A 132,316-nucleotide genomic window follows, 5' to 3' on the forward strand; every position below is an offset into this window, starting at 1 on the left:
CAACAAATTATGCAGGGTTGGAAAAAAGGATATTTAACTAAAAGTATTTCAAGATTTTTGGAATAGATAATTTAGTCATCCCCAGATCTGGATTTCCACAAATATGCATTCTAATGGACTACAGCATGTGTACGTAAATGATTATCTATTTTCCATTTTAACTAAATTGCTACTTTTGACCTCTAAAGCTCTAAACAGTCTGGGACCTGGACCAGAATATATCAGGAACCACATTCCTGCCCAGTTCCATTCATCACCTAGCTGTTTTCTTGACCCTTTGCATTCAATATATGATGGGTGAGTACTGGAGACAGGAGTTTTTTGATTGTGGGAAAGAAAATGTGAGATATCCTTTCCAAAATAATGAATTCAAAGTGATTCATGCTGTTACTGCTGCTGATGCTTTAAACTGAATGCTGTGAAAGAATGGAATAGACCAGGGATTCTCAACCTTGGCATCTCGAAGATCTGTGGACCTCAACTCCCAGAATTCCCCAGCCAGCCTCTGGGAGTTGAAGTCCACACACAGGTTCTCCAGAAGCCTCCTTCAAGTTTCTTTCTAGCAATAAAAACAGGTGTCCCAATTAGGTCTGTTCTGCTGGATCCTCTTCCCACCTGCAACACATTTATTCCTTTATTCCTCTATTCATTCACTAATTCATTACATTCATATCCTGCCAAAATCTGGGGACTCAGAGGTTTCCACAGTCACATTTGCTGAAGGGCTTCTTGCCGAATGAAGGAAGGGAGGAAATGGGGAGGCAGGGGAGAAAAGATGTGATCTCCTACCCAACCCCACCCCACCCCAATAATCAGATCAACCATGAACTATGGAAGAGCATTAGAAAACAGACAGCCAGGGAGAAAAGAAGACAACATTCCTGCAGGTTTAATAGTGAAGGAATTTCAGCAGGTACAGCATCAGAGAAAGAGAGAAAAGTGAAGCACAATTTAGTGTGCAAGAGAGAAGAGCAGGAACACTGCACTCCCCACTTCTCTCTTGACTGTCCGGCAGCCTCGTCTGCCCCATTTCTGACGAATCCACTTTTCTCTCTTTCACTCTATGCACGCATGAGACTCATATCCCACCATTCATTCAGGAGCTCAAGGCCATGTACGTAGTGCCCCTTCCTCCTTTCTTTCCCACAATACGCACCCCGCAAAGGAGGTTGGCCTGAAAGAGAGAGAGAGAGAGAGAGACCCAAAGTCACTCAGGCAACTTCTCTGACTAAAGATGCCCTTGAACCTGGGTCTCCAGACTGTCTCTTGGGCTGAGAGAAAGGACTGGGCCAAAGTCACACAGGAAGCCTCCATGGTGCGGAGGATGAGACCTTGGGGCACCCCCTCCCCATACTTGACCACTACATGATCCTGGCGAGGTATGTTGAAGGCACAGACATTATGACAGTTCAGTGTAATAGTCCATGCAATACTCCAGCAGGTCTCCCCTCGTTCAGGTAAAGGCAACGTAACAGGCATTTGTGGGGGCCCTCAAGGACCTCCCAGAAACCAGCTAGCTTGGCTTCTCTTTGGAAGCTGCAACAGCAGAGAGCCGCGAGGCATTTCACAAGTGCCCTGGTGCATGATCACAGCTAACCAAACCTCATTTTTCACACAGATAATAAAAATGAATATAGGCCAAATACAGAATTTAATAAGTATGGAGACTGGCAGTGCGCAATGCAGATAGCTTAACCAGGCATACATCTTATAGTACTTTATGCTTTTTCAGAAAGTTGCTGAAATAATACATTACATGGGTCAGGCTCAGCTATGATCAATTTCTGGTTTACTCCTCAATTTGTCCCTTTCCATTTTGACATCACTTTCTCATTTTTGTAAAGTCCAAATTAAAAAAGACACATTTTAACTTGAATATTTCTTGTATTTCTGTCTCTGCGCACATTTCTATATACAATATTTGCAAGTACTTTTCCATGATACAATAGTTACTGTTCACGTTTTTTCAAAACAGATATTTCTATACACGTTTCCCTTTAAAATTGATATTTATATATATGCTTGTGCGTGTATGTGTACATTGGTGTATCGTTAGAAATCCCCTCACAGTTTGTGGATTTCACTGCGCAGCTGCGTTCCAGTTTGCATATAAGTTGGGATGAGGAATTCCCAAATCAGAACAAATCAAACAAATTTCTTCCTTATTTCTAGGATTATTCCCAGGGCTTGTCAAGAAATAGGTCCAATAGAAAGTGACATTTCAGGATGAACAGATACATTCAAAAAACACATTGACCGCTTTGAATAGATTCTAGCAGACAGTAGGACACAGGCATTGGACTGAAGAACTAAGGCATTCAGTGAATTTGGCTATAACCAACAAAGACTTACCTTACAATATATTTCATGAGCAATGAACCATTCAAAAACATTCAAGCGAGTTCGAAAAGGAACAAATCCTACACCTTCATCTTGGCTCTTCCAAGTCAGCGCTGCTCCAGAATATTTACAGGTATCACACAGACACGCAACAATCAACCTGAGAAGGCAAGAAGTAGAGCAGGACAGTAGATTTTATAGGCATTTTCAGGGAGGAAGAGGAGAAAGAGGGGACTATTCCTGCCCATTTCTCACCACCTGGTGAACCTTGCTATAAGATTGTCATAGAGCCCCAGGTTACCAGGACTCAAGACTGAACAATTAGTGGCAAACAAAACATTTCCCTCCAGACTCCAGCAAAGTCCATGAAGCTCTTCAAATCATTTCTAAATTCTTACCCAGGAAGGATAGATCTCATCAAAAAAGTGACAGGGACAAAGATGCAGGAGTGGGAGGAAGAGGTCTGCCAAAGTTTGGATCAGCAAACCAAGGAGTAAATTTCTGATGGTATCAGAAAACTGCATTTGCTATTGCAGGAACTGTATCATGGAACAAATTTCTCTGTCGCTTTTGTAGGACAAGATGCCAGGTCAACAGTTGTAAGCAGCACACAGACACATAGATATTTTAATTGTTTTCTTATGTTTGCATTAAGTTTCTGCACACATATTTACATGCAGTTCTGGGTAGCAAACTTCTAGAAGCATATTGACGGGTTAGAAAAGGTTCAGAGCAGGGCAACAAAGATGGTGCAAGGAGCTGAGGACTTGTCCTTCTGGGGCAGGCTAAAAGGATTTGGGTTGTTCAGTGTGGAGAAAACCAGACTGAGGGGAGAGCTGATAGCCATGTCCAGGTACATCAAAGGGAGCGATGGTCAACAACAAACATTTTTTTGTCCTGGGGTCCAGAGATCCACGTCTATGAGAACTGCAGGCTAAATGATCATTGCGGTTCCTTCCACGATCATTCGGATTAAAAGTTCACCTGGAAGTCAACCCAAACCCCACCACTGGGAAGTGGAAATGGCAGGTTCTGGGATGATTGGAAGTAACTTATTGATCTGAATGGCAGAAAAAATGAATTGCCCTCACAGAATCCATGTGTGCTAATTGGGTAGTTATGTCTTCTATAGAGTGTTCTCTTCCTCTTCCTTGCAGAGGAAGGGATAAAGATCTTGTCTCTATCTCTATCGATCATCTATTTTTTCCTCTCATTGAAGTGTGACTGTAATCTTGGAATCTCTTGAACTAGGTGGGAATCTTGGGCAGCCCAATGCATTCTAAACTCTCCTCCGTTGTTCAGTATGCAAGAGAGAGCGAGGGAGCCGTGCAGGGCGCATGCTGTACAATCAATACCTTTCACGCACTGAGTGCTTTTTCTGGTGGAACACCCACACCCCACCTGGAATGGAGGGGAGGGGGAGGACTTTTAAAGCCACAGCCTGTTTTTTTTTCCCCCTATTCCGAAAGTTAAAGACACACTCTTTTTTTAACGTTAACTCACTCTCTCTCTGTCTCACACACACACACACACACACACACACACTCACACAGATACACACTTGAGCCCTCCAGCAAGCAGTGCATAAATGAACATAGCCCTCAAACTGTCCTACAAACTTTCAAAAGAAAATAAAAGCTAGTAAAAGAAGACTGATCAACAAAATATGTCTTATTTCCTTTGCTACTAATGGGAGTTTAATGTGTTCAAGCTCTTCAAAAGAGCAGAGACACACCCTCACAGTGACTGCAGACATGTGCAAAGCATGTTCTGCAACGGGAGCTGAGTTACATGGCTGGACATGCCCAGCACAAGAACTCTAGGCATGCACAAACACGTTCTGCAAGAAGAACATCTTGCTTAGTAAAGGGATAGTGGTGGTGGTGGTGGTGGTTAGATCAGTGTTCCTCAACCTCAGCAACTTTACGATATGTGGACCTCAGCTCCCAGAATTCCCCAGCCAGCCTGGGTTGTATTGAGGAGGATGCTAATTTGCTCTCAGCAATGTCAGACATCGGGGCTGAATTGCCTGATAGTCTGAAAAGGCTGGGATATCAAACAGATCCTAACATTCTCTCGTTGAATGTTTCTTTTGAATAAATACATGCAGATTATATTTCGAATATATTAACACAGATAAACAAAATATGTGTTATTTCTTCTGCTGACCCCGCTTCACTATGTCAGACAGATACTGTTTTATAGAAACCAGGCTAGGTATTATCCAACTTAGATTGGCCTCGCAAAGGAGTTAAGAATTTAGGTCAGATACAATTAGGTTATGTTGCCATCCTGTGGTATTAAGGTAGGAGCACAAGCGAGGGTTGTGCTAAGAATAACCTTTTTGAGAACGGATGCCACTAATGTGAATATTTTTATGACTACTTCTTTTTGAGCAGTAGCCTTGTGAGAAGCAAAAGAGCATTTGTGAACCTCATATTTTCCCTTTCACAGAACGAAATAATCAGACTTCAAATGTCTGAAGATAATCTATTTTCTCAGAAATAAATATTGGCAGAATGTCAGGTTCCTTTCAAGCATTTCTACAACTCTGACTTTCGCTCTGTCACTTTTTCTTTCGGTTAGGTGAAAGGTCAACCTTTTGCAGCTTCCCAGTGCCTACCTATATAGTGGTCCCAACCTCTTAAGGCAGAACCCCAGCCTTCCACCTCCCATGCAGAACATGGAAGACTAGAAGACCGGAAAAAAGTCCTGTGCATTTAGCTGATTGCAAACAGCTTTCCGAAACTAGGCAAGGAGCCACATTATTGTGAATGTTGCCGATCTGGTCACTCCTTTCTTTTCTTTCAACCAGGTCGGCGATCAAATCTTCTCCCTTTGCCAGGGCTACGGACGCCCCATGGCATCAGTACGTGATGGGAGATCCCCAGCCTGCTACATCTTAAGCAGCACATGGAAGATTAGAAAACTAAAATAGCTGCTGTGCTCTGTCCGGCTACAATCAGGTTTATGGAACTAGGTACGAATGAATGTTATTGCGGTACTGTTGAAGCTCTGTTGTTTATTCAGAATCAACAGGCCAAAAAGAAAATGGAAGCTGAGGATTTCATGGAGGTTGCTCAGGCTGTGCAAGCAGCACAGAGGAGTCGATGCCTCAGGCCACGTCAGTAGAGGACATAAACAGTTCTGCAACAGCCAGAGGGCCCAAACTCAAGGAACACTCAGACGTTGGTGGAAAGAAGAGAAGAGTGGGGGAGAATTACAGTGGAAGACCACAACTAGGAATTATGCTGGTATGGAATACTACCAGGAGTGTCGGTGTGTAAACCTTGACAGTATCTACTCATTGACACGTGCCATAGGTATCATTCATTATGAAATACAGACTCTTTTGAATTTTGTATTCATGAGGCCCTAGGGATGGTCAATCACCCTTATTCTCATCCTTAAGATACACATTCCCCGGAAGAAAAACACAGGCTAAAAATATTCACCCCGCCGATTCCAGTGAAATCCTGTGTTCGACCTGGATTCAGGGTGGGTTTTACAGAGCATTGTGGTGCTGATGTCACCAAATGAATTTTATCTGCAGCTGGGTCTACAATTCTTTGGAAAGGCTCAAAACGGCTATTAGTCCTCATAGAGTACCGATTTAAGAGAAGAGTTATCACTACATCATCTCCTGCTTGAGAGACAGCATCTCTTAGTGACAGAATACTGATTTGACACAGAATGTAGTGGAATTTGAAAAAAATTCAGTTAAACTAAGAGGGATAATCAGGAGTGCTTCTTCAAAAGAATAAGACAATCTCTGCAAGATTGACTCGACCTTTGTTGGTTGCTGTACAGCTTGAAGGCTGCTGGCCTTCTTCTCTTTTCTTCTCCCTTTCTGATAAAACTTATCCATTCCTGGGGATGCTCTGCCACCGTGAAGAGGCCTTTGGGGCTTCATTACCAACTGCCATCTGAGGAATATGTAGTTTGGCCCTACTTGTTCAGTCTGAGTTCTGATTCCCTGGAGCTCTATGGCAGTTTTCCAAGTGATGTCCTTGCTATTTGCAATACACGTACTTGCTGGAGCTCTGGCAATCAGATCTGCCTCCTTTTTAAGAAACATAAAGGCAGTCCACCTGTTGTCCATACAGACAAAGGGAGAGAGGCTCAACTGTACAGAAGTGGGTGGCCTCTCGGTGATACAATGCTGATGCTGTGATGAAGTAGACAGTCAATCGGGGTAGGAGTTGCAAGGGAGAAGATCACCTTCCTCCTGGCCTTTTATCTGTCATCCTGACTCTTATGCTTCAGACTCCCAACTTGCTGACATTCGAAACCCTCATCACCATCTTTCTCCTACTCTAATCCTTTTATGCTCTTATTTTCTTCCTGCTTCCTTCTGTTTTACACATTTGGTGTAATCTTTTTCTTTACTCTCTTGCTAATCCTAATTCCTAGCACATTTTCTTTCTGCCCAGAGCAAGAAATCTTCGGTTTGGAATATCAATTGAACTCAAAGAATCAAATCATTTCTTTCAGCCATGAGGCCAGAAAATTGATCTCATAAACCTGGGGCCACATTCTAGATAAAGCTCGTCAATGCATGTCCCTCTTTTCTCTTTTGACCAATTAGGCTGCACATATTCTCTCCTTTTGTGCTTCCTCACAACGCTTATTATTATGTAATTGCAAGAATGTATGGGGATCCAGATGTCAGTATTTTCCATCTGTAGCTTTTCTATGCTCGCCTCCGTTTTCTTTCTCCCTGCTTACTGCAAAAACGTCTCTTAAGAGGCTGATGCTGAAGGGCTGAAGAATGGCTTACTAACGTAGCCCTTGGAAAGGGCCATCTGGAACCACCCCAAACAATCTTTCCTCTTGATTTTAACCCCTTCTTCCTTCCACATCTCTATCCCATAGCTGTTCAGCTGCCCCCTCTTTGTTCAGCTCTTCTCCTCTATGGAACTTCAGTCTTGCTTTTCTTCTCTGCCAGTTTCTTTCCCTGGAACTAGATTTATGGGATCCTCTGTTCCCTGACTTCACCCTTGTCATGGTCTTTGGACCATAGTATCTATTTAGCCTTGAACCAAAAGAGAGACAGAGAAAGAAAGAGCAACAGAAAGATGGTACGACAGTAAAGACACCAGGCCCCTACGGAAGGCAGGGCAGGAGATGGAGGCATCACAGATACGCATAGCCAGCAGGTAATGAGGAAATTGCTTTGGCCAATGGCACACTTCTTCCCAAGGCCAGTGGTGAGTTACAGAGCACCGTACTCAGGGAAAACGACAGAATTTCACAATGGAGAAGAAATGTCTGTGAAATGAAAAGGAGCACAGAGAATATATATTGAATAGATTTTTTTTCCAGTCCAAAGGAAGTCACGTTTTTCTTTACACTAAGGTGAGTGATTTGCCTTCCTAGATTTCACTCCTTCCCAGGGTTTCTGTTCCATGTAGTTTTGAGGGGGAAATGATCAGGGAAGGGTGTACTTGGAACATAGAAGCAGGTACAGAGCAAGTGAATGTTCAGCACCTTCCATACCTCTTTGCTAGTGGCTCTTGGACTTCTATCAAATAATTTTGCATCTATGCCTACTTCATGCCCCCATCATCCTTTCTATCTGAAGAAAATAAGAACTCAGTTTCTTTCATTTTCTGCAGGAAGTTATACCATCCAGCTATTTTATTATTAGTTACCCTTTTTCAGTTCTTTTCCAGCCCTCATTTAGGAAATGGAGCAACACTTCACTTTCAAAATTTTGATTTCTACGGCTTTGTCACATATATGATATAAAAATCCTTATCTAATGCTGCAGGACACTGCTTGATTATTCTACATCAAAATAGCCAACACTGAATTTATCCCTGTAATTCTTACTGCTTATTCACATTTTCAGTCGCATAAGGTTGCAAGATATTCTATCTAGTAATCAGCCTCATTCACAGAACTACAAACGTGGCAGGATTTCACCGTTTCACGAGGCAAACTAGTCAGGAACGTCCTCCTGATGTCTAGATTAAACCTAGTTCTTTATAGTTTTAACCCACGGCTTCCGATCCTGCCCTCATTCAGAATCCATCAACTTGTATAGGAAAAGTGTTTGGCTCCAGCATTTGCGTAGCTTTTGCTCTTAGCTGAATCTCTTCTGCTCTTCTGTTGTTTCTGGAGCTCTTCAGAGTCAGCCCCAAATGTTACTGTTGTGAGTACTTCACTGTCATCAAGGCCGCTCCTTCCATTAGACAAAGTAAACCATCTGCCTCCAGTAGGAGAGGATGAAGGGCAGCAGTAGGGATCCTCCAGACCTTCATCCTGGACGTGGGTCTTTATGAGAGGACAGTGTTTGAAATGCTTTGTGGCAGAGGACGTTGACTTACTGGTAGTGTGGAAGTATTGCAAGATTCAACTTCCACTGCTTCTCATTATGGAAATTGTCACAAACGCCAAGGCATGAAAGCTTGGAAAGCTTCTCATTTACCTGCCAGAGCAAGGAAAATCTAAGAACAGCTTTGCTGGATCAGCTGACAGCCCATCTTAGTCCAACTTCTTGTTCCTTGCAGTGTCCAGCCAGATGCCTCTGGGGTGCTCAGAAGCACAAGCAGGGAAAGTACCCCTCTCTCACCATTGTGCCCCCGCAAGTGGGATTTGGAAGCATGCTGCCTCCAACTCAGAGGTCACAAAATGTCTCAGGACGAATCGTTCTTGAGAGACCTGTCATCCGTGAATTTATCCAATCTCCTTTTAAAGCCATCCAAATTAGTCAGCCAACACTCTCCTTTCTGGCATTGAACTCCAGATTAATCATGTGTGGAGTGCAGAAATGCTTTCTTTTGTCTGTTCTACAACTCCTGGGTGGTGCTAAGTGTTTTCAGAGAGGGCGAAAAACTCCCTGTCCTCTTCCTCTGTGCCATGCATGACTTTATCTATCAATATGGCCCCGAGTTATTTTTTTTACAAGCTAAAGAACCTCCATGTTCTAGCCTCACAGGGAAGGTGTTTGTTCCACACCCTTCATTATTTTCATGGCTATCTTCTGCATTTTTCCAGGCCTATAATATCCTTTTTTAAAAATTGGACAACCAGATGTAAATGAACCATGGGTTTATATCAGGCTTTACAATGTTAACATTTATTTTCAATATATTTCACAGGAGTTCCTAGCATGGAATTGTCTTTTTTTCACAGATGCCATACAAAGCTAACTTCAGTGAGTTATCCATTATCACCCAAGGTTTGCTTCCTACATAGTTGCAGGCAGCTTATACCCCATCAAAATATATGTAAAACTGGGAGACGGGGATCCCCAATGTGGATTACTTCAGACTGACTTAAATTGAACCATAGGTCTGTTCATCCAGTTTAAGGAGATCCTTCTGGACCTCTTCACAACCATTTTAGGATTTCACCACTCTGAACTGTTCAATTTTTTTCTGAAAATCTGACACTGCCTACCTTATCAAAATAATTTATCAACAAATTAAAAGTATCAGTCCCAACACAGATCCACGAGGGACGTCATAAAGAAAAGTAAGGTTTATTCCTACGCATGGAAAAATTTGTTTTGTTTTCTTAGTTGGCAGTGCATTAAAGAACAGATCCTCTTAACCCACGGCCGCTAAGTTTACTTAAGAACCCTTGACAAGAAACTTGGTCAGAATCTATTGGAAAATCTGAATCTATTATGTCCTTAGGAGCGTTTTTAAGACTGTATAGATTAGGACATCAAAATTTGATTTGCGATATCTCAAACGCCTCTCTACATTACTTTCAGGGTAGTTGAGACTTTCTCTCAAATTTCTCTTGCTCTTTTTGAGCTTCCTTTGCTCGTGGCAGCAGAGAAAGGGGCTAGCTTTGAGATTCTTGCTTTCTCTTACCCATCTTTCCATCTTTCTGAAGCACCCCTGGTTGCTGACCATTCCCAATCTGAAAAAGATGCAGTGGAAGGAATCTCATCCTAATATCTTTCCATGGAATTGAGCTGATCTTTGGAGAGGACTGGGGAGATAATTGTACAAAAAAGGGCACTTTATTCATCTACCTTCTTTGGCTGCCTCCATTAAAGGAATGCGAGAACAACCTTCTCTTTTCATTGTGAAAAAGTTAGAAAGTAAATTCCCAGCCATCAGACTGAGAGCTTTTCTCCATAGCAGCCTTCAGCTGCTTGTCCCCCATAAGTAAAAAGCTGGAGATTGAACCATCTGCAGAAACTCTTCTCTGAATTTCAGCTCTTCCTCTCTTTAGGCCACAGTGATGCCTAGCCTTCAGTTGCTGATTTCCCTGCTTCTTTCTGCCTCCCACCTGTGCCAGGGAAGCCAGTGCCAAATGTTTTCCCTATGGAGGGCATGTCTTTTGAGGACTCCATTCTTCCTTTCACCTGGGATTGAAGGGCAAACTTGGCAGAACATACCCTTGTCCAATTGTAACAGAGATATTTGTGTAAGACAATAAGCATAGCAACTGTATGGAACTGCCCTGCTTGCACCAGGACAGGTATTAAACACTACTTTTAATGTGGAGCAAAAAAAGTTGGGTGAAAGTCATCTTCTCAACAGCCCAAGGGGGGAAAGAGGACTTGTATTTCTGCCCTCCTGAACCTGTAGAGGCCCTGGGGTAATGATGGGGCAAGCAAGAAAAAAAAAGAGTTTTTTTTTCTTTTGTTGCCCAGAACTATTGTAGATCCAGGAAGGGTTTGATAGAAGGCAAAATGAATTAATTAGAGCCAAAGTCTGCACTCAGTCTCAGTGTGGGAGTCACTGGATGATCCTCAATGAACCTTAATATTTCACTTACATTACTTCCATTCCAGTCAGCTTTCATAGTCTCTTTCCATTTCTTCTTCTGCTATTCATTATTTCCCTGATTTTTTTTTAGAAGATGTCCAGAGATTCACCATGGGAAGAAGGAAATCAAAGCTCCCAAGGAGAATTCATCTTACTGGGAGTGGCTGACAGGCCACGCTTGGAGATGTTCCTCTTTGTCTTTGTCCTAACCTGCTATTTGATGACCCTCCTAGGCAACACAACCATCATAGTGGTGTCAAGATTAGATCCCCATCTCCACACCCCCATGTATTTCTTCCTCAGCAACCTTTCCTTCTTTGACCTCTGCTTCACCACCAGCCTTGGGCCCCAGATGCTGGTGAACTTCTGGAGAAAAAGCAAAACCATCGCTTATGATGCCTGCGTGGTTGAGCTGTACATCTCTCTTTCTCTGGGCTCCACAGAGTGTATTTTGTTGGCTGTCATGGCCTACGACCGCTATGCTGCCATCTGTCATCCACTGCGTTATACTACCATGATGAGTCACTCTCTGTGTTTCACAATGGCTGCTGTCTCCTGGGTGAGTGGCTTCAGCAATTCAGTAGTACAAACAACGATGACTCTTAGTCTTCCACGTTGTGGGCAGAACAAGATAGACCACTTTTTCTGTGAGGTGCCAGCCTTACTCAAATTGGCCTGCGTGGACACCTCTGTTAACGAGGCTGAGCTCTTTGCTTCAAGTGTAGTGTTCCTTCTACTACCTCTGGGTCTCATCATAATCTCTTATGGCTACATTGCAACTGCGGTGCTGAGGATCCGCTCAGCTGAAGGCAGGCGGAAGGCCTTCAACACTTGTGCCTCCCACTTGATGGTGGTGTCACTCTTCTATGGCACAGGTATCGCCAGTTATCTCCAGTCTCCGTCCAACTACTCCCGTGATCAAGGCAAGATGATTTCCCTTTTCTACACCTTTGTCACCACCATGCTTAATCCACTGATCTATACTCTGAGGAACAAGGAGGTACACAAAGCTCTTCGAAGAGTAATGAAGAAGAACTAAACCAAGTAGCTCCCAGCTTCTTTCAGAAAAGCAACATGATTCATGATATTATAGTTATAATGATGATGATGATGATGATGATGATGATGATGATGATGATGATGATAACAATGTTTATAATTGCAGAGGTACTTTTCAGTATACGATGTGCTTTATTTTTATTGCTCATGTATATCACCCTTGGAATAATCCAACAAATTATGCAGGATTGGAAAAAAGGATATTTAACTGAAAGTATTTCAAGAGTTTAGAAATAGATAATTTAGTCATCCCCAGATCTGGATTTCCACAAATATGCATTCTAATGGACTACAGCATGTGTACGTAAATGATTATCTATTTTCCATTTTAACTAAATTGCTCCTTTGACCTTTAAAGCTCTAAACGGTCTGGGACCTGGACCAGAATATTTCAGGAACCACATTCCTGCCCAGTTCCATTCATCACCTAGCTGTTTTCTTGACCCTTTGCATTCAATATATGGTAGGTGAGTACTGGAGACAGGAGTTTTTTGATTGTGGCAAAGAAAATGTGGAATATCCTCTCGAAAATAATGAATTCAAAGTGATTCATGCTGTTACTGCTGCTGATGCTTTAAACTGAATGCTGTGAAAGAATGGAATAGACCAGGGATTCTCAACCTTGGCATCTCGAAGATCTGTGGACCTCAACTCCCAGAATTCCCCAGCCAGCCTCTGGGAGTTGAAGTCCACACACAGGTTCTCCAGAAGCCTCCTTCAAGTTTCTTTCTAGCAATAAAAACAGGTGTCCCAATTAGGTCTGTTCTGCTGGATCCTCTTCCCACCTGCAACACATTTATTCCTTTATTCCTGTATTCATTCACTAATTCATTACATTCATATCCTGCCAAAATCTGGGGACTCAGAGGTTTCCATAGTCATACTTGCTGAAGGGCTTCTTGCCAAATGAAGGAAGGGAGGAAATGTGGAGGCAGGGGAGAAAAGATGTGATCTCCTACCCAACCCCACCCCACCCCAATAATCAGATCAACCATGAACTATGGAAGAGCATTAGAAAACAGACAGGCAGGTAGAAAAGAAGACAACATTCCTGCAGGTTTAATAGTGAAGGAATTTCAGCAGCTGCAGCATCAGAGAAAGAGAGAAAAGTGAAGCACAATTTAGTGTGCAAGAGAGAAGAGCAGGAACACTGCACTCCCCGCTTCTCTCTTGACTACCCAGCAGCCTCGTCTGCCCCATTTCTGACGAATCCACTTTTCTCTCTTTCACTCTATGCACGCATGAGATACATATCCCACCATTCATTCAGGAGCTCAAGGCCATGTACGTAGTGCCCCTTCCTCCTTTCTTTCCCACAATACGCACCCCGCAAAGCAACTTGGCCTGAAAGAGAGAGAGAGAGAGAGAGACCCAAAGTCACTCAGGCAACTTCTCTGACTAAAGATGCCCTTGAACCTGGGTCTCCAGACTGTCTCTTGGGCTGAGAGAAAGGACTGGGCCAAAGTCACACAGGAAGCCTCCATGGTGCGGAGGATGAGACCTTGGGGCACCCCCTCCCCATACTTGACCACTACATGATCCTGGCGAGGTATGTTGAAGGCACAGACATTATGACAGTTCAGTGTAATAGTCCATGCAATACTCCAGCAGGTCTCCCCTCGTTCAGGTAAAGGCAACGTAACAGGCATTTGTGGGGGCCCTCAAGGACCTCCCAGAAACCAGCTAGCTTGGCTTCTCTTTGGAAGCTGCAACAGCAGAGAGCCGCGAGGCATTTCACAAGTGCCCTGGTGCATGATCACAGCTAACCAAACCTCATTTTTCACACAGATAATAAAAATGAATATAGGCCAAATACAGAATTTAATAAGTATGGAGACTGGCAGTGCGCAATGCAGATAGCTTAACCAGGCATACATCTTATAGTACTTTATGCTTTTTCAGAAAGTTGCTCAATTAATACATTACTTCTCCTGCCCAAGCCCATCATCCTTACACAGGAAAAGAAAAAAGAAAAAGAAAACAGCCCACCCTAAACTAAAATGGGAAAACAGTACAGAGGTTAATAAAGTTAGGCAATCAGTTTGTACCGAGGAAACGTTGCAATAGGATTCATTAGGAACGGATGCATGGGTCAGGCTCAGCTATGATCAATTTCTCGTTTCCTCTACAATTTGTCCCTTTCCATTTTGACATCACTTTCTCATTTTGGGAAAGTCCAAATTAAAAAAGACACATTTTAACTTGAATATTTCTTGTATTTCTGTCTCAGCGCATATTCCTATATACAATATTTGCAAGTAGTTTTCCATAATACAATAGTCACTGTTCACATTTTTTCAAAAGATATATTCCTATACACGCTTCCCTTTAAAATTGATATTTATATATATATGCTTGTGCGTGTATGTGTACATTGGTGTATCGTTAGAAATTGCCTCCCAGTTTGTGGATTTCACTGCGCAGCTGGGTTCCAGTTTGCATATAAGTTGGGATGAGGAATTCCCAAATCAGAACAAATCAAACAAATTTCTTCCTTATTTCTAGGATTATTCCCAGGGCTTGTCAAGAAATAGGTCCAATAGAAAGTGACATTTCAGGATGAACAGATACATTCAAAAAACACATTGACCGGTTTGAATAGATTCCAGCAGACAGTAGGACACAGGCATTGGACTGAAGAACTAAGGCATTCAGTGAATTTGGCTATAACCAACAAAGACTTACCTTACAATATATTTCATGAGCAAATGAACCATTCCAAAACATTCAAGCGAGTTCTAAAAGGAACAAATTCTACACCTTCATCTTGGCTCTTCCAACTCAGCGGTGCTCCAGAATATTTACAGGTAGCACACAGACACGTAACAATCAACCTGAGAAGGCTAGAGCAGGATGGTAGATTTTATAGGCATTTTCAGGGAGGAAGAGGAGAAATAGATAATTGGAGCTTCTTTAGCTCCCAGCTTCTTTCAGAAAAGCAACATGATTCATGATATTATAGTTATAATGAGGATGATGATGATGATAACGATGTTCATAATTGCAGAGCTACTTTTCAGTATACAATGTGCTTTATTTTTATTGCTCACGTATATCACCCTTGGAATAATCCAACAAATTATACAGCATTGGAAAATTGGATATTTAACTAAAAGTATTTCAAGAGTTTAGAAATAGATAATTTAGTCATCCCCAGATCTGGATTTCCACAAATATGCATTCTAATGGACTATAGCATGTGTACATAAACAATTACCTATTTTCCATTTTAACTAAATTGCTCCTTTGACCTTTAAAGCTCTAAACAGTCTGGGACCTGGACCAGAATATATCAGGACCCACATTCCCGCCCAGTTCCATTCATCACCTAGCTGTTTTCTTGACCCTTTGCATTCAATATATGGTAGGTGAGTACTGGAGACAGGAGTTTTTTGATTGTGGCAAAGAAAATGTGGAATATCCTTTCCAAAATAATAAATTCAAAGTGATTCATGCTGTTACAGCTGATGGTGCTTTAAACTGAATGCTGTGAAAGAATGGAATAGACCAGGGATTCTCAACCTTGGCATCTCGAAGATCTGTGGATTTCAACTTCCAGAATTCCCCAGCCAGCCAAACATCTTAATGTTTCCAAGGTTGGGAAACACTGATATAGACAGATGATTGCTGGAAAGTCACCTAGTTTAATGAACTCTGCCTTCAGCAACACTAATTAGTAGATAGATGAGATATAAGCAAATAAATACATATGTTTTTGTGCCTGAAAATAAATAAATAAATGAAATAAGGTTGTGCAAGACTTCAGACACAGTTTGGAAGAAGTGTTTTGGAACACACTACAGTGCAAATGCAGCACACATCTGCAGCTCATCAAAGTAGTGTCTTTTTCAACCAGCTGTAGGGAGGTTTCCACTGCAGCTAGGTGGACTTGGAAAAGAGTGGAGCTCTCAAAGGAGTCATAGACAGATGGTGGGTTTGCATTGTGGAATATTTTGAAACAACTCTCCCAAATCAAATCTGAAGTGGCTGGTGTGGGTCTTCCGGGCTGTGTGGCCGTGGTCTTGAAGTTTTGTTTCCTAACGTTTCGCCAGCACCTGTGACCGGCATCTTCAGAGAGCAGGAGCACAGACAGGAGCAGTTCTCTCTGTGCCCAGGGTGAAGTGACCCTTCTGTGGGTATTTATAGAGATCTGGGGGGGGGGATGGGGGTGTGTGGGTGGGGTTGGGTTACTGAGTGGCTGCTTGTTTTGGTGTCAGCATCTGTGTGTATTTTCCTGGGGATTAGGTAGGGTTTTTTCTTCTACTGAATTGTTAACGAGGAGCTGCTGGGGGTGATTAGCAAGTTCATTGTGTGAACTGTTCACATGTCCTGGTGGTTGAGCTGAGTTCGTTGACCTTTTGCAGGCTGTATTTTTCAGGATGGTAGCCAGGTTTTGTTGATTTTTAGACTCTCCTCTTTTTTATTGAAACTGTGCTGGTGTTTGTGAATCTCAATGGCTTCCCGGTATAGCCTGGTATAGTGGCTGTTGGTGTTGTCCAGTATCTCTGTGTTTTCAAATAGGATTTTGTGTCCAGTGTGCTTGAGAGCATGTTCAGCTACTGCAGATTTTTCTGGTTGCTGTAGTCTGCAGTGTCTTTCGTGTTCTTTTATCCTGGTATGGATGCTGCGTTTTGTGGTCCCGATGTATACTTGCCCGCAACTGCATGGTATGCGGTATAGTCCTGCAGCGGTGAGGGGATCCCTTTTATCTTTTGCTGATTTTAGCACTTCTTGTACTTTTCTGGTGGGTCTGAAGATTGTTTGGAAATTGTGTTTTTCCATCAGTTTTCCCATGCGGTCTGTGACCCCTTTGATATAGGGCAGAAATACTTTATTGGTGGGTGGCTGTTTTTCTTCTTCAGTCGCATGTTGCTTTCTTGGTTTGATGGCTCTTTTTATTTCATTCTTGGAGTAGCCATTCTCTTGTAGGACCCAATTAAGGTGGTTAAGTTCAGAGTTTAGGAATTGGGTTTCGCAGATCCGATTGGCACGATCCATGAGGGTTTTGATAATGCCTCTTTTCTGACATGGGTGGTGGTTGGAGTTTTTGTGTAGGTACTGATCTGTGTGGGTGGGTTTTCTGTAGACTTTGTGTCCTAATCTGAGGTCTGGTTTGCGTATGACCAATGTGTCTAGAAATGGAAGTTGGCCATCCACTTCTTTTTCCATGGTGAATTGTATATTGGGGTGGACGCTGTTTAGGTGGTTCAGGAACTTCTCTAGGTCTTCTTCATCCTGACTCCAAATTGCAAAGGTGTCATCCACAAATCGGAACCAGACTGTTGGGGTAACGGGTGCGGTTTCTAAAGCCCGTTTTTCAAAATGTTCCATGTAGAAATTTGCTACGACTGGGCTCAGGGGGCTTCCCATGGCGACACTGTCCATCTGTTCATAGTACTCATTGTCCCATAGGAAGTAACTGGTTGTTAGGCAGTGCTGAAATAAGGGTGTGATGTCTTCTGGAAAGATCTGTTTGATGAGTGCCAGGGTGTCCCTCACTGGTACCTTAGTGAACAGGGAGACCACGTCAAAGCTGACCAGTTTGTCTGTGGGGTTGAGTTTCAGGGTGCTGATTTTCTCGATGAAATGTCCTGAGTCTCTGATATGGGCTGGAGTCTGTCCCACGTGGGTCTGTAGAAGGGTGGCCAGATGTTTGGATAATTCATATGTCGGGGAGCCAATGGCGCTTACGATGGGTCTGAGTGGGATCGAGTCTTTGTGGATTTTGGGGAGTCCGTATAGTCTGGGTGTAAGGGCTTCTGTCTTGCATATGTGTTGAAGTGCGTTGGGGTGAAGGGAGGAGCTCCTCGTCAGGGTGTTGGTTTGTTTCATGATTTTGCTGGTCGGATCCCGTAACGTTAGGAAACAAAACTTCAAGACCACGGCCACACAGCCCGGAAGACCCACACCAGCCATCGTATGCCGGCCGTGAAACCCTTCGACAATACAAATCTGAAGTCTTATACTGTCCTAATACACACATAAATGAAATAAGCAAATTCAGGTCAGAGATCCTTGATGCATACATTTCTGTATATGCAATGGTGACTGCCCTTTCTGAAAGATTTAAGAAGGCTAGGAGATGGTTGGTGAACCTGACTCTTGTACATTCTAATGAGAGCAGCAATGAGATCTTGTGGCAGAAGATGAGATTTAAACTGCAGGTGGTTTGGCATAAAAGAGGAATGTTAGAGATAATAGGGGAGTGTTAGAGATGTAGGAAACTGGAGGCTTGGCCAAGAGGCAACCTTTGCTTAATTAGCATAGCAAAATGCACACCCAAAAGGTGGGGATTTTAGGAAACATAGAACATGCTAAGCTTATTATGGGATGTTCATATGTAACATGGAATCAGGTGCGTCTGCACAACATTGTAACCAATCATACCTATTTTTTTTTCTCAATGTAACCAATTATGTTTATTCCCTTTTTTTCTAACAAGTATAAAAATAGATGTAAAAGTTTGCTTGGGGCTCCTCTCCCTTTAGCGAGATGGAGGCTTTTTCTGGAAGTGCTTCAGTAAAAAGAGGAACAGCCAATTCTCGTCTTCGGGGTCTTATTAGGCAGAACCTGGGGGAAAGGGGTTCCGCGCTTTGCGGCAAAGACTAACCTTTAAGTCACAGACTCAACTTTTTAACTGTGAACTGCTAAAGGAGACACAGGTGAAGCTGGTGTTTTGAGAGTTTGGTAAGCCAACCATACAGACTGTGCTTCTCTGAAGATCTGGTGTGGGTTAATGGATCTAACCATCTGTTCAAATGTTTAAATTTATCTGTACTTAACCTGCGTACTTGTAAATAAAATCAATTACAGCTAAATGCTAGTTGCTTCCACTAACTCTTCCTGAAGCAAAGCAAATCTCAGCAAGTGTAAAATTCCTGTTTCCATTCTATGGTACATTTGAGGCCTTTCTGACTATCCATTTTCCATGCCTTTAGAAGACACATTTGAATGAATGTGGAATACTCTTTTTTCCTTTTCTTTTTCACTTCTACATAATTAAATACAAAGAATACACAACATTATAAAAGAAGATGAAAGAAAAGCTAACAAAAGAAACACAAAAAATACAGGGCATATTGGTTTTCCAAGGAGCTCCAAGAGACGAAACACCAGAAGCGATGCCTAGAACGCTGTTGGAAAAGGACAAAGAGCAAATTCCATTGAACACGAATAAGAGCTCATATTTGGGCCTACATCATGGTGATAAAGGTGGCAATTGTTGCTATTTCTCCACCCTTATCATCTGCCAATAGCTGCCCCCTGCAGCCCTGTTTAGGGTGACCCACTACCTGGCACCGGGGGGGGGGGGCTTGGGCCACAGGATCATCTCCAGGGCCATGGTGAGGAATATTCGTGCTATCTGGCAAACAAAGTCCCTCAGATTTGCTCAGAGTTGGATCCTGACTGGGCAAGTCCTAAAGTTGCTCAGGGAACAGTCTTGTGATGTTATCTGGACTGTTTGATTCTGTTACACCTGAGTGGACAAGGTTCTTTGCTGTCAGTCCAGCCACCTATTTGTTAGATCTTGGCCGCCCTGGGTCATTAAAGCAGCCTGGGAGGTGGCCAGGGGATGGGTTCATGCAGTGGTTTTGCATGCAGCCTGGGTTCATGCAGCCCCTTTGAGAGAGCGGGTGATCCCACCAACCTCGAAGGAAGCAGTGGTACACCTCCTCCTCAAGAGGTCATCACTGGACCTTTCCCTGTTGGAGAATTATCAGCCAGTTTCCAATCTTCCCGTTCTGGAGAGGATTGTGGAAAAGGGGATTTGGACAACAGCTACAGAGGATCTTGGAGGAAACAGATGGATATTATGTTTGAATAGAAAAGGATTGTCAAAAACAGCATTTTGTTGGAGATATAATAAGTATAATGTTTATTTAAAATATACAGTATGTTTCTACAATGTCCTATACTTACCAAGTTTGGGGAGAAAGTAGTGGATTATATAAATATGACTGTGCAACAGAAGCTAAAATTTTCAGAGGATAATATTCTTTTGAACTATATACCTAGTACATGGAACTTGACAACCGGACAACTAAGAAGTGAAGTATCCTTACTTTTGACCTTACAACATATACAGAGTACACTCAGGCACAGTTGGGATTTTTACTTCTCTAAATTTACCAGTATGTAACTAACTGTCAGTGTTATCAGTGAAGAATTTGCTCGCTATTTCTCTACAGGTAGTCCTCACTTACTGATGGCAATTGGGACCGGAAATGCAATGTTGTGTGATTGAGCCAACTTATGACAGCTGTTCCAGCAATCCCATTGCCGTCATTAGATGAATCCCACATGGTTGCAGCATCCCATGGTGATGTGATCACCATCTGCAACTTCCTGCCAACTTCCCCATTGACTTTGCTTGTTGAAATCTGGCAGTGAAGGTCACAAATGGTGATCACATGACCCTAGGAAGCTGCAACGTCGTAATTGTGAGCCAGTTGCCAAGCATCTAAATCACGATCACATGACCATGGGGACGCTGCAACAGCCTCATAAGTCCCCCTCGTTCAGCACTGTTATAACTTCGAATGGTTGCTGAACAAGTGGACATTAAGCGAGGACTACCTGTATTTTGAAGCTGCTTATTTCAGAGATGTTTCCTCACAGTGAACTGAAGATGTGAAGAGAGAAAACTAAAAAATCCAAAATAAGTGTAAATAATTTATATCAAGTAGTGTCAGCCCTACGAGGTAGACCAGACCAGGAAAAAGACACCATGAAGGCCTAAAATTACTTTTATTTTTTATATATATAATATTTTTATTGAAGTTTTTAATAGACATAGTAAAAACAAACTAAACTAAAAGATAAAAGACAAGTAAGAAAGAAGTTTAAAAAGTGCAAGAGAAAGAAAGAAAAAAGAAAAGAAAGAGAGTAAAAGAGAAAAGGAAAAAGAAAAAGAAATAAAGACAATAATAAGGAAATGGTTTCCAACTTTCATCACACCGGGCATAAGCTAACATAATAACACTTCGCCTTCTTTTAAAATTACAAACAAAAGACTCTTTCCCGTAACCTAACATATATCTATATGCAATCCAGAAATTATAATCTTTTCAGTCCTGGTTCAGCAAAAAGGCTATTAGAAGCTACCAGAAATGACAAGACGGAAAATGGTCTTATATTTCTGAATAAAAATATTCTTTACCAAAGCGACAGGCTCTACCTAGATGGCCAGTCCGATTGCTATGGCGGATGCAACTGCGAGCAGGCAGGCAGGTGGGTGGGCGCTATGGATGCAGGCAGGCAGGGGTGAGTGTGGGCGGGCAGGCACTGCAGAGTACAAGTTCCCCCTGCCACCAGGGAACTCCTCAGCAGAAAAAGCAGCAGCAGAGGGAATGACTTGCGACTTCCTGCCAGCTTCCCCATTGCCTTTGCTTGTGGGAAGCCAGCAGAGAAGGTCATAAGCACGAGCTGGTTGCCCAACACCCAAATCGCAATCATGTGACCATGGGAATGCTGTGATGACCGCAACTATCAGGACCCATCATAAGTCCCCCTCATTCAGCGCCATCGTAACTTTGAACAGTCGCTGACTGAACGGACATAACCCAAGGACTACCTGTATACCTTCCTTATTTCAGCTATGCCACAACCAAACAGCTTGTTAGCCTTTTGTTGTTGTTGTTTAGTCGTTAAGTCGTGTCCGACTCTTCGTGACCCCATGAACCATATTGCGCCAGGCCTTCCTGTCCTTCACTGCCTCCCTGAGTTTGCTCAGTTTCATGCTCATTGCTTCAGTGATGCTATCTAACCATCTCATCCTCTGCCGTCCTCTTCTCCTTTTGCCTTCAATCTTTCCCAGCATCAGGGTCTTCTCCAAAGAGATCTCTCTTCGCATTAGGTGACCAAAGTATCTGAGCTTGAGCTTCATTATCGATCCTTCCAATGAGCAATCAGGGTTGATTTCCTTTAAGATTGACTGGTTTGACCTCCTAGCAGTCCAGGGGACTCTCAAGAGTCTTCTCCAGCACCACAGTTGAAAGGCATCAATTCTTCGGCGCTCAGCGTTCTTTATGGTCCAGCTCTCACAGCCATACATTACTACTGGAAAAACCATAGCTTTGACTATGCGGATCTTTGTCGGCAAGGTGACGTCTCTGCTTTTTAATATGCTATCTAGGCTTGCCATAGCTTTCCTCCCAAGGAGCAAGCGTCTTTTAATTTCATGGCTGCAGTCTCCGTCTGCGGTGATCTTGGAGCCCAAATAAATGAAGTCTGTTACTGCTTCCATTTCTACCCCTTCTATTTGCCAGGAATTGATGGGTCCAGATGCCATGATCTTAGTTTTTTTAATGTTGAGTTTCAAGCCAGCTTTTGCACTCTCCTCTTTCACCCTCATCAAGAGGCTCTTTAGTTCTTCTTCACTTTCTGCCATTAGGGTGGTATCGTCCGCATATCTGAGGTTGTTGATGATTCTCCCTGCAATCTTAATTCCGGCCTGTGATTCTTCCAGCCTGGCATTTCTCATGATGTACTCTGCATATAGGTTAAATAAGCAGGGTGACAGTATACAGCCTTGTCGTACACCTTTCCCTATTTTGAACCAATCGGTCGTTCCATGACCGGTTCTAACTGTTGCTTCTTGGCCCGCATACAGATTTCTCAGGAGACAGGTAAGATGGTCTGGTACCCCCCATCTCTTTAAGAACTTGCCACAGTTTGTTGTGATCCACACAATCAAAGGCTTTTGCATAGTCAATGAAGCAGAAGTAGATATTTTTCTGGAACTCTCGTGCTTTCTCCATGATCCAGCGAATGTTGGCGATTTGATCTCTAGTTCCTCTGCCTCTTCAAAACCCAGCTTGTACATCCGGTAGTTCTCGGTTCACGTACTGCTGAAGCCTAGCTTGTAGGATTTTGAGCATAACCTTGCTAGCATGTGAAATGAGTGCAATTGTGCGATAGTTTGAGCATTCTTTGGCATTGTTAGCCTTTATGTCCCAACTAAGGCTTGAACCAATGTTCTGATCCTCCACATTCTCTTCCTTGATGCCATGCAGTATTCAGTACATAGTGCTCAAGAGTGCCCTCCAGCAGCAATTATAAATGCAGACTACCCTACCTATACCAGTTCTCTGATGCCTGGCTCTCTCCCCAAGTGCCAGGCACCAATGGGCCTTTTTTAGAGCAACAATTAGTTGCAGCTGCTGTCCTTCCTATGAAGGTGCTTCCTACAAAGTGGTCTCCTTCCAGCTGTGGGGAGGTCTCACCACATGGAGTCCGTAGGAGCTGCATCGAATCACCATAGGCTTGCCAGCTACAACCCGTGTGCCAGCTGATTGTAGAATACCTTGACAACACCTGCCTTGCCCAAAGTGCTGTGGAATCAGATGTGCTGATTCTTGATTCTCCTCTTCCCACCAAAACTGAGTGCCAGCCAATCCCAAACCTCACAGTACAATAAACTTTGCAAGCAGCATGAGTCCTAGTTTGCCAAAACTAATGCCAGCATAGACAATTTAGGGAATTCTCCCTGCTGGGGCTTATCAGTGGGAATACTGGGGAAAATGGTGTATCAGAAGAATGGGAAAAAGGTTCCTAGGTTAGGTTTTGTTTTCTAGAGCTGCTAGCAGGTCAGCACTGCCATTTGTTGGCAATTTATAACATTGGAAGCATTGTTTTCCATTCACCCTCCTAAACATCCAAAATCCCTGGGAAGTGTAAAAAAAGAGGAAACCAGCAACTTGTAATGAAAAAATGTAAAATATAATTTCTTTCAAGTAAAAGAGTTGAAATTGATGCCCAAAGGCAAAAAAAAAAAAAGTTTTTTAATACCCAAAATAATTGTCATTTTGCATTGTGTACTGAATGTATTAAGCATTTAAGTATTCTTATTCCATGTGATGTTTTTTAAATAATTACATTAAAAATAAATGTTGTATAAAGAGATGCCTTTGGATATTGATCATGGGGGGGGGTCTTTAAGCTTACCATTTGGGGTAAACATTCACAAAATGAATGTAATTCCCAGGATACTTTGTATTTTGCATAGAATCTCCATTATACTGTTCTGTACATTCCCATGGGATTCTTCAGTTGAAGACATCTTTTAAAAAGATGCAATGGAGGCTTTGGTTTCCTGAAACTTGAATTATGCCATTATGCATACAGACGTTTTGACCAGTAACAACTGTTGGATAGTTTCACAGTATAAATTCTCTTTTTAAACAAATGGTGCGCCATTCAACTGTGAAAAGGGTAGGACGGAGTATTCTCTGCACCATGGACTCTGATCTGACCCTTTACTTGCATACTTGGTTGAAAACAAACCCTGGTCAGAAAAAAGGAGGGTAGAAAATGCGCCACTGGAGGAAAAGGGAAAGATTCCTAAATAGACAGTCTAGCGCCTATTCTTTTTTCTACTGCTCTTGAAGGATGGCCGCTCTGCGCTCCCGAACTTGTCTCTCCAGGAAATCAAGTGTGCGTTCTTTCTGAGACTGCACGTGGAGTTGCATTTAGAAGCCTAGGGACAGCTGGTAAACGGGCGGAGGGGAAAGGTATTATTATTATTATTATTATTATTATTATTATTATTATTATTATTATTATTATTATTATTATTATTATCGATTCTATATAGGATTCGAGAGTTTGGACTTTAAGGCTGCAATCTCGAGCTTCTTCACTAAACTGTTACATTACATTTACATTGGGGGGATACTTATGAATTGCAGGAATTGCATGAAAACTTAAGCGGTTGATTTTCTCACCCCAAAGCGGCCCTCGTGAGAAGGGGCATTCGCAGACCTCCTGTTCCTCTCAAAAACTCAGGAGCAACGTCTCTTCGTGTGTCCCTTAATCTTCCCCGACTTGGAGGGAATTGGATTCCAATCCCCATTATTCTCAGCCGGCGGAGCCACGTTAATGTGCTGGCTAGAGGTGAAGCAGGTCGTAATCCAACACGCCGAAGAGCTTCCAGACCGAAGTTCTGTCCATGCACTGCGGTACTTCCGAAGTAGATCAGCGTAGGTCATCTGCTTCTTTTGGTGACTGGGACCGCGAAATGCAAGTCTCACCCTTTCGTCACGTTGGTGAGAAACTTAATCGAGAGTCGAGCTAGATTGGAGAGCGTTTTTATTTTTCTGCGGGCGAGTGAAGCATCGTTGGGCAAGTTCGGTCTGTGGGGCTGAGAGGGAAATGTATGGCTCTGGGGTTGTGGTTGAAGTTCAGCTCCTGTCAGCCCTGGTCGGTATGGCCAATGGTGATCTATCATGCGGGAACGTTTGCATTTGTTTCTGCATTAAATTGTATGTTGAAATGTCATGCATTTATTTCTCTTTACCCCATTCCCTGGTACAGTATTATGAGCGTAGGGAAATAGGGGAGGTTTTGAAAGTGTTGGACTTAACGACTGAACAACAACAACAACAAAAAAGAAATTAACTTGTTTGATTAGAGAAAGATCAACAGCCACATTTATCAGTGACTGGAAACCCCTTATGGACTTTTTGCTGAAAAAAGAGAAAAATTTGTGATTTATGGGTTTGAGGATTAGAAAAGGTAGCTTATGGAAAGAAGGAAATTATGATGTAACCTTAGAGAGAGGGGGTAAAATATAAATGCATTTATAACCACTGGCAAAAAGATTGGAAGCCACTTCTTTATCATCTCTTCTCTCTTTTTCCATACTTTTTCTTTTCTATTTCTATTTTCTTTCTTATTCATTATCCTTTCTTACAGTATTTTCTTTGTTTCTTTTCTAATACTAGTCTTGTTTTTATCTTGTTAAAATTTTCTTTAATAAAAATTATATTTTTAAAAAAGGACTAACTAAACAGAGTTCACATAATTGAAACAGTTACATGCAGTAATTCTTCCCCTATTTACTCCAGTTCTATCTCTCTGCTTTCTCTGTTGTAAGGTCATATGGAAAGAGATCTGTCCTTATTTATTTGGTAAGAACCAGGCCCAAAATTAATGAATTTAATATTAGAGCTGAATGTTAATCACAGAGGAAAGTTAGCATCAGGTGTCCTTTGCCTTCATCTTTTCCTGTAACCAAAAGACTAACCAAGACATAGGTTGTAGCTCTTTGTATGAGAATGTCTTTCAAAAACGATTTCAATGTGCTGTATTGCCATTTTAAAAAATTATTATACATTTCTATTAATTATTCTCTGCTTTGAGTTTTTTAAACATTAAAAGGTAATTTTTGTAAATAAATAGCATTTGGGATAATGAATGATTGATCAGGGAAAATGGCTTTCTGTGTAGGATGGAAATAGACCAGCTTGCCAACCAGCAAAAGAACATCAGACACTGCAAGTGGCCCTCAAAACATTTGTTCTTAAAGTAGGGGACGAGTAATTATTCTGGAATCACCTTTTGATTTTTATGATCATGAGTATGGATTCTTTCCCATGCAGCCCCTGTCTTCCTTCATAATTATGGAGCAAGGAGGTTCCTGCTTTGAGTCAGAACTTGATTTTTGTCCTGAGTGTGGTACTGTCCTGCCCCTGCCAGGTATCCAGGATAAGGTGGTATGTCCCTGTTGCTCTTTCTACATTGATGTACAAGGTAAGTTCTGTTTTGTAGGTGTATGTTCTTCCAGGAACGTTCAAATTCATAAGGTCCAAATTCTAAGCATACTTTTCAGAGCTCTTTCATTGAAAGTGATTGGTAATTACTTTCCATCTTTCCCGTCTGAGTTCATTCATTTAAAGCTTCCACCATTTATTTGTGCTTTTGAAGCAATGAGTGAAATCTTACTTTAATGCACCATTTGGGGGAGGGGTGTTTATTACTCATGAATGCCCATTAAATTGGAAAGTATTTTATTTTATTTATTTTCTTACAAAAATTAAGTGCTCTCTGACTCCCCAGACTCTGCATCCCCATGGCAATTTGCATTATTTGCATAATGGTGTAATGAAAGTCACAAATCACATCATTTGCACCAAATTTATTCATTTGCATAATATCTTTTGCACATTTGGGTTACATAAATGATAGAAACGGATGCAGATGACATCAACTGCCTTGTTCAGATTATGCTGCTTTTGGGGGCAGGAGTTGGAATTTCTGGATGGAAATCTGATCCAAAATCTTGTAATATGTAGTAGTTTATAAGACTTACAGGAGCAATTTTTGAATATCAGATTTTTATTAATATTTATATAATATCCTTCAACTGAAGGCTTGCAGGCAGTAAATAAAAGCAAGACAGTTGCAACTTATTAGTTCTAAGCTAATAATCTGAAAATTATTAGGAATAATTTTTCTAATAGGGAAAAATTACAAAAGGATTGTACAAAAGGAAAAAGGGACTAGAAGGGAAGAGGAAAAATCACAAGCACCAGATTCTTAAAGTTAAATTTTTATCTATCTATCAATCAATCAATCAATCAATCATTTATATAGCCGCCCATCTCACAAAGCGACTCTGGGCGGCGTACAACAATTAAAATAAAATAACAAGTGAATAAAAACAGGCATTATAAAAAGATGAAAAGTTATTATTAAAATAGAAACAGTATCCCAATTTTTTAAAAAGATTTTAAAAAAGATTTTAAAATATAGAAACCCCACGGAGAGAGCAGAATATCAATTACAATGGAGCCATCTAAGAATGTCTCCGGTTTCCAAAGACTCCCAGGCCTGATGACACAACCAGTCTTGAGGGACTTCGAAAACAACAGCAGGGAAGGGGCAAGCCTCACTTTAGGGGGGAGAATTATAGTCAGAAATGTTTCAGAGAAGTGGGGGGCTATGAGAAATGATCAAGCTGCCCTGTTTCTCATATTACCTCTCTCTTCTGCAGCTTGATAATGTTGCTAGATCGATCTTTTGTGGTTTCTGCAAGTCAAGCAGTGTGGGATGGGTTGAGGTGGTGTTTTACAACAGGTCATTCGGAGGTCCGTCACTGTGTCAGGGAGCACCTTTTGCCCCACCCATTGCCATCATCTTGTTCACTGTTCTTCTCCAAACCATTCTTTGATCTTTGATTTCAACCCTCTCTTTCCTACCCGTTCCATTTTAAAATAATGCAAAATGATCGGTTCTTTTCATGTTTAAATATGAAAACATGGTGTTTGCTCTGAGTCCTTAATGTGCTTAATTCTTCAAAGCAGCAGCAGATGAGATCAGAGTGTATCACTTATGATTAGAGTATGTCATTTCATAAAGAGCACAATAGTCTATGCAAACAAAAAAATGATACAAAAAGTCCTTGGTCTAGAAAACTAGTTGTCAGGGAAAGGCTCTAATTTAGTCCTCTTCCTGACATCCTAGATTTTTATATGTTGGAAATAACACAGCTTTAGTCATCATATGTTCCACTTCAAATTGTGAGAATGTAAGGAATATTACAGGAAATTTAGAGCTAGTTTGGTGTAGTGGTGAAGGCACCAGGCTAGAAACCGGGAGAGTGTGAATTCTAGTCTTGCAAGCTGAAAATCTTGCCAAGAAAACTTCAGGGACTAATCTAGACAGTTGCCAGGAGTCAACACTGACTTGAAGGCACATACAAAAAAGGAAATGTACAAGCTCAAATTAATGAGCATTCTTCTCAATTATCCTTCATACATTTTCTTCTTTACACAGATTTTGAAAAAAAAGTCATCCATACATCTGTCACATTCAACAAAATAGATTCCACTTCTTTGACTGCAGAGGAAGGAAAAGAAGTTAAGGGTCCACTGGTGAGTGAATGAAAAGACCAGTTATTGGTTCAATAATCAGTGGCTGAGACTTCTGAAAATAAGCATTCTTTTTCTACCAAGGGGGGGTGAAGAACCTGTTGAATTATTGCACCTAAGTAGGTTGCAGTCCAAGCCTTTTTTACTGCTCTAGCCTACAAGTATTGAATTTCCATTCCGCCAGCTGAGGCAAGCAGAAATCACCCAAATCCTTCATGATCAGTAGCAGCATCACAAGCATGTGGTAAAATGTCATAATACTGTCACTGACGTTTTAGTTCTGTGTCCTGGTTATCTGTGTTTAAAAGGAACCTGCATCAACAATTAAAAAGGATGAAGCAAAGATTTATGCATGTCCCTTCAGTAGCTCAGCTGGTACCGCAGAGGACTATAAAATATGCTGGAAGGCAGCCTTAGGTCACTGGAATAAGTGTTTTTTGCTTGTGAGACAAAGAGACAGATTTCTCACAAATTGTGTCATATAGCTTTTTAAGAAATGAGTAGTTTTTTTTAAAAAAATAATTTTATTAAATATTATAATTGCTAATCCGTTATAATTGTATTATAACTAATACAAACTAAAAGAAAGAAGAGTAGAAAGAAAGAGTAAAAAGTGCAAACGAAAAGAAAAAAACATAGGAAATAGAAAGAAAAGGAAAAAAATAAGAATATAGTAAAGAAAATTAAAAAAATATATGAAGAAGTAATTTCTAACCTTCATCACAACAAGTATAAACAATTTTAGTAACTTTTCGCCTCCTCTTAATTTACAATTATCTCTTCATCCCATGTCCCATCTCTTATCTATAAACAAATCCATAAAGCATCATCACTTCAGTCCTGGTGTCAGCAAAAGTCCGTTAAGGGTTGCCAGAAATAATATGATGTAGTTTAACCTTGATCAAATAAACCAATTTTATATTTCTTCCTTTTTCTGCTAACAATCTTAATCTTTAGTCCATTCAAGTAATGTCGTAGAATGTGATATTCATTTCTTTTTATCTCACAAGTTTCATCCAAGCTTTAACAAACCTCTTTTGTAAATCCAATATTAAAGAATTATCTAGGTCACTTCTCTTGGTTTATTATTTGTAATTCCCTTTTGATTTTTAAAGCATCAACCAATTTCTTTTCTACGTCCAATGAAACATCTTTTTCCATGTTATTCTTGTAGCCTGTCATTTGTAAATTCACTTTCAGTGCCAACTCAGTCTCTGTTGTCAAATAAAACTTCTGAACTTTTGCCATTTCTTCCAAAACACAGTCTATCCGTAAAAGCCAACATTGCTATTGACATTGTTGATATTAACTTCTGATTCCATTTTTCAGAAGTATCCTTCAGTATTTCCAGTGTTACACTATGTTGCATCATTCTGTAGCTGTTAATCAGGTTTATGTATTCTTCTCCTTTAATTAAAATCTTTAATTCCCTCTATTGTCCAATTTTTAAAATTGTTTATCTTCTTTATGTCTTAGAAAAAATTCAAAACAAGTCAACTTTTCCATGGGAAAGATTCTTTATAATTAATACCAAAATCTTATTTCAAATTTATCTGGACCCTTAATCCATTTATAACTTTCTAAAATCAAAGCCTTAATTAGCTTTTTGTTGTTTAGACAATCTGGATTAGCTGCAGAGAAGGGAAAAGAACAAGAGAGTAAAAATGAATTCCTTTGAAGAGAAGTCGAGTGAACCTAGCATGTTTACCCTTGAGGAAAGACCAACTCAGTTCTTAGATTTTTAAAATCTAAGGGGAGGTTACTCAGGCTTTTGTATAAGCTTGTATAAGAGCACCTGAAAGACTCTGCGGACTTTATTCATAGCCAAAGACTAACAGAAATAAGTCCTCAGTTTCTCAGTTGTGGAGCACCTTAAAGATTCTGCCATACCAACATCAGAAGGTTTACTGACGCTCATTCAGTTCACTTCAATCTTTTCAGATTGACAGAAGATGTCCTCAGTGTGGGCATGAGGGCATGGCATACCATACTCGACAGATGAGATCTGCAGATGAAGGACAGACGGTTTTCTACACCTGCGTCCAATGCAAGTAAGGCACTATCTGCTAAGAGCTTGTATATTGTATATTGTGATGACTAGGGGTTTGAGTCACTGTATGTTACACCTGTTTTGTATCAGCTATATTGTCTGCTTATTTCAAGACTCAATATAAAATGCTGGGATTAGCCCTTAAGACCCTAAACCATTTGCGATTTATATATTTTACTATTTTATTCAGGGATTATCTAAATCTATACATGTCTCCCCAAGAATATGAGAGCCTGCTTTCTCATCTACCAGTAGAAGCTGTGAATGGTGGTACCAGAGGTAGAGCTTTTTCTGTGGTGGCCTCACACCCTGATAATACCCTGTGATGGAAATATGTCTGAGTCCCAGGAAGACTTAATCTACTTTGCAGTTCATTTTAGTACAGGTAGTCCTCACTTGATGGCAACTAAGCGACGTGGTCGTAAGGCACAATGTCATATGACTGTGCTGTTTAGTGACAGAAATTCCAGTACTCCTGATTGCTGTCGCTAAGCGAATCACTGTGGGTTGTTTAGCAAGGACTTCATGTGATTGTCATATGCAACCTACTGCTGGCTTCCCCATTGACTTTGCTTGGAAGAAGCCAGCAAAGGTTGTAAATGGTGATCACATCACTATGGATTGCTGAGATGTTGTAATTGTGAGCCGGGCACCAACCGCCCAGATCTCAATCACATGACTGTGGGAACACTGCAACTGACATAAGTATGAGAACTGATCGTAACTACCACTCATTCATCACTGTCATAAGTTTGAATAGTTGCTGAACAAGTGGTTGTTAAAGAGGACCACTTGTATACATTGTTTTTAACTCTGCTTTTATCTTCTCTTTCCCTTTTTATATTTATTATTATTTACTGTTTTATTGGTTTGATGCATTTATTTACAGTATTTAAATACTGCCAGCTCTACAGGGATTTCCACAGGTTTACAAAACTGAATGCAAACTATAAAAATGATTAAAAACTGTAATACCAATAAACAAGTACCCTGGTGTCCGTATTACACAACCAAGCCCAGTTCTAAAATTCATAATTAATACTAATTAAAAGCTCTGTGACATCTAGGTGTTTAAGATTTTTCTTTTTTATATACTAATTTTATTAAAGATTACAGTTTACAACAATAAAAACTAATACAAATTTTAAAAAATAATAAAAAGAAAAATAGAAGGTGCAGAAAAGAAAAAAAAGAGAAAAAAGAGAAAAAGAGAAAAGAGAGAAAAAATAAGAATATAGTGAAGAAAAATAAATTTATAAAGAAGTTACTTCCCCCTTTATCACAAGTATAAACAATTTTAGTAACTTAACACCTTCCCTTAAAATACAACAAATGATCTCTTCTTCCCATATCACATCTCTTATTTATAAACAAATCCATAAAACCTCGTCATTTCAGTCCTGATGTCAGCAAAAGTCCATTAAGGGTTACCAGAGATAACAACATATCTATTTTAACCATGATCAAATAAACCAACTTTATATTCCTTTCTTTTCTTGATCTTTAATCACTTCAAATAATGTCCTAGAACTTGATTTCTTTTTATTTTTACTTTGTCCCTTCTCACAAAATTCTTCAAAGCTTTAACAAGCCTCTTTTGTAAATCCAATGTAGGAAGATTATCCAGGTCACTCTCTTGGTTTGTTATTTGTATATCCCTTTTAATTACTAAGACATCAGCCGGTTTCTTTTGTATGTCCAGTGTAGCACCTTTTTCCATGTCATTCTTTTAGCTTGTCATTTTTAAATCCACTTTCACATCAGTCTCAATCATGTCAGGTAATACTTGTTCCTCTTCCATAGCATCTTTTAAACACAGTCTATCTATAGAGGCAGACTCTCTTAAAATTAGCTCCTGGGCCCATTGTTCAAAAATATCCTTTAATATTTCCAATATTAAAATATTTTGCTTCATTCTGTATTAGTAAGTTGAGTTTAATTGTATCTCCTTTAATTGTTTAATTAATCTCCTTTAATTGTAATCTTTAGTTCCTTCTAGTTCTCTCTAGTTCCAGTTTTTAAAGTGTCCAATTTTTCTTATCTTATTTCTTTTTTTTAAAGAATTCAAAACAAAAGCATTTTCTCACAGGAAAGATTCTTTATAATTAATTCCAAAATCTTATTTCAAATTTATCTGGACCCTTAGTCTGTTTGTAACTTTCTAAAATCAAAGTTTTAACCACCCTTTTGCTATTTATTCTAGAAAAAAAATTAAGTTCTTAAACTTGTATTTAAAACTTCTTTCACTAAGAATTGAAGGAAACTCACCTGGTGTTGTAAAACCTGTTGATCCAAAGATTCCCAATAGCTGAAAAGCAGTTAACAAGCAATTTCCAAAAGTGATTAGAAAAGGAAGTATGCAAACCCGGTGTCCTTTTAAAGGTGTCGACTGCAGTTTCAGCAAGATGGTTATTCCCTCACCTCCCAGAGTGCTAAACCCGCCAGAGACTGCAGTCTTGTGGTCTTCTCATGAGGAGCAACTTCTGGAGCACTTGTGGGCAATCTCAAGTCCTCTCCTTGGCCGGAGAGGAATTATAAAGAGCCAGTCTACTTGCTGGCTCTTCATTCTGCCATGCTCATCGGCTCCGTTTTTTGGAGAGCCATCTTCAGTTTACCATTTCTTCTCCGAAAGTCAGGTTTTCAAGATCTTTCTGAGCATCATCAGTGACCGTACAATTCAAATCTCAGGGACAAACTGTTCTATAAACTGAAAAAAAAATTAGCTTTCTCACCCCTCTTTTCATTTTTAGATTATTTTATATATTGTCATCTGCATTGTAAGATTTCTTGCCCTGAAAAACAGCTGAAATCTGTAAACATCAAATTACAAAGTCAATCAGAAATATGTCAAAGCCATTTTCGTGTGGTCCATCATTCTATTCCCACAGCAGCCAAGGAAATGTACTGGAAAATCCCTAAGTAGGACTTCAGTGCAGTTACAATCTCTTAGTCTCCTCTAGCAAGTTTTTTTTTTTGAAAGGGTTACTGCTTTTGTTGGCTTGTCTGTACGGAATCCTTCACCATAAATATCCTTCCACTTCAAGCATCTTGGGTTGCAATGTTATCATTTGACGTTTTGGTTGCCTTTTGTTGCAGGAGAATTGGCACTGGCATCTGGGTGCATTGGTTGGTTCTGAGCCATGTTTGATATTATTTCTGAACTCTTTTTAAAGTTAAGTATAGGCAGTCCCCTACTTGCGAACTTTTGTGTTGTGAACTTTCACCAATATGAACAAAATGAACCTGGAAGTTGGGCCGGAAGTCAGGAAAGGATTAGTTTGCAGCATGCCGCAAACAAGCCCTTTCCCGCCTTCTCCCGCCTTCTGTTTGCATTGGAGGTTTGCACTGGAGTTGGAGTTCCCAGAAAGGGTTAGTTTACGGGGTGTGCTCCATCACCAGGTAAGGCAGGAGAAGGGGCAGTGGCAGAGGATGGGGAGAGGGGATGGAGGTCTCCTGCCTCACCTGGCAACAGAGAATGTCGCACCCCGCTGGCTCGTCCTTCACCCAAGGAGCCATCGTTGCCTCTCCTGCCTCACCTGGCAACGGAGCATGCCACGTAAACTAACCTTTTCTGGGAACTCCAACTCCAGTGCAAACCTCCAACCTCCTGAAAGGCGGGAGAAGGCAGGAAAGAGGTAGTGTGCGGCATGCCTCCGCCCCCTCTCCCCTGCTACCACCCCCTCTCCTGCCTCACCTGGCGACACATTGGCAGCAGAAGATAGGGCTCCTCTGCCCACACCACTGCCCTGCCTCCTGCCTTCTCTTCTATTTTTTACTTTTTATTTTGACTTACAAACAAAACGGACTTACGAACAGCCTCTTGGAACATAACCCATTCATAAGTAAGGGACTGTCTGTATTGGAGATATCATTTGATGATCACTCGAGTTTTTTCTGCAGAATAGGTCTCAGATGAGTCTTCATCCTCATGCCCATTCTGCTTTTGGAGTCCTGAAATGATCTACCCTGTCAGGTTATGATTGTGGTCATTATTCATTGATCCAGTGTGTGTTTTTAATCTAGTATCTGTGATTCCATGGGACTGTAGTATGTCTCAGAGTATTTATGGTGTTTGTTCTTTAAATTCTAGGTTTCAAGAGAAGGAAGATTCTTAAACATGTTTGCCTAAATGTGTGAGTGACATTACCAAAAAAAAGACTCCGCTTGTGCCAGAGAATCATTTCTGGAATTTTATGAAGAGACTATAACATTCTTACGTGCTTAGAAGCATCCTTGTTTAAGCTGGATGACTGGCGGATGGTGACAGGTTGCACACTTCAACTGAAAATAGAAACAATAGCAAAAACAGAACCTGAAAAAATGGCCTTGCAGAACTTCAAATCTGCTTTACCTCAACTCTGTCTTGGTCAGTGAAAGGAAAGAACAGTGATCATAGTATGTGCTGATGTTGCAAGTCTCTTTATTGCTGCTGTTATGTGTATTTATTTTCCTATAAACTCATGTTTTTATTGAATTTTACTGCTTCCTCCTGTAAGCTTCTGAGTTGTTCATGGGACAAGGGAGAAGAGAGATCTTTCACTTTCCTTTGGATATGCTATGGCTTTCATCATCCAGGTCTGAATTCTGTTTCAAGAAGAAGGAATAAGAGGATTCTGTGTGGGTGGTTGCTTAGCAATGCAGTTGTACAAACTCCTCATAATCCTATATTCTGCAATGTGATATAATTCTTCTGCTTTGTGGCTCTTTTTGGAAATTGATGTGAGATTGCAGTGGTAGCTAAATGAGCAAGATAGGAGTGAATAATTAGCAGTCTTTCTTGGATCCAGTTTGGCCTCCTGCCACCAGACATCATGAAGAAGCTATGCAAATTTTCTGATTTTTGTTAGTGTGGGCCTCAAGAATGTCTCCCCTTAAAGGCTTGTGTAGCTTTTAGATGTATTAGCTACAGACCAGTAGGAGGCACTTCACAAACCTTAAACAGGATTTGAACTCAGAGGCCATGCACTTGGCAACTATACAGTGCATTTAGCTTTAAAGTTATCTTAGCCTGGCTGCTAGTAGACTACAGGAAAGGTAATCTTATAGAAGCTATGCAAGTATGCCTTCCTTTTCTCTATATGCCCTCATACTAGAGAGTTTTCTGAATTTTGGCCTGTAGGTTCAAATCCCATTCAACAGTTGAACATAGAACATCTGGCATGAGGATGCCTACACCTGAAGAATCCCAATAGTGAAACCTGTTGCATAGTGCCTCCTACTGGTCAATAGCTAGCATAACATCCAGGCATCATGAAGATTTGAAATGTGTGAAGAGGTTTGCAAAAGCCAATTCCTATTGGGTACCATAATGCTGTTTGATATGCAGCCTTCACCTCTTGAATCATTGTGGGTTCTTAGTACTTCAGACTACAGTACTCTCCGCCATCATTCTGTCCCCTTGAGTTTTCCAAAATTTGATTTCTTCATCATGTTCAGTATGACACAGAATATTGGGAATTGGCTTGTATATTGAAAAGTATTTGGGGTGAGTATTTTATTCCAATTCCTCTCCAAGCTGTAGGCTTGTATCACACAATATTCCTGGTGCTGTGTGCAGAGACTGTCCGTAGAAAATGGTGTTCAGATGCAGACTAGCAGTGGAAACCCTTAGTTTTACCTTCAAACCTATATAAGAGCAATGAAATAGCTATCACTGGTGGAAACTGAACCAGTTGGAAATTCACTCTGATGCAACGGGGATCTGATCAGAGGCTTGCACTCTAGCCCTGATCATGTTACCTAGTCAAGTAATGGCATGTCTGCAAGCAAACCACCAAGCTCAGAGAGCACCAAGGACTCCACAGCTAGCATCTCAGTCCTACACATCCTTACAGAGAACAGCCCTTCAGAAGCCAGTGCTTAAGAAGGGGGCAGCTTTTAAGTTTATGTCTGCATAAACTGACAGTGATATTAACTGGTCTTGCATCTTCTACTCCGATTTACAACAATTATGTCAGGCTAACGTGATCATTTGTCATTCTTTGATACTTTTACTTAAGCCAGACAGCCTTAAATAGTCCGTTTCGCTGCGAAAAGTCTTCTGTAACATTTTAAGGCTTTAATAAACATTATGACATAAGACTGAGTAGATCAGCATTTCTAAGAATGCAACAGGCTTTTAAAGGGCTACAGGATTCCTTGTCATCAACAGCAACTTCCAGACAATGCTCCCTAATGGACCTCGGCTGTTTCCGTGGTCTTTCTCCAGGCAAAGCTTCGGGGCTGCAAATAAACAAAAGTCCGTCTCTTCATCGCCTCCAGAACTAGGTCTGTTCCATGCCGATGGTCATCCGCAGAACCACCTCGAAGCGAGCCCCACCGCCCCAAGAGCACAGGAAAGCCAGGCTTGCTTGGTGTAATGAAGCCTCGCATCCCTGACGCGCTCACGCGGCTCCCTTTCCTTTCGCGCACACCGGAAGTGAGTCTGGAATCTCCACGGGGACCTGTTAAGGCGGCCCACTTGCACCGGAAGTAGGAAATGAGGTCGGAAAGCGACGGCGGCCAGGAGCGGCGGTGGCCTCTCCTCGCCTCCTGCTGCTGCGAGGAAGAGGCGCCGACTGCACCGTGAGGGTGGGTGCCGCGGCTGAACAGGCGCCGGGAGCTGACCGGAGGCTGGGGAGGGCCCGGGCGAGCTCTGGGTCGGGGCTCCGCGGATACTCTTCCCTCCTGCAAGCAGCTCCACCGCGGGCGGGGTCCCGCATCGCTCCAGGATGGCCGAGTCGACCTCTGGCGTGGGAGCGACCACAACCGTCACCGAGACGGAGGTGACTGAGCCGGTGAGGAGAGGCGCGGGCGGGGGGAGGGCTGGGGGTGCAGCCGGCGGCATGGCAACGATGATGACGGTGGAGAGGAAGGAGCCCCGCCCGCGGAGCCGCGGCGCCTGCGGTTGTCGTGGCAACCACGGAGCGGGGACTTCGGTGGTCGCGAGAAGGGCCGCGCGGCTGCGGCGAGCTGGCTTGTGATGGAAGGAAAGGCTTGTGATAACTTGATGGCCGATGGCTTTAAGTAGCGGAGCACAGGTCTTTTGTCAGGTACTGGCTCGCTAAGCTGAGGGTCTCCTCTCCGAGACCGAAGAACATCTGGATGCCAGATGTCTTTGAGGGTGGGAGGAAGCCAAGGCTGCCGTAATTCCTGGAAACCTCTCGCTGAGGTGGGAATCAGGGCCTGATCAATCGGTCTATGCGAATTGAGCCCTGCCCGGTTTGAATCTTTTAATTCGATTCGCATTATTGAGTAGATTTGGAAATCAAGACTTCTTTCTCAGAATAAAGTCACCTGAATTAGGTAGACAAGTTTGAATACTTCAGAAGCTAAGAATGCATATGCGCCAAAGGCGTCCAAAATAAATCAGATTGATTTGAAGTTCTCCGATTCAGTATGACAGTTTGATCAGGTTGTTGCTTGAATTTAGAAACATAATTCAGAGATTCAGTTGAATTCCTTATGAACCGAATCTCCAAGCGTATGTGTGCAGGCATACTGATCAGGAGCTAGACCTTTGGTATGATCGATTAGTGTTGCTGATGCGATCTAAATCAATTTTTTTAGGGATGCAGTATTTTATTATTTTTTTTACACTTATCCGCTGTCTTCAAAGAGTCCTCATTACTCATTTGATCTTTACTGCTACCCTGAATATTTCAAGAGGCTGAGAGAAATTGGCTCATGATCACCTAAAGATCTTTTTGGATTAGTACAGATTTTAACTTGGTGTGGCCATTCCTTGTCTGTACTCTGATGATTACACTAGATGAATCACACTAGCTTTCTAGTGATGGTAATACTTACTCATTTGTAGGAGCCAAATGAACATTTTGGTAACTATAGCACACTTGTAAAATACAGTATATGATATTTAATAGAATAAGGTTGTTATTGCACTTCAAATTATTATTGTACCTAAGCCCACCTCTCATAAGCCATTGTTGGAATAAAATGGCCTTCCCCAACACAGTGCCCCTCAGATGTGTTGGACAACAACTCATGGTAATCCCCCAAAGCTTTGTCAATTATGGTAGGTGAGGAAGATATTAATTGCAAGTCCAACATTTCAAGATGGTATGAGGTTAAGAAAATGTGGAATAAAGAATGGAATGCTCTGGCATGCATCTCAGAGTGGGGAATTGTCCCAAAAATGATTCCATGAACTATAGAAAGACTGCACCATTAAGGATTTTTTCATGGTAGATCATATAGAAAAGAATTCAGTAGTCAGGCTGCTTGTCTGCTACCATTGTCATTGCTTGTAATGATTACTCAGTGGAGTTATTTTTTTGTTTTGCAGGGTTATCATACCTGCTGCTCTAATATATTATGCACACATTATGTTTAAAAATAAGTGTATGCAACAAAATTAATAAACAGTTTAGCAAAGCCAGCTGCAAGTAGATAGGTGAATGTTCTTCATGGTATGAATTTTAGTCACCAGGCTTGAATACAAAATATACAAAATTCCTACATGAGAGCCACCTGGCTAAAATAATTTAAAAAAAACAACTAACATTCAAGGGGAAGCTGTGTCCAGCTAAAGCAGGGTGGGTGATCTTGAGGTACCCAAAAATCACCATTAACATTTTTTTAGAGAGGGGGCTAGAGCCACAATGGGTGTGGCAGTGATGCAGAGTGGATGCAGCTGTATCATTCACATGGATAATACTGGAATTTTCCTAATTTTAATTAGGTGGAAACTGCAATGTCAATTTTAGAGTGTATGCTACAGTTTTAATGGATTTTTAGCCTCAAAATCATGCTACACACTCATACTGTATTGTATCATAAAACATTCTAGTCATCCTCTCTGTTGTTTTTTGCTGTTTTAAGCTTTATCTCTTTTATGAAAATATTCTTAAGGACGAATGAAATACATTCTTAAGGATGAATGAACATTATACATATGTGTATATACATTCCTTTTCCTAGTCCAGTCATTGAATTATGGACTCTATTGTTGCAACGGTAGGTCCAACAATGATTTCTTGTTGAAGTTCACCCACAATTTTGTCAGGGTTATTTGAAAAGAATGTCCATTTTAGCCTAACAGCATCACTTCTGACTATCAAAAAATGTCCATAGATGTATAGTAATATGTTGAGCAGAGTGCAACAATACTCCTGTTGTGCAGAGTGCAGCAATATTTCCAGGAAAGTGTGCCCAGAAAAAAAAAACACATCAGCATGAGAAATTTTAAAATGCAATGTCCATTTCTTCTTTCCCAAAGAAATCCAGTCAGAAAATATATACTAACTGGTTGTTTATTGATAAAAATGCAAAACTCCATAAAATACAAGTTACATACAAAATATAGGAAAAAACACATCTTCTCATGTATTTTAGCATCCAAGACTTATCAACAACACAAGCTTAACAAAGTGTCTAGCCAAAAACTCTCAGAGAAGAGATACACTACTTGGTAATTAGTTACAACTACATAACCCATAAAACTACCTACATGGTGGCTGACACTGTACTGAGAGGCTGGGCATATAATCCTCCCATTATATTGCCACTCCTTGAATAACTACATACACATACCAATAGGTGGCAGTAAATAGCAGTATACGTGCATAACACACAATTACAAAATGTTCACATGATCCACGTAGACATAATATTGTTGTAAAGATAACGAGATGAATTTCTTCCCATGAGAAACTCCTAACATAATAAACCAATCTGCTGGCTTTTGGTTTCTGTTCTAGTGCTAATGTGTGGTTCTGTCTCCAGCTGAAATTGAGCCGGATACTATAATTTCTCCATTTGCCTATAAAATAAGTGGTAACATTTAATGACTTTTTTGGCAATTTAAATAGTTTCCAAATTAAGTTTTTAAAACAACATGAGAGGTGTTCTTTCCCTTCCTTTTTAAAGAAACAAGCTAAAGAAGCCGAATTTAGCCTCACTGAAAGTGTCATTCATAAGCTGCATTCATAAAACAAAATGCCCCATGGGATTATATTATGTCACAACATTAGCAGGATTCCTTAGGACATTTGATTTGGAGTGGGAGAAATCCTGTAACCATTTTTTTTTTTTTAGAATAATACTGGAAACACTTCTTGATTATGATGTAGTGTTACTCCCATGAGGCTGAGTTGCAGAAACAAAACTTATTTTTCTTTTTCTTTTTTTAAGAAGAGAAAATCTTAGCTACCTTGTTTTTAAAGTTTTTTTTTTATTTCCTTCTTCAAAAGACTAAAGAGGGGTAGTTTTTCCAAATCTCTCTCATACTTAAGGAAATCATCTGTTGAGTTTTAATAGTATTTTTTCTTACTTTTTGTAAAATCCCTAAAAAGTGTCAGCAAAGACATAATATAAAAGCCCATAACTTAGCATATACAAAATTTACCCTATGAAGCTCAAATGATAGCAGGGCAGTATTTTCAAAATCATGGATGATTTGATAGACTACTGGTGAATAAGGTAAAAGTATCATATATCAAGTATTATCTATGTAATTTCAATTTTCTCTATATTAAAATAGCTCTGGTTAGGAAGAAGCATTATGCTAAATGCCTTGATGTGATTGTTAGTGGATATAATACAAAATATATTAATGTACCACACTGTGTTGAAACAGTGCTGCCCATTTAAATGTTCTCCTATTAGTACTCTTCACACTGGTGTAAATAAAAGAAGTTTGACCCATAAAACCTAAGAGCTCTTATGTAGAATTCAATTAAGTCTTGGGTTCTCTATCAATGTCTATGGACAGCTCATATTTCTGCCAAGAACCCATTAAAATATAGAATCTGGTAATTGTCTCAACATATAATGAGAGGCTTCTTTCTCTTGTCTCTGTGAGTGAGAATGGCATAAGATATTGTGGTATGGGTGGGGCTTGATCAGAAAAATGGCAGCAATCAAACTTTGAACTTGCCCTCAGAATTCTCTGGAGTTGTATTTATTGGCAAAAATAAAGAGGTTTTTATTCAGGTACAGGTATGTAGGAAGTATTCCCCAGGAACAGCAGAATTGAAAATCAAGCAGTTGTATATTGAATGAGATATTCCTTGATTATTTATAAATCAAGCCCTCTTCCCTTCTGTTCTCTTCCTAGGAAAATCGTAGTCTCACTATCAAATTAAGGAAACGAAAACCATCTAAGAAGGTAGAATGGTCAAGTGACACAGTGGACAATGAACACTTGGGACGGAGATCTTCCAAATGTGAGCAATGCCCTTCTCTACCATTGTTATTTAAGATTCTTCCCCTTTGTTTGTATCTCTCCCAATGTGAGTGTATCATCCAGGGTGGATTGATTGTATAAGTGATCAAACCTGCTAGCTGAGTCTCCAGCATACTATCTATAAACTGCATGCCACCAAAGTTTGCTTGATTCCTTAGGTACTAGTGACTGACTTGTTTAGCAACCATTCACAGTTACAACAGTGATTTAAAAGTAACTTTACGACCAATCCTCACATTTACAACCTTCTCAGGTCTTTAAAGCAAAGGAAAGCTGAAGTAAGATGATAAGCATTGTCATGATTTAACTTAGCAACTGCGTCACTTAACAACCAAGTTACCGGTCCCAGTTGTGGTTGCTAAATGAGGACTACCTGTATGTGCTTCTGTATGCAAATGCACAATAGCCTCTGGAAACTAGATAGCCAGAACTGGGTAACTACAGCAGAAGAGAAACTGGAAACATTCCTAACCACTTAACCAATCTGATATAGTTTGTAGACTAATTAACTGAGGCTAACTGTTTATTATTTTTACATTTTTTAATCCCTTAATTTCTCCAGAGATGTGTACATGTAGATTTTTGACTTCAGGGTTACTCTCAAGTATTCTTAAAGGCCATTTGAATCTTCGAAGATAGACTGCTCATCTTCAAATATATCAGAACATAAGCGTAGGTAATGAGATCAGATTCCAGAGTGTTCTGACAAACTAGCGGATATAGGGGAATAATTCCTGGAAAAATATGTGGAGTCCTGTATGATCACGTATGCTGGCCCGCTCCATTGGTCCTTTACAGGGAGCAACTTCCTATAATGGACAAGTCCCATGGTTGTTTCCTGATAATATTTAGAATATAACCTCAAATTTCAATTGGAAATGATAAGTTTTGGAGCCACTGGGTTGCTTATGCCATTTTAGCCTGGAGAGGATACCAATTGCCCCAATTAATCCTAGATACTCAGCAGTACTTACTAGAAGTTGATGAGAAGGCACCTTGAGATGATCACAGGAGGATAGAGATATTACTATAACAATAGCTGAATTGACTGGAGAAATGCTATTTGTCCCATTCCTAATTACTCCCTGTGGTTCCCTGTCCAAGTATATGAGGAGCAAGAAGAATTGACACATAATTCTCCCCATCATGTAGAGTTTTTGCTTCTGCTTGATGGGTTGGGTATTAAGAGGCTAAGAACTTGCTGTATCTCTTCCATCTTGGGATCCACGTGTCAGAAAGGTGAATTACTTGCTCCTGGTTATGCTGATCTGATCCCTATAGATTCATATTGTACAGAGAAAAATGTTCTGAGTTTGAAGAAAGTCTGTATAGTCCTTTCATTTTCCAAAAGTGAGAATTGCTGGTAGATAAAATGGACAGGTAACTATTCCTTCATTTAATCTTCCATTGCTGTCATTGCTATTGAATGATTCTGTTTCTGTGCTTCTCTCTCTAATGTTTTCTTCCTTCCTTCTGTTCTTCCTTCACTGTCTGCCATTTCCCTTCTATTCCTTGTCTTCCTGCACTCAATATTTCCACTTTATATGCTTCGCCTGTTCTGCCTTTTATTAAACACTTTCCCACTTGCCATATCAACACTTACTTTCTTCCTCATTCACAATCTCTTCGCATCTCTTTATTCTCCTTTTGTTTTTTTGTTTTGCTTTTTGCTTTCATGTCCTCAATGTATTACCTCTGACCCCTTTTTACCTTACTTACCTTCCTGCCATTCCTTCCCACTTCTTCCCTCCTCTTAACACAGGCTGCTGCATCTACGAGAAGCCACGGGCCTTTGGTGAGAGCTCAACAGAAAGTGAAGATGAGGATGATGAAGGCTGTGGCAATGCCCATTGTATCCGAGGTCACAAGAAAGGTCTGCAGGGGAAGGCGCAGTCTAAAGCAGGAGATGCTGGTCCAAAGGAGAACAGCTCCCAGAAGTTGGAGCCACCTGACCAAAACCATGCAGGGGCCATGCAGCACTGAACCATACCTGGCCATGGGGCAGAGAAGGCGCTCCTCAACTCTCCCCAAAGAAGGACTGACGCTGCCACAACTGAGGCGAGGGAGGAAGGGAAGGAAAGACCTACACATCCAGCTCTCGGCTGTCTTGTGCTGGTGCTGATGCTGCCTTGACTGTGGGTAAGGGGGAGGGAGGGGTGGGAGGGCACACACACCCAGCTCCACGCCTGTCTTGTGTCAGTGCTGCTATTGTCTCTATCCATCTGTGGCTGGTGAGTCTGTCTGGTGCCACCCATCCTCACCCTGCCCAACGAGGAATGTATTGACAGGACCTTCTTGGGTACTGTGGCTGATTTTTTTTCCTGCTTCTTAATTAAATATTTGTTATCAGTGATGAATATGATGGGGAATGGCTCTGCTTTGGGAAGAGCAGTGATAGAGCTTGAACCAAGACCCTTCTCCTTCCCCTTGTCCTCCTCATTACCTCTGGTTTCTTCCTTTATTCCAGGCCCCTTCCCCTTTTCCAACTCTGTATGAGAAACCTTCCATCTACCCGGTTAACCTTTGTTTGCATTCTTCTCGTGCACTGAACCTCCATTACTTTTGCTATCAGCTCCACTGCCTCCCCCTTGTAGACTCACTCATCCAAGGTCACTACTTCTGACATAAAGCTGCCTTAAAAGTGCAGTCATCAGGTCTCCCCACTATCTTAAGCTCTTAGTTCCTGGAAGAGGGTAGGTGTTGATTCCACCTCATCAGTGATATATGACAATCTTCATTGTCTTCAGATATGTCTTCTTAAAAGGACATTTTCTCCCGTAACTACTTTTTAAAAAATTACGCTATAAAAGTCGGTAAACATTCTTAGTGGTGGGAATGAAAGGAATGGAGAGGGTGCAAAGGATGTGGGATGGTTGGGAACATTGTGAGTCTTACTGATTTGGGGTTGAGAGGAACTTGGAGGACGTAAAAGGATGAGCGTTTTATGTTAAGGTACAGTCTGATGCATGAACCCATAAAAAAAGGAAGTTGGGCCCAGTCTGAAAACCCATGATTGATAAAATCCCCATGATCACCTTGCACAGTGATATAGATAACTCATCCCTGTCTATTCCATTCCTTGGGCAGAAGTTCTTATTGAATAAGACCTTTCCTGAAATCACACGGGACTCAACAGGAGCCTGAGGAATGGGACCATTTCTTCCATTGCATGATCACTTGATTGTTCTGGCTACTTGTGGTTTGATGTTGGAGAAGAGACAATTGTACATTCTCAAAATCTTTCTTTAGCCTCCATGTGCATATTTTAGCATCCTGCTGATTAAAAAATTACATTCAACAAGAAATGTTCACAGTAGCGTAACATTTGGACAGGTAAGCAGACTTAAGCCCAGTTTAGCAAGCCTTACAAGAGCTACGTTTCTCAACAGTCTTGATGACTGAGGAACAACTCTTTTCAGAGTTATTAAAGTTGGAGGCGCATGATCATTCTCAATGGAAGCCTTTAAAATATGAAACCAAGGGACACAGTCTTGCCCTTGGTGACGCCTAGCCCTGTGAGTTGTTGCATCACTTATTGGGCTCTTGCTTAGGGAGAAGTCTGTGCAGAAGGGTTTGGGTTTCAGAGAAGCCTATTGTATTTATTTTGTTTTCTTGCTAAACAAAATTTGGATTACAAAATAACAGAAGAAGGCTGGACCTCCTGGCACTTTGTGATAAGCTTCATACTTAGCCACTATTTTTAGTCAAGTTGTATAGCACAATTTGGTAAAAATTAAGAGTGGTTGATTTAGCTTGTGGACTTCATTATGTGGTCTTTGCCTTTTTTTTTTTTCTACAATACAAAGAGATTTTGAGTTGAAACCCCAGAGTAAGCTGCTGATGCACAGATCTGAGCAGGATATGTAAGCTTGTGGGTCACTGTAGTGCTAGTGGTATTACTGCCCTTTTTCACCAAAGAAGTCATATACGTATTCTGTTTGCTCATATTACGCTGACAAAATGCATGGTGCCTCTGCTAATGGCATATTTCATAACAAACATGTTGCAAAACAGGACATTGGGCAGGAGAGTCCACTGGACTGGCCCAGCAAACACAAGGGATGCTGTATAAAATACTATAAAATATTTTTACAGGAAAGCACGTATTGGGTGAAATGACTGGGAAGTCAGACAGTTTCTTGTTGGCTTTGCTGGAAAATAAATGTTCATATTATTTTTTAAAAGCATTAAAGTTTATAGTATAGATTCATACATTTGAACTAAAGTCTTGGCTTCCTGCAGTAGCCTAAGAAATGTGCTGCTTAATTTAAATGACACCACCATCTCAATGTACTGCACTATAAAATGTCAAATTTTGCATATGGCATATATTAAGTTAGATTTGTGTCATTCTTTGATATACCACTTTAGTTCTAGTTCATTGAATAAAGTCATGCTTGGCAGATGAACAAACTGCCTGCATATTTCTGAGGATGACGGCCTTAACATTAAATAGCATTATAATAGAAATAGCATGCCTAATAGAAAATTGATCTGCATTGATGTTAGGAAACAAGAAACTTAATAAAGGAAATTCTTCAACCCCTCCTACCCCCCCCCCCCAGTTGTAAGCCTTACAAAACCTTCCGTTCCAACACACAATTTCTTGACACGCTGAAAGTTAGGAATTTCCCTACTTTAAAACATTCCTGAACTTGATCTAATTAATCTTACTAAAAACTAAAGTCATGACTCACTAGTTATTTGGGTGATCAATTGTTTTGATGATTTCACTACAGCTGGCCCAGTTGCTGGGAAATGCTGGGAGTTGTAGTCCTAACCCTTGGAAGGCACCCTGTATAGGAAAGCTATGCCAGAATGTCAAGCCCTTGCATCCTGAGGTGCTGAGCATATGCCAAAGTTATGATCTGAATACATAAGTTGTATGGATTTTGCTAGTTGACACATCAGATTTGTCCTGGTTTGGAATGTTTGGAACTGTGGGAAGGCTGCCTTGGGCTTCATGGAGAAGCAGAATATAAATATACTGAAGAATAAACTATCAGTTCCATGAATAAGATACAGTACAAAGTTCTTAAATAGATGTCTCTTAAAGTACAGGAAAATAATGTATAGAGGATCTGCTTTATCTTGAGCTGATAACTAAGGTTTTAAACCTTTTTCTAAGTTAAGGGTGGGGAATCTGGTTCTCAGCAATACCTGGTCTAATAATATATGAAGGATTACAAGTTCCTCTTTGTCTGGGAAGTCACCAGCAGTCCAGTGGAAGTCTTTTGTCTTACCCTGTTCTAGCAGTATTGGAAATCTTCCTATTTTAATTGTATGTGCATTTCAGCCAGAAAAAGGTGAATTTACTTTCCCTATCCCACAAGGCATTAAGAAAAATATGTAGTTCATTTGTAGGCCACACATTTTATGTGTACAAAACCCTAAAAGCAAACACTTCCAGCAGCAATTGTGAAAGATATACCTCCATTACTTTTATCAACCAAGAGGGGGAGTTCTCTGCTGTTCTTCTGTCTCTGCATCTTCTGGTGAAGGCAGATGATGGGAGCTATCTCTTCACACAGCTCAAGTGATTTAAAGCCTGTGAAGGTCACCAAGCAAGCATAGCTCTAAATGAGAATTTTACAAACACATGGGCAGTAAAGCTATCAATTGCTGGAATCACAGTGTGTAAAACAACAGTTTGTTGAGTAAGGCACAGTATCTTGGCTTCTTCAGCACCCTAAGCCAAAACCAGAAGTCACAGTATGGCTTAACACCTTGTGTGGGCTTCTCCTGAGACTATTAGTTAAGATAGTTATATGCCACCTCCGGAGTCAGAAGGAGAACCATCCTGAATATTAATTCTTGGAGACCACATGTCCTGCTTGAGATCTTCTTAAAAACATGTATTTGGTAAGAAAGAAAGTTGGGCTGGATAATTTTTGTCTAACCCAGTAGGGCTGTTTTTTTTCATCCATCCATCCATCCATCCATCCATCCATCCATCCATCCATCCATCATGTAGCAGGTATTTCAATCCTTGTAGCTCATTCGGGGGGCAACCTTCCTCCTGTTTACTTCCTTGGTCTCAGAGGCGGTGCTGCTTATAAACAATTCTGTGTGCCTGTTAGACTTTAAGAATCTATTTTGCATCATTTATTCTACAATGACTGATTTGCCTAACTGGGATTAGTCATGTAGGAAAGCAAAAGCTATGTAGTCATACATGGCTCGGTTTTGTACAAAATACAGATTTGGCAGTGATCCGACATATGCTGCCACAAAACAATTCAGTCTCAACCGTGGCAGGTTGTGCTTCTCTCTTCCTTTGCTTTTCTGGTGTTTCTTTTCTTCACAGGCAAGTATTCTCATAGCAGCAGATGGATATCAGCTGTTCTTTACATATGGCATCCCAGAATGGCAGGACAAGGGCATTTAACTCAAAATGCTATAGAGCAGGGTTCCTCAACCTCAGCAACTTTAACATGGGTGGACTTCAACTCCCAGAATTCCCCAGCCAGCAATTCCCCATGGCTGGCTGGGGAATTCTGGGAGTTGAAGTCCACCCATGTTAAAGTTGCTGAGGTTGAGGAACCCTGCTATAAAGAACCTATATCCCTATGCTACCCAAGCTGTCTTCTGCCAAATAATAGGTTGCTCTCCATCAGGTGGAGCTAGCCAGAAACAAACCCTGAAGGCAAGGGGCCACATGTGAGTAACTATACTCAAGAATGACCAAGCCTTGGCTGCCCTTTCTTTTCTCACATTAGCAATTCACATCGGTGATACTCAAGCCTAAACCTACATTCTAAGGGCTAACCCCCCACTGAATAAAATAAAAATGCAAACTTTGGGGCATACATGAAAAAGCACTGGCTGCATATGAGGCCTGGGCAGCCATTTTGGTAGAGACCAGCCACAGCGAAAAGGCTCTGAGTTCAGTGAGAAAATGACAGGATTGCAGACTCTCCCTATGTTTCTCTGGTTTCTGCTTATGCATCTTTGAAACTAGATGCTGGGTTGCCCCTTATTTAAATAGAACATGTTCCTATGACTTTAAGACAGCTGATCCCTCCCAATGCAGTATCTCACAAATCTGCTCAAGTTAAAATGATAAAAGACATGTCTCCTGCATTTGTTAAAACTCTAGGTGAATGAAAGTGAATGAATGAAAGTATAGTACAAAAGAATTTGGGGGAGGGGGGGGGATCATTTAAAATTCCCTACTTTGAATATGTACTTTCTGAACAGGTGCAGACACAGAACACTAGTATGTCTGTTATTTATGGCTGCCAGATATAGGAACAAAGATATTAAAAAGAAATAATTAAAAACTGGGAGGAACACTTCCTGTTAGACTTCAAAAGAAGAGAATATGTTTAGCTCAGGGTTGAACTGTGGAGTCCTTGGGGTTCTCTGAGCTTGGTTGTTTTCTTGCAAACGTTTCGTTACCTGGCTAGGTAACACCTTCAGTGCTTCAGACTTCAAAAAGTTTAGCGGCCAGCCCTCTTCCATCTCCTTTATCCCTTCCATGTCCTTCATAAGGTGCTCTGCACTAGGTGGATTCCTTTTATCTTCCCATCCTTTCTTAACAAAACAGTACTTTTGACAGCTACAAAAACTACCCCTAAGGCTTTACCTGTCTAGGTAATACAAGGATAGTCCACTTTCACCTATGGGCTTTCTAGAATAGCCTACTCATATCTGGGCTGTAGAACTCCAACCTTTCTGTATCTCTTTGCTACCATCTGGCGATCATCCAGATTCCTGCCTCCCAGATAGCTAATCATATTGTAGGAACAGAGCTGCTGTTTAAAATGACAAGAGTCCCCCGAAATGGGGGGGGGGGGGGGAGAAGGTAGCTGTAGTTTTAAGAGAAATCTTCCCTGTTCTGCACGAGCAATGCCTTTGTAATCTCCGAGCAGCCTCCATGCCAACGTCGGATGAGAAGTGGCTGCTGCTAATCGGATTGTCATCCACCTTAAAATATATCATTCCCCAACATGCTGAGGCAGAGAGATCATGCTCATGTAGGAACAATTAGATAGGTATCTGAACAGGTCCCAACGTCTGGGATGGATCTAAAGCTAGGCTTTGCAAGAACATTTGGAAGGTTGCTAGGCCTTGCCTGAAGGGGCTTTTAGCAATGCACCATAATTGGAGGGGGGGAGGCGGATTTGCTATAGGAGGTGTTTTACTTGTTTTCCTGCACTTGAAAGTGATTTAAGGTCAAGGTTCCCTGAAGCTGAGCTCATCTGCTGTTGATTATATTGGCACATCCAGGTAGTTTTCTTGGCATCAGCTCGGACGGAAGGGCTTCCAGCTCTGTAGGACTATCACCAGCTTTGTTTCTTTCTTCATTTCTGTAGCCTGTTAAAAATGTTTTATCAGCTTTCTAGAAGGACTCCTGTGGGTTTAGCTACGGCATCAGGTTGGGCACCTGTAGCTTTCATAAAGGAATTCTGAAAAGTTTTGGTACCCACTGCTGGAAATGAAAAAAGCAGTGTCTGCAGGATCAGAGAAAGCCCTGTTCTCCTTTGCAGCCCCACCTTTTGTAGTCTGGACCCGATCCTCATTTTTACTATTGTGCTGCTATTAGAAAAGCAGGAGAACTACAGGGTAGGAATAAATGTTCCTAGTCAGTTTTTTGGATTTCTGACCCTCCTGTATTGTTGTGGAGATTGATTTATGGCCCACATTTCTACCTTGCTGCAGTCTAGAGCAGGGTTTCTCAACCTTGGCAACTTTAAGATGTGTGGACTTCAACTCCCAGAATTCCCCAACCTGTTCTAGAGCCTCTTGGCAACTTACATCAAGTACTGTATGTCCTGCACAGTTGATATCTGGGGGGAAGAGGCAAATCACTTAAATGCTGTACCAGGACTGACTCCGAAGCTTACACTTCCCATAGTTACTTATTGAAAATTCGAAACCAACACCTTCTCCGCAAAGATGCCCCAGTTGCCTTAGCAGGCAAGCTTTTAACTTGTTCTTGATTTTACATTCAGTCCGTTTCCACGAAGGACCCAAATGCATTTATGGACAAGCACAAATTAACAATCACTGTATTATAGATAAAATAAAAACAATCCAGTGTTAACTACGTGACAGTTGTGCAGTCTCTTCCTTGTTCATGCATGCCAGTACCATTCAGTAGGGGAACGAGAAAACATGTTAATTTGTTTTAAAATTAAAAAGGCAAACAAGGGTAGGAAACTTTAGATTTTCCCCTTTAACAGGATCTGGCTCAACTTCACAGAAACTGGTTGACATTAATGACCTTTCTTTCCCCTAAGTGTTGGGTCCCTCCAGCCATCAGAGGTGACCAAATGTTTCTACCTGCTGATTGTTTAAGGAATAATTGTACAGTGATCTTCAGTGCCCTTCAGCAAATGCGAATTCATGCCAAAAATGCTATCATTTTGGCAGCTGCTCAGTGATCAACATAGGCTGGGTTTGTGAATAATACTCAACCAGTATTGGTTTCTGGTTTCTTGAACGTGCCGTTGTGGCCTGGTTTGCACATTCTGCTAAGCAACACACCAGGTTACAGCTTGACACGTTATCTACACCATGGTGTCTGCAGTGTAAAGAATGCAGGAGAGGGAAACATGGTTTCCGTCAGGCAAGGAGGAAAATGACCAGTGAAATGAATCCTGGGAGTGAAATGGTAGACAGCTAGTTCAAGAAGCTCCGGCCAAGGGAAGGTCCACCCCCTCCCTCCACATTGACCCAGGAGCCTTTATAGTGGAGCTTCTCCCTGCCCGGTGCTAGAAGGCGATTGTGGCAATGGCAGTTGAGGTTGCAATGCAAACTTGGTGGAGTTGCATTCCACACCTTTCTCGGGGGGGGGACTGCAGCTCCAGGGCCCTGGGTTGCCCATCCCTGCCTCCCATCAATCCCCCCTCCCCAGGTTAATTCAGCAGTAACCTAAAAAAACACAAGCTTCTTTCTGTCCTGTCACCCGTATGTAGTGACATTTGGAGGAGGCAGAGGAGGATTTTTCCGAGGTGCTGATTAGAGCTTCCAAGTCTTGGCCTTCAAGTAAAGCCATTTTCTTTAACTGAGCCCAACCAAAAAATCTGGTCTGCTCAGCTACAGGTGGAATTTCTTCTGAACGAGAGGCAACTTCAGTCCTGAAATTTGGTTCCAGTATTAAGGTCCTGTTGAAGAAGATATGAAGAAATGAGTCAAGAGGTTTCCAGGCACCTGCAAAGGACATTTTTCTCTATGTATCCAGAACTCAGGACTGGCAGCGACGTTAACTTCTCCATCTCTTCCATGCGGTGGGCTTGGGAAAGAAGGGACAGCCGTTTGGAAGGGCTCTGGCTGACTGTTCAGGTGAAAATGGTGGTGAAGGAATCCAAACCACATTAGCTATGGAGAGAAAAAAAGAAAGCATAAATGGGAAAGAACGGACATGGAAACATCTGCATTATCATTTTGTGCCAGTGTCTCAGTGGAGAATCATCAGAGGCCATTTATGGGAGAGGTTCCCCTTTGGCAGGTAAACTGGTCTATTCACATTCATACCACATGTTAACCTGAGTCAGGTCAAGGCCAAATGGCTGCATTTGTACCTAGGTGAAGCTTGGTTAGTGTTAACCTTGTTCTATTTTTTAATAGCTTAGTGGATTGTGCAAACCTGTTGGGGTTATTTTATGGTTCAATATATTGTGCTGTTGTGATGTCACTTGGCATTCACAAGACTGACAGCTGCTCCTCCACCAGGAATTGCACATCACTGTGTCTCAAGCAGAACCTTCCTAAGGAAAGCTGGCTAATTTAGCACATAGCCAAAGAAGTGATCCCCATAACTTCTCCCTATCCATGTGGAAAAGCTTTTGTTCTTTCGGAAATTGTAAGCAATGTTCTAGCAAACAAACTCTGGGTTGAAATGGAGGTGCGGGAGAAAGAGAGAACTCAAAGTCAACCTCTGATTAAAGGCAGAATTTGTAGGGAGGAGGATTTTCCAGGTACTGTAACAAATTGACACAGAGGTAATACCTCTTCAAAAAAATCCATTCTCTAGAGGAGTAGAAAAAGACTAAGAACTGTGCTTAGTTTGTTTTTCTGTTTATTTAAATGTATTGTTTCTGGTATCTAGTGTCTCTGTACAAGTTCAATCACTGTGTGTTTTTATGCAACCTGGAAGTTTTTTCATCAGTTTTATTTATTCATTCTACTTGGCTTACATACTGTTCCAGTCATCCACTGATTCTGAGAGGCTTACATTCCAACCATGCATAAACAAGGTTAAAATAACAAATGATGATCATAAACAATATAGATAGTAACATATTTCTATGTCAAGGAGTCACGCCCTATAGATCCCTCTTAGATCATTTTCCCTCAAAGGCCTGTTGAAATAGCCAAGTTTTAATAGCTTTTCTGAGCCAGAAAAGAATCTTGCAAGGTTCTGTTACTGTAACCTTACAATAAAGGTAGTGTTAGTACTCATGGTTGGTGCTTCTTGTCTGGACTATCTCAAAGGGCTGACATCAATCTTGCAAGTCTCAGAGTACCTCTCCCCTCCCTTACTTTTACTCTCCCGATAACTAGGGATGGTGTCTTCTGAGATGCCTTCCACTCCTACCCCTCCTTCGGACTCAGATTTCATTTATCAGACCTTTGTCTAGGCTGCAGCTCTTCCTCCTGTCTCCCAAGGTCATTCCCCAGACCACTACACTTAGTACAATGTATGAATGTGGCCATTAGGATTTGTAAGCTATGATGTATGCCTTGCTTGCTGTGTCAAATATTCAATATGGCTTAACGTGATGCATGAATCAGGTCTAACCTGGAGTAAGAATCACCTATCTATAGAAAAGCTTATCCCTGTTTCTGCATGAATCAATTGTTGGGTTCACACATCACACTAAGCTATGTTTTGCTTTAAACATGGTTTATAAAATAACCCATACTTCAGTCTCACAATGCATTAAACCATAAATCATTGTTTACAACGCATAATAGCTGAGTTCACACATCATGCTTAGCCAGCCCCAAGAAACCACATGATGTCTTAGCACAACGTGTGAATCCTGCCAATGACAGTGATAGGTTGTTGGCTTAAGATGCACACGGTTCCAGATTCTGTTTCTGGCAACTCGCTTTAGAAGAATCCCAAGTGATGGGGAAAGTGGTTGTTTGCAGGACCCTCTGGAATGCTCGAGTCAGTCTTCTAGTCCTTATCCTGAGCTAGATAATCAGTCTGACCTGGAATAAAGCCGCTTTCTTCTTCCTGTGTTGCATTCACTATTCTGGTCTTGCTTCTTTCCAGCTGTCGCTCTTGGGGTAGGATTGTGCCACGTCACCATAACTGTATGAGAAAACGTGGAAAAATTCAGACCCAGCAAAATTATTTACGTTCAAAATGGAGGTGCCCACTGTATCTCTGGATAGATGGCTGTGTTGGGTTTGGCATTCTCCACTGAAAGGTATCTTCAGAATAAAAACTCATACAAAACCTCAGAGAGGGTGTGTAAATCTTGTTTTTACATTTTCTACTAGTAACTCTTTTTATGGAGTATAAGCATCAATGTAGATTGGGTTTTTTAGAGCGTCTCCTAGAGATTCATGAAACACTGACTTAAAACGTTCACCATTTGGGAAGTATAAATAAGTCTGGTGTGCGTAATACAAAGTAATTTTAAATTTAAATTCACAGAAACTGAACGAAACGAGACAGTTTTAATGCTTTGAGCATAGAAAATATATTGGTGGAAACTCCTAAAGTTGTAATGGCCATTTCTTCACCATTAATTTGTGAGTCCCACAGGATCATCCACCCACCAGCCATCCTTATGGCAAGATAAAAAACCTTCATTCCTCTTATATTGCTACCACATGGGAGAATGACATTGAATAAATCACTAGTAAGGAAAAAGCCTATTACTACAGCATCAGGGTTTCAAGACCATGAACGATCCTGCCATCCCTGCTGTATTCTTGTCCATTTCTTTGTTTAGGGTGCATGTCTACTCTGAAATAAGTTTCACTGAGTTCAGTAGAGCGTACTCCCAAATAAGAAGATAAAGGATTCCTCAGCCATAGTATGGAGCTTTAAAATAGCCCTGTCCTGCAATTCCACTGTGGCTGTAGTTGCCCAAGACCCTGAACCACAGGCAACCCTATGGCCTGGGTGTGTACACAACATGGTTACAGCCACCATTTAGGCTAGCATATTGTATGAATCCATCTGGTAACATCCAAGTCTTCCCTTCATACATCATGGGCCACCTATGTAAATCCTGGGGGTGAGGCCCATGGGACCAAGCCTGGCTGCTGCATTTGTAAACTTTTCCAAAAGAAGAAGATAGAGTGACTCACCAGCTGCAGACTTCTTGGATGCCTTCCTGGAAGGAGACAGGGAAAAAAGGCAACATTAGACAGCTAGATGAAGAGGATTATTTTTACGCACCTGTTGACAGAGTGAGGCAAATCCAAATCCAGAGCTCACAGGCAGATTTCTTGGCAGCAAGTTCACTACAGCTTTCCCTTAGCTGGCCATACTGAACCAGAGCTTCCCTTCCACCAAGCCAGTTGTACTGTCTTTGCCAAAGATGGGGAAAGGTGTAGAACAACTGCTGTGCAAACATATTGAAATGTGAAAGCCAGCAGCACAATGTGGAGATTTTGCATGGCGGAGTGGTTGAAAGGGTTGGACTAGGATTGGGCAGACTCAGGTTTTAGTCCCCCCTCAATTGCAGAAGCTCCCTGGGGGGCTCTGGGCCAGGCCCTCTCAGCCCAAGAGCCAAGGGTGTAGGATAATGATGAAGGTATGGGGAGGACAGAGTGGGGAGATCAAGTCTCTCCTCAGCCATGGAAGCTCACTGAGTGAATGGGCCAGTCACTCACTCTCAACCCAACCCACTTCACTGGGCTGTTGTTGTGGGAACCTTATACTTCTGGAGGACAGGCAGGAATCTAACAAATAAATGTCTACTAAGTTGGAATCCTTATTAATAGTAACTAGAGAAACTCATAAAGGAGAACAGAGCTAACTACAGGTGACAAGAACTGAATGAAATGTATCAAGGAACAGCAGAAATAACTCAAGAGGGTTCTTGCTTTGACACTCAGCACATCTCACCAGTATGCAGGTTGGCTACTGAATGGATTAAGTTACCAAACAAGATGCACATTTGGTCTGACCTAGAAGATGATACTTGCATTGTTACACAATGGCTTTTTGAGCAGAAAGACCTTCCCAGCCAGGCTGGGAATTGGATTCCCAAACCATCTGCAGAGCAGTAGTTGGAGAAGGTGGGAGTAGCATTGGAGAGCATATCATTGTAAGGAGCAATCTTTGGGTTAGGGCAGTCTTTCTCAAGCTCAGCAACTTTAAGCTATGCTGGCTGGGGAATTCTGGGAGTTGAAGTCCATACATCTTAAAGTTGCTGAGCTTGTGAAGATAATTCTCTAGACATGGCATTATAGCTTCCAAATTAACCCAACAAGAACAGAGAAATTATTACAGATACGGAAACTTAATGATCTATACAGGATCACCTGCAGTTTTCCCCAAGCCCAGGTCAATCTAAGCTTATCAGTGTTTTGCAGATAACATTAGCCCAGTCAGGCATAAATCTGCTAACTTGTTGAGGTCCTGAATTATTCCTCATTTAGCTTTAAAAAGTGACTCCCCCCCCCTTCCCAATTTCCTGATAATTTCACACACACACACCATCAGCACAAATGTTATTTTAGAGAAATATATCAAATGTTAATTATTCGTGTTTTGTATTCTTCTCAGTTATATATGTATAGTAACAATTTTGTACTCCCAAGGCAGAGGCTTAATTTCCTCCTCCTCCTGTTTTTCACTTAGTTTTGTAAGGGAGGGGGTTAGTTTATTAATGTCGCATCGGTTTAATTAAAAAAGAAAACTTTCAAAAACAATACTGTTGTCTTTAGAGATCTACAGTTGTTTTTGAATGAGGAAGAAGTTAAAAATGTATCACTTTATTCATGTTAACATATGCATTCAGGGCAGACTTTCAAATTTGAGCACTAGTATAATCATGCTTCAGCTGTTTTATTTACTTATTTATTAACTGTCTGACTCCATCATGACTCTGGGCAGCATACCATGTGAAACCATTGAAAATATTTTAATATGAAAGAAACCTCCCCAAAAGTTGTCAGGAGGACAAGAAAGCTGCAAAGAATACTCAAATGCAATGTTTCTCAACCTCAGTTACTTTAAGATGTGTGGACTTCAACTCCCAGAATTCCCCAGCCAGCCATGCTGGCTGGGGAATTCTGGGAGTTGAAGTCCACACATCTTAAAGTTGCTGAGGTTGAGAAACACTGCTCTAAAGGGACATAGATTGCTTCTCAATAAATACCAAGTAGACTATAATTTCATACATACAAACAAAATGATGATCCCAAGTTGTAACATTGTGAAAACAAGGACAGCTTCTCTGCTCACAGGTTCATGCTATGCATGATTGCATTTTAAACCTCTGCCTTTAAAGAAAACCTACATGCCCTCCAATATGTTATCCGTGGCACCCAAGGGAGGAAGACGGGGAAGGAAAAGTAAGCAAGGTGGCCAAATTTGATTCTCTGCCCGTCTGAAAAAAGGCCAGTCTTGACCAGATTGGTTCCTAAGCAGGCCAAAGTATCATACAACAGCTGGAAAGAATTAAAGAATTAAGATCCATATTCCCCAGTGCCTTAGTCTTAAATTCAACTTCTTGTGGCCAAAACCTGGCTCACCTAAAGCAACCAAATCACTTTGAAGATACCACATAATTGCATTAGCCTGCAAACATTAAAACGGTGTACACTGGGCTCCCAGCAAAGCATTCGCCCTTTGCTGAATGGCCCTGAGCAAAGGCAGAACCAGAACTTATATACCCTTGGCCTACTACATTGCAAAGGCAGGGCCAAGAAAAAGCCAGACCTGGTGGAAATTACAGCCTGATGCTGGAAAGTTTTTGATAAACCCACCCGTGTGATATTATTATTATTATTTATCCCTTCCTACCAGATCAGCAGAGCAGCTATAAATCATTTGGTTGACTGGGTCACAGGTTCCTGACTGATTCTTCCCCCTGTCACCTCTCAGGGTCAATTCAATTTTCTTACAAGGAGACTTTAAGCAGTTCACCTGTGTGGGTGTGTGGGGAGGGGGGCAATCTCATAGGTTTGATAGTGAATGCAGCTCCTAAGTATATGGGGCGGGAGCATACCTTTCACCACCACAAACTCCAAAGCACTTGCTTTTGAGTAGACCTGCTGCAACGTGTGCACGAGAATGTAGCTTTCAATCAGAGGTAAACAAGAAAGCTGGACCTGCCTATTGTGGAAATGCATAATGGGGTTTGTTTGCTTGGGATGACTACAACATGCAAACGCAGCCATTGAGGCTGGTCAACATGAATTACTGTATAACCTCGTAGTGGGATTATCCATAGCTAAACAAAACATGGTTTTGTGCGGCCAAAGTGCAGACTGAATGTGTGTGGGCGTTTAACGCAAGTTGTTAATTTAAAACAAAATGAAGAGTTAATTTTAGTGTTTTAGTTTTAAGATGTGTGGGTGATGACCAGCAAAGCATGTGGGGAGGTTGGGGCTAACACTTTCCTCCCTCTTCTTGGGTGCCAAGAAAAATCTCTTCTCCTCCCCAAAGCTTGTATCTGAGAACACCTTTCAGTGTACAAGGGATACTGCCTTCTTCTCCAACAGAGGGTCTGCCCCTTCAGCATTGACCCAGCAGCCTGAAATTCAAGAGATGCAGCATTTTCCTTCCCTGCCTGTTTGTGGAGGCAAAGCATTCCACCTGTTGAATTTCTACTTGTCTCACATCAGGCACAAAGCTTTGGCATGGACCTACGTGACTCAACTTGCTCATCTGGCATTCTAGGTGTTGTGTGTTCCTGAGAACTGGGAGGGTCTGGCCACAATCCAGCTGAGACAGGGAGTCATGTCAGCCGTGGCCTTGAGCCACCTTACTTAATTGTTGACCTCTGAGTGAGCAATCACAGAGAGGATGGCACCTTTGAAATCCTTCATGTGCACGTGCCCAGCTTCAGCCTTCTCCAGTGCGTCATAACCATCCTCACCACTTTGCTCCTTCTGCAGTATCTTCCAGCCATCCCAGATACCATATGAAGTCACCGCCATCCAGGTCAGCAGCTGGGAATTCTGTATGTCAGGCATCTAAGGGTTTCTGGGTTCTTTATACTAACAAAATGATGCACCAGTTTAGGAAGCTGAAAAGGAGGGATCGCATCTGAATGAGAGTGAATACGGAACATGGAGGTGGTGATAATTCTCCAAATTTAATTAGGACAGAACACCAGGGTGTGTTTGCTTTGTGGCCAGGCCACAGCCCTTCCTATACTTAGGAAGCAGGTTAGCATAATGACTGTTTTTCTCACAGCTTGTGGCATCCTTTATTACACAAGATTATTTTCTCTAAATGCACCTATCGAACACATTCTTGCTCGTGGTAACAGCTTCATGGATTCTGGGTGCTATGCTGAAAACAGAGTGGGCAAATTAAAGATCACTATCTGGGCTGGTTTGCAGCTGGACAGGTGGAAGAACACACAACACTTCTATCACTTATAGGTCTGCCTTCTCAACTGAAAATGTTTAAGATACGTCAACCCCCATCTGGCCAAGCATACTTCAGATAACACTACCATATCTGAACTGCAAAATCCAGGTGGCCTAACTAGACAGCAGCAAATTCTGTACTTCATCATTGCCTTCCAGCAACCCTAATGATTTTTGCAGCCCATATATGGTAGCCCTACTTTTAAGGAACCCCAAACACCTAGGGGGATACCTCTTGGGCTGACCTAGAAGGAATAGATCTCCAGGGGAAATGTTCCAGCTGATGTAGATATGGCCTTTAAGTATCCCACTGGAGAAATCCAGCTCTGATTCCTTCATGACTTTACCCCCAATGGTGGTAAAGTTCAGAGCTGATGCCAGCAACTGAGCTTCTACCTAAAAGTTGGACTAACAACAATTGGGCAGGTGGAAATCATTGTCTATCATCATGCACTAAATATTTTCACCAGCTGGTTTCCGAAGACCATGCAGCTATTAAAAGTGTAAGGTTGGCCAGATAATGGTTGTGTGGCTATCCAGCACAACAAATCATAAATTAGCCAACCCATCCACATTCAACCTATCACTTTTACAGGTTGTATGAACCTGGCCCACGCGGTTGGTTTCAGGTGAACCCAGGAAATTTGGTTAATTGAGTAAACCATAATAAAGGTGACCTTGTATAAGTGATCTGGTTGACCACTGTTAAAAACAAAATGCTAGATGAAGATGGGCTTTAGCCGGATCCAGCAAGGTATTCAGAATAATGTTATGGTCTTGTGACATCCCTTGACATTTCAAGACCCTGGATTCAATGCCTAGCAGCATTTACATTTATTTTGTCAATCTTAGCAAGACAGTTGCTTCTTAAGATGGATAAAGAATATCTGTACTGGGAAAAAGGTAGGGCCTTTTAATCCACTCTCTGTTCTTCATCCCCTGGATGCAGCAAGATCCACAGCAAAGGAGAGAGAGGCAGATTACAGAATCAGAAGATGAGAGGAACATACAACAACTGGTGCTACTGTGTCTCCCACTACACCTTGTGTCTACAGTAGGTTGCAAGCTGATAACCCTGCACTTCTTCCCCCTCCTGCCACAGAGCTGAGGACAGCACAGAATGGCTGGTTTCACACACTGCACTGAGAGATGAGAGGTCAACCTGGGGCTTAACACAGTCCCACAGCAACCCAAGATGATACCATCAAAAATTGATGTAGCAAAGTGGGTGAATTTCACTGGTGCTGTTTTTTCAGTTGGTGTTTATTTCATAATTAAGGGTGGAAATGGAAGAGATCTGCAGATAATCTAGCTTCACCTATGGTGCAAACCCAGCTAATGAGGCTTGTTTCTGATCACCCTATTTCAACGTAATATAAAATAAATAAACTTTCTGAACTAAAAGAAAGTTAGTGTTCCCGTTCCTGCCGTAAGTTCATACAAATCATGTCTTGCTTCTGTTCAACTAGGACATATTAAGAATGTTATGAAGGGGCCATGTTTTGATATGGCAACTCATCTCTTGCGAAAGTTGTCTTGTTTATCCTTCTGGCTGTTATCGCTGCTTCGGAAATTATAGTGAAGTGGCGTGCATGTGACATGTTCTCCCTTAGATTGTTCAGAGGAAATAGATAAGATGTGGTGATAGATATTATCTCAAGGAAGGAAAGACAAATTACAAAATGGTTAATATTCAAAGGTGGTTAGTATAAACACTGAGGATCCAAAGAAAAACTCATATCCATGAATTGCATCAACTCTTGTCTCTTTGGCAATAGAGATGTCCTCCGTGTAAACATCCAACAGTGCCTTGACTACATGCAAGGATCTCTTCCTGATACGTTTGGCCCCCCTTTTGGGGAGGGGCATCTTCATAAATAGAACATCTTTTGCCTATTTTGAGACTCTAATGAGACATATTATCATTCTGTCCTAAAGGCTTATCATGATAGATGATTCAAAGTCCTGGCAGGAAAATAACTTTGCATTTGCACATTTTGACTTCTTGAAAATAGACACCATCTTAAGCAGGGATGTGCTGGGGCTGCCAAAAATTCAAGGACCAAACAGCTTTACCTCCAGGAGTCCAACCTGGTGCATTCCTGATGTATTGAACTTCCACTAGGACCCTCAGTGTGGTGGCCAGGAGCATCAGGGTGCCTAGTAACAACTTCATTATCACCCATCAGGCTCTCTGTTCATTTCACAGCTTACATTAAAAAATGAATTTAAAAAGGGGCAGCTGGTATAACGTAAAGCACTAGCCTCCAGCAAAGCCATATTTCCCAAAACGTCTTGGTTCCCCAGATAGGTCGTATAAACTTCCTGAACAAATAATAATGCTGGATAGCTATACCCTGTTGCTTGATTTGGGAACATGGTTCCTGACCAGAAAAGGATAACAATAAAGAAGGTTGATGGGGATTGTCCTGTGGTTGGCTAGAGGCAAGTACATTTCTGATAAACCAGTGTTTTGCAACTGATTTCATTCCCAACAACAGGTATTTCATAGGTCAGGGCTTCTACAACATAGCCTCAAAATTCCAAATGTGCCTACTGAATCCAAAAATGCTGAGGACTTCTAGCCTGCCATTTTCCTAATTTACTACATTTACTATTTCCATATGTCTTCTCTGTGTCCAAGTCCCCATTTCCCAATTTCTGTGCTTCTGCCACTTGAGTTTGACATGAATGTGCCATCTGCCTTCATTCATCCTTTGTAATCTCCCATCCTGTTGCTCGGCTGAACCTGAGTCCAGCGCATCTGCATAAATTAGATTCCATTCCTTTTAAAAAGCAGCTTAGATATTTGGCGTCTTTTGTCAAGAGATGATCCAAGACCATTGAATCTGTCCCCATTGGCAGATGAATATTAGATATGCAGAACACCTCTGGCACAGACTCAGCTGATCAGGAAATTAGTCATTATCAGAGGGAATGCTAATCTCAGTGGAATTTTCAGCCTTCTATAAATGTTGCTGTTATCAGACCTATTTTTACCATCTGTCCATCCACTTTCTTTCTTCCTGTTGTCTGCCTTCTATCTTTCCCACCTCTGGGAGCCACAGAGAAATCCAGGATGTTATTAACCCCAGGAACACCCTGATGGGGTTCACATACTGTGCTGCACCATGGTTTGCTTAATAGCACTTTGTTAAAAAGCACCATTTTCCCATGCTAAACCACAAATCATGGCTTATAAATCACAGCAATAGAATTCACACAACATGCTAAGTTCAAAATCAAACAAAACATGCAAGAATCTAATTAAGTCTCTTTTACCCAACTTAAAAGACCATTACAGGGAAAGGGACCACTGACTCTTGTGTAACTGACAGCGCTCTTTTTGGTTAATTTTGATCTAATCATTTGGTCCTTCTACCTGATCCCATTCAGTGAGAGATTCCAGGGGTTTCACCTAGGGTCTTCTATGTCCAAATGGTCCTCTATGTGTGAATATTAGCAGTTGGGGTGTTTGTACTTAGTAGTAAAAAATTGCAATAAGAAGTTCTGGAACCTCTTTCTAAGTCAGGGTCCAAGGACCGGGATTGGGCAATGGGTTGTTTTCCATTACAGAGAGGATTTGGAGTTCAACATGTGGAAGGCAGGTTGTCCACCCATGATCTAGAAAGGGATAAAAAGGAAGTTTCCTTTGAGTCCAGCTCAGGTCATGGAGAATGCTTACAGACAAGGGGTACCCGTGAAAAAAAAAATCAGCCACGGAGGCTGCAAAACACATGGTAAAACTCACTGCAGAACTGGTATTTTAAGACCCTTATCTTGAATTAATTAAGGAAGTAATTTAGAAGGCCACGCAACTCCAAAAGACTGGGTGATGTACAATATTAAAAATAGTAAGAAACAAGAAAAACAAGAAAAAAACCCAATGTATAACCAGACAAACATTCCTACTGAACAGATAAAATCCTATAAGGGGGTCAACACCCATCCTGGCCCATTGCCTGGGAAACAGCCAGGTTTTCAAGGACTTCCTAAACAACATCCAGGTGGAAACCGTACAGATATCTCAGGGAGAACATTTGTCATTTGAGGATATTATTTTAAATAAGAAGGTTATTATTTATTTTTTAAATAAAATGGGGTTGTAATTTTAGGAGTCTTCATCTATTTTACTACCTTTTTTAAAAAGACAAAATGAAAACATTAGCAAAGGAACCTGGGAGGGGGAGGGGGGATCCAGAAGCTACAAAAAAGGCCCGCAGCTTGCGGGTTGCCTATTCCAAGGCCAGAAGACCAGCACCGTGGACAGATTTCTTAAAGCAGGATCCAACAGAAATCCAGATTCCCAATATTTATTCCCTATAACCCCGGAAAGACTTGTCCCTAAATAACTCCAAGTTATGTATCTGGCTTGGCCTGTTCATTATCCTCATTTGCGGGTTGGAAGTACCAAAAATTCAATCAAGAACTGGAGAATAAAGTGTGATGTAGAGGGTAGCACTTGAAAGCTAAGTTTTAAATCTCCTTCCAGGCATGAGGCCCTGGATAAGCAGTCCTCTTATCCAGCAGAATAGCTAGTTAGGCAGCCTGAGAATAAAATAGAGAGGATTTGTATGACATTTTGAAGCCTGGGATAGCTGTTAATAATGTGTGTGTGCGTGCGTGTGTTGCGTTCTCAACTTCTGGAGATGAATGATCAAAAGCAGGGCAAATTTAATACATTGTCCTCAGCAAATGAACAATGGATGATATTTCTCCTCTAGGAAATAGAAGCTCTTACTTCTTGGTTCTTGGGACAACTGACTCCAATGTTCAATAAGCAGACTGGCTTTGGAGCTGCTTGTCCCACAGGAGTGAAACTCTTACAAAGCAGATCACGAAATTACAAAATCAGTAATCAAGCTCTAAAATCAATAAATAATCATTACATATATCAATAAAATAACAATCCAAAATACTGGCTAAACTGGGACTAGGAAGATGGCTTGACTCGTGTCCATGGAGGTCCTTCAGAAAGGCTGTCCTAGAGCCAGGATGGCTAAGTAGCAGGAAGAAGAAGAAGAAAATAATAATCTGGTTGGAGTCTTTGAAAAACAGCTCAGTATCAGCTGCATCACCATCCCTAGCTTGCATCTCCCACCATCACTTGTCTCATCAGGTTTGCCTGATACCTTGTCTGTCTAGAACTGCAAGGCAGCTTTTTCTCCAGTCTCCACCTTAGTGACGTAGGAGAAGGTGAAGCAAGAGTCAAGGAAGGATATATGGATATAGCAGATAAGATATGGCTGGTGTAACCAGGAGAAGATGAATCAGATGAAGGCAATTCTCACAGCACAGGGTTCTTCTATTATCACTCAAGGAAATGGCCAGTAAGGTTTCTGTTTCCAATTGTCTTCTTTGTCATGTTCTGGTTTCATTAAGCACACGATCAAGAAGGCCATATCTTTTCAGGTTGCCTCTTCTTTTTAGCCAGTTGATGCAAGTTGAGGATTGTCAGGGCTTTCCTTTCAGGAAAAAAATAAATCCAAAGTAGAAAACAAAGACGAAAGGGTGTTGTAAATGAAACCTGGGTTTGCAAGCAAACTAAGTGCATTACCAATGCAAATGGATTGGTTACATCAGGTAACATAACTTAATAGCAGGCTTTGCACAGGCATAAATCCTTGCTGAGGCACATACATATACTTGTGCAAGAAAGCAAATCATTCTTTTATTTCTGTGTAGTTACAGTATTGACTTCACATCATGTATTATATTCTCAACAGAAGAAACAACACTTGAATATGACCCTGGAAAGATTTATACATAAAGGTCCATTTTGCACTGTTTTCATATATTTTCCCCATTTTATTCTGGCAGTCATTCCTCTTCTATTTGCCTTCTTTTGGGTATGAATCAGTTTCCTCCTTCATCTTCACTAACCAGAATGATTCTCGCTTAGCACTGTTAATTCTTATTTTCCCAATTTTAAAAGATTTACCTGCTGATGTATGCATCTCAGATCGCAATGACATGAATAAATATAAGCCATGCCTCGTTTCTGAGGTAACACCTGCAGTTCTAGTTCAAGATCTGTTTTAACAAGTATTTAGCCCTTCTGCTCCATAAATGCCCATTCTACTCATTTCTTTTGCCTCTTATTTGGGTATTTTCTTTCTAGGTGGTCTATCAAAGGGAGTCCTAGCATTGCTAACCTTGTGCCTTGACCATGATCCTGTCCATTTAACACCAGCATGATTAGGAGGCAATGTTGAGTTGTGAAAAATGTTGCAGCAGTGCTCGAGTAATTACTGGCCAGCTGGCAATCTCACATCACTTGTGATCACATCACAGACTCATCTGTGACGTGGATTTACTGAAGACGTTGCAGAATCAACGTGAACCATGCTAAAAATGGAACATGCAGGAGGCACAATGTGGACAGAGAAACATGCTTACTGAAACAAGGACAGGAAACCTGAGGCCCTCCAGCTATTTTGAAGTAGTTGATAACCTCTGGAGGGCATCAAGTTGCCTGCCCCTGCCCTAAAGCATTGTACAAAGAGAAATACACTTGTCTAGTTCATTTCTATTCTACTTTTCTTCCAAGGAGCCCAACATAGCATCTGTAGTCTTTACCATCCTAACTCCAAGAAACCAAACATCTTCCTCCATTCATTCTAAATCTGGGTTTTGCTTTCCACAGTCCTAGGTATCCTGAGATCTTCTGCATGTAAAGGGACTGATCCTGGGACTGATCCTGGGATCTCTGCATGTAAAGCAGGAGCTCTACCACTAAGCTAGAGTTTCTCCCCATCTTTGGAGAAGCAAAACTTGATCTGGTCTGTGCAGTCTTATGAGCAGCTAGGAGAGTATTTTCAGCAGGCATACAATTAGAAAAGAAAGACCAATCCCCGTCCCCAACAGCATATGATCAATCCTTCCTATGTCTCCTAGTCACCAAAATGGAAAGAAATCCAAACCCAGATTTCCATCCATCCTATTGTCAAGTTCAACCCCAAGTGAGGCCCACTAATATTCAATTACATTTTGAACTGATTTTCCCTTGGGTTTTAATTTACGTTTTTTCAACATTTAATTTTGTATCCTGTGTCTGATTGATTGCTAGCCACTTTGAAATGTTGTGGAAAAGTAGGACAGATCAAATGAATAAATCCACTGATGTTATATTCAAGCAAATCATCATAATAATGATAATACCACCTCGGCCTTCCCTTGATGCTTTCCAGATGTGTGGATTACAAAGGGCAACACTGGCTAGCAGATGATGGGACTGTGCTCTAACACATCTGGAGAGCATCAGGTTAGGGATAATTGTCCTGATGTATGTTTTCTTTAGTAGGTCCATCAGTACAAATTCAGTTTTTGCATCAGCATCCACGTGAGAGGAAATCAAAGAAAGCTTCATGATACTAGCTAGAATCTCATTTTATGATCTCATTCACACATGGTCCAACAAGCAGAAAATATTCATGTACTTTGAGGGAGTTCCTCCCCCCCTCCCCCCCCCCTATGTTTCAGCAGCTTTTTACAAATCTGGTGTTTTCAGATGTGATAAATACAATTCTGATCATCTCTAGCCTCCATAGGATTTGCACTTTCCATCATCTCCAGACTGCAGTCCCATATATCTGGAGACCTGGCTGGGGATATTTCTTCAAATCCTGGGACAACAGACAGAATTTTTTTTTCCTGCCCCTGTTTTCCTTCCTGCTTTGAATCCTGGTGCTGCGAAAAAGCTTTGTGAACTGAATTACTGTCTGACCTCCAATTGTTTAAAGGTCCTATAAACCTCTAAGATTTCTGTGGTTGGTTTTACACCACATGAAAGAGAAGGCTTGAAACAGAAATTGCATATGCATATAACAATAGAGCTCCGTAGCAACTCGGAGAAAGAAAGAATTCTAACAAGTGGCTCTCAAAAGCATATTTCCCAGAATAATTCTCAGATAAAAGGACAGTGATGTATGCGCTTAACCAGACACCAGACACTCTCTGTTAAACTTGCTTCTTCCAAACACCAAACCCAGATCTTATGGGGAGGGGAGCACCAGTTCAGTACACCCTGCATATGATCAGAGACCCTCTTACTGGCACTCCCCAGGCAACTGAGCCCCTCACCCATGGCCTACCTTTTCCTTCTGGATGCCAGCTGTGGGCCTCCAGCCTCCACGGCGGCGCCTGGTCTTTGAGGCAAGAGGCCCTTGGGCTGTCTTGGCATTGAGGTGTTGAGTGATCTTGACTTCCACAGCCAGCTTGACGTTGGTCCGGAGGTTCTTCCTCTCAAATACTTTCTTGCACTGGGGGCAAGACAGCACCCGAGGGCCATTTCCCGTTGGGGACCCCTCCTCCCAGTAGCCAGTGATGCAAGCCCTGCAATAGCTGTGGTCACAGTCGAGGATCACCGGGTCCTTAAAGTGACCCCTGCAGACTGGGCAGATGGCCGCTCTCTGCAGCTCAGCCACCAGCCCTTTGCCTTCCATGGTGCACAGTTGTGTCATCCTTTGACTTCTGTGTGCTGATGCCAGCTAAACACCTTGTCCTATATAGGCAGGGAGGAGACCAGAGGTGGGTCGGGGAGGAGCATCAGTCGTGCTACAGGTAAACAGCCTTGCATAACCAGCCAGTTCTTCCACTCCAGGAACTTGGTTTTCTGTGCCAAAACGTGGCAGGCAGGAACTGCCGCTGGGGTAGAAGACAAGTCTGTTTTGCTGTTAGAAAAATCATGCCGTCTGATAAGTTACGGCTGGGGGCAGGGTGGGGTGCAGAGCCTCCGGGGGCTTTTGTTTTGTTTTCTGACCACTGCTAGGGCCACCTGATCCTCCTCCTCCATCCTGGAGCTTTGCAGGTCTGCTCCAACTGGAAAGGTTTCTCAACTGCTCTGCAAAGTGCTTAACATGAACTCTATGGCAAATCCCATGCCTTCGGACGCTGCGCTGCTGAGATATATTCTGAAGCACTAAGAATGTGTCAGAAGGCTTCTTTCCTACTTGGTGCCCTTCAGATGTGTTGGGATGACCACTTCCAGATGTGCTAACATCTTCATTTGTTGTAAGACTATTTCTGAAGGAATTCTTCTGTTTAACATTAACGAAACAGCCCTCTTAGCTATTTGGGTTTAGGGAAGACAGAAATGATCACACAAAAAAGAAAGTTGTTACCTTCTTCAAGAACTTACTATAATGGATGGCGTGATCCTTGATATGACAAAATGAAAGCTTCCTTTTTTCATTTGGGAAGTCTTGAATGATATGCTACAGAGCAGTCTTTCCCAGTCTCTGCTCTTGGGGTGATGGGAGTTGTAGTCTGGAGGAGATCAGGCAGGGAAAGACCCCAAAGCTCAAGGCTGAGATTGTGTGTATGTGAAATTATACATCTGAAAAAATGTTGCAGCTACAGAGTTCACCATCAGGTAAAACTGCCCCTGATCAGTCAAGAAACAAAAGTGATGGGAATTGTGATGAGAATTGCGACTACACCCTGCAGTGTAATCTGATACCATTCTAGGAATATTTGATGGCACCAACAACAAGCCCCACCTAAGGTAGGTCTTCTCCCCTCCCTTGTCAAATTCTTGTGTTTCCCCCCAGCCATTTGGCAATGGCTGTATTGTTTGTTCTGCCTAGAGTATGTTCTGAATTCAATAGCATGTCGAATAGCATGCAATTCAGCCCTCTGGAATGTTCTCTCTGGAACAAGAGCTCCTTAAAACTCTCTAGTGTTTTGCTCCTCAACTCTATTTCTGGCCCTAGTTGCTGTTATAACCAACAGAGTCTTGCTCTTCCAAATCTGCCCCCTTCTTTGGCATCTTCTGCTCTTGTAATGTGTGCTTATTATCTTTAATTTCTTCTTATGCATTCAACCTCTTTCCAAAATCCCACTCTCTCCTCCTACAATCCTCTTCTCAATATTTATTTTTCCTTATGTTGCCTTTGGCTTACACCAGTGTTTCTCAACCTTAGCAACTCTAAGATATCTGGACTTCAACTCCCAGAATTCCCCAGCCAGCCATGCTGGCTGGGGAATTCTGGAAGTTGAAGTTCACATATCTTAAAGTTGCTAAGGTTGAGAAACACTGCCTTATATGCTGATTTCCCAGACTACCAAAGCACAGCTAACTAGGTTTATTTTGCTCTTGATCAGGGCTTCCCAACCTGGTTACCCTCCAGATCAGTGAACTTCAAAACTCCCAGAATTCCCCAGCCGGACAAAATTCTGGGCACTGAAGCCTATACATGGGAAGGGCAATCAGGTTGGGGGAAGCTGCTCTTGAATCATCTTCACTAGCAGTATTTTAGGTCTTTGGGCAGGGGCCTCCCATTTTTGCTGACATTTCTCTTCTGATGTACCCAGATACGTTGGAATGCAAGTACAGGTTTTGGATTTCCTTGGGCCAATTCTACTATTTGGCAGCAGGACACTTTGCCTCCAGGGCATCCCCTCTGCTATTTCTTCTGAGAACTCACTCATGAGTGTTCATCTCTTATGGAGGATGGAGTGTTTTGTCTGGCACATCCCATCCACTCTTCTTTAAGCTACTCTGCTGCCCTTAGGTAATCTGAATTACCCTTTCTCATCAGCCCTGCCAGTCCACTAAGTTTCTCTACATAGACTGGAAGAAGATATTTTTTATTTTATTTTATTTTATTATTTATTTATTAAATTTGTATGCCACCCATCTCCCCCAACGGGGAGCCATCTTACTTTTCACCTCAAATACCAACGTAACTCCATGTGGCCCCAGATTTCTTTTTCCTCCCCATCAAACAAACAAGAAGAGAAGGAGGAATGATGTTGGGTAGGTGTTAGGACTGGATGGTTTCTAAATATCCCTGTTAGCAACTGGTGTGGACATATTACAGGATTCACAACCACACAACAACCAATACTGGGCTGATCTAACATCTTGGCCCAATGTCTGGGGGAAAACCCAGATCCACAGGGCCTTCCGGAGAGCCAGAAGGATTGCCCCCACCCGGAGATCTGGACCCTTTTGACTTTCCAGAAGGCCATGGAGATTTACTTTTTCCACCAGGTGTTGGGCCAGGAAATTAGACAAGCCCAATAATAGGTGTGGTTTGTGTTAGGAGTTTGTTATGTGGTACCTCAGTTACTGTGTTATTATTACAATTGTGTTCTCTGTTTTGTTTATAGAAGTTTTATTGCACTGTTTTCTTGTGAACTGTGAACTGTAGTTAGACGCCCAGATTTATGCACGTAAAATGGGCAGCCATATAAATTTTCCAGCTATACTACGTAAGTTTTTCCAGTCCAAGAAACAGTACAAACTTATATTGATCTCACTTCATGTACATTTAAATTTAATTAATTAAAATTATATGCAAACATGTGTTTCCCCTTCATTACAAATGCAACGTTAGAAGTCTCTGGGGACTCCACACAAAGCTGTTCAAGGCCACATGAAGGTCCTCAGGTCGGGTTCCTCTTGAGTGTACGGCATATTGTATTGGTGGTCCATGTGCAGGCATCAGACATGGCACTACAGATTAACATGCTGTATGGAGCATCCTGGAACAAAGCCTTTTGGAGAGCTGTTTCACCACTCTGCTAATTTTAAAGCCCTTGTGTTCATAAAAACAAAGTTGAAAAGGCACATATATGTATGAAGTCTCAGATTTGGTTAAGGAACTGTAATGGTATGTGGGAAGGAACTTGGGAGACAGGACAACAAGATGCAGCCAAGCAAACAGACAGATAAAAGGCAGCTTAGCCTACAGCAGGAATGTGGACGGGGCAAGAGGCTCAGAAGAGACCCTCCCTAGTTTTTGGGGCTGTAAAGGGGACGGGAGCAGCTGGGGGAGAGAAGTACTTCCAGATCTGCAAGATTCTATTAACGAAGCCTTACAATAAAGTAGAATTTGCTCATCTGGTCATGTTTCCTGTCTGATCTACCTAGTAAGGCTGACAGGAATTATTCATTCCTTCAGCTAAGGGGCAATTTGCATTCACTCTGTGTTGCCCATTCAGTCCCTAGGGGCATTGTTTGTTTCAGTACAAGCTTGGCTGCTTGGCAAGGCAGACCCACTTCTCCCCCATGAGCAAATGGAGTTTTATCATGCATTTATTTACGGTCAAAGGCCAGTCATAAAAATATATCAAATACCACAGATTAAAAGCCTGAAATAGTTAATAATGTGAAGAAGGCACCAAAAACAACTTCTATCAACTAGAGCTACTGATAAGAATTTTGCAACCTTCTTGGAAATACAGGTAGTCCCTGGGTTAAGAACGCCCAGTTTAAGGATGACCCATAGTTAAGAAAAGAGCCTATTATAGCAAAATTCAAGTTAAATATGCACTGATACGGATTAAATACACAACGGTTCAAGTTAATTACACAATAGTACTTATACAGTATTATACAATAATACAATATTATACAATAATACTGTTCTGGCTTACATACAAATTCAACTTAAGGACAAACTTTGGGAACGGAACTCATTCTTAAACTATATCTGAAAATTGGTCACCTAAAAGGAGAGTGGTCACCTCTTGATTATAAGAACAGTTACATGTTCTGACAACTGGTATTTGCTTTTTAAAACAGTATTTTATTAAAGTTTTACATAGATAAAAACTAATACAAACTAAAAAGGACATGAAAAATAATGGAAAAAGGAAAAGAGAAAAGAATACAAAGAAGAAAGAAGAAAGAGAAAAAAGAAAGAAAAGAAAGATATATAAAGGAATGGCTCCCTCCTCATTCCAAACACATATAAAGTTTCAGTAACTTAACACCTTCTTTAATGCTACAAAAACAAAAAAAAACCTCTTCTTCCCATTTCTCATCTCTTAGCAATAACCAAATTATTCAAAAATCATCATTCTACCCTAATCAGCAAAAGCATTAAGAGTACCAGTAATAGTAACATATATTTTTTAACCTTAATTAAGATCCATTTACATTCCAAATTATAATAGAACATAAAAAATTTATCCCCATATAAATAAATATTTAAATCCTCATCATCAATCCTCAGATCTGGTCCAAAAAAAAAATCCAGTAATAGCAACCCAAAATCGCAACTTATATATTTAACCTTGATCAAATAAGTCCACTTTGTATTCCTTTTGTTTCCTTTTAAAAAACTTGATCTTCAATCCCTTCACATAAAGTCCAACATGGTGATCTCTTATCTTTTTCTCTTTGTCTGTTCTCAGGAACAGCTTCAACAGTTTAGTGCAACCCTTCTGTGAATCTAAAATAGGAAAGCGCTCAAAGTCACTCTTCTGATTTATTATTTGAATGTCCTCTTTGATTATTGAAACATCAGCCAGTATAATTTGTAAATCCAGTGTGGCCTCTTTCTGCATGTCACTTTTGTATTCCAACATTTTCAAATCCATTTTCAAATCCACATCATCTCTTTCCACATCTTTTTTATAATCTGGCAATTTTTTAAAGTCCATTTTCAAGCCCACATTCAGGACAGCCTCATTCTATGTTTTGTCTAGTGAAGTCTGTTTTTCTGTAGCCTTTGTTAGATCCATTTTTAAAGTAGCAGATAATTTTGAAAGTAAATCCTGAGTACATTGTTCCCAAACAGACTTAATTTGCTTTGTAGTCAAGTAATAGTGCTCCATTAAGTTAATAGGTGTCTTCTCCTTTAATTGCTCTCTGGTTCCCTCTAGTTAACCTTCAAAGTCTTCTCTTATCATATGTTTATTTTCCACAGCCAGAACTTTCCCACAGGGGGGTTTCTTACAATTAATTTCAAGATCTTCAAATATATTTTTATAAAACTTTAGAGTCCATAAGAACTATTCTTTTAAGTCCATCCAGCCCCTTAATTATCCAAAATCAACATTCTAGACACCCTTCTGCTGTCTTCCCCAAGTTAATTTTTTTTTCTTTTTGATCCTTAGATTTATATAAATCTTCTTTCATCCAGGATAGAAGGAAATTCTCCCTTTGTGCTGCAACATGCCCTTCAAGAAGTTCCTAACTTTCATAAAAAGCAGTAATTGGTAGTTTCCTGTAATAGTTAAGAGACAAAGTATAGACAGATTTAGTGTCTAAAGGTGCTGAACTGTGGCTTAGGCAAGACGACTTCCTCACAACTCTCAGAGCTCTCAACCCATTGAAGATTGCTATTCTGTGATCTCTTCACAGGGAGCCTCTGAGGGAGCACTTGTGGGTGATCCAGTCCTTTCCTTGATCTGGAGAGGGGTTCTGAAGAGCCGATCCCTTGCTGGGTCCTCTTATTTGCCATGGCCATTGGCTCTGCAAAAGTGGAGCCGTCTTTAATCCACCATTGCTCCCCCGGAAGTCATCCTGACAACTGGTATTTGAAATCGGTTCACCATGGAAGATACAATGGGCACTTAAGCAGGGCATGTCACACAGACAGGTGTGGTTTTGATAAGGAAGGCTAATATATCTGCCTGTCATCGCCCTCAGGGTAAAGCATCGATTTGGGCCAGAGAGAAAAGTCTCTTATTTGGGACATGTAAAATGTTGGGAAAATATCTCAGGGTTGTCCAGAAAGAGGGGGAAATTGTGCTTTAACAAGGATGGGAGACTTTGGCTCTATCAGTTTGAATGTCATCACTCCAGATCCTCTGTTTAAATTCAGCCAAGATTTTATCAAGGCTGATATTGCCAGAAGGCAGATACCAACCTCGGATTTCAGTGTCTGCTCTGGATCACCTAAAAAACAGGAGCGCCAAATAACCAACACACCCTTGAACTTCAGTTCTTGAACAGATCATGAAATTGTCCTGTATGGCTGAAGAAAGGATTGCACCGGGAGCCTGGCCAACCTTTGACAGACTAGGAAGTGCTGTGACTCAGGAATCGTGAAAGATTCCTGCTTGCTGAGTGATGGCGTGCTCTTCTTGCACTCTTGTAACAGAGGAAGATGATGCTTCTTTGCCCCAGAAAGGCAGCTGCCAAGTCAGAAGAGCCTTGCTAAGTGATTCACTGAAACTGAATTCACTAGTATTCACCTTCCAGGAAGCTAGTCTCTCTGCAATGCTCTACAGGCCATCACTGGCAGGCTTGTTGGCCCTTTCCCTCTGCAATGCGCTGGCCCAAACATCGGTTGTGCGTTACACAATAAAAAAAAAATAAAAGTACTTTTTTAGGCTGGCTTTCCCAGCCATTAAGTCACCCTAACATAGAGTTACCAGATATCTTAACAGGTAAAGGAGGACATGGACAGTTGGAAAGGAAGACACACTAACTGTTTAGCTTTCTTGGCATCCATGACAGAAATCACAGTGAAAAACTGCAACGAAATGTACTTAGGCCTACATGTATATGAAATTACTTTTTCCAGCATCAGAAAGACTGGTTTGATTAAAGGAGTGGATCTTGTTGAGGAATAGAAGATTGGTAAATCTGGAGGCGCACAGCCTCAGATATGGTCTACATGGGTATCGTATCTGGTATGGTAAAGTTAATGTTGATTTTAAAAATCGCTGTGTCAGAGATGCCCTATGAAAAACCTGGAATAAATATAAGAAAAGGTTGTCTCCAAAATTGTCATTATATACCTCAACTCAAGAAGCTTTTCACAGGAGAGAGACAGCAGGCCATGAAAAATGATTAAATTATGAGGATCTGCTGATGTTTATAGGTGGCAAACCTTTACTTGAAGCTAGAGCACAGTTAAGTACAGAAGGTATAAATTTGATTTGGTTGGCCTGTGCACAAATGAAGGCACAATTTGAAAATGATGTGAAACAAGGAGGTAATAGAGGGAGTAAGAATGAATTTGAAATAGAATTATGACAAATACGTAACTGCCACGTGTTTTTAATATACAGCCTGCTTTCAGCAGTTCACGAAAAGCTTCACAGAGCTTCAGTGGTTCTTGGCTTGAGGAAGGAGGACATTGTCCACCATTTTTAGTAATAGGCAGCCCATTTGTAAGTACAAATTCCAACTTACATATAAATTTGAGCTAAAGACAGGCTTAGGAACGGATACCTCAAAGGGCATTGATGCTACTGTTGTGAAAATACTCCAACATTAAAACAAAAAAAAAAACCAAGACACTCAAAAAGCCAGACATATTTGATTTTAAGGCTATGCCTGCCGGACAGAGAACATGAGGACCAAAAGGAGGACATGTCCACCTTTTGCTGGATATCTAGTAACCCTACTCTAACATGGTTGTCCAGGGTGGCGTCTTTGGGAGTTATTCTGAGTGTTACTCCATTTTTATTCCAAAATATTTTTTAAGTGGACAATTTTGTGAATCTCTTTGGGGTTCTTTGTAATGAGATACAGCATCAAAAAACCTTTAATAACTAGAAGGAAAGGCAAGGAGAAAGGAATTTGATGATCTAGGTGATGTCATTGAAAATCACCCTACTGACAGAAGAATCAAATATCTGGCTGTGGGAGAGAGAATTATGTAGCTCATAAATCAATAACCCTCTTGTTATGTCAGCTGCCCACAATGCTGTTGAAACCCAGCACCTTTCAAACTGGGTGCAAGTTTCCTCATTCCCAACCAGGCATGAGGAGGTGATGAGGTTATATTCCTCATACCAGGAGCGTGTATGCACCTTCAAATCAGTCTTGACTGCAATCACATGGACAAATCTTGGCAAGATTTTCAGAAGTGGTTTGCCCTTGATTTCTTCCTAGGGCTGAGAGAGAGAGAGAGAGAGATCAACTGGCCCAAAGTCCCTCATTGGCTTTGTGCATTAAGGTGGGACTAAAACTCACCGTCTCCCAATTTCTAGCCCAACACCTTTAACCACTACACCAAACTGGCTCTCATCATGCCTAGAGGACCTCAAAGCTGTTCTTCTTATATATAATTTATAAACATTCTGCTTATAAAAGTGGGGTTAGTTAGTCTGTAGCTTGGGTTCAAGTGAAAGATGAGACAGCTACAAAAAAGGAGGAAGTGAGAAAGGAAGCCCTATCCTTTGCATTGTGTTTGAAGGGACTGTGACCTTAATTCAGGGAGAAAGCAACTATTCCACATGAAACTGATCTGAAGTTCTGATCTCACAATTGCCAGTTGAAAACAACAAGAATTTGGGATGAGACCCTCTGCCACCACTGCTTTCTGTTTTCTTCGCAACACAGTAAGGCCCTGAGTTGGTTAAAATTGAAAGGGGGGAACGAAATATTGCACCCTGTGGATTTCATTTCTCCCCAAGCAATAATACAAGAAAGCTTATGTTAGTTACCACATGGACAAAATTAAGGCAAAAAAATCATAAAGCAGCTATTCCAAGCTGTCACATCTATGTGAACAAAGGAACACTTAAGGACAGTGTAGAAAAACTAGCATCCTTTTGCAGGAAAGACCGTTTAGCCCAGTGTTGTCCAAACTTGGCCATTTTAAGATGAGTGGACTTCAACTCCCAGAATTCTGGGAGTTGAAGTCCACTCATCTTAAAGTGGCCAAGTTTGGACAACACTGGTTTAGCCAAATATTCTTTAGTCCATGCACCAGAAGCAAGAAGGAAAAAGAGAGGGAGGAGCTCATTATTGAGATCATATGGTAATTACTGAAAGTCTCCTTATTTGCCCAAAGAATTAAACAGTCCAGCAGACAAAACGCTGACTGTTCTTGGCATAAGGACTTCCCAAATTACACTTTCTAAAGGGCTCATCATGGAAAGCCACTGCCCAAATGTGACTATTCTTAGAAAACTGCCTTTTTCAGTACAGTATTAGAAAGCACTACTAAGTAATTAAGCACTTAGCTTGGGGTAAGCAAATTCTCATCTTTTCATTGCCTTGTATAGCAAGCTGTCATCCTTCAATCCGAAAGGTGCTGTCAAGATCTCTTTTATCAGCTCTGTTATTTGTCAGCACTGAAAAACAGGAATTTGGCAGGATTGTTAGCCTCACTTTCTCCAAATTAAATGTTGAATACAATATTACAGGGATTCCTAAGAATCTGACTGGTATGGATTTTCTATTGTCAAATGTTGACAGCATTTTTAAAAAATATTTGTAGTTCCAAACTTCCTCTGAAAACAGGACAGCAAATATTGAATGATGAAGCCAGGAAGGCAGCTTTAAATGATTTGGAAATCAAATCCATCCATCCCTGCAAATATTTGGAGAGCATGTGAAACCTTTACTGGAAGCAATTTGGTACTCTGAAATCTTATTACAAGTAGGCCTCACTTAGTGACTGTTCGCAGTTACAACAGTGATGAAAAAGTAACTTTACAATCAATCCTCACACTTACAACCTTTGCAGGTCTGTAAAACCAAGGAAAGTTGAAGTTCAATCACAAGCACAGTCTCAGTTTCACTTAGCAACTGCTTGGCTTAATGATTGAGTTGTTGGTCCCAATTGTGGTTGCTAAATGAGGACTACCTGTAATCGGTTTGGGAATTTTTCTCCCCTTGGGCTTTGCCAGTAAAATCAGTTCACAGGGTTTGTCATTTTTCTAGGGACTTTCAATATATTGGGTCTGACATAGTAGTATATTGGGCCCTTGAACAGGCTGCTGGCTTGGCAATGGATTCATATCCTGCAGCTCCAGAAGAATCCAATTTCATTAGGTCATAAATAGCACTTCCAACTTCATAGCTGAATAATATGCTTGTTAGGACCCACCAACATGGCACCAAAAAGGGGCATGTTTTGACTTCTTCAGAATTTTTCATCAGGCAAGATGGGACAAAAAAACCCAGGGAATATGGAAAAAGCCATAGTCCAAAAATTAGGCCAGATATTTTAACTGGCCTGCAGCTCAAAGACTGTTCCTGTAGAGGGAAGAGGGAATGACCTCGAAGGACAGGAGGAAGAGCTGCGACTAAAGCAACAGTTAGAGAAAACAAGCTCTCCCTTGCTCACACAAAGATGAAGTGAGGGAAGGAGACATACATTCACACTTGCGAGATTCTGTTACTACAGCTGCTACAATAAAAATAGTCCTGACCTACATGGCATTGGTTTCAGTCTGGTGTACCTTGTAGGGCTGACACTTCCATGATGGAAATTGTAGACTAAATGTGTTATTGTTGTTGCCATTGTTGTTATTATTTAATTAGTTGGGGCCTCCCATACAGCCAATAAGTATCAAGCAGACATATCTGTTCCAAAGGTCCAAGCATGAAACTATAATTAATGACCAATCAACCCTCTCTGCCAGTCAGAAGAGGACAATTCTTACTCAGATGAGCAACTCTCCTCTCTAATTAGCCATTACTGTTAAATACTTAAGACCTCTATGTTAGCCTGTGCCCTATTGACTGGAGTGTTGAATACAAGTGATTGTTTGATTGCCTCATATTTCTATAGTCTCAAACATTCTTTAATGAATGATATTGATTGGTTATTAATTATACTTTCAATGACAACAACAACACATTCAGTCCAGAATTTCCATCATGGAAGTTAGGACTTAATAGGTGTTCCCCTGTGATTAGCTGTTATTTATTTATTCAATTTAAAGAGAAAATCAGTTACGCTGCACATATTCTATTTCCAAGGACATCTTCTATTTCTCAGAAACCTCTGAGTTTTCTAGGCAGCCATTTGAAATTACAAGCATTACAATCTCTCTCTCAGCCATCCCATAGCTTTGGTTTAAGGCAAATTCCTAACACAACATTAAACGCTAGGTATAAAAATTATGCACAATGTACCATATGCAATTCTTCCTGCTCATGAAACTAATGAACAGCACTAATCTCAGAATGGAAAAAATCAAGGTCACAGTATAAAAATAAGGAACTACCAGTGCTGTCAAAATCACAACTTAAAAGTGGAAAGGAAAGCTACTTTTTCAGCCCTTTGATAGTTCAGCTGGTAGAGCGGAGGACTGTAGAATGAAGATTAGTCACCCTTAGGTTGCTGGTTCAATTCTGGCTAGAAGGAGGTGATAGTGTACTTCTTGGGACACAAATATGTCTTTGAAAGAGCAGGGAGGAACAACAGGATCACAAAAACAGAGCCACACAAGCCGTGTGCATGAAGTCATTGTTTGTGGCAAGGTGTGCCCTCACAAGTTTTACAATTCACTGACCAAAGAGGAGTTATAAACAAGGAGGCAGCATGGCGACTTGAGCGAGGCATGGAGGTACGGCATCCAGTTAAGACTCGATGTTGGATGCTCCAAATCTCAGCAAACAAGAAAATAACTTTTTTTAAATCCCATTGATCGAGGTCTTTTCTTAGCTTAGAAAACCTTAGCTTTTTAAGGAAGTAAAAGAGGTTTTGGACAGAGAACATGGAATGAAGGACTGACTACAGCTGGTTCAGCCTTAACAAGGCAACAGGAAGCCATTTTCTGGCTAAATAAAAAGGATTTTATAACATGTAAGCAACTGTCATTCATCAGAACAATGGGCATTCTGCTGCTTCCCGCACATCCTAGCCATTTCCTGAATCTCTTTGGCACATTTCACCAGTTTTGGCTAATCCAGCCTGGATGGAGCAAACAGGAATTGCAAAGTGATTTGCTTCCTTCCTCAAATTCCTCCCCTGGCTTCTCATGAGTCTTGTTACTCTTCTATATTATTAGTAGAGCACCTACAGTAAACTAGGCCCTTTTCATGATAAAATGAAACTATGGAAGCTTTTAATCAAAGGGTCAAAGCTGATGTGGATTTCCCTTTTTCTTTTCCATTTAGAAAGTTGTGGTCTGCAGCAATAGATGAAGGTGCAACTCCACCCATCCCCATGACCTCATTCAAGATTCATACAAATGTTGATCCTAAAATCTTATACAATTTCAGCAAATCAGATTTCTGATTTTGAAAGGGAGGTCATCTCATCCATCCCCTACTTGGTGCAAGAATCGGCTACTAAACTATCCCCCAGTTGATGGTCATCCAGTACCTGCTTGATAACCTCCAGCGGGGGAAGTCCCCCCATCTTTCAAGTGACAGCTTGTACACTCAGGACGTTCCTCCCAATATCTTCCCTACAATTTGAACCCACGGCTTCTGATCCTGCCCCAGGGGCAATAGAGAACAATCCCTGTCCTCCTTTTATGGGTCAGTTCTTCAAACCACAGCCCTCGTCCTCTCTGTTGGAACATCCGCCCATTCTTGCAGTTGACCGTTTTTTAGATAATTGTAAACCACTCTCATGTAACTCCTCGCCTTTGCAAGCTAAATATGTTTAGATCCTATTTTTCACAGGATTTGGCTTCTGGTAGCTCCTCCTCTGACCTTGCTCCATATTTGCCTGCATCCTTTTTAAAGGAAACTGCTTAGAAGTGCAGTGATAGGGATGTAGCTTAATCTGCAGAATGCAGTGATGCAATGTTATGGTTCCTACAAAGATGGAAGTATCCAGAGTGGCAAGTGAAACTCTATGTGGAAAGAAAAGGAAGGGGAAAAAAAGATCATTTTCCACAAGAGAGCAAGGAAAGAATGGGTTTGGACATAGTCTATTATTTCCAAGTCCCAACAGGAAATAGGAAAGGAAACATTAGAAACCTACTTAAGGAATGTGCAAAAACACATTAGCTTCTCAAGTTCCCTCCTCTCCTTCCCCAAGATTAACTCCCTAGCCATAAATTTGTAATTAACTCCACATTTTCCTTCTTCCTTGTGGTTAGCCTTATCCATGATCTTTTCTCCTGCCACTCTTTAGCATTTATAATTGTCCTTTTCCTTCTCCCTTGATGCGACTAATATTCTTGCTCTTGTGAACAGCTGGCCACAAAACTCCTCCTGTTTGAAAAGCTGAGTTTATTTTTCCTGCTCTTTATACGTAGAAATCTGTGAGCCAAACCCTCCCTCCTAAGTTAGGTTCCTTTGCAAATCCACATTTTCCAGGAAGTCATTTGGCTTCAGAGTTGTTAATCTTCAGCAGAAAGTAGCTCTAAACCAGTGCTTTTCAACTTAGGCAAGTTTAAGATGTGTGCACTTCAACTCCCAGAATTCCCCAGCCAGCATGCTGGCTGGGGAATTCTGGGAGATGAAGTCCACACATCTTAAAGTTGCTGAGGTTGAGAAACGCTGCACTAAATATACATTGACTGCACGCGTGCCTGTGTTATTTTTTCTTCCTGGCCTGTCATTCCTGGCCACCACCTTGCAATGCTAAATGGCAGATATCTGGTACCATTTTGCATTATTATTTAGCAACAGGGCTCTATAATAAAATATTGCAACAGGACATGCTTGGGTCCAGATCTCCAATCTCTCAGTTCTGTCTCCTCACTGAACAAGCTAACTAGCAAGTGGGACATGCTCAGACCTCACTGACTCCTTTGGGGATTTTCCCCCTTCAAATTTGATTTTTTTCCCCCCTTCATTCGCTTTTAGGAAGAAAGGGAGTTGCACCTGTGCCCAGGCCCAGCTTCCTTAAATTTTTGGGTGTCTTAGATGCTTGGGAATAACATCAGATCTTGGCTGCAAATCTACAAGCAAACGATAAGGGACAGCAAAGGGGTTCAGAAAACCCTTTTAGCTGCCATCTAAGGTTATCTGGGAATTTTGCTAACATTATATGCTAGCCTTTAATGTAATGTTTATTACAGCCAAAAGACCCGAATTGCAAAGCACAGATATAATCAAAACTTTTAGCATAAGATAAAACACAGATAAAATAAGTTAATAGATATTATATAAAACATTTTTTTAAACCCTCAAAGGTATTCATTTATTGATGACCTTGCTTTTATAACCATCGTTTTAAAAATTGGCTGTCGCCACTGTAATTTTAAGATTTTCATCTGAGAGTAAAATGTTCCCATATTCAGAAATATCTCTTCCTAGCCTCAATTTTACAATAGGCCAGATTATATCTTGCTGGAAAAAATCTTATAAAAATGCAATAAAATATGACCCACAGTTTCAAGGTCAATACGATTACAGGAGCAACTTCTTTAAGACCTTTGGGAGTTTACCATATAACATATTTAAGGTCAACACATTTAATCTGTCTTTAGAAAAAGCTATTTACTGTACTGACTTAAATGTAAACTGCTAAAATATATAAGGAACCGAAAAAGGTAATTGTGATGTTCTGAAATTCAGGGGAGGACGTGGAACATCACCTGCCAGCCTGTCATGTCCATAAGCAGAGCTCTGTTGTGTCTTTCGCAACAAAAGAGATTTCTCCAGTCGAACCAAAGAGTGATCTATCTTGCTATTATGCTACCATATTTATTCCTTTTGCCCACCTCTCCCTCCCTGTTTTATTTCTTCTTGTTCCTTAATATCTTAGCTATTTGTTTTCCGGCTGTTAATTTCTGATCTTCTTTTCTTCTTTCTCCCTTTTTGTTTTCAGGACTGGGGGTGGGGAGGGTGAATATCAGCAAACCTGAAGTTGTTCACATCTTTTTCTTGAGTATAAGTGGTATAAAAAATCGAAAGCACCTTCAAGTCAAGCTCAGCTTCTACAAATTATACACACACAAGGAACATCCACAGAACCTGATATTCACACCACAAACGCTGCCCCATTTCCACATGTGTGTCATGTCACAAGGCGTGTCCCAAAGGGGCAGAGATTGCAACACGTTGTTATAATGCTACTTTTGTCATTTTCCTCCTTGATCCGCCCCCCTCCCCCCAGACACAGCCACGCAGGATTGGTTTGATTTTATCCATAGTACAGAGAAGTTTTGCCATGGCCTTCTTCCGAGATATTTTTCCACTTCCCAGTCTAGTTTACAACCCTGGGATCCCCTGGTGGTCTCCCATCCAGTTCCTAACAAGGCCTGTGTGTGCTTAGCCTCTGAACCCAGGCAAGGCCAGTAGTTGGATAAATATTATGACTCCCATTCCATTAGTAGTTCAGGGATTAACCACAGAGTAGGCTAAAGCATCAACTACTGTAGCTTGTGTGTTTTGCATTTGGGTAGCAGACAGGAACATCCCCGAGGCAAGGAAAGTATGTGCCAGGGAGTCGATGTTTGTGCCAAACCTGACACATACCTCTGCTCATTCTCCCAAATCCAAACATTGCTGTAATAATGGACGTTGTGTTATTTTTGTGGTGAGGCCCTTCGGTCATCTCCTTTTAGATGGAACCCAGGACGGAAATGCTGCTCTCCTACTTCACGGCCCTGGAACGCCACCCACCGCCGCTTGGCTCCCCACCCACCACCCGCCCCGCTTCCCCAGCTCATTTGCGAGGCGGCCGGCGTCATCACCTGGAGCTATTCTGGTCCCCACGTGCGGGCAAATAATGGGCGTCCTCGGCACACTCGGGCATTGGATCCTGCACTTGGAGAGAGGCAGCTCCAGAGTGACCTGCCCAGAACTTTATGCCCTGACTCAAGATGCGAGGCAGGGCAGCGACTGAAGAGGAAGGAAGTGGGGCTCAGAGGGCCGCCTTGCCCCGAGGCCTCCGAGAGGCTGAAAAGCTTCTTTCATTACAAGAAAAACACAGACTGTCACTGGAGCTTTGAAACAACAATAGGAACGTCCCTGTTATGAAAGAAGAGTCAGATCCTTTCTGACACAGCATCTGGGGTGGGTCACGTGAGATTTTCATTTTCCCCAAGGTAATTATGGAGGGACTGTGGGTGGCATTTTTTTCCTCATTCTCATGCACGACGTCTCTCTCTCATCTACCCACCTACCTTACTTACATCTCAATCGGAGGAACTCTAGCCACCTTGCAAGTGAGGGCTTAAAATAGCAAGAGACAAATAAGAACAACTTAAAAATTAAAAAAGAAGAAGCAAGAAACTAAAAATACATAGAGCCATTAAAGCAAGATATGCTAACAGGGAATGTAGTCAAAAAAGTCAAGATGGTGGCCACAAGTGTGATTGAAGCTGATAAATAATGCACATTAAAAAAGAGGCAGAGCTTTGATCATATACAGGTAGTCCTTGAGTTATGACCATACATTCAGTGAACACTCAAAGTTACGACAGTGCTGAACAAAGGGATTTACAACTCGTCCCCAAAGTTCTGGCCATTGCAGGGCCCCATGGTCACATGAACAAAATTAGGGCACCTGGCAATCAGCTCACACTTATGTCCAGTTGCAGCATCCTGCGGTCATGTGATCGCCATTTGCACCCTCCCCTGCTGGCATCCCCCAAGCAAAGTCAATGGGAAGCCGGCAAGGAAGGTCACAAGTCACTGAGGTAAGTCTCCTCTCCTCCGGGCCTTTCTTCAGTCAGACACACTGCGCCCTCCTTCCCTGGCCTCCCTGTGATTGCATGCACACATGCACGCTCCCTGCACTCTCTTTTCTTGGCCTCCCTGCAATCGCACAGACACACCCTGCTCCATTTTTCCCCAGCCTCCCGGCGATCACGTGCACCCCGCGCTCTCATTCCCTGACCTGAGTTTGGGCCGCACCAAGCATCTCCTCCCCTGACTCATGCATGGCCTGCACCAGGCCTCCCAGGGCTTCCCCCACGTCCCTGCAGCACCCCCCTCCCACTCCTTACCTGGGACTTCTGCCGCTTCCCGCTTAACAACCTGTGCGTCTTGGCTTACAACAACCAGGACGGCCTGGATTGCCATCGCTAAGCAATGCAGTCACATGATGTTGTGCTTTACAACCACATCATTTAGTGATGGGAATCCTGATCCCAATTACAGTCGTAACTCGAGAACTACCTGTACCTGCATCTCTCCCTAACCCAGAAATTGCATGGTTTACACCAGTGTTTCTCAACCTTGGAAGCTTTAAGATGTGTGGACTTCAACTCCCAGAATTCCCCAGTCAACCTTTGGGTAGTTCCTGCCTCAAAATGATAGTACGCTTTGCCCGCCAAGTGCAAAAGTAACAGGTAGAGGGCATCTCCGGCCTTTTCACACAGCGGTTTGAAGCTGCTGTAAAGAATGCTGTACAAGGGTTTGGGGACAGACATGTCCCAAGTCAAAATGGCAGCCATGATCATCCTGTTGCATGTAAAAAGGGTGGGGCTTTGCCAGACCCACCAGGTAGACCAGACCAGGAAATCAACTCCACAGGAAGGCTAAAACTCCTTTTATTGAGATGGGCTATAATAATAGACACTTGCAAGTCTGATTGTGCTGTACCTCCTCCTCCTCCTCCTGCTTATAGTTCAGGGAATTAGGGAGGTGTCTGTCCGAGCCACTTCCAAATGTTCTCACTGCTCTGGACTTAAAAATGTTTCAGCCTTTTTTGCCTAGGGTCATCTTCCTGATTGTCTGTGGACTTTGACTAATGGCCCATCCATAAGCCACATCTAACCATCTTGACTTTCTGGATCCTTGGCTTGCAGGCAGGCAACAGACAGGAACTTGGCTTCCTGGTTCCTGCCACAAAGGTATCCAAGTCCTTCTCTTACCAGCCCTATAAGGTAGAGCAGACTAAGAAACCTATGCCGTATAGGTCAGACTACTTTTATTGTAACAACTACAGAAACCGAATCATGCAAGTCTGAATGTGCTTCCCCCTCCCTCCCTCTCTTTATCTTCATGTGAACTAGGGAGAGGCTTGTCTGAGATGTTTTCTCAAGTTAGTTTCTTGGAATGGGCTCAAGCCCCACTTATCTGACCATTGCCTGGGTAGCGGCTCTTCCTCCTGTCCTTTAAGGCCATTCCCTCTTCCCTCCACATCTCTGCAGGTTTTGCTCAGAATCTAGTCAGTCCTGCTAAATTAAACAGGATTGATTCTGTGCAATAATCTTTACACAGTAGCAATCCTGCAGAGGATGGCCACATTCATACAATATGTCAGGCTGAACTAAGGGTGTTTTTTTTTTTAATCCGTTCAGTCATGTCCGATTCTTGGAGACTGCCTGGACAAGTCTCTGCACTTTTCTTGGCAAGATTTTTCAGAAGTGGTTTGCCATTGCCTCCTTCCTAGGGCTGAGGGAAAGTGACTGGCCCAAAGTCACCCAGCTGGCTTTGTGCCTAGGCAGGACCAGAACTCACGGTCTCCCAGTTTCTAGCTCAGTGCCTTAACCTCTACACCAAACTGGCTCTCAGTGAACTCAGGTTAGCATTGTACAAACCCAAGCAAGTGGGTTAATTCAACCAGACCTACATTAACCAGGAGTAACGTAACAACTCCCCATGACTAAATGCAGTTTTTTTTTACCTGAACACCAAGCATTTCTCTCCCTGTGCACCCCATCCATTGCATAATTGCTTTGCCCAACCAAGAATTCTGCAGAATCACTGCCAATTTTGCTTCACATCTGGCATTGACTTAACAGAGTTTATCATCAAATGTTGACTCTGGAATGTTTATGACAAGGTGGTAGGACCGGAACAGCCAAGGCTCTGAAACAAGGTTACATAATCGTGACACGCCGTGAAGTGCAGAGAACACCTCTCCCATCACAGCTTGCGATTTCTAATCTGGGGCTGTGGATATGCTGGTTATGTAACAAGGCTGATGCCTTGAGAACCATACATCTGAATGGCAGGGAAGCAATTAGCATGCTAATTCATAAATACCTCATTCCCTGAGCAGCATCCCCAGGTTTGTTGAAGCTGATTAGAAAATCCGTTGAGGCTCAGACAAAAGCTTCGGGAGAAATGAATCAGCCGCTGCAGGATGGCTACATTTTGGTCTGTCTGGTGAACCAACCCTGGGCTGAGGCTTGGCCCAGGCTTCCAACTGCTCCGTGACCAGGCAGCCCATGATCCACAGATGGAGCATTGCCCCTACAAGCTGTTCTCTATTCAGATGCACTGACTTTGGTGCACTAACAAATAGACACTCCTATGAACACTTTCTAGTTAGTAGCTTCCAAGTTCACCGTGGCTGAAAGGCAAAGAAGCCATAATTTTTCCCCACTGAAGGTTGCAGTCCCTTGGGGATAGCCTGTTAGCAGTCAGCCAAAGGGTGGGGCTGAATCCCAACGTGGGTGGAGAAGCCTCTATTTTTCTTCTTTCTGACACTCTGTCTTCTCTTTCTAGCAGCAGGAAGAAACAAACCAGGGTTTGGGATTTGAAGGCCAAAATATGCTTTGGAGGATGTGGGGTTGCAAATGGAGCATTTGCCTGCAACTCCTTAAAACAGCTGCAACTTTTCCTGGGATTGCACAGCTGCCTTCCGTAGTTCCAGCATGATCCCAGGAAAAAAGTATTTGAGGAGTTGCAGGCATCACATGCGCAGCTGTGTGAGCGGCACCAAAGTCATTACTTGCAGAGAGCTTCTGAACTGAATCTTTGCCTGGCCCTTCGCGAGGCAGCTGCTGGCTACGTGAGGCCATCTTCCCCAGATCTTGCAAGGAAACCACCATGTGCCACCTGCAGAAGAAAGCCTCACGTGGCCAGCAGCTGCCTCACGAAGGGCCAGGCCGGGCACGCCTCGTCAGCAGCGGGAGCAAGAAGACAGTGAAGGTCAGCTGGGGCAGCAAAGATCCAGTATGTCTAGTGCGATGAAGATGCTCATAACTGGTTAGAGCAACCAGTTCCAACCTGGTGCGCCACAACTTCCAGATATACTGTACAGAAACTGCAATTGCCAGATTTCTAGCTGGCAGTGCCAATGCATCTGGAGGATGCCAGGTTGAGGATGGCTGAGTTATAGTTTATAGCTGTGATGGAGGGCCTTTCATGTTTCTAGAGCTTCCCCTGGAATGGCCACCAGGTAGTCATAGCAGGGCCAGAGTCAATGGAGACAAGATCTTCCTTTTGCTCTCCTTTTCAGCGTACCTCTCCTTCTCGTTCTACTTTTTCACTTGCATTCTCTACGTGTTCTTGGGGGAGTCTGATATAGGGCAGTGGGCCTCTTCAGCTGGGGGCACACCCTCTTTCGGAAGAACAGGGCATCTGGAGGAGTGTAAAGCAAATGTCCAGGCCACGATGCTTCGGCATCGAGGCCAAACCAACATTTGAAGCCAAGAGCAAGCTCACACGCTATTTCCTGTACAAAAGTGAACCTAGCCAGCCACAGAATCGGGGAAGAGACCACAAGGATTTAGTCCAAGCCTTTGGATTTCAGTTGAACACTGACTACTGAGCAACATCCTTCAGCCCATCTGAGGACAGCAGGCAGGTTTAAGGGGCACAACACAGGCTGGGTGACAAACAGCAACAGGAAAAATCTGGAGATCGGCAGTTTTCTCTGAAAACTGGCTGCTTGGCAGCAGTTGCTTTATCCTCTTTAGACATAGGGCTGCCCCCCCCCCTTATCAGTTAATTAACAGGCAGGTTGGATGCCCCCCATAGATAATCCATACCAGATTTGGAGAGGGTGGTGATACTTCCTCCCAGCCTCATCCCAATTCTATATCCTGTTTCAGGAAGGACCTGCAGCTTTACTGTTGTTTTCAGGACTGTGGGTGAATGCATGAAAGAACAGAGGCTCTAATGTCAGGAGTGCATTCGTGTGGAGGTCTACAGGACTTTGCAAAGGCAGGTGGTGTACAAAGATCTCTGCATGGTTTGAGGTAGGACAGAGGCAGAGTAAGTTCATGAGATGGTTGGAGTTCCCAAGCTCATGAGCAAAAGGACGGACACTGGCTAAGAGAGGAGTGGGGGAATTTTCCTCTGTAGCCTGGAGTTTAGTCAGTCAACATCTTATGAGCTGGCACATTTGGGAGGAACCACTTTGGGAGCAATTATTTAGATCCCAGAGGGAAAGGATAGTTATTAATAGCTCTGCTGCAGAAGAGCTGGAACACCTGAATAAATAAAGTCACAAGGTCTGACAGATTAATTTTTATCTTTTAAGATCCTGAGCTCCTTTGGAGTCAAAAACATGAGGTAAGAAGTTCCTATGTTAGACCTCCCCAACCTGAGGCCTTCCAGACACGTTGGGACTTCATTTCCTGGAATTCCCAACCATGACATCAATTGCCATGAACACTTAGAAAAACATGCCTATTCTTTTCTGGCCAAGGGAGGTCAAGCTAGTCCTCCTCTTGCTGTCCTTCTGTTGACAAGCTGAGGAGATGTAGAAGCAGGTTGGCCACGAGCCAAGGAAGCCATGGTGCATTCTGTACTGCCACTCATATACTGTACTGATCAGGATCATCTTCTCTCCAAGTCTATGGCTTAAGCCTACGTGTGTGCTCCATCATAATGAGATTTTCTTCAATCCAGCCAGTTCTCTCAGTTGGTAAATCATGGTTTATGACTTAGTTGTGTGTGAAGAAGGTCTATGGTTCCCAGGCTACAGAATGTATTTTATATTCTGCAAGATTCAACTCATCAAAGAAAAATAGTAACCCCCCTCTCCCCTTCCCCAACACCAAAACAGGACTTACAAAATGTGCCAATGATCATGTTTGTTCTTTACACGTTGGATGGTTTGTACTGTTCCATACTCTATGGCCCACCCAGGTTTGTAATCGGTTTATAATAAATTTGCCCTGCAGTGGAAAAAAGCAATTAAGTAAAGCCACTTGAGCTGCAGCGCATGTGTTGATTCAAGGCAGTTCTGCAAAGGCAACAGAAGAGAATCCAAACCAAGCAATTTCCTTCCATTCACACCTGGGCCTCAACCAGAGCCAGCACAGCCTGGAGCAGGAAGGCCCCATATCCTGTTATTTGATCCACCCAATCCCTAACGTGCCCATTTACGTTGTAAAAAACAATAAGCAGTTGGCACTCTCTGCCACAGTCAGAGGGGGTGTTATACCCTGTACATACCAGATGCAAGGGGTGGTAGTTAGCATCTGCAATTTCACATGTTTTTGTTCATACGTGGTGTGGCTGTGCAATACTTCTGGTTCAGTCTTGATGATCGGTGTTCCTGGAGCCCTAGGCATGTGACATATGTTGCTGCTGCTATGTTTATGCTGTTGATTTTATTGTACTTTTATGTTTTAACCCAATTTACGAAGGTTGGGAGGTACTCCACTCAGAGTTCTCTTATAAATCCAGATAAGTAAGTATACAGAAAAAGCAGATAAAGGGAGACATGGTAAGAAGTATCTTCAATCATGTATGGTGTGCAAAATGTTGATGTAGAGATTGTAGGAGAGGATGGTGAATAAACAACGTTAAACTTTTGGGATATCCACTAAATCGAAAGGCAGGAGGTCAAGGACCAATAGGGAGCACATCTTGTCACAATACCATGGACTTTGAGCCATCAGAAGGGTAGTCATCACCAACTTCAATCACTTTAAAAGAAGGAGTAGAAATTGTGAAGGACACAGTCTTGATGGTTGTACACCATCTGCATTATAACCTGGATATAATAAATATCAGGATTTGTCCTGCTTTGCGAGCTTCTTCAATGCATTTAAATGCATCTGGTTGGTCACCATGTGATATACAGACTTGATCTAGATTGGCCATATGTCTGATCCAACAACAGGAGAGTTGTTGCTGCTGCTGCTGCTGCTGCTTCCTCTTCCTCCTCTTCTCCTCCTCCTCTTCCTCCTCTCCCCCTCCCCTTTTCAAAGAATCATAAAGTTGAAAGCACCATCAAATCCAACCCCAACCCCTCCTTACTGCAAACATCCAAATTAAACCCTCCAGCCTCTATTTGCCCACATCCAGTGAAGGGGAGCAAAGACAAACACATCTACTTCCCTCTACCTTTTCTTGTAGGACTTAGCTTCCAATCCTCTGATCACCCTTTTTGCCCATCTTTGGCACCCAGAGCTGGATGCAGTATTCAAAGTGGGGTTTGACTATCACTTTCTGTGATTTGGAAACTACTCTTCTACTGCTGCAACCTAAAATTGAATCTACAACATCACACCACTGACTCCTATCCACTCTATGGTTCATACCAAGACCGTGACTGTCCTGCCCAGAGTTAGACTGTGTACATCACTCCAACCCCTTTAACATATCCTGCCGTGCCTAGAATCCATTGCCCCACTTATGTTTATTTATTTATCAAATTGTAAGGCCGCCCATCTATCTGACAAAATTCTGGGCAACAAATATACCATGTAAAACATCAAGAATAAAATAAACAAGCAAACAAAAACCCAGGCTGAAGCCCATTAATCAAAAACCCAAAACACCTAGCCATACATCCATGCTGGAGCTCCCAAACTAACAGTCCGGGGGAAGAGCGAGGTCTTCACAGCTTTCTGAAAGGCCAGTAAGGTTGAGGTGGTCCATTTCTCTGGTGGGAGGCTGTTCCATAGGGCAGATGCCATGACAAAGAAGGCTTGTTCCCTGGCCCCACCAGGTGACACTGTCTCATTGAGGGGACCTTGAGCACGCCCACTCTACCAGATCTGATGGGGCAGGAAGAAACCACTAGGGAGAGGCGGTCCCGCAAGTAATCTGGCCCAATGCCATGCAGGGCTTTAAAGGTGACAACCAGCAACTTGAATTGCACCTGGAAGCCTACTGCTCCCACAGCAGCTCCCACAGCAGTGGTCTTGTGTGGATGTACCATGGTGCTATGTTCTGCATTCCGGACCAGCTGAAGCTTCTGAATGCTTTTCAATGTTCATGGCTATAACCATCCACATTTTTTTTTTTTGTCTGCACTCAGTCATTGCTGACCCTGCAGTGACTGCTTGGACGAGTCCTTGCAGTTTTCAAGGCAACTGTTTTCGGAAGTGGTTTGCCAGAGCCTCCCTCCTAGGGCAGAGCCCAGCTGGCGAGCGCAGGAGGCGGGGTTTCCGTTGCTTCGCGCCCTCCTGAAATCCTCTGGTACTTAGCTAAGCCTGGATAAAACCTAATCTGAAAGGGAAGTCTGCATTCTACAGGGCCCAGCCATCTGAGAGTCCTCCGATAGGAAACGTGACTGCTAAACATCAACAGACTGTGATAGCAGCTAAGATCATAATTCTGTTTACCTTATTATTCCTTACCACGTGCCATTTATGATTACTTCTCATCTGTCATCATCATCATCATCCCCTTCAATTAGTGTGTTTTGAGCAAAAAGGATCTTCCTGTGCATTTCTACTGTGCATTTCTACTGTGCACAGGAAGAACCATGATTACACCTTCATCTTGTTCTTTCTATAAACAATAAACTTATTTTGGACTGAGAGAAACCCTGGAATGGTACATGGGAATTCAGGTTCAGTCTCATTAAGACAAAGATTCTTTTCACATGGACTACCACCAGACCAGACATTTCCTACTTGGTTCCTCCAGGATGCAGAAAATAGACACAAAAATGGTGAGGGGCTTAGAGGTTACATCTTATGAAGAATAGTTAAAAGAAGTAGGGGTTAGCCTTAAGAAAAGGCGGCTAAGGGGAGACAAAATAGCAGTCTTCCAATATTTAAAGGGCTTCACAAGGAAGAGGGTGTGGATTTATTCTCCGTCGTACCCTAGGGTAGAACAAGAACCAACGGTGGAAGCTTTCCAGAAAGAGATCCAACCTAGAAGTCAGAGGAAGTTGGAGTCAGGAGGAATTTCCTGACTGTGAGAGCTATTCAGCCGTGGAACAGACTGCCTCCTAGAGTTGTGGGTGCTTCATCACTGGAGGTTTTCTAGCAAAGGTTGGACAGCCACTGGTTTGGGATGGTCTGAAGAGGCTGGAATAGAAAACCTCCAAAGTAGCTTCCAACTTTATGATTCTCGTCTTGGCACTTGTCTCTTATATTTTATTCTTTTATTTTTCAACCCTCTTCTCTAATCTGTCAAGTGACTTCGAGTGTTGCTCTCGCCTTCTAATGTATTAAATGTCCCACTTGGTTTTGCATTGTATGCACCCTTGATAAGCTCTTTATCTAAGTTGGTAATAAACATGTTGTGGAATGCTGGGCAGTGACACCCCATTCGATACCTCACTGATTAGGAATTGCATATCACCAGACTTAAATTTGCAAGCCAGCGAACAGACATACCATCCTGCTCCAACCAAACTAGCTTACTAATTAGAATATTATGAGATAATTGCCCAGCACCAGTTCCTCTTCAGCAGCCTGAAGTATAGTGTATCATGGTATGCGCCCTCAGATTAACCAGGATTCCAAGTATGATGAATTTCCAAGGCGGCCTCTTGATTTGTAAGCCACTGTTTGCAAGGATGTTTTATATCAACTCAGCCTGGCAATGGGCCATACTCCCTGAGTTCCAAACAGTAACAATTCAATCTTAAAAATGGGGTTTATTGTTTGTTTTCCTAATACATAAAATGCTGTGCTAAAAATGAGTCAAATAAACTTTGGCTGCAATTTCACAGGATAACTGGGATCCAGATGAAATGGCTTCAAGAACTGAATCAGGCCTATTTAAAAAAAAAATAGGAAGTGTTGACAATTCCAGGCCACATTTTCTTTGTTAGATCTATTTTGACTAAGAAAAAAGTTTAAGTGGGGTTAACTGAAGACGAATTAAGCGGGGCTTTTCCTGAGATGCTACAGTACCTTTGGTGCCCGTTCAGAGCCCACCCCACCTGCCTTTGCAATCTCCCCACCGTCTGCTCTTTACCACTTGGTGCCCAGCATCCAGAAGCACTTGCCCAACTGTAAGTCCACCGATTCCAGCTCCTACGATCACAACCTGCTTTGGTTTGCCAGCTCTGCCCAATCCAATATTCTTAGCAATAACCAACAATGGTCATATTCGGGGTCCTTGAAACATTTCTCTAAGGGACTGGGACTACTTGGCCGAAGAAGCAAAGAGCAGTGAGACTCAGAAACACTGAAAAGACACGAACAACCATTCATTAGACAAAAGAAGAAGTGTTTGTGACTTGGACAATTTTCCTTTACAAACAGAGGAGGAGGATCTGCAGTGTTAATCCCCAGCCAGCATCCCAGAGTAAGGAAGCTAGTTTGCTTCCCTCTACAGTAGCTAGGGGCCTTTCTCCTAATATATACTTTTTCTGCCCCCATGGCATTACTTTCATTTTATCCCCAGCCCACAAGGGAGACCAGTCTATATTTGTTGGTATTTCAATATGAAAACATAATAATGGTTCTTATCTGAGATTAAGCCAGCCTACCCTTTGGGGCGATGGAACATCCATCTCTGGAGCTCTACTTTACAAAAACCATCAGTCCAAGAAGGGTTGTTTTTCCTGCTTCCCTTGATCCTCCTCAGGTGTTTTACTGAAAGAGGGAAGGAAGAAGCTAGGCACAATTATGGGCATAGAATAAAGGGAGATCTGGTTTCAGAAAAGGAATTTAGAAAGAAAAAGAGAAATAAGGCCAAGCCTAGGAAGAAAGAGGGAGATTCTGCTTCTATTTATTCAATAATCTCTTCTCCTGGAAAAGGAGTAGGGGCGTCAATGCTTTGAACCCTACCATTACTCAAACTACATATGTCTTTTATAGAAGAACCTGGGAAGAGCCTGGGAAGAAGTTTTATACAGATCAATCCATTTGTCCATTCCCAGCCCTAACAAAGAGCACCTCTCTTTGTTTTCAATCAGCCCTCCTTGAAGTGCCAAGAATCAACCTGGGACCTCCTCCAAATAAAGCAGATCCTCTACCAAGGAGCCACTGCCCCATCTTCTCTTTGGTTTTTCTGGGAAACTTGGGAACCAGGCAGCTGTTTTAGCTCATGATGGCCAGTAACATATTTCCAGCTATGATCAATGGAAGGCTACCTTGTACACATCCAAAGTGCCTTCTCCATCACTCCCTGGTGAGTGCTTTAGGCAGGGCAGCCTGGGGACGTGTGGTCATTTAAATGAGGCAGAGTGGCGCATATTCAGAATGCTCTTCACCTTCTCTTGGAGACAAGCTAATGCCTCACCCTGAAGAAGAGCCATTCAGAGCAAGACATCAGCCCAGTATTCGTTCCCAAGAGGTCCATCAACTGCTTCTCTCTTGGGGCCAACACTAGCAGGTCACCAGGGCAGATAGGAATGATTGAAGCAGCCACCACAAGCCAGGGAATGAATAATGGCTGGTCACAGGGTCACACTTCCCTTCAGACGATGCCCTTGCCCAATCTGCCCAAGTTTCCCAATCTGCAACTTGAGCTACATGACTTATCATGGCTTATGGGAAGGCCAGTCCTGTCATTTGTGTCTTCTTGATCTGATTTTCATATTATATTCTTAGTCCACCCAAAACTGGAGTTCTTTGAGCAGATCATGCTATCTTAAACATGAACACGGTAGAATACAAATAACAACATCATCAAGATTTTGTATATGGCTTTGAGCTCCTTATCACCTGGTGCCATGAAGTTACAGAGATGCTATAGGAATAGACTAATAGCCATTCCTTTCTGCGTTTTTATAGGCCTGCTTTCCCCAACCTGGAACTCTCATTGGACTTCAACTCTCATGCCTTCTCGGCCTTGGGCGGGGAATTCTGAGAATCTGGACATCATCAGATTATGAAAGGCTACCACAGACTGCTAGCTAAAAATCCTTGCTTAATGCGCACTGATAGAGTCAGCTGATATACCTAAAATTAGGAATGCAGATCACAACACGAGTCAGGCTGGCCATAACCCGTTCTGTGGTTTGGAATGGACCCAGTCATGACATAAGATTTATTTATTTCGTGCCTAAGGCTGCCCAACTCCATAGCATACAGGCAGCATACACTAAAAAATACAAGTTAAAAAAAAATCCCATTGCTTTTTGAAGAACCAAAGGTACTTTTAAGATTGTCACATCTGGTGCCCGCAGTTTGCTCAACTCCTATATATTGGCAAATCTTCCAGCAAAATCATGCTCCAAAAACTCATCTTTATGTAGCCAAAAGAAGGGAAGGATCAGCAGGTAAAAGGAAATCGAAAGAGTTCCCAATGTGTAAAACATACTGTATGTAGAAGGAAAAACAAAAACAGAAACAAAAATCTCAGTGATTTTAAATGAGTACCAGGCATGTTCAGTAGAGATGGGATGATTCACTCAATATGTATAGATTTTTTGTAGATTCCATATGTAAACACATATTAAATGTTTATTTGTCAAGCACCGTAAGGCTCCACCCACCCATCTTCAAAAAACCAACATAATCCATGGCAGTCCATGGCATTTCCTACCAAGAGGATGGTATAAAACTCAAAGTGAAGTTCCATTTTCATTGTTCAATCTTTTTCTTGCAAGAAAAAAATATTGAACAATCTTCTTGCTTCTCCTAGGAGTACCAGATTTGGGCTACAAAAATCCAGCTAGCCATTAATGGCAACAAGGGATTAAGAGTTTTCTGTATCTCTTTACTTCCATCTAGAGGTCATTTGGAGCTTTGCAACCCAGATACAGTAGATATACTTTTCTCCTTTTGGGGGGGGGGGAGAAGGGGAGTTCCAAGTTTATTTGTTGTGGAGGATCCCAGCCTGTTCCTTTAAGAAAACAATTTTGTTTTGGAGATTTTCCATTTTCCATGCCCAAAGTCCATTATGGTGCTGCTAAGACAATGCACAACTTGGATCCTACTTGGACTTGCAGGTTATGCCCAACATGTAACCCATTTATTATTACATATTGGAAACTTCTTATGCCCCAGTCATGGAGAAAAGTGCTACAAGCCTGAACACTTAGCTTACAAGCAAGAAGGAAAGAGTGAAACTCTGTAATGCACATCCTCGTGTGTATGGGTTGGAAGAAAAAAACATTTTCCCCTGCAAAATATTGTATAGAAACCTTTCAATTTTGTCTGGAGGTTCAGAAACAGCGTGTGGTTTCACTAAGCTACTTTCAATCTTTAAGAGAGAAACCCTAACGACTTGCAAGCAAAATCACTTGGTCCCTCAAGCTGGAATTGAACCAGTGACCGAAGGATGACTTAAGTCCCTCTCTGTTCTGTCAACTGAGCCATCTAAGGAATCTGCTGGCTCTGTTCTTTTAATCCTTAGATGTGGTTCCTTTTAAAACTAGATAACTATGAGCCTACGGGGCATTGAACTGAAATTTCATTTTAGATTGCTGTGTCTTTTTGCAGAATTCTTGCCACATAGGTAACTCTTTGCCTTGCATGATAACATTTGGGTGGCATCAAAATCTGCTGGTTAAGGGGACTAGCAGCTCTAAAACACCTACGTATCATGAAGTCTTCCTACAATGCCATCTTTATCATGACAACCTGCATAACTTATGTCACTTGTTTGGAACGGAAAGCAAGCATCCAAACTATAAAAGTGATCCTCTTCCTTCCCCCAAAGGGAACTTGTATTGAAACTCAGCATTGATTCTAAACCTAACACAAGTTTTTCAAGTGTCTGGGTGACAATTTCACATTAAGAAGCTTGGAGGCGAAGAAATGAACTTCTGCACATACACATTTACACCTGGAAAAATAAGTAATCAATGAGATATCCAGGACTTCAGCAGATAATGCCTTTCCATGTTACCGTAGTGGTTAAAATGCTGGTTTATGTGCAGTACACTGAGGACTGTGGAACAGTCCCTGGCTCTCGATGTAGTCTACCTTACTGGGTTGTTTTCTAGATTAAAGAAGTGGATTGGTGAGGGAGGGAGAGAACCAGGCACGCTGCCTTGAACGTAATGCAGGGCATTAAATAAAAATTAATAGCACCGAATAAGTAATTAAATCATACACCCCCACAGCCAAACCAGGTGTCACTGTAGAAGCAAAAAGTAGAAGGGCGGATAGGTCAGGCAGATGTTTTTTTATGAAACTATGATACTCACTTTCTTCTACAGTAAACCACAGCTGTGCTCAAGCTAACTACTGATGTATTAAGAGCCAACCTTCATATCCTACGGCTGCTGGCATTTCCTAGGCAGACTCTGATTAGGGGCAGCTGAAGCCAATTCATAAGCTCATGACCAAATTACTCTTACCTCTTAAGGAGGTGTTCCTTTGCATTTGCTGCGAAGGGACTGGATTTAAATGAAAATCCAGCTCAGTAGATGCCACACCTGAAGTGAAAAACAGCCACAGAGCACCCCAGGCTCATCCCTTCGATAGCTCAGCTGGTAGAGCGGAGGACTGTAGAGAGCCACCAAAGTCATCCTTAGGTCGCTGGTTCGATTCCGGCTCGAAGGACATTTTTTCTTGCCAAGTAAATAATTCGACAAGGAAAGGACTTTTCAGATGTAATACTGATGTGATACTGAAATCACCCATATCCATATTCCATTTATCCCCCCTTCACAGCATTCAGGGAAAGCACAAAAATGCTTCTTTTTGTTTTACTAGACCATTTCAACTGTTGGCACTCAATACTGAGCCATGTGCTCTCTCTCTAAGGCAGTGTTGTCCAAACTTGGCCACTTTTAAGATGAGTGGACTTCAACTCCCAGAATTCCCCAGCCAGCATGGGAATTCTGGGAGTTCAACTCCACTCATCTTAAAGTGGCCAAGTTTGGACAACACTGCTCTAAGGCAAGGTCAGGTAGAGGAAGGGCCCTGAGAATTGCCAGGGGGCCTAGCAGCAACACAAGGACATCACCAGAAAGGGGGCTGCAGAATTTTCAGTTCTTTTGGGGGGAGGGGGGAATTGGAGAGTTTAGGAGCCTTCTTTAAAAAAACTAGGGTGTTCAGCTCCTACCAGAGGTTGGCATTGCAAGGCTCCACCCACCATCTTGCTCATTTTGACCTGACCCCCCCCCACCTATAATAGCCATTGGAAGACAATGGCTTGCTTGCTTGCTTCCAGTTTAGAGTTGGAGCCTCTTAGGTGCACATTTTTTGCAATGTAAGGGATGAAATCACTCCAAATGGATACCGAGCCCATTTGGTACTTTTTCATCCTTAATTATTAGATGTGGACACTGGCTTGGCAAACACAGCCCAATTTTATTAGCACACTGGGCTGGCAATAATTGGCAGGCAATGATTTTGGGGGGAACCTCATCCCAGAGGGCAGGCACTGCTACAGAGGATCTATCTATCCACTGCAGGGTTTCTCAACCTCAGCAACTTTAAGATGTGTGGACTTCAACTCCCAGTCCCTAAGATGGTGCATGGGATGCCCGCGTGTCTTGGTGCCTGCCAAACTTCCGCTCATTTAACTTTTTTAAAGAAAATTCTTTTAATTAAATTTTAGGAAGCTGGGGTACAGTGGGGCAAAAAAGTATTTAGTCAGCCACCAATTGTGCAAGTTCTTCTACTTAAAAAGATGAGAGAGGCCTGTAATTTTCATCATAGGTATACCTCAACTATGAGAGACAAAATGGGGGAAAAAATCCAGAAAATCACATTGTCTGATTTTTGAAGGATTTATTTGCAAATCATGGTGGAAAATAAGTATTTGGTCACCTACAAACAAGCAAGACGTCTGGCTCTCACAGACCTGTAACTACTTCTTTAAGAGGCTCCTCCGTCCTCCACTCGTTACCTGTAGTACTGGCACCTGTTTGACCTTGTTATCAGTATAAAAGACACCTGTCCACAACCTCAAACAGTCACACTCCAAACTCCACTATGGCCAAGACCAAAGAGCTGTTGAAGGACACCAGAAACAAAATTGTAGACCTGCACCAGGCTGGGAAGACTGAATCTGCAATAGGCAAGCAGCTTGGTGTGAAGAAATCAACTGTGGGAGCAATAATTAGAAAATGGAAGACATACAAGACCACTGATAATCTCCCTCGATCTGGGGCTCCACGCAAGATCTCACCCTGTGGGGTCAAAATGATCACAAGAATGGTGAGCAAAAATCCCAGAACCACACAGGGGGACCTAGTGAATGACCTGCGAGAGCTGGGACCAAAGTAACAAAGGCTACCATCAGTAACACACTACGCTGCCAGGGACTCAAATCCTGCAGTGCCAGACGTGTCCCCCTGCTTAAGCCAGTACATGTCTGGGCCCGTCTGAAGTTTGCTAGAGAGCATTTGGATGATCCAGAAGAGGATTGGGAGAATGTCATATGGTCAGATGAAACCAAAGTAGAACGTTTTGGTCTAAACTCAACTCGTCGTGTTTGGAGGAGAGAGAATGCTGAGTTGCATCCAAAGAACACCATACATCATGGTGGAAACATCATGCTTTGGGGCTGTTGCTCTGCAAAGGGACCAGGTCGACTGATCCGTGTAAAGGAAAGAATGAATGGGGCCATGTATTGTGAGATTTTGAGTGAACACCTCCTTCCATCAGCAAGGGCATTGAAGATGAAACATGGCTGGGTTTCATGACAATGATCCCAAACACACCGCCCGGGCAACGAAGGAGTGGCTTCGCAAGAAGCATTTCAAGGTCCTGGAGTGGCCTAGCCAGTCTCCAGATCTCAACCCCATGGAAAACCTTTGGAGGGAGTTGGAAGTCCATGTTGCCCAGCGACAGCCCCAAAACATCACTGCTCTAGAGGAGATCTGGATGGAGGAATGGGCCAAAATACCAGCAACAGTGTGTGAAAACCTTGTGAAGACTTACAGAAAACGTTTGACCTCTGTCATTGCCAACAAAGGATATATAACAAAGTATTGAGATGAACTTTTGATATTGACCAAATACTTATTTTCCACCATGATTTGCAAATAAATTCTTTACAAATCAGACAATGTGATTTTCTGGATTTTTTTCCCCATTTTGTCTCTCATAGTTGAGGTATACCTATGATGAAAATTACAGGCCTCTCTCATCTTTTTAAGTGGGAGAACTTGCACAATTGGTGGCTGACTAAATACTTTTTTGCCCCACTGTATCTCAAAAACAAAGCACCGGTCTCCTCCTGTATTTCCAAGAAAGCCTCTGAGCTTCAAGCAGACATTGATGAAGAACCACAACCCAGTGTTTTGACTCTAAGTGTGCCCACCTGCCTAGAAAAAGAGGGTGGGAGATAGCGTTCTGAAAAATCCGTGCTTTGCAACTGGTTATACTCTCCGTTTCTGTGATTTTGTACATGGAGTATCAGCCTGTGGTGGACCCTTGAACTACAGATTTGCTACACCAATTTTTCTCAGCCTCCATTCCCTGTTGGTCAACTGGGAGAAACAGAATGAATGTGATTTTGGAAACTCCTTGTCCAAAGCTTGAAAAACATGAGAAACTATACACCCTATTACTAGAATTTATGACAAACAGTATTATGAGTTGCACCCAGTGCACAATTTTAGTGTCTCATGACTACTGAGGAGTATCCAGCCCTTCTATGCTTTACCTGTCTTTTCCAAAAATTTTACCTGAAACTTAATTCTCTAGTTGTTCACTACTTTACTTACTAACTAGGGCTGACAGTTTACATACACCTCCCAAATTCTCTTCTTGCAATCCCCAGAAATTTCTACCTCACCCAGTCATCTGACATAAGAATCCCACTGATTGTCCTTCACGCGGCTGGACCTTCTGAGAAATAAGTTTAAGCAAATTGTATTCTTCAGCCTTTAATGGCTTCAGCCATTTGGTCCCGCAAAATTCAGTGCACAACTTGCCCACTGGATGGTCTTTATTCTGCTTGATGGGAACCTACGCTATGGCCTCAGTTACAGCATTTCCTTTAGAAAGATGAACCCATCAAAGATCTGAACATCATGCCCAGCTAAACTTTTGCCTACTGAACTGACTGCAACTCCAGAGCAAGTAAATGCCTACATGTCATAAACTGCAGGAAGTGGTGGTGTTTCTGAGATTTTTTTGCCATCACATCTGCCAAGCTGATTTTATAATTAGTCATAGATAGGCAGATAGATGTGTGTGTGTATAAAATAAACATAATAAATAGCTGAATAGAACTCCCAGACCTTGGTGGGCCTCCCTCCCCCTTCCTCCTGTCCTTATTCCAGAGAAGGATTTATTTTTATTTCTTTATTAAATTTGTATGCTGCCCATCTCCCCCAATGGGTGACTTTGGGCAGATCCATATGCTTACCAAATACGGCCATGATCCATTGCGGCTGCTGCAAAGCAGAATCAGAGCTTCCCTGCTGTCACTTCCTGATGCCAAACAGTTCACCGTTGCTACTTTGCAACCCCAGATAGCTGGACTCTGGAGAGACAAACACCACTTTAAAAGACCTGCTAACGAAGGGTTTCTCATTGTTGACCCCAACGGAACATTCAGCTCTTTAGAAGAGAATAAACCCCACCCCCTTCTAACACTGAAGATGTTATCTAGCTGGGTAACAAAACATTTGCAAGAAAACAACCAAGCTCAGAGAACCCCAAGGACTCCACAGTCTGCTCTTTTGTAGAGCCCCATTGTTTCAGAGAAGCAGAAATATGATGCCGATCAAGGTGGGCATTTAATACAGCAGGAATCCTCTAAAGGCTAAGACAGAAAGCAATAACATGCTTTATAATAGCACTTTTGCAGGTGGCTGAAAAATGAAACAGGGTTGTGCCTGATTAATACCTGGATGGGAAACCTTCAGGAATTCCAGACTGTGAAGTCAAAACTCATCCTGGAAAAAGGTACAGTAATGGCATCATCCTGTAAATACAACAACACAGACATTCCCAGAGGGTGAGGAGACTTTAAAGTTACAGGTCTTTTGAGGAATTCAAATTACTTCCCATATGTGGCACAGGCCTCCTTGCACACACGCTTCACCTTCTCCCTGCACCTCATTCACTTCTGATGAATTCACAGCAGAAGCAGGACTGGAATTCTTGAATCACAGCTCAGTCTCACCCACTATGTTGCATCAGCTTTCACGGTATGTAATCATAGCTTTAACAATAAAATATATAGATTATTTGTGGCTCAAGGTTGAACTGTGGAGTCCTTGGTGCTCTCTGAGCTTGGTTTTTGGCTTGCAGACATTTCATCACCCAACTAGGTAACATGAGATGTCTGCAAGCCAACAACCAAGCTCAGAGAGCATCAAGGACCCCACAGTAAAATATATAAAATAATTGTATCTGTGATAGACAGACAGACAGACAGATCGGTATTTAGGTAGATAGTAGCTTGATCTAGTGGTTAAGGTGCTGGATTAGGGGCAAGGAGACCTGAGTTCTAGTCCTGCCTTAAGCATGGAAGACAACTGGCTGACTTTGGATGAGTGCCTCTCTCTCTCAGCCCTAGGGAGGAAGAGGCGGTGGCAAGAGCAAATCCCTTCTGAAAATCTTTCCTAGCAAACTGCAGGGACCTGTCCATAGAGTCACCAGGACTCAAAACCAACTTGAAGGCAAATAATATCAATATTAATAATAATAAACTTGCATGCCACCCGATTCTCAATGACTCTGTATGGCTCACAACAAAGAAATTACAATAAAATCAATAAAAGATAAAAGATGGCAAGCATGATGAAGCGAGGGGCCCCACTCTCCCTTGCCAAAGGCCTGGGCAAAGAACGTCTTCAGGGCTCTTCTAAACAGCAGCAGAGTGGGGGGCATTCAGATTTTGGGGGGAACCTCATCCCAGAGGGCAGGCACTGCTACAGAGAATCTATCTATCTATCTACTGCAGGGGTTCTCAACCTTATCAACTTTAAGATGTGTGGACTTCAACTCCCAGAACTCCCCAGCCAGCATGGCTGGCTGGGGAGTTCTGGGAGTTGAAGTCCACACATCTTAAAGTTGATAAGGTTGAGAAACCCTGATCTATTGCATCTATCCATCCATCGTGCACCTAGAAAGAACAATCTGGCTGGCTTCTGAGTTCTACCGCTGCAGCACTGCAGTGGGAAAAATGCATTTTCTTTCTCTGCCTAAACAAATGTAAAATAGTCTTCCTCAAACTGATGACAGCCAGGTACATTGGACTACAATTCTCAGGAATTTGCAGCTAACGGCTCCCTTCTTATAGGAATCTCTGCCACACTTTTCAGTGGCATCCAGGAGGTGGGGGGAGGTCAAAACAGGTGAGATGGCAGGTGTGGTGTCCCCATGCAGGCTTTGCCCCTGGGGTGCACACCTGCTCAGGTGCAGGCTGAGAACTGCAGGAGTTATAGCCCCACGCTTTTGAAGGCATCCGATTTAGGAAGCCTGTTTAAAAACAGCAGAACTTGGTTCAGCGAACATAAACCCAATTAGTAGATTTTACTACACTGTATTCTAATGCGTAAAACCCAGTTTTTCTTCCCATACCTGTGTGCACGTAAAAAAAAAAGGACCTTCAATTGCACCCTTGTGGCCACCATACAGACTCTTCGGACCATACCCTGTGGATACTCCAAGCACACCGATGACACACCAAAGTGACACCGCTTTACACTGGCTTAATTAATCCAGATTGCATTACATAGATGCCTCTATGAATGCTCAAACAGGAGAGCAGAACATTCACTTCTAAAATGTCACGTACATACTCTGAATAGTTACTGAAATTGAATGACAAACACGGGGACAACTTACACTGCCCTTGAAGCTTACTCCTGGTTCTACCTGCTCCGGAGCAGGCACACCCACACCCCTCGGTATGCTCAGAAGTAAGTTCCGGAGAACTCCGTGCTACTTACTCCTACATCCGCAGGAGTACGAGGGCCAATTCCGACGGGCCTTCTTTCCGAGGTCACCATCGTTTGTGCCACGGCATCCCCTAATTCTATTCCCCCCACATGAAAAGGGACTACAGAGCCCATTTTCTCTTGCAATCTCCCAGCTGGGTTGGACCCCAGACCACAACGATCCCGCTGGCTGGGAGGTGAAGACCGAAGCGCCGGGCGCGTAAAGGCTGCTCCTAAGCCGCAGAGCTCAGATCTACGCCCGTCGGACTACAACTTCAGTTCTCCCCAGTCACCACGGCGTGGGAAGCCGAGCCTGGTCTGAACCGCGCGAAGACTCCCCCTCTGCTTGCTAAACGGAGACCCAAATCCTACGATCCTTAGCAAACTAAGCCTAAACGCCACCCGCGGAAACTCCTCCCAAGCGCGACTAACTCTGCCGAGGTGGAGAACAGCGCGGACCCCGTCAGGGATCCCAGCTCCCCAAAAGCGGACTTTCCAGGTCCCAGCCTGCAACAGACCCTCGGGATGGGCGGGGGGGGGGTAGGGCACACACCTTTTGTTGTGGGAGTTTTTTTTAAAGAGAAAGAGACTTTGCGTTGCCTTCCAACAGAGTGCTGCAGTGAGGCAGAGATTCCACAGGAGAAGTCCCATCCCCTTCTGAGCTGCTGCTTTTCTAGAAAAGATGTGTTTATTGTGTAGGGCAGTGTTTCTCAACCTTAGCAACTTTAAGATGTGTGGACTTCAACTCCCAGAATATGGGGAATTCTGGGAGTTGAAGTCCACGTATCTTAAAGTTGCTAAGGTTGAGAAACACTGGTGTAGGGATAAATATGAGTGTGTCTATGAAAGAAAAAGAACCGGATGGAGAACATCCATCCATCTATCTCATTTTACTTTATTTTCTTAGCAGCCCTGAGCACTTTCTACTTAAAAAAAAAAAGGGTAAAATATTTTAAATCAGTTAAATTTTTCCCACCATGGGACACACTGGGCCAACGCTGGAGGACCAAATCTGGATTGCAAAACTCCAAACCGCCCCAAGGGGGGAGTAGAGTGAAGAGGTCTCTCTGTGGCACCGGTGGTGGCTCTGAGTTTTGCAGCCCGCAGGCGGTCGCTCGACTTCACAAGGTGACCTTTTAAACCCCCTTCAAAGCCTGAAAATGTGCGAAAGGAGTGGGGCTCGGGGGCTACAGATGGGATGCTGAGGGGCACAGGTGTCCTATCCCTATGCAAAAGCTAGATAGTTTTTTTTTTTTAATTTCAGCTTTTTCTATTTTCTATTTTTAACGAGCAAACAGGTGTGTTAAACCTCATTGAACTGAAAACCCATCAACTGTTTAGTACAGTGTTGTCCAAACTTGGCCACTTTAAGATGAGTGGACTTCAACTCCCAGAATTCCCCAGCCAGCCATGTTGGCTGGGGAATTCTGGGAGTTGAAGTCCACTCATCTTAAAGTGGCCAAGTTTGGACAACACTGCTCTAGATGCTTCAAAAAATGTTGCTGTTGGAAATTGCACGTCTTGAATTCTGCGCCGCCATTTATTTCTGTTTGAAATAAGGATGTGTTTGCTTAATAGAATTGTGACTCGTAATCACAATACGTAAAAGCTGTGCTTTGGCTGAACTATAACCCAAATTGCTGGAAAGGTTCCCAGAATTCCTCATGCTATACCAAGGACTAGATCCTTTATCTCCATCCCATTTATTTTCACTGCATCCAGAGAATTTGTGAAACATGCATGCCATCTCGTGGCTAAAGTGCAGATCTGCAAACGCATTCTTCTAAGCTTGACAATTTCATTTGCCGGGACAGGGCATCCCCAGGCAACATGGAAATTAAAAATCCAGATTTTTAAAGTCCAAGTATATCTCGGGAAAGAAATAAAACAAGTTAAAGCAGGCATTTCCCCTTCTCTGATCAATTTTCCAATTATCATTCAGTTCACCAACAGTTTCTCTGGAGAAAATGAGAGGGAGGCGAGCTTTCTTCTCTCGACTTGTAAACATAATTGTTTTTGTCCTTTTTTTAAAACGTGGCTGGAAAGTGTTCAGATGCTTCAGCATCCTGGACGCTGCATTTCTGCATATCTGAACGGCATCAGGTTGGAAAAGGTGACCAGGACAGTTAGTGTCATCTGCTCCAGCAAACAGCCAAGTGCGCTTACACTGGCTTAACTGCTGAACCTCATGGATAGGAAACCAGAGGAACTGTAGAATGAAATCAACGTTTATTTATTTCTTATATTTATATCCCACCTTAATTTTGTATAACTGAAGGCTGTGTATATAATATTCCCTCTCCTATTTTCCCCACAACAACAACGTTGGGAGGTGGGTTGGGCTGAGAGAGAGTGACAGGTCCAAAGTGACCCCATCAGCTTTAATTCCTAATGGGGAACTTATGGTTTCTCAGTTTCTAAGCCAAAGCTAAGAAAGACAAAAATCTCAGGAAAGAACTTAACAAAGAGTTTCAGATTGCTGTTAGAAGAGACAAGCAGTACAGGTAGTCCCCGGGTTAAGATGCCCGGGTCACAGACAACTGATAGTTAAGAACAGAGCCCATTGTAGCAAAAGTTAAGTTAAATACACAATGATTTGAGTTAAATATACAATGGTTCAAGTTCATTACACAATGCTACTAATACAGGATTATACAATAATATCGTTGGTCTTTGCCGCAGTTGTCAGCTCCGCTTTCACAGAGCCATCTTCAGTTTGCCATGCTTCCCCCAGAAGCCTGAAGATGAAGTTGGATCAACGCTCTGGTCATTACCAAGTTGGAAGGCCACCAGAAGTGATGGAATATCTACAGAAATATGCCAAGCAACAGAAGAAGAATCAATGAAGGTTCTAACCAAAGTATCTTAAGAATGGTTTTGAAATCTCAGATGAATACAAGAAACTTTTAATATGCTGCACTGAAATTTTAATATGTTACCTTGACATTTTAATTTAATTTTATAAAGCCCATCCATCTCTATTTTCTTTTGATTCTTCTTTTTTTAAAATCTCTGTATTTCTCTTGGTAGTGTTTTTAAATATCTACATAAAGAAATAAAGAAGGTTTTGCTGGTCTATGAGTTATGTTGTATGAACGCAACAGTGGCGGGTTCAATCCTTAACATAAGAAAATGAAACTGTATCTTTATAAGCTTTGAGAATTCAAAATAAACAGCAAAAAGCAAGACAAGGTTTTGTCTATAGAAAGTTTTGAATGGATTAAGGGCTCAGAAAATGTTGGAGTATTTGATTTTGAATATTAAAGACTTTGAAATTAATTTTAAAGAATAAATGCATTTTTGTGGGAAAGAAAAAATATTTTTGATATTAGAGACATAACAACTTCTTATGGCGTTCAGATATTGTTGAGGAATGGCAATGGGACTTTGAATCAACAATGTCAGCTACGTTGGGTATTTTTATGAACACCCTGTTCCCAGAAGCTGTTGCACCAAAAGATGCGGTTACAGAAAAAGATTTGGAACAAAACTTATCTGACATGATTACGGAAAACAAGGTGAACAACAATTTATCACTGGATATACAAAAAAAAAAAATCGCCTGGCTGGGGAATTCTGGGAGTTGAAGTCCACATATCTTAAAGTTGCTAAGGTTGAGAAACGCTGCTCTGGACAATAATAATATTTTATTAAACTTGCGCGCCACCGGCTCTCAACGTCTCTGTATTCCATGCCTCTTGAAACGCATCAACTGGACTTGCTGAAAGGGTGCTAAAATCTGGCAAACGGCTTGTGACTTGGTGTCATTTTACGACGCCAACCCAGGCCCTCGGGTTGGGGAAGGGTTGGCCCAGACCATTGGGTTAACCTGCCGGGGCCAGCTAACCATGGCTTAGCGCGTGGAGCCCGGGCAGCCGTGGGCAAGCCAGGGGCTTTCCTTCCTCTTTCCGAGCCGCGCCGCCTTGGGAAGTCGATCTCCGCGTAACGAGGGAGGCGAAGCCTCCGCGGGTCTCCCCCAGAGAGAGACGCGGCTCCCGGCCGACCCCCTCCCCGGCCCGCCCGCCCGCAGAGGAGGCTCCGTCTTCGGCAGCCGCCAGAGGGCCCTGGGCGGCGCTGGGGAGGGAGCGCGGCTCTCCGCCTCTCTCTTTCCTCGGCGCGGGGCGTCACGCGTTGAGCTTCCTGGGTGACTCGCGGGCGGCGGCGGCGGCGGCGGCGGCGCAGCGGATCGGGCCGGGAGAGGCGCCCGCCGCGGGTCCGCCCCGCCAGCCGCCGGGAGCCCCTCCTCGCCAGGCGGCCCGGCCCGGCCCGGCCCAGGTGGGGACCAGGCAGCGCTTCCGGGACGGGGAGGATGAAGGCTGCGGGCAGCGCTGCGCCGAGCCCCGCGCCGGGGCTGGCAGGAGCCGTGCGGGCGGGGACGGCGGGCAGCCAGCCGCGCCGGCCCTTTGAACCCCGCAGCCCCGGCCTTCTGCCCGCCTTGGCGCCAGAGCTACCCTCTGGAGCACCCGGTAGCCCCAGTTCGAGCAGGATCTTCATTGGGCTGGCTGGAGGGGAGGAGTGTGCAAGCTTTGGAGTCCCGCAGGGCTCTTTGGCAGCCTTCTGCCCGATGAAGCGTGCTGCAGAACTCAAAAGTCTGCAAACCGCTCCGGGGTGTTGAGTTGATATTGCCCACTATAGATGCGGAGTTCCTGTTCCTTGCCCCATTATATCTCTGATCTTTTAGCGTCGATTTGAAAGCCTGGCTCTTCTTTCTGTTCAGTGTCAGTTGAGTAACAGAACTGACTTTCCCTGGGGTTTTAGTGTGTGCTGGGGAGTGAAAGCAGGCTTTAAAAATGGTGATTAGTGTTTCAGCAATAAGCTGAATTTAATCCTGCTTAATAAGAGCAAATGGGCATGATTTTACTCTACACAGTTACTACCGTTCCTATAATAGTATACACTGCCTTTTAATTTGGATTAAGGCAGCTAGCAAAACAATACTTAACAGCTACAATATGTGAAGAAATAGATTCAGGGACTGTAATGGATCTAAACTGAAGCTGAGTCAGTGTTGTGGTGCAGCTTCAAAAAAGGCAAATGTGGTTTTAGAGGGCATTTGTTTAGATGTCAAATCAAACCACGGGTTCATTTGACTCTCTTTTATTGGACTTTGTTTGGCCAGTTCTGGCTACTGCCTGCAGTTGAAATTAATATCCATTTTAATTGGATATTAATTGAATTTAAAAGATTGGAATGGGTTCAGAGGTGGTGGTGAAATTGAGCAGAGATATAGAAAACAAGCCCTACTTGGAAAGTTGACAGCCTGGAGAAAAAACAGATGAGAGATGACATAATGTTTGCACAGCACACTGAACCAAAAACTACCCAAGCATATTTTAACTTAGCATATTTGTTCTGTAAATGTGGCCCTCTGGTTAGTTTAGAGTTCAGGGCAAACAAAGTCTGTAAAAGCCTATACTAGAACTGCCATCCTTTGTTTCTTGGGTCTGCCATGGAACGGTATTTCAGTTGTACTTGAAGGTTCGATCTTTTTCTTCAAAACTGGAACATTCGGATGGTTCTGATTCTGAATTTCAAAAGGGACTTGGGTCTTTTGCAACTTGCAATCTCTTTGTCGAGCATCTTTAAAGCGATAACCTCAAATAGTTAACAAAGGCAGAATTTCGTTTTGTTTATTTTCCTGAAGCTGCTCAATCCGGCCCCTTTTCTGCGTGGAATTAAATTTCAGGTTTTGGAAGTAGCCGGAAAGGTGAATTCCAGAACAAATGTGATGCGTGGAGGCTTCTCGTTCCAGATGCCCGTGGCCCCCCGGGTCGAACGGCCACCTCGTACTGGAGACTTCTCTACTGGAGGGACATGCAAGAGAACTACGAGACTCTGATCTCTCTGGGTAAGGATTCGTTTCACTGGGTAAACTGATGAAACATAAGGAACCGCTCTACTGGATCAAACCCAAGGTCCAGGGAATCCTCATTGTGGTGAACCATACGCTTCAGGAAAGCCCACAAGCAAGGAATGATGGCAGCTGTTCTTTTGTTGTGTTTCTCCATCATTTGGTTTTTGGAAGGTATACTATACCTGCATGTGAAGGTTTGATTTAGGTCTCGTGGTTTACAGACCTCTCATCCGTCTACTTTTCTCATCTCTTCTGGTAAACCACGGAACGGCTTGTTCTCTGTATTTAGAACAAGGCTGACCACCACTGAATCAGTAATAAAGTTACTTAGCCTTCACCAGCTGAGGCCCTCCCCAACATGCTGGACAACAACTCCCATTAACTCCATGATCTGCTGGCAACGGGAACTGTAGTTGGCCAAGGACACCAGGTTGGGAGAAGCTGTTTTCTATACTAGTTCAAGCATCTGGATGCTGGCTTATGAGATATTCTATGAAATTAGCTTTAACTGTAATATAGGGTTCAGAGCCAGTCTGGTGTCATGGTTAAGGCACCAGGCTACAAACCAGGAGACCCTGAGTTCTAGTGTCACCTTAAGCATAAAGCCAGGTGGGTGACCTTGGGCCAGTCATTCTCACTCATCCCTGGGAAGGGGGCACTTCCAAAATCTTGCCAAGAAAATTGCAGGGATAACTTCAGGTAGTCAATAGGAGTCAACACTGACTCAAAGGCACCCCCCCCCCAAAAAAAGGTAATATAGGGTTACAGGAAATGAAGCTGAATTGTATACAGACAGTCCTCCACTTATGAACAAATTATGTTCGAAGAGGCTGTTTGTAAGTCCATTTTTTTGGTAAGTCCAACCATGGCACACTGCATACATACATCTGGAAGTTTATGCACCGTAAACTTCCAGGACCTTCCTTCCAGGACCTTCATTGTTGGAGTAGTTGGAGGTTTATTCATATTGGCGAAAGTTCGTAACTTGAATGTTCATAAGTAGAGGACTCTCTGTACGCCTTTACTAGGGAATAAGCTCTACAATTCTTTGGGATTAATATCTGAGTTAATCTGCAGGAGATTCCGCTGTTACTTTACTGTGGCTGGAATCCTAGTGACATTCCTCCCAAGCACAGGAGAAATGCTTTGCTCTTTCGCATCCCACTGGAATTCTGGTAAGCCACTGGCCTCCTTGGTTGTTCCAAGATCCAGCTGGCTCAGCATCACTGCCTGGATTCTTCTAGAAAGGGAGAGCCCTCCATTACATTGCTCCCTAGCAGCTGATATTGTTTAACAGAATGCTCCCCTCTGATTGTAGCAGGCATTCAAGCGGTCACAGTGGGACTTAGCCAAAGCAGGGACCTAGCTGCATCAGTGGCCCACGGCATCCATGTGGTGCCAACCCATCTGCCAAACGTCCTAACGGGGGCTTTTGCACTTTGTCTTGTTAGCAGAAGAGATGGCCATCACCCTGCCCCGAATCACTGCACTAGCTGAGCCCCACCGGAGAGGGTTGGCATCAGGTAAGACTGGCGGTTTTTGTGCTCTGCGCCCCAAACAGAAATGCTTTTCTGTGCCTTAGGTGCAATTAAGAACAAGCTGGTCTGTTCTGCGTTTAGAATAAATTCTGTAAAGGCTTATGCAGACTGACTTGTATACATGAAGATGGGATGATGATGATAATAAGAAACAAGAAAGAAGAATACTAGCCTGCTACTTTTGGTCCAAGATAATCAACCTCCCCAGTGATGCCTGCCTGCCTGCCTGCCTGCCTTCTCCATCTCCCTCCCTCCCTCCCTCCCTCTATTTAAGCATAAAAGATGTATTGGATCAGACTAAACAGCTCTCTCGTGTACCTCCTGTTTCCCAGAATGGCTAAAAGATGACATTCAGACATGTGGCTCTGAGCAGTGGGCATTCAGGGACACAGGACTTCTGTTCCTGGTGGTAGTATATGCAACTTCCCAAATTTCCAGGAATACCACTTCCGGCTCCTGTTTTCCAGCAACTGCTTTTTAGAGGCATCCTATCTTTTTAATATTTTGAGATAATTTATGATGATGTAGACTAGTAGCCTTGAACTGAATTAGCCCCCAGAGTTCCTCCATTCCCCGTATAGATTATTCTAAGCTGGTTACCATCACTATAGCTGTGTCAATAGGTGTCATAGTTCAACAGAGCCCATCAGATGGCTAGTATAAATGTGTTGTTGTTGCCAGGGGGACAGGGGGTTGGGGGTTTTGTATTTGGGATTTTTATTCCTGTAAGCCGTCCGGAGTCACCATGAGTTGAGTTGGGCAGCCATATAAATTGCTTAAATAAATAAAAAATAAATAAAACGATGTCCTTCTCTGATTCAGCCAAGCTCATTTCTGTATATGTTTCTATACCAGCCTTCCCCAACTTGCCACTCTATTGGGAATTCATCTCCCTGAATTTCCAGGCAGTTCCACTACATCTGTAAGAAACTTGGCTGAAGAAGGCTGGTCAAAGGGTCACTCTAGCAAACCCACAGAGGAAAGGTCTCCCAGCTGGGAATGGACTTTGTGCTGTTCCCAGTACTGAACCTTTTCTTCGCCAACAGGATTTCCACTTTCTAAATCTGATCTGCTCTCCTGGATGGATCGAGAAGATTCATGGATTCCAGAACTTCAGGGATGTGAGGACAGGGCGATGCCAACTCATATAAGCCCAGGTGAGAATTGTGGCTTGTTTGTTTTTAAATATATGCGATGGAATTTCAGCACTTAAGGGGAAAGTTTTGTTCATAACCATCGCTAGATTCTGGCACAGAAGCCCTGAACAGTGCAATAGGGTAGCTATGGATTTTACATTTATCTTCAAGACTTTTCAGCAGGATGTTGGGGGGGGGAAATAAATTGAACGACTTCTACAATAGATCAGCCTTTCCTCTCCCACATTACTTTTCATCACCTCTTAAAACACCAAAGCTCGAGGAAGTTATAAATCCAATTAGACAGTGCATTCCAGAAGAACAATAAATAGTGGAACAGAACTAATAAAAATGTTTACAAAGTTACGAGAAAGCTTGTTTTTCAGAACTTTTCTTCTGATGAGAGAAAGAGGTGTCATAGAAAAATACCAACATTTGCAATCTCCGAATCTACAACGTGAACTTATATAGGTTGATTCAGCTCACGGAATTCACAAGGACCTATTCAGGAGCAAGTATAGGGCTGAATTCAACCACTGGTGGCAGGTCCATGGTAGGACCACCAGAACCGAGCTGCAAAAACCCGGATGACAATCAGACGACAATTAATGTTTCACCAATTTTGTATAACTTACAATTATTCAATCAATTTTTCCTAACAAATATGACTGCTTTAGTCTTTGATACAAACTGAGTCTGTATCTATCTAACATTCTGGCTAGCATTTATTGTATATGATTTGAGTTTTCAACAAATAACAAAGCATGAGCTACACCCGCAAATACAGATACATTCAGTTCCCAACCTACCTCTGACATCACCACAGGCATTCCTTATATATCTATCCATAAATAGATGAAACAACTAAGGGAGTTTCACACATTCTTGCCTTACTCCCTGCTCAGTGTTGAACTATTTGCTAATCATTTTATTTAGGGGTTAAGACACCAGGCTAGAGTACAGGAGACTGTGAGTTCTAGTCCCACCTTAGGCACGAAGCCAGCTGGGTGATCTTGGGCCAGTCTCTCCCTCTCCGCCCTAGGAAGGAGGAGGAGGCCAGGACAAACCATTTCCGAAAAAGTTTGCTGAGAAAACTGCAGGGACTAGTCCAGGCAGTTGCCAGGAGTCAAAACACATACACCAAAAAAAATAAACCTGCACCCACCACATTCAGAAAACTCCATATTCTATTATTCAAGCCTATTCACTGTCAGCACACACTCATCAAATGGGCAATACACTTTCTGTCTCATACATTGCTCTGTGTCCTGCTGAGGAGCAAATATTTCATCTGCACACCCTCACCTGACAATAAAACCCCTTGTGCTTCCCAAATGTTGCTCATTGTCCCATCTTGTACCCTTTCAATCAGAAATCTGCCCAACACCTCCTCCAGATGCTTAGCAAATTACTGTCACGTGTGCCCACATCAGTTAGACTGATGCCAGTTCATACTTTCTGACTTAGCTCTTTCATTCATAAGTCAGCCTTCCCTGCATCTCTTCATCAACCCCATTCCACAAGATAGGACCACCTTCGCCCAGATCCATCACATCCTTCCTCTTTCTCTCCGTTTTACAAGCACACAACTTACTTAATCTTCTTGCTTGCCTCTCATTCATCAGTTCGTGCCCTTGGTCATTTAGCCCGCTTACATGCCAAGGCGCAATCTTCCACATGCCGTGGGCATCACCAGATCAGCTCATAGAGATTCGGTTTTGCCACCCACCATGGCTTTGCTCCCTTGAGGTTTTCACAGAACACTTTTGAGTAGCAGAAAGAAGGTGCAAACTAGGTTACCAGCCTTAGTGGTTCTCATACCCCGTGTGGCATTCCCTCTGACAGTAAGAACAGTACTGGCCAATTTTAGCAGATTTTGCCAGTATGTCAGAAAGGCAACAGCAGGCAAGTTTTATCCCAGGTTTGCTCATATATCCTCCACAAGCTAGGATCTCTAATCCAAAGTGTGTTTTGCAAGCCAGTGTCTTGTTGCCAACATCTCGCCAACTTGAAGGCATATGCAGTGTGCTGACCCACGTAGGGTGTAAGGTAGAAATATAAAATGTTTAATACAAATACATGTTGAAATAATGTTACAGTTAACCTCCAGTTAATGGCTTCTGGGAAAGGATGGCTTTCAAGTCATCTCTGCAACACTTACCTCCTCAGGGGATGAATTGCGAGGAAAGAATGAACCTGTTCCTCCAGAAGTATTTCCTAGCAAAACAGATCTACAGGAGGGGGATGTCCTAGAAAGGAATCTAATGGAGGCAGAGAGCCAACCATCAGGGACAGGGCTGAGGGGCTCCCGAACAGACGGAAAGGAGCAGCAAGAGAAACCCCTCCCACAGACAATGGTTGCTTCCAATCCCCAGATGTCCCTGAGGAAACCACCAGCCCATGGCAAGAACCATCAGTGCCCTGAGTGTGGCAAAAGCTTCAGCCAGAAGTCCAACCTTCTCCGGCACCAGAGGCTGCACCTGGACCAAAGACCCCACAAGTGCGACCAGTGTGATAAAAGTTTCTCTGAGGCCGAGGCCCTGGCCACGCACCACAAAGGCCACGCAGGCAACAAGCCGTACAAGTGCGAGGAATGCGGGAAAAGTTTCAGCTGGACCTCGCACCTGGAACGGCACCGGCGGATCCACACCGGGGAAAAACCATTCCAGTGCAAGGAGTGTGGGAAGGCCTTCAGTGTTGGATCGCATCTGGAGAGGCATCGGCGGATCCACACCGGGGAGAAGCCCTATCAGTGCAAAGAGTGTGGGAAGAGCTTCAGCGTCAGCTCCACCCTGGTCCAGCACCAGAGGACTCATGCGAATGACAAACCCTACCAGTGCGAGGACTGTGGGAAGGGCTTCACCCTTGGAGCCAACCTGGTGGCTCACCAGAGGAAACATCTGGGCCAGAAGCCCTATGAGTGCCCCGATTGCGGGAAGAGTTTCAGCTTCACATCTCACCTAGAGAGACACCAGCGGATCCACACGGGGGAGAGGCCCTACCAGTGCCCTGACTGTGGGAAGAGTTTCAGCCGCAGCTCCCACCTCTACAGGCATCAGAGAATCCACACGGGTGAGAAGCCACACCAGTGCACAGATTGTGGCAAAAACTTCTACCTCAGTGCGGCCACCCTCCACCACCTCCAGACATCCCCAGCCCGGAGCAGGGATCCCACCAAATGCACTGAATGTAACCGCAAGCGGATGGCCCCACAGCCTCCGCCCCCTCCCCCTTCTCCCCCAGTGTGTACCGAGAAGCCCTATAAATGCCCTGACTGTGGGAAAGGATTCGGCCAGAGTTCGTCACTGGTGAAGCACCGGCGGATCCACACAGGAGAAAGGCCGTATCAGTGTCTGGAGTGTGGGAAGAACTTCAGCTGGTGTTCGGCCCTGATCAAGCACAAGAGGACCCACACAGGAGAGAAGCCATATCGGTGTGAAGACTGCGGGAAAGCTTTCAGCGTCAGCTCCCATTTGGAAAGGCACCAGCGTGTGCACTCTTCTGACCGGCCCCACAAGTGTGCCGAATGTGGGAAAACCTACAGGGAACTGGCCTCGCTAGTCAAGCACCAGAAGTCCCACATGGCCGGGAGCAAGCGCTATCGGTGCCCTGACTGTGGGAAAAGCTTCAGCTGGAGCTCCCACCTGGAAAGACACCAAAGAGTCCACACAGGGGAGAAGCCTTACCAGTGCAGTGACTGTGGGAAGTGCTTCAGCGTCAGTTCCCACCTGGACCGCCACCGGAGAATCCACACTGGGGAGAAACCGTACCACTGCGGCGAGTGCGGGAAGAGCTTCAGCGTCAGCTCCACGCTCTTGCAGCATCAGCGGACTCACTCGAGCGGAAAGCCTCACAAGTGCAAGGAGTGTGGAAAGCGTTTCGTGGCCGGGGCACAGCTGCTCACGCACCAGCGGGCCCACCGGGGCGAGAAACCCTACGACTGCACGGTCTGCGGGAAGAGCTTTGGCTTCGTCTCCCACCTGGAGCGGCACCAGAGGGTCCACACGGGCGAGAAGCCGTACCAGTGCCCCGAGTGCGGGAAGTGCTTCAGCCGCAGTTCGCACCGCAACCGCCATCAGCACACTCATGCGGCAGAGGGGTTCCCCAAAGGGCGATCTGAAGGCCAGAAAGGCAGCTGTGTTTCGACCGAGGCCAAGCACCCCAAGGAGCTGCTGCCTGTTGCTCCTGATCCTCCTCCTTCTCTCATGCCCTCCTGGTGGAGTGAGGGGGACAGGAACAGCATCCCCCCAGCTGCTTCCACGTGGCCCGAGGCCCCACCACCTTTCCAGGGCCTCATCCCCAATGCTGTCCCAGCTGGAGGGCTGAGGGGATGGGGTGGGAAGGGGTTCCTGCCTCCAGATACATGGAGGGTGGGGGAAAGCAGCTGTAGATGGACGTCCCCCTACCCTCAGGAGGGATGGCCGCAACCTCCCCCAACATCCTAGCTGCTCAAAGCAATTTTGTGGGATGGATAGGTTGAGGGAAGCAGTGATCTTCCCTCCACGCTCAACAGATTGGGCAGAGTGCTAATTTTGTCACATGGGAGCCAAGGAGAGCTTGTTTGGCCTGGGTTGGGATGGAAACCTACACGGATAACATCTGTCCTACAAGAGAAGGAAGCCACATTTGTGTTCTTCTGATGGAGGTTTACATGGGCCTGGAACTTTTGATGTGAGGCGTGCTCAGAGTTGCAATAATCCTTGGATCCTCTGCATTCTGAAGTGGTAGAGTACTGTTGTAGAGTTCTTGGTACTCTCTGAGCTTGCTTGTTGCTTGCAAACATCTGCAAGCAAACATCTGTGATGTTACCTAGTTGAACAATGAAACATCTGCAAGCAAACATCATCCATGATGTTCCCTAGTTGGGTAATGAAACGTCTGCAAGCAAGCAACCAAGCTCAGAGAACCCCAAGAACTCCACAGTTCAACCCTGAGCTGCAGATAGTCTCTTCTGTTGGGAGAGTACTACTGCTTTTACTGATGGTTTGAACTGGCTTGTCACCATCATTTGCTGGGGAAAAGCTTAAGAATCTGCAAGATGAGCAAAGGCTGTAGGCTCCCTCTTTACCTGATGAGTATGATAAGTGGAAGCATAGCAGAAATAGGGTGGTATTGTCCATGAGGATCCATTTATTTACAGGTAGGAAGTCCCAGGTACCTTAAGGCATCCAAAGGTTTATCTGGCGTTGCACCAAAGTCTGCAGAAAACACAGTTGAAAGAAGCATTTAGCCTGCCTAAAGTGGGAGAGCCTTGAGAGCCAATCTTTCCTTTCTGGTAGCATCTTACTGCAAGGGAGTAAGGAAGGAAATCTGAAACCAGAGCAGATTCCTCTTCTGCATGGCACGTAGTGCAGGGGTTCAACATCTGTGCTGCCTGCAAGCTGTCCCAGAGTCAATCTCTGCATCTCCAGGTGGGAAGAGACCTGCTGGAGATCCCAAGGAGCCGCTGAGAGTCATTTCAAGCTATCTGTACTGACGGGACCCCAACAATCCTGACCAGTGACGATGCTAGCTAAGAATCATGGAGGTTTGGTCCAAAACAGGGGTGCCGAGCTTGGGCAAGATGATTTACTGTAGATCAATAATGGGAGCCTATGGCCCTCCTGGCAGTGTTTCAAGTCCCATAAACTACTGCAGTCATTGGAGATGATGGAAAATGGTGCTGTCAGTCTTGCGAGGTAGTCCAGACAGGAAGCATGCCTGGATGAACTAATTCTACTTTATTGTAAGGTTACATTAACAAAATCATGCACGTCTGAAAGTACATCTCTCCCCCACCCTCACCTTTACAGCCCAAGAAACTAGGGAGGTCCCTTCTGAGTTGTTTGCCACTCCCCCATTCCATCTGCGGGCTCAGCTGCCGCTTATCTGACTGTTCCCCTGGCTGTGGCTCTTCCCCCCGTCTCCCAAGGTCATTCCCACATAACATTACAGGAGTCTGGTACCATCTGAAGGGTCACAGGTTTCAGTTCACAGTGTCGATAATATAGTGCTGGATGGACCAACGGGTTTCTCAGCACAGGGCAATTTTGCATTTTATGGAAAAAAGGAAGATCTCTTAAAATAGCTGTTAGCTAAAATAGCTAAAATAGCATCTCTCTTAAAATAGCTGTTCAAGCTGAGATTCATTTGAATGGTGATCTATACAATCCTGGTGAAGCATCAGACATACATTTGCTTATCTAATGCAAGAAACTGCCTTGTATAGAGTCAAAGTCTTAGTCTCTGTGTTTCTCAACCTTGGCCACTTTAAGATGGGTGGACTTCAACTCCCAGAATTCCCTGCTGGCTGGGGAATTCTGGGAGTTGAAGTCCAGACATCTTCAAGCTGCCACGGTTGAGAAGGCTGGCTGGGGAATTCTGGGAGTTGAAGTCCACACATCTTAAAGTCGCCAAAGTTGAGAAACACTGTTCTAACTACACCCAGGTTTTCTATTTTTACTAGCAGTTGCTCACCAAGGACCTACCTCCAAGCTCTTCCCTATGAATACTTCCTGAGTGGTTGGGGTAGTAGTGGCTTTCTGCATGGATTGGGCCAGATGATCTTGAAGTTCCCTTCCAACTCTTACATGTGATGATTCTATGAAGGGATTTATGCTGTGACGAATAGGAAATTTTCATAAGCTCACAAATAAGGACTAAGAAAAAAAGAACACCTCTGTCCATATTGGCGGCCAGACATTTTCAGCCCTGTGTGTTACACTAGCCCAGTGTTTCTCAACCTTAGCCACTTTAAGACAAGTGGACTTCAACTCCCAGAATTCCCCAGCCAGCCATACTGGCTGGGGAATTCTGGGCGTTGAAGTCCACTCGTCTTAAACTTGTTAAGGTTGAAAAATACTGTACTAGCCTCTCACTACTATAATACTACATTTTCTCCTAGACTGTACTTAAAAGTAAGCATATACTTCTAACTACACATTGGCTTATAGCAAAAAACAAAAAAACAAAAATGGGCATAAACGGTAATAAGGCTGCCCATTTAGGCCATTTTAAATGTACACAGGACTTTTCCGACCTCAATACATTTCCTCCCAACAATCCTGGAAAGTTTTCATTTTTTGTTTTACCGAAGAGGGAATGAGAAGAGGGAGGGAATATGAATTAACCAAAGGCTACAGGGTGAGTCCCAATGAACTTGGGTCCAAGAGTTATAAAGCAGAGGCCCAGATAGGCCTGGACGCCAATTCCTAAGAAACATTTGTGGAAAACCAGCTTTCCCCATTAATGCCCCAGAGGTATTTTATACCTCCTTCACCCACTTGGTCCTGACTTGCTTTATATATTTCCAGGTACCTCCAGAGAACTCTGGATTGATTGGACTACAGGATCAGTTATTAAAATGGCAGTTCAACACGTTTAGCGGGACCAGGTTGGGGCGTGCTGATTCAGTGTGTGTGTGGTTTGAATCACGGATGGAAAGATGCGAAGAAGGGTACAGCTTATTTAAGAGAAGATTATTTCCTTCTCTCCTTCCTTTGAAAAACTAACATTCAAGCAAACTTATTTTTCATAACAGGTTTTCCGGTGACCATCGAATGCTTATATTGGGTGGGAAAGACACAGATCCTCTTATTAGCAGCCCCTTTTTAAAAATTAACATTACAACATGGGTGCTTCAATTCCAGGTAGGCACAAAGAAACCTAGTGACAATAATGCAACATATCCTAAGTGTTCTGGAAGAAACCTGGTTAAACCCAGCTTAGTTCTGAGTAAATCTGTATTGTACTGTGTATTATGTCAGGATGAAAACGTCAAAGAACATACCTAATTAATCTTTGATAACGTCTAGCTGTCTTCCTGTGCTTTTTAGCACAAACACCATTTAGATCACCACCGGGGAACCGTTTCTTCTGTCAAGAGCGTAATTACCTCCAGGAAAGTATTTGAGGTCACATTGTGGTGGGCAGTCATCCATTCTGACATTGGCTTCCTGATTTACTCCTTGTGGTCATTCTCTGGCCTACAAGAAGGCTTTTCTTCAGCTTTGATGGATCAAGCAGTTGTGCCCTACCTGAAGGAGGACTGGTGTTGGTGACACATGCTGGTGACTTCAGATGAATTGTTGCATTGCACTTGTTGGGGCTCTTCAGACTGGCTTGGAAGTTGATCTGGCCCAGAATGTGGCACCACAGGAGATGGTGGTACCTCTTGGAAGATGCCACATTATCCCCATTTTGCTTTGGTTGCTGGTTGTTTTGAAGCCCAGTTCAAGGTATCTGTACTAGAGTAGGCGGTCTGTAGATAATTTGGACCACCACTATACATGATTTGGTAAGTCTCTAGTATTTTCAATGAGGAAGAATTCAGCTAACCGAGCTGGGAAAGTCCTCAGCCAGAGAATCTGAGCAGAGCAGAGCATTCTCCAATGTAGTGCTCTCTAGAGGAGATGAAATAGCTCTCCAGAATACCAAGAAGGATCATTTATTGTGAATTTGGGGATTGATAATTGCAGTGCATCTGGATGCTTGGCCAGGGAAATCAGTGGTCTGCAACGCTCAGTGCTGATGTTCATGTTTCCCAAATCAATACATGTACATGTGCATGTGCGTATACACACACAGTAATGAACACAGAACCTTGTAGCACCTTCAAGATTAACCAACTACATTAGGGCATTAGCTTTTTTGAGCACAACAGCTTATGCCTTAATAAAATTAGTTAGTCTTGACGGTGTTACCAGACTTCATGTCTACTTTGTTGCTGTGGAGAAACACAGCTCTTCTCCCCCTTTCTACAAAACTACAGTTTAGTGCAACAGGTAAATCCACCCATTATAAAGTTATGTTTCCCCCTAACTGCATCACAATCACATCTGGCAACACCTGGACTGGCCGGTCCCACAATACTACCTTTGCATCAGCCCTAGCTTGTTTGTGAGGGAGACTTAAGTCATCCTTAGCAGAACCGTTGTTAATGTAGCATTTCTCTGACACCGTCCAAGGGCAGCCTCAAGGCACATAAAGTTGGTTTGGCTTGGGAAGGAAGTTGGCGACTCAGTGACTTGAAATGGAGGCCATTCAAGCAGGATACAGATCAGCACTGGAGATAGGAAATTCCTGCCAATTGGAGAAAGGAGGAGGGGAGATTCAAGTCACTCAGTTTCATAGGAATCTCCTTGCAGCTGTCTCAAAAACTGCCTGATCTCTTGCTGGAATGAAACTTCACAAAATAGATTGTGTTCCCTGGGATTGCCACTACACATTACTTTGGTCTTTGTTGACCAACCAATCAAGGCCTCTGCGTGTTTTTCTTTAGCTTCGCAATGGCCTTCCAACAGATTTGGGTGCTGCTGTGAGTCCCAGGAAGAGCAAAGATTAAGCTGCTTCCAGCACTGTTCTGAGAAGTTGCATCTACTGGTCTTCTACCTGTCTTCTGTTCATAAAGCAGCTTTTCATAATTTAAGGGATCTTCCTCTAAAAAATAGACACTTGTCTTTTATCCTGTTCCCACAACAAAAATGTGATTATATGCCATCAAGCCAGCACTGACTCATAGCAACCACATAGACAGACCTTCTCCAGGATGATCTGTCCCCAACCTGTTCCTTCAAGTCTTCCAATGATGCACCATCCTTGCTGTAATGGAGTCCATCCATCTTGCTGCTGGTCATTCTCTTCTCTTTCCTTCCACCTTTGTGAATGGAACATTGTGAGCATTTTACATGCAACTTATACTACTGAAAAGTGTGTGTACAACAAGGGCAGCAAATGGTGCCTATTTCCTCATGAATTATCTCACTTGAAATCAATAGTTCATTCTGGACAAGCATGCATACAAACTAATGTATGTTTATATGATGAAGCCTTTATTGAACTCAGCAAGGTTACAGACTATATGTTATATAGGATCATATTGTGTATGTGTGTGCATTTGTTCTATTAATTTGTGCAAATACATTCCATTTGCTGGTTTTAGATGTTGGAACAGACTTCAAAAAGAGACAACTAAGAGTGACTGGCCTCAGAGTTTGTCCCACCTTAACAAGGATAATGGTGCAGACTCTTTATTGATCACACCCAGCATATACAATTATCTGAAATATAAAATTATGGGTGTTGGGTGGGAATTTTCTTGGCATCAGGTGGAGAAGCATGAATCAGGATGAGCAGATTTCAGGCTTGGGGCATCTATTTTGTACTGGAACCCAAGAATCCACTAGGGGAGGCCAACAGCAATGTATTTATTGGGAGGGGAGCAGTGCAATCAAGCATGAGAACTGTTGCTACAAATATCAATCAATTTATAAATGTTCATGTCTCTGTAATTTCCAACACAGAATAATATTTTAGGGGACTCAGAAGTCAATTTAAAAGTACTGTAATGAATTTTGCATGGGATTGCAAAGACATTTCAGTTGCAGCCTTATGCATGCTTTGAAACTCACTTGCCTTTCTTTCAGAGTAAATATGTTTTGTTTTAAACATACAGCATTCTTTGGAGAAAACTGGTAGCAGCAGATGGAGTAAAAAGTTGGAATTTATTTTTGAACCCAAGAGATTTCAAGTTCAAATCCCACTTCAACAGCAGAATCACTGGATGATTGTTGTTTAACTGTCTTTTATCCTTAGTTCCCCATCTGTAAAATGGAAATTAATCCCACAGAGTTACAATTTTTTAGAATAAAAACTGTATTTTGTTTTGCTTAGTACAAAGTCTAGGCAAAGTCTTTTAAAAACAGAACACAAAATATAATTGCTGTGTTTAAATAAAGAGCAATTCCCCCAACAAATCATATTGTAATGGCCTGATTGATATATCATGCTAAGACAGGGGACGGGTTCCCACAACACACTATCCAATTCCATTTTAGCCAGTCAGGTGTGCTATATGAACTCTGCCAATCAATACTACCACACTTGGTTGGAATAGTCCTTTGTTTTATTCATCAGTTCCGAATAACCTTCTTATTCCCCATCTTCGAATGAGACATGATGCTGCAGCAATCAATAATGTGACAAGCGCCTGTGAAACGCGGAATTCGCTGCAAGAGGTTTATCTGAGGAATCTGGAACTTCAAAATTCAGGTCAGATATATAAAATAGACATACCTATGTGCACGGATGCGCACACACACAGAGACATCACAAAGTAACTAGTATGAAATGATCTCATTTCATCTGGAATTCAGTTGAGCACGCTTTTGTAAAAAAAAAAATTAATGTACTCTAATATTAAATACTGTCGAAGCCTGTGGACCACAATAAAGAAAGAAACCGTAATTGGAACTGAAGATATCAGTGGTTAATTTGTTTCTTCTAGTTGGTTACATCATGCCTTCCAGATGTGTTGGATCTCATAATAATGATAATTATTTGACCTTGCATTTGGGATTATGCAATGGGTCACGTTACAATAATGTGACCTTGCATTTGGGATTATGACCATTCACATCCAACCCTCCTGGAGGACTCCAGGTTGAGAAAAGCTGCTGTGTCCAAATGTGAAGCTTTTCTATCAATTGTTCTTATCTCCAGAGTGATAAAAGGCTTCACCTGCTGAACTTCTTACGGTCCTGAAGATGTTAAAGGCTCTTCCTTCAGAAAGACTGAGTTTTCAATCTTTGGCGGGCAGGACTTTTCCTGCATGATAATATTGTAGCCTAAGTAGAGAAAGATGGTGAACCGAGAAGAGATTGAGATGAAAAAAATCTCGTCTATTTTTCCTTCTTCGTTATGAACATAAGAGGAGGAGAGCCATGTTAGTCTATGGTGGCAAAAGTCAGAGTTTATGCCTTTTAACAAACATTGTTAGTCGGAAAGGCGCTACCGGACTCCTCCTGATGTTTTCCTTTTTTCTAACTCTACGAAACCTAGGCCATAATAAATGCTTTACTTTTTAAAATGCCTCAACACGTTCTCTCCTTCCGACCCAGAGTAAATAAGGCAGCATATTATTTCCTAACGCTCCGCGTCTCCATATAACTAATTAATGAACAAGACGAGGGGGAGAAGGCGATTCAACCCTGAACTAAAACCGAATTTCGCACAAAGTTGGGTGGGGGAGATGCTGGAAGCTGATTGGCTAGAACCCAAGCCGGACCTGAGTGGAACCCACAGGCAGCAGTAAAAGAATGAATGCAGCTGACTGGAGTATAAATGTTGGTGACGGTGGGTGTCGGCGCTGTCTGCGTTAGGAGGATGGAAGAACGGCGAGTGGAGCTGCTGGAGGAGGTGGGGACGAGGCTCCTCGCTCTCGTGCAGAGCGCGGTGGCTCTGAAAGAAGATTTGCAAGTGGAATTGGGTGAGAGAGATGTCTGAGAGCTGTTGTTTTTAAATGGACAAAGTGAAGGAGATCCTTACTTGTGGATAAGTGAATGAAACTATGGCCCTTAAAGCTTAACTTCTGGAAATGCGGTGCTCTAGATTAAAAAAAGGAGCAGGAGGGGAGATATGTGGGGAACTGGAAGGGGGGTGGTTTAGTCGTAGATAGGTAAGGGCAATTTTAGGTGGCTTTGTAGTGAGAGAAAGGAACTCTGCACGTGAGCAGATGATCTGAGGGGGAAGTATTATAATTATCAGTAGGGTGGGTGGGGAGAAGTTAATCTGTAAAGGCTGACCCTCAACTTGGCTGTTTGTATACTGGTCTTCCTCAACTTGGTGCCCTCCAGATTTGTTGTCTATATCCTGCATGTTTAGCTTTAACCCTTGAAGTCGTACTGTTGTTATTTTAATCTTATCCCTGTGAAAGACAGAGGTTGGGGAAAGAAATACCAGCAGAGAAGTGTTTATGGCTGTGTTCACACAACACTTTAAAGTTGAAATTAGCCAATCATGTTTTTGCATCCTGTGTCACGCAAACCCAAGCTGTGTTATGAGTTTATCACTTCCATGGGTTGTATGAGCCTGGAAAGTTGGACTGAGTTGACCATGGTTAAGCACATCCTGACATTACCCATATGTATATGGTATGCTGAATACACCCAGACCAGAGCTTATCTGATACAAGGGTCTTTCAAGCCCATGGTAAACTCAGCAGAAAGAATTGCCCTCAGCTGATATTCTTTCTGTGATTCAGAAGGGCCAGGCATTTAGTTTCCCATTAAGAGAATCCACAGTTGAATTTCCATTTGGCAGCTGAGGGGAGAAAGGCTCATGAATAAACATAATTTATAATGATATAATAAAACTCGGTGAGAGGAAACTGTGGTTCCAGCAAAATGAGAGCAGATGTCTTTTTAAACAGACTGTGTGTTTGCTAAAGACAGTGACGATCAAGGCGTCCCCCGAGAAGTATCCAGCGAAGGAGCCCAACCAAGCCAAATACACCTGCCTCCCCTGTACCTGAGAACTTCACAGGTAAAAGTGACCTCTGAAGTGCAGCCGGGCAATTGCCAAGGGCATCCAGTGGCCATGCTTGGTAAGTGACCAGATTCCACTGAACAGTAAGTTGGAGCTCTGAGTTTGTTGTGCGGTGTGCATCCTGACTCTTTCTCAGCCTGATGTTAACCAGTCTGATATTCTAGTCCTGTTTCTCAACCTTGACAGCTCTAAGATGTGTGGACTTCAACGCCCAGAATTCCCCAGCCAGCATGGCTGGCTGGGGAATTCTGGGAGTTGAAGTCCACACATCTTAGAGTTGTCAAGGTTGAGAAACACTGTCCTAGTCTGACCTGGGATACTGGCAGTGGCTATCCAGTGCACTGGAAGGAAGCCTTAGATTTGGGAAGCATGTTTTTCCTAGAAAACACAATCTTGTGTAGAGTGATGATGCAAAGGTATGAGCAGATGTGATGGCTGAAAGAAGGAAGAAAACCTTTCTGGATTAAAAAAAAATCATGGTTTCCTAGCATTGCAGGGGACATGGCAGAGATGGGCGGAAGTCACCAGAGGTGTGGAATTTTTATTTATTTATTTATGGAAGTTTGGAGAGGGGGTTATTAGGTCCAACATGTGCCAATCTGCTTTGTGTAAAAACATAAAAGTGGAGACTTTGCATCAGTGATGTGTTCATGGTAGACTCCCAGGGATGGGGTGAGTATTTCTAGGTTATAGGCTGTTCAGCCCTGCTGTCCCCATAGCTTGTAAATTAGATTGCCTTCCCTCAGTATTTTGCTCTGGGACTAGAACTGTATGTAAGTTATTTCAGCTATCTGGGAAGAAAAGTTTCTTCTCCCTCTTCATGATCGGTTGCCAGGTTTCAGATAAATTTGGTAAGCACAATTCTGAATGTAGAAGTGTGGATGTACTGTGATGTTTTAATATGCATTAGCCTGTTCTAACATGTAATTGATTTGTGTTTTAAGAGAGTTTTTTTTTTATTCAGAATGATCTAAGGAAAAATACTAAGCCTCTAAAACCCCAAGAGATAAATCTCAAAGGTTTTTAACAGCATATTTCAAGATTTTTAAGTAGGTTCATATTTGCTGAGCTAAACCTTTGCTAAAACCAGGGATACGCTAGAGGATTTTTGATACAGCATCGTGGAATTGTGTTGCAGGATTCAACTTTTTTCTCAGATTTGTTATTTTTATCAAAATATTGAGATTTTATCACTTTTCTTGGATTTTTGCCCTATCATAGGCTCATTTACATATTGTCCGGAGCCAAGATGTGGTTTGTTTATCTTTGGCTGAATGTACTTGTGAATCTAACATTGGTTATTAATTCAGTACACCAACCTTGTAGAGTTGGGTGAACTCCCTAAGTATTCCCCTGAACTGACAGGAAGATCTGCCTTCCCCAAACTTGTGCTATCCAGACATGTTGGGACTACAGCTCCCCAAATTCCCTGCCAGATTGCTTTAAAATCCTTGTATAGTATTGGATTAGATTATTTGAGGATAAAATGGGGAACAGGAGAGATCTATGTACATTCTTCTTGGAGAAAGAATGGTTATACTTGCGTGTCTTCTCTTGCACAGATGCTATTCTGAAGAATCAAGAAGCTCTGCGTATGGTCTTGACCAACCAGGACATGCTGAAGAACCTTGTGGATCAGCTCCAGAACACCGTGTCTGCTATTGAGGACCGAATCCGAGCCATTGAGCAACAAATGGGCGTTTTTGCTCAGTTCACCAAAGAAATCAATCAACTTGCAGATGAAACTAACTGGGGTTAACATAACTTTTTGCCCATAGACTCCAGTTACCGTCTCAGCCCCCATTCACTGTATTTTATTTTTAACACGTACACCGAGCAAATCAGTTATACTGTACAACGGAAACAAACATGATTTTTGGCCTGTATAGATGCTGCTGTTCCTTGAACCTGCTTAACAACTCAGTTTCCAATTGTCTTACAGAGAATTCTCTCCTGAATCAAAAAGTGATTGATTCTAAAATACAATCTGCCTTGGTCTAGCCCAGTGTTTTCTGAACCTTGACAACTTTAAAATGTGTGGACTTCAACTCCCAGAATTCCCCAGCCAGCCAAGTCCACACATCTTAATGTTGCTGATGTTGAGAAACACTGGGCTAGCCTGCCTGAGATTTGGGTCACCCAAAGAAGCCTCTTGCTGTCAGGACATCTTGCTTTCATTATATGTAGCTATAAGCCCTCAGCTTTCTTAACTTTTGTTCTAACAGAGGCCTAAATTGTTTCCCCTTCTGAGAAGCTGCTTTATAAATGCTACATAAGAATCTTCTCTTTTCCCTAAACACCACATGAAAAAAACATTTCAATGTCTTTCTCTGGAAAATCGGTTGGATATGAGTCAAATGAGATATTCAGAATGACTTTTTATTTTCTTCCCATTTCAATCATGCTGGCTCACGTGCGTAGTGCCGTAAGCTAATTCCAGTACTCATTTAGGGGAAATGTTTCCTTGATCAGATCTCAATTGTTAAACAAGATTGATGTTGAATTCTGGTGGTGGATTTGATGCAATCATATGCAGAGTAGTTATCCGATACAGAATGGTTATCTGTGGTAGTACCATGATGGCACTTTCTCTGATCTTGCCACACCACGCTCCCAAACTGGCATGCTTTACTTGTGATACAGCTCCCGCCTCCCCCACAAGGAAGGCCATCTGGTGTCTTGTGGAGGACAGCCAACTGGAAAAATATGCTCTTGGTCAACACTGCAAGCAGTTAAATATATGCTATCAGAGGTGATGCTTCCAACTTATGGGCAGTTCCTTGAATGTATTTTGACAATTAAATATAATGGAAGGATTTTCATAGTATAGATAATATCAGCATAACAACGATAAGTGTATTCTGGGTCATATGTATTGCTACAATCAAGTGGGAAAGTTTCTTAAGGTTTTCTTTCAGAGATATTGGTCCAAGTTCTTTAATAGGCCCCTTTTTCCAACAATAATTTTTCCCCAATCTATCTAGATAGGAAGACACCCCCCACATATATTTCTGTCTTGTCCTATTGGAAGGGTGAGAACTGGGCCAAAACAGGCAAATTGTTTTCAACGATTTGATTACAGTGGGACCAGCCTAGAAACCAAATTTACCATATCCAGTCCATGTTGGTTTGATAGAACTGGCATTTGGGGTTTGGCACTGCCTCTAAACATCTCCCCCATGCCAGTATGAATAGCTGGAGAATCTGCCTGGATGGGAAATGGAACATTAGACAAAAGTTGCTGGACTAATGCACATACTGGCTCTCAGGCTATCTTCAGGTACTTCTCATGACGTCCACCACCCCCAAACTCCAGGCAAATTGAATTTCTGCTTCTCTCTTTGTAGCGCAGTGGGAAAGCTGCTTTTTAGGAGCCACCAACATTTTCCTCAGAGGTGATACCAAAGGAGAACTGCTTATTGGAAAGACAACAGTGTTCCCATTGCAGGTTCCAGCAGGATTCTCCCTTCTCTGGTTTTCCATTCTCTAACATTCAGCAAGTACTCTGTGGCTTCGGAGTCTTCATCAATGCTTCTTTCTGTACCATGTTCGTTGAACACTCCTTTTTCTTTTTGTATGGCATACACTCCAAAAGGAAATGGGGAAGAATAGGATGGATTTTGTATAACTAAAATAGTGAATGTGGTTATTCCCCTCTTGGATAGCTAACCGTTTTCTCCAGTTTCTAAGATTGCACTTAGATGACACTTTGATGGTGGGGCACATCCAAGAATTTTGTAGGTAACTGTGGGTCTCAAGTTGAACACTTCTTATGGGATAAGAAGGGACTACTAAAGTCTTAAAGCCATTTTGATGTAGTGGTTAAGGCACTGAGCTAGAAACTGGGAGATTGAGTTCTAGTCCCGCTTTAGGCACAAAGCCAGCTGGGTGACCTTGGGCCAGTCACTTTCTCTCAGCCCTAGGAAGGAGGCGAGGGCAAACCACTTCTGAAAAACCTTGCCGGGGAAACTGCAGGGACTTGTCCAGGCAATCTCCAAGAATCTGACATGATTGAACCGATTAAACCAAACCAAACCTAGAGCCTTATCTGGCCTCTGGGACCTCCCAGTTATAAGGACAACTTCCTTTTCTCCACCAGCTTTCATCCAAGAGATGGGAGCACGAGATGCTCTAACTCTCCAATCCAAAGCACTGGCATTATTCACTTTTTGAACTCAATTTTTCACTCCACCATAGCAGCTTCACCTAACCCCTGGAAACCTTCCAAATGTCTGGACTTTGGCTCCCCAAGTTCATCCCCAACAGAGAACTCTAGGAGTTGACCTGCATATATCTACAGACCATCTTGGCTAGAAAACAGTCTATATAAGCCAAGAGAGAGAAGGAATGAGAGCTGATACAGGAATAAGCTTCTGTAGAAGTTTCTTGCTGAAGGCATGGCATGAAGCTGTATGTAGTTTGTTTGGTATGGATTTAGAATATTATGGGAATTAGACTTATGTTTCTCTGCTGGAACGGAAAACATGAGATACATAAATCTAAATTCTGGTGTTTTTATGAAAAAAACTTCAACTTGGGTTCAGGTCCTGGTGACTCCATGAGTGTGTCCATGTACTATTTTTAGTCATCCTTTTGGCTGCCTTCAGGGCGGGCAAGTAACAAAATGTACGTTGTAGCCATTTTTATTTTTTCATAGTATACAAATTAAAAGATGGAAGAAAAAGATTGCAGTGAAAGTATGAGAAATAGAATTGTGAAAGGAAAAAAATAGCAGAAATGCAGAGTAGAAAATAGAAAAAACAGAAAAGATACAAATGTATATGGACATTTGACAAAGTGACTTCTGACTTCTTTTGCAAAGGATATACACACAGAATCTTTCATACAACCCTTGACAAAATGTACACTCTGATGCCATAACTCGAACTCCACCCCCTTATATACAATGCCATGATGCAAGTATTAAGGGACAGAGTTTACATCTTGATGCAAACATTTTGGCATCAGCATGGATGCCTCTGAAAGAACTGGTTTTGCTTTACCTTCTTCCAGGGTGCTTTTCATCTTAATCTAGAAAGATGTTCTAATCATTACTGGCAAATTGAATGCAAAAGTTGGAAAGGAACCTCTGTTAGAAAATTTGGACTGGGAATCAGCCATGATGTAGGAGAGTAGCTAACAGACTTCTGTATAGAGAATGCCTGCTTTTTGTAAACACAATTTTTTAGCAATACAAACAACTCCATCTCTGCTCATTTCCAAATGAACAATACCACAATCAAATTGACTGCACCTTATATGTAGTAACAGATAGAAAAACTCTCCGCTGGCTTGCGAATCACTGCCAGGTGTTGACTGTAGATCAGACCCTCTGCTGGTCACAGAAATACACATCAGCTGAAGAAGACTAGAAAGGATTATAATTTTTTCATCTCAAAATCAGAGCTGATTTCTTGGAACACGGAAGGGAGGGCAACCTGTAGCCCCATATCCTGTATTCCAAGAGAAAAACACCAAAGCTTATCCATTCAAATCCAGTCAGAATTACCGGGTAGACTGTGTGAATTGCAGGGATGGTGGTGACCATGATGGTAATAACTCTAATAACATCTTTCAGCTGCCGTGAACACATTATAAAGGGGCTCTGCATCGGTTGCCAATAGGTTTTTGGGGGCAATGTAAAGCTCTGGGCTGAACCGATCAAGCTGCACGTAACTTGGTGCCAGGTGCCTTCAGGACTACCTACTTCAACCAGAATCAGCCCCCTCCCCAGAACATCTGGAGAAAAATCACACGTGGTCCTGCATTACCGTACCCTGAAGTCACGGGGCTGGTGACAGCCTCTCTCTAAAGCAGGGTTTCCCAACCTTGGCAACTTTAAGATGTGTGGACTTCAACACCCAGAATTCAGAAGGCTGGCTGGGGAATTCTGGGAGTTGAAGTCCACACATCTTCCAGTCGCCAAGGTTGAGTGACGCTGGTTTGGAGGGTGCCCAGTCGAAGGAGAGCGCGAGGAGAAGCCGAGAGGGGCGCAGCGCTGGCGTTGCTGGGGCGCGGTCTGGT

At 42.7% G+C, this 132,316-nt stretch overlaps 5 protein-coding genes and 1 non-coding gene across 17 annotated transcripts; 5 read left to right on the forward strand and 1 right to left on the reverse strand.

The window, feature by feature from the left end:
• Positions 1-11,169: 11,169 nt before the first annotated feature.
• LOC103059721 (olfactory receptor 2G3-like) lies at positions 11,170-12,114 on the forward strand. The gene has a single exon (XM_007445048.3). The coding sequence runs from the start codon at positions 11,170-11,172 to the stop codon at positions 12,112-12,114; it is 945 nt and encodes a 314-aa protein (XP_007445110.2).
• Positions 12,115-24,566: 12,452 nt separating this feature from the next.
• Positions 24,567-35,310, forward strand: POLR1H (RNA polymerase I subunit H). 4 transcript variants are annotated; one of them, XM_088134537.1, is made up of 5 exons: positions 24,567-24,646; positions 24,867-26,666; positions 28,692-28,789; positions 30,728-30,837; positions 34,927-35,310. In XM_088134537.1, the coding sequence occupies exons 2-5, from the start codon at positions 26,510-26,512 to the stop codon at positions 34,949-34,951; spliced, it is 390 nt and encodes a 129-aa protein (XP_087990663.1). In that variant the 5' UTR covers positions 24,567-24,646; positions 24,867-26,509; the 3' UTR covers positions 34,952-35,310. The 4 variants fall into 4 exon arrangements, with proteins under 4 accessions (XP_087990663.1, XP_007436865.1, XP_025028037.1 ...); XM_007436803.3 differs by having other exon boundaries at positions 26,516-26,666; XM_025172269.2 differs by lacking the exon at positions 24,567-24,646 and having other exon boundaries at positions 24,654-25,180; positions 26,516-26,666.
• A 1,983-nt stretch (positions 35,311-37,293) lies between these two features.
• On the forward strand, positions 37,294-51,073 carry PPP1R11 (protein phosphatase 1 regulatory inhibitor subunit 11). Of its 2 annotated transcripts, none has more exons than XM_015889562.3 (3): positions 37,294-37,600; positions 41,893-42,001; positions 43,784-51,073. In XM_015889562.3, exons 1-3 carry the CDS (start codon positions 37,547-37,549, stop codon positions 44,002-44,004), a joined length of 384 nt encoding a protein of 127 aa, XP_015745048.1. In that variant the 5' UTR covers positions 37,294-37,546; the 3' UTR covers positions 44,005-51,073. The 2 variants fall into 2 exon arrangements, with proteins under 2 accessions (XP_015745048.1, XP_015745047.1); XM_015889561.3 differs by having other exon boundaries at positions 37,296-37,612.
• Positions 51,074-51,489: 416 nt separating this feature from the next.
• On the reverse strand, positions 51,490-68,674 carry RNF39 (ring finger protein 39). 3 transcript variants are annotated; one of them, XM_007436806.3, is made up of 4 exons: positions 67,641-68,671; positions 55,303-55,328; positions 54,190-54,292; positions 51,490-52,347 (listed from the first exon to the last, which is right to left on the reverse strand). In XM_007436806.3, the coding sequence occupies exons 1-3, from the start codon at positions 68,007-68,009 to the stop codon at positions 54,229-54,231; spliced, it is 459 nt and encodes a 152-aa protein (XP_007436868.2). In that variant the 5' UTR covers positions 68,010-68,671; the 3' UTR covers positions 51,490-52,347; positions 54,190-54,228. The 3 variants fall into 3 exon arrangements, with proteins under 3 accessions (XP_007436868.2, XP_087990662.1, XP_025028032.2); XM_088134536.1 differs by lacking the exon at positions 51,490-52,347 and having other exon boundaries at positions 54,112-54,292; positions 67,641-68,674; XM_025172264.2 differs by lacking the exons at positions 51,490-52,347; positions 54,190-54,292; positions 55,303-55,328 and adding an exon at positions 62,793-65,012 and having other exon boundaries at positions 67,641-68,674.
• Positions 68,675-98,084: 29,410 nt separating this feature from the next.
• Positions 98,085-98,172, forward strand: TRNAY-GUA (transfer RNA tyrosine (anticodon GUA)). The gene is given in 2 exon segments: positions 98,085-98,121; positions 98,137-98,172. It is a non-coding gene; the product is annotated as a tRNA-Tyr (tRNA).
• A 10,342-nt stretch (positions 98,173-108,514) lies between these two features.
• LOC103060560 (uncharacterized) lies at positions 108,515-123,723 on the forward strand. 6 transcript variants are annotated; one of them, XR_015795025.1, is made up of 6 exons: positions 108,519-108,737; positions 110,149-110,310; positions 111,768-111,839; positions 112,901-113,011; positions 115,160-120,618; positions 123,423-123,723. XR_015795025.1 is itself a non-coding variant. In XM_088134538.1 (5 exons), exons 2-5 carry the CDS (start codon positions 110,277-110,279, stop codon positions 117,433-117,435), a joined length of 2,490 nt encoding a protein of 829 aa, XP_087990664.1. In that variant the 5' UTR covers positions 108,515-108,737; positions 110,149-110,276; the 3' UTR covers positions 117,436-123,723. The 6 variants fall into 6 exon arrangements, 5 of the variants coding, with proteins under 5 accessions (XP_087990664.1, XP_087990665.1, XP_025028033.2 ...); XM_088134538.1 differs by having other exon boundaries at positions 108,515-108,737; positions 111,771-111,839; positions 115,160-123,723; XM_088134539.1 differs by having other exon boundaries at positions 108,515-108,737; positions 110,215-110,310; positions 111,771-111,839; positions 115,160-123,723.
• Positions 123,724-132,316: the final 8,593 nt, after the last annotated feature.

Source organism: Python bivittatus, unplaced genomic scaffold (assembly GCF_059951505.1).
Source record: "Python bivittatus isolate LINGU-HERP-01145 unplaced genomic scaffold, Pbiv_v1 ctg000080_np1212, whole genome shotgun sequence".
Classification (NCBI taxonomy): Eukaryota; Metazoa; Chordata; class Lepidosauria; order Squamata; family Pythonidae; genus Python; species Python bivittatus.

Coding starts and splice junctions, on each gene's coding strand:
- LOC103059721 (XM_007445048.3), top strand. CDS start 11,170: ATGTCCAGAGATTCACCATGGGAAGAAGGAAATCAAAGCTCCCAAGGA.
- POLR1H (XM_088134537.1), top strand. CDS start 26,510: ATGCAGCCCCTGTCTTCCTTCATAATTATGGAGCAAGGAGGTTCCTGC. Junction 26,667..28,691: donor TTTCTACATTGATGTACAAG/GTAAGTTCTGTT, acceptor TTCTTTACACAG/ATTTTGAAAAAAAAGTCATC. Junction 28,790..30,727: donor AAGAAGTTAAGGGTCCACTG/GTGAGTGAATGA, acceptor CAATCTTTTCAG/ATTGACAGAAGATGTCCTCA.
- PPP1R11 (XM_015889561.3), top strand. CDS start 37,547: ATGGCCGAGTCGACCTCTGGCGTGGGAGCGACCACAACCGTCACCGAG. Junction 37,613..41,892: donor AGACGGAGGTGACTGAGCCG/GTGAGGAGAGGC, acceptor TTCTCTTCCTAG/GAAAATCGTAGTCTCACTAT. Junction 42,002..43,783: donor GGGACGGAGATCTTCCAAAT/GTGAGCAATGCC, acceptor CTCTTAACACAG/GCTGCTGCATCTACGAGAAG.
- RNF39 (XM_007436806.3), bottom strand. CDS start 68,009: ATGACACAACTGTGCACCATGGAAGGCAAAGGGCTGGTGGCTGAGCTG. Junction 55,329..67,640: donor CTGGCATCCAGAAGGAAAAG/GTAGGCCATGGG, acceptor GTCTCCTTCCAG/GAAGGCATCCAAGAAGTCTG. Junction 54,293..55,302: donor ATCCAAGAAGTCTGCAGCTG/GTGAGTCACTCT, acceptor TTTCTCATACAG/TTATGGTGACGTGGCACAAT.
- LOC103060560 (XM_025172265.2), top strand. CDS start 110,277: ATGCAAGAGAACTACGAGACTCTGATCTCTCTGG. Junction 110,311..111,767: donor CGAGACTCTGATCTCTCTGG/GTAAGGATTCGT, acceptor TTGTCTTGTTAG/CAGAAGAGATGGCCATCACC. Junction 113,012..115,159: donor GCCAACTCATATAAGCCCAG/GTGAGAATTGTG, acceptor TTACCTCCTCAG/GGGATGAATTGCGAGGAAAG.